Source organism: Xiphophorus couchianus, chromosome 13 (assembly GCF_001444195.1).
Source record: "Xiphophorus couchianus chromosome 13, X_couchianus-1.0, whole genome shotgun sequence".
NCBI lineage: Eukaryota > Metazoa > Chordata > Actinopteri > Cyprinodontiformes > Poeciliidae > Xiphophorus > Xiphophorus couchianus.
Genome location: NC_040240.1, coordinates 8962952 through 9104758, shown reverse-complemented (window position 1 = coordinate 9104758; position 141807 = coordinate 8962952). Strand labels below are relative to the sequence as shown.

The following is a 141807-nucleotide window of genomic DNA, read 5'->3' as shown; positions in this document are numbered from 1 at the left end:
ATCTTTTTTTTTAAAAATAATTCTTAGTGATTTTAAATGCAATATGTCTGTCTGTATTTGGTCTGCTCCGGTGTTAAATCCAAGCTGTTTCTGGACTTGTTTATGCCTAAAACAGGTCAGGAAAGCCTTTTTCTGTACGGCTGCCAGGTACAGTTTGTCTTGGCCCGGGTGGAATTTGTAAAACATGCTCTCGTAAAGCTGAAATCAAACGTGCCTATTCTTGAAGTGGATGCTGGAAAATTATTCGCAGGCAAATAAAGTTGCGTGCGAGTGGCGAAAAAGCCGCCCAGTTCTGATGCCTGGTTCTGTTTAGCACAAATCATTTTCACTCGGATATCTGGAAGTGTCGGCAGTGATTTGCAGACTCTTGCTAATCCCTTGCGCTGATATAAACGTTGATCTTCTAAATTTGACACAGCCTTTGCCTTCCACTGTTTGCAGCTATTTCTTTTTTCTGTTTTGTTTTCTTGCATATAAATTTGGCTGTCCTCATGTCTGAGTTTGTTGTGGCAGAAGAAGCCTTACTGTTTTGTTCATCTGATTCAGAGGAAGGGGGGGTGCAGGCTCTTTGCAGCATACCTCCCTGCTCACACACACAGATGTGCATCATCACTGGTTGATTGTGGCTGACCCTGGCTGATTGAATGGGTAAAGGGGCAGGCGGTTGTGCAGCTGGGCCGGCTGTCTGGCTGTCCACAGTGGTGGGACGCTGAGGAGAGGAATGGTAGCGTGACTGCAAAGGGATTGACGGGCCGCCATGCCGTGACCCCAGTCGACATACTCCCAAGTCAGCGCACTGTGGTGCACTTGTTCCCCTGCCAGAGATGGCGGAAACAAAAGAACGAGGAACTTCCCCCGATCTTCATTTCGGCTGTTTGGACAACTCCAAGGCCCACTCTGTGCCTTCAGGGCTCAGTCAGCCGGACTGGGGAGGAAGAGTAGAGCAGAAAGAAGGAAAGCCGGGAAGCTGAGCAATTATAAGAAGGAGAGGAAGCCTGTGTGTACGTGTTGGGATGGTATCCATGACATCATTCCTGGAGGAAGTTTCTCAAATGCAACGCTGCAGTGAACCTCATTATGATTGAACAAAAAAATGAAAGTTGTGGCATCTCCTTCCTTTACATATTGGTAAAGTGAATAAAGTTGGAACATAAATTATATTGCATAAGTATTTAAAATATCCTTGCATTTTTCTCTCAATTTGGCCAATTGCAACCACAAACCTCTCTGTATTTTAATGGGATCTTAAGAATAGCTCAGAATAGATACACAAAAAACACGTTTTTTGTAAAATAATAGGTCAGGGACAAAGCTGCAAAGAAATTAAAGCTAAACAGCATGATTGTCCACATAAACTGACAGACCAGAACAAATAAGGCAAAAATCAAGGCAGAAGCGAAGAAGTCCATGGTAACTTTGGAGGAGCTGTAGAGCTCCACAAATCAGCTACAAATATTTGTTTATAGGACTGCTGCTATTTGTCTGCCCTTTATAGAAGAGTGGGAAGAACACTTGAAGCTGCAGTAGCTGTGAAAGGCTGTCCTACAAAACAGTGAAACAGGGAGGTTGAATGCAAATGCACTCCAGACTTTTCAGCTTTTTATTCATCAAAAATATTGATAATCGTTCATCTTTTTCTTCCCACTCCACATTTCTAAACTACTTTGTGTTGGTTTAACGCATAAAGTCCTAGTAAAATATATAAAAATAATGTGGCTGAACTTAGAAAAAATGTGACAAGGCTTAACGGCCTTAGATGCATTTGCAAGGCACTTTAAATCTTGTCTTTTTAATCGAGCATGTCTTTGACTTTTACAGACTTATAAAGTCTGTTCTGTTCTGTTATTGCAACACAACAGAAAGTATACCTCAAACTAAACACTAGTGCAGTTTAGGTGAGCATATCTAGTGTTTTATAGGAATATGAGTCACGCTTTCTCCACTGCATGTTTACTTGTTTGTTTATATGTTGTCCATATACTCTGGTGCATAATTACCTTGCTCAGCGAGACGTATAAAACAAAAGGGGAAACATTTGTAATAGCCAAAGAACAGCTCATTTTTCCAGCAAAAGTAATGGCCAAAGAGTGGGGAATACAGCCGGCTGCTGTTCCCCCTTTTTTCTTTCTTTTTTTTTTTTTAAACAGAAATACAAACATCAGTCAACGGGAACCAAAGTTAGCTTTCTTTCATGACTGTCCATTACTGCTCAATTATTCTCATATGAAGAGACAAAAAGAAAACAAGCTTAAAACTTTTGGCAAAGAGGCTTTTGTGAGTCGAGACATCAAGGCTTCAAGGAAGTCGTTCAGAAGGCCGAGTCAAAAAGTCATCAGAAGGGTAGAAACAAAGTGGAGAAAGGTTTGGGTGTAGTTACATGAACGCAAGTTGGCCTCGTCGGATGACAAATTGTACGGTGCTGGGACGGGACGGTTCAGCCAGCTGGTTGGCCCCATCGCCGGGTTGATTGATGGTGTTGATGTTCTAAATCGGCCGCTAACACGCCGAGTACAGGACTCGTAATAGCGCAGCCTTAGATTGGCCCTGGAGATAGCAGGAAGTGGATGGGGGTGTATGTGAAAGGGGGGACTGCAAGGGAAAAAGGACACGTTCCCATGCAAGCACATGGGTTATGGACGCATGGTACTGGGACTGCTAAATTCGGTCCACTGAGTTAGAATGTAGAAACCACAGAACCTTTTGTGAAAATCTCTCTTCAACTATCACTGTATGTTAGATGCTGTACAAGTGGTGAGTTGTAGCGCTCGCTATCACTCAGGGATTTCCCTTAGCTCACTTCTAGTCTGAAGAAAACACACGAGGGGGTCATCATCATCGCTTGGACAAAAAAGCAGAGGGTCAAGGTGCAATCATTACTGTCAAACAGAGGTCAAATCCAGAGCTCTCATGTCCACAGTTATCTGACCAATGTGCGAACAAGTCAGGAGAGGGTAAGAGGGGAGGGGGCAGTGTTAAAAAAAAATACAACTTCCCCTTAATTGTAACAGGAACCCCTTTATCATAGTTTGACTGAATAACACATGCTACCTTTGATCAAGACCAAGGCAGTCTGGGATCGTGAAGGAAGCTCTCAGATCTCGACACACGCAGAGGGGAAACACGGGGCAGCTTGGAGGGGGGGAGAGGGGGTTACTGGAAGCTTTCCACCATCACTGTGGGACAAAAGAGAACATTAAATGGAGAATTTCAATTGTGTTCAAGACGTTTTGTACAAAAATTGGTGTTCATTTGTTTCAATAATGGCTCCTCCACACCTGCTTGCAAAAATTTGGACTCTCTAAATATTGATCTAAATATTACCACTTACTGATTGTGCGGTCAGCAACATTTGATATCTGTTGAAGGCATTTCTAAGGATTTTTTGCCTTTTTTTTTTTTTTTAGTTATGTCAACATTGTACAAAGATTGATTCACACTCTTTACACTGACTAATAAATCATTCAGGAACAAGACAATCCCACCTAACTCAAATGATAAATCAATATTGTGTCTACAAATAACAGAGATATTTTGTAGCTGTATGTTTAGCCACTTTGTAAGAGGCTTTCTAGCGAAAACATAGCTGGGTCCCAAATCTGTGTTTGCGTCTGGAAAGTCATCCAAAGATAACACAGTATAACAATGACAAATTATAATTTGGTCAAACTGACTTAGGGATTAAACTCCTGCTTCTTGTGTTTGGTGTTTGCCCAGTTTATTGCTGGGCATTGCTTTAAGTTACTTTTCTTGTGCATACATATTTTACACCTACTTGTTCTATTTTTTTTTTGTCTAGTTTTACTTTTGTTTAAGAATTTTCTTTATGAAAATCAAAGCGATTAACAGATGCAGCAGCTTCTAGCTCTGCAAAAATGTGTATTTTATTCCTTTCAAATTGTAATATGTCAGCATTTTTCATTTTGGGCAACAAAGCCAACAGCACAAAGACACAAGTGACAAACATACACACATACTGTACATCCCCTCACACTTCTAGGGTAATCTAGAGTAACCAGTTAATCTACTATGTAAATATGTTTTTGGACAGTATGAGAAAACTGGAGTACTCTGAGAAAACTTTCACTCATAATAGAAGAATAGTCCAAATGTATGAATTTATAGCAGAGAGAGAGAAAGAGAAAGAAAGAAGTGGGCCCAAAAAACACTGCTTGTGCACCACACATGTGAGATCAGCTTGAGCTGAAAGGATGAAGCTTATTTGGACCCTGAAGGTTCTATTTGTAAAGTAAAAGCTAAACCAATCTAAAACTGTTCCAAAATTCCCCATAGGAAACATGATAAAAAGCTGGTCAGCAATTGTTGACTTTTCTCATGAGTTGTTGAGAAGCATTGCAACATACACTTAGCCTGTAAAAGGCGAGGTATCTCAAATTAACAAAAAAACAAAAGCATAATTTCACTGTCTTTACTACAGTATTTACTTGTTAATTCTAACAAGAATTCTAGAATTCTAACAGACAAGTGAATTCTGGACAGGGTGTTGTACGTAGATCACGCAGGCAGTCTGTGAAGGCTAACAAGTCTACATCTAGTTGTTTAGTTGTGTTGGCAGCATAAACTATGAATTTACACTAGAAATAATAGAAGCCACACAGGTGAAACACACGGGTTTCTTCTTTTGATGGAAGACACTGGGGGGGTGCACCTGTCTTTCATGTGAGACCATGGGACCTTTCTGAGAGATGTCAATTGCTGAAGTGGATTTTATATGTTTGCTTTGGGTTCATGAATATGCATATTTTTAAAATAAAAAATCTTCAAAAAATAAATAAAAGAAATTCTAGTAGATTTTCTGTGCAGCTCTCTATCCCAGTAGTATGTTGATTGTATGTGGCAATGGGATAAATCTGTCCAGCTGTGCCAATAACAGCCAGATTATCTCTTTTCCATTTGTTTTCTGAAACTTTACACAAAGATTAAGCAATTCAGACTGCTGGCTGGAAAAGACTATCAGCAGCAGTGCACCACCGTACAGTTTGGTCTCTCAGGTTTCACCAGGACCAGCAGGCCATAAAATCTTACTAAAAACAGCCATGTGAAGCTTGTTCGTGTTCAAGGGCCTCCCTGTCAGTAGAAGCTGTGCACTGTGCTCTAAGAACATTATCCCCCCTTTAATCCACTTTGCCTTCTGCTGCGTGCAGGTGGACAGACAGCCAGATGGAGCCGGGTGGCGCAAACACCAGCTTCCACGCTTAATTGCAGCAAACTATTTATCTCAGAGACAAAGTCAACTAATTCACTAAGAGTTGACAGTGCATTTCATCTTTTGTTGCCATATACTCCTTTTCACGCATTGTGGTTAAGTGCGACTCTTTGCTCTGCTATGGAGGACCCGGACATAAGGCAACAGAAGCTGGACAACCAGGTAAACACAGACTGGTTTTTTTGTGTTCCTCGGAGAAACAGTAAACAGGCCGAATCTGCAATTGGCTGCACTAAAATAACTCTTTATTTGGGTTGTCTAGAGTGATCTTGTTCTAGATTTAGCGAAATTGAGAAGCTCTGATCATATTGTGTTTTTCCTTATGTTATCTTTGTATTTTCTCTCTATGGAAGGACTTTGCGCTGTCATTTGAACTTAATATTCCTATGGGATCATTAAATTGTGTTTTATTGCAACATATAACTTTACAATTAATTAAGAATTAATCTCTCGAGACTAGAGTGTCATTGGGTCATGGGGGTAAGAGCCACCAACTGCTTAGGCATCTGCTCAAGGTTTACTTGTTCTTCAGAGCACAGTGACGTCTGATGTACAGTGCTGGTCAAAGGCTTACATACACTCACCATCAACATAAATGTAAAATTCAGTTTTGTCCTTTAATGGTGCATTTGTTCTTCATATAAAATGACTACAATGGGTGTTTAAAACAATCAGTAATTTTACAGGTAAACTTATATATTGATATTCCCCTGATAAGACACACCCTCCAAATATTTTTAGGGTATTTTTTGTCCATCCATCCATCCAGCCAGCCAGCAACCAGCTATTCTCCGGTTTTATAGTAGCATATCCTTAAAAACATTCAAACCAATAAAATGAATGGACGTGATCTGAGTGCTTGTAAACTTCTGACTGGTTCAACATTGTGGTATCCAGATTGTAGTAAATTATTAATAATAATTTGTGCACTTCTGCACTTTAACATCAATGTTGGTTGTCACCTAAGAGAATTATAGTGTAAATACTGTACATGTACCGGTAGTTGCGTTGCATAATTTTCTTCTCTTTTTTTGTTATTCAAATGCAAAAAAGAAAAATTGTAAATTTTTTCAATCACTTATTCGGCATTTTTGATCTCCCACCCTAGCGAGCTCTTTTGATGAAAAAGCAGCAAAAGAAGAGAGCAGACGCTCAGATGGTGGTGGCCAATAGAGACGCTCGCCAAAAGAATCGAAAACACAAGACGGTCAACTCAGAAGAGATGCCTCTGTTGATCTCTCAGTCCCTGAGCAGCACGTCTCTGAGTGGTTAGTATTTGAACAGCGTCATATTGTTTGCGAACAACGATCCACTCGTCATCGTTTTCAGGGGTATAATTAACGAGTTTTAAAGACAAGAAAATAATGTGAAAGTTCAAATTTATCGTGGGTTTTGTCACATCTGGTGGCTGCCTGCTGCTGGGAGGATAGGTTATGAGCTTTTATGCTGCTCTTGAAATGAATAAAGTAACCCAACAGTAAGTTTGTGAAATGATAGTCACCTCAGCCCAACAGATGATTTATAAAAAATCTATAAAAGTCCTCTCCATGCCAGGAAATTAACTAATTTAGATGAGCTTTATCATTTACCAGCTGCCAAAGAGACTGATCATAATTCCAGGCAGAATTCAGCCAGAGGCTTTTGATGCTTATAAACAACACCCTGTTTTTCTGAAACTTACTAACGAGCATTTATCCAAATATTAGTGGAGGGTGCACGCATGTACAGTATTTGAGCCAGTATGATCATTGCATCTACACTTCAGATTGACACTGCATGTTGTTGATGTTTGTTTCCCGGAGATCAAGTAGAACATGCCCATGACAACCCCCTGGACGAGATCACACTGGGCGAGGGTGACGTGAATGCGAGCTCAGAACCGGATGAAATACCTCCAGAGAAGCCTGTCACTCCCAAAACGATGGACTTACAGGTTGACCAAGAGCCTGAGGTAAATGGTAAAGAAGAGAACGTAGCCCCCGAGGAGGCAAAAAAGACCAAAAAGAAAGATGTGAAAAAGGACAAAACCAAACGTAAGACTTTTTTTTGTTTTAACTGAGACTGTACAAAGTTGAGATTTTATGCATTTTTATGAAAATCTTAGAGACATTTGCCACATTTAATTATTCTTCAGAAGCTTTTTTGTTCTTTAGGAGTGGAAGAGACAGAGGAAGAACTAGAAAAGGAGAAAGAAAAGGAGAAGAAAGAGAAAAAGGCAAAGAAAAAAGACAAAGTGAAGGAATCTGTAGACACACAGAAGAAGAGCAAACAAGAACGTAAAAGTAATGTTGAGAACCGAGCACTTTTATGCCTTCTGTTCTGTGACCATAACCCTTTAAGTCAAGCTTTTGTGTCATCCTGCTAAGTTTATTTAAGATGTAGGCAAACATTTCTTTTGCAGAGAAGCATTTGCAGGAGGATTCAACCCCTGAGACAAAACCAGAGGTGAAGGATGAAATTCTAAAGAATAAACGCAACGAGAGCGACAAAGACGAAGAAGATCCTCGGGAGCCCGAGACTCCGTCACCCATGAAGAAGAAAACTCTGGATACATGTGAGTGATTTTGTGATCTAATTTACTGTGCAATCTGCAGTTATGTTGAGCTAATACAGACGAGTTTTTCACATTATTAATTCACAGCTAGATGTCAAATAAGTGATGAGAGCAACGATGAGGAAATCCAAGAAGAATCTGAGCAGAAGAAGGAGAACAAGTCAAAGAAAACAGAGAAAACTCCATCCACTCTGGCATCGTACAACTCCAACTGTAGGGAGACGTCCTCCTCAGGCAGTGAACATAACGAAAGGGTCAGGCTTTGAAAGTATTTTTTTCAAATGAATATTGAGGGGAAATGTGCAGAAATAAACAAAAAACAAAACAACATTATCCGTGGAATTAAATTACGTCCTATTTCAGGTGACTTCTCCGATGTCCATGGAGGACCTTGAGAATTTTGCCGTCCGTCCCGCTCCAAGAGACGTGACCATCCAGTGCAGGGTCACCAGGGACAGGAGAGGCATGGAAAAGGGCATCTACCCAACTTATTACCTCCACATGGAGAAAGAGGACGGCAAGAGGGTGAACATTTTTCCTTGTGAAGCTCTTTCTCAAAAAATTTAAAAAGTCTAATGAATTGCAATATGTTTTTATGTACTACAGCTTTTTTGTGTTCGACTGTAATCTATTTCTCTATTGTTTCACCTTAAAGGTGTTTCTGATGGCGGGCAGGAAACGAAAAAAGTGCAAAACGTCCAACTATCTCATCTCCATTGACCCAACAAATCTAACCAGAGATACAAATTGCTACATCGGAAAACTAAGGTACAATCTAATGTTTTCTTCTTATTGTAAGGAAGGTTTTCTCAAATCATATTGAAAAGGATGTGCTGTGGTGGCGCAGGGGTTAAGCACAGCCCACATATGGAGGCCTTAGACCTCGAAGTGGCTGTTGCAGGTTCGATTCCCAGCCTGGCAACCTTTGCCGCATGTCTTCCCCCTTCTCTCGTTACCCACTTTTCTGTCAATTAACTATCAAATAAAGGCCACTAGACCCAATAGAACGTTTTTAAAAGTCATATTGAAAGTTGAAGCTGTTTCATCACCCCAGCTTTGTATGATTACGCAAAAACTATGCTTTTTAGTACCCAGTAACTGACAAGCAACTTTGAGTCATTGTATAAAAAGAAAGCACGTCCTCTCGAAATGTATAAATTACTTTGTCTGTACCAGGTTTGCGTAATCACATAGCAAACCTATATCACAGACCTATACAATCTAAGCACATACCACAGATTCCACAGTTTTGAGTGGTATACCTCAAGTACTCTGGACACTTACAAAATACTGTGTAAAACTCTGTTTACAGAAGGTGAAGGATTTCACATCAAATGTACTGTTGAGGTGAAGGATGAACCTACTTAGAGCATCTGTCTTTAGCTGTTTCTTTCCTCGACAAAGCAATTGAAAACCAATGATAGATTTTACCCTGTGTAGTGTTTACCATAAAAAAGTACTCCTACTTCAGTGCTTTATTGTTTCGCTATGTCTATTTCCTTGATGAAACTGAAACTAAACAATTGCTGCAGTTATCTCTTTTCACATCTTTTTTCTATAAAAGCAACACTTGGGTTGGTGTGTCTGTGTTTAGCTGTATTTAATTCCCACTATAACCTTTAACCTCTTGCTGCTTTTAGCACACTGTACTTTATTTATTTGACAATTCCATAGAAAGTATGCCTGCCACAATGGTTTCTTGCGTTGCTGTGTTTCTATTATGGGTTATGGGTATTCTTTAATTTTTCTTTCTCAAAGAAAGTACCCCTAACCCATACTTCTGTTTTTTTCTAAGCCATATTGGAAGTGTCTCCATGTTTAAAGGGGTGGAGGGCTATTCCTCTCCTCTAGATAAGAGGCTCTATTTAAGTAGCTGCTTGTGAACTAGACATGTGGCTTGAGAATTGCCTCAAAATGACATTGGTAGACAAATAAATAAACTGAATTAAACAGGACTTTCATGACTTTATTTTTTCCCCTTGGTCTTTTTTCCCCCAGAGTCATGGTTCTTCTTTCTTCCATTCTTAAATGACCAAAAATGTATTTGATTTGTTCTTTAAACAAAAGAACAAATGGCATTGTCACAATACCACAAAGGTTATTGATATTCTACAGTTTTATAGACATGCAATGTGCAATCGATTTATTTTTAGATTCATTTGGTTACATTACTACAAACAAATAAAACATGACACAAATGTCTAAAATCCCAAATCTAGTCCTCCATAGTCCACAAACCCAATGGCGACACACTTTTACAATGTCGATCTTTTAAATTTGAAACCTCAGTGTTCTTTTGCACACATGTTGTGGTATTACTTTTAAGAGTTTAACTCTCATTTGCTTCAGGTCCAATGTTCTGGGAACAAAGTTTACGGTCTATGATGGAGGTGAAAACCCAGAGAAAAAACCTTTCATTAAAGAGAGTGAGTCAGTGCGGCAAGAACTGGCAGCCATATGCTATGTGAGTCTCAAACATGCATACACACAGACACACACTGCTTCACACACCCCAACAAGCGGTAAAACCTAGAAGACACATAAATTATTCTTTTCCAGGAGACAAATGTTCTGGGTTTCAAGGGTCCAAGGAAAATGACAGTGATCATCCCTGGCATGCTGGAGAACGATGAAAGAGTGTCCATTCGCCCCAAAAATGTAAGTCTTTGTTTAAAAAAAAAAAAAAAAGACAAATAATGTTCAGAGTCTGTCATGAAGTTGGTTAAGAGTAAAATATTTCAGCTGAGGTGACGTTCACGTTTATTTCAGGAGCTTGAGACTCTACTGGTGCGCCATTCGAATGGAAATACAGACAAACTGGTCACGTTGGTGAACAAATCCCCAAGCTGGAATGAGCAGACTCAGTCATACGTGCTGAACTTCCACGGACGTGTAACGCAGGCCTCCGTGAAAAACTTCCAGATCATCCACCCAGACAATGGTAAAATAACCACATTTCTCTCACGATGACCAACTTGTTGATGTGTTTCGCCTGAGATCTTCAGACGCCGTTTTTATGTCTCTTCCAGAGGACTATATTGTGATGCAATTTGGTCGTGTGGCAGAGGACGTTTTCTCCATGGATTATAGTTTTCCTATGTGTGCCCTTCAAGCCTTTGCCATCACTCTCTCATCCTTTGATGGCAAACTGGCATGTGAATGACCACACCCAAAGTGCTTAACAAGACTACACAAAAAAATGTTCTAGTTAAAACTGAAGCTACACCCATTATTTAACGCGGGACTATGCTTGATTATATTTCACCCTCAATCACACAACTTGAACCATACCACAAATGTGACAGAAGAGTTATTTTATAGGTCCTGTGGTTGTCTTTTTGTGTTTTTTATTTCTATTTTAATTGAAATACAAGACACTACTACATAGCTTTCCTTTCATATTTTCAAAATGTGTATGTGATTTGTGTAATTAAACTATTATGCTATTTAATAAGAAATCTGATATGTTAAAAGAAGAGATCGAGTATTAAGATTTACCCTTTTTTTAAAGCAGTAATATAACACAGATTTGTTTACCTTAATGTCTGACTGTTTAATTTTACAATATAGTCCGTGATCTTTACGTGTGCACCCGTTTTTTTTTTCTCAGGCAGAGGTCTTCTTAAAAATCATCCTTGACACATGCAATCCCTCAGGATGTGGCACGTTTCGTCTTTTATTGTTTTCGGGGACAGGCGCAAAATGTCATCTTCAATATTTCAGTTTTAGTCCAAATAATTTGGATCTTCACTGCACAAAAGCACAGTTCATGAATCTCTAGGTGGCGGCCAAAACCTTCTGTATAAAATCAAGCTGAATTTAGACTTCATATAACTGCTAAGACTTGATGTTCAGAGTTGCTCTCCATTCAAATCTGCCTGATTTTGAGCTATTTAGCTAAGAATAAGGCATTGACATTTGTACCCTGGGAAATGTACAAACTCACTAAGCTAGTAACTAAAATATTGGAAATAAAATAAAACAATGAAGAAAGTAATTAACTACTAAAAGAAAAAACTGTAAAAATACCACAATACAAATACAGCCAATAAAATATTGCAGTAATATAACAGTGTGGTATGAATATGTATGCTTCACTTTGTATTATTTTGGTGAGGGCAAAATAACTCAAAATTAATTAAGATTAGTTTAGACTAATTGATAAGTTTGGTATGTGGTCTAAGTAATCCTTGTCACAATGGATAAGACAAAACATTATTTTTAGAAAGAACTGTTTTCATGTTTTTTTGTTCAATTAGAAATCAATAACCTCTTGTCTAATTGATTCGTAATCTATTGATCAGTCGCCGCAATAATTTAGCACATCCTGCTCTTTATAGCAATATGGGAAATATTCTCTTGTCAGGGTGAGAAATGCAAGTGAGAAATTCTGAAATGCTCCAGACTGGCCTTTCAGGCATCTTCAAGTTTTGCCACAGCTTCTATTCACTGGCTCTTGTTGAACGCCAGAAGACAGAATAGTGCCGGTTGTCCTTCTGGACGAAGATAAAGGGCAGGGGTCCAAAGAGTCGACTGTGTAAGCTGTTGTTGGGTCGATGTCATTCTGGCCTTGGGCAGCTGAAAGCGGCGTCTATGAAGCAGTCCCATTCTTTACGCCTTACATGCACAGACACAGGGCTAGAGACACACACACAATTGCAGAAGTCAGCCACATTTTCTTGCACATATATTACAGCAGAGTGCTGAAAAACGCTGAGATGTCCCACCAAATGAGATAGAGCATTTGTACCTCTTGAACTTTTCCATATTTTGTCACATTACAATTAAATGCAACTTAAATACAATGTAGCACATAATTGTGCTACTGAAGAAAAATATCCCCTTGACATGATTCTGCCACTACCATGTTTCACCATGGAGACAGTTTCATGCGACGGGCATGAAACTGTTCACTTTCAGTTTTGATCTCATCTGATCTCAAACATGTTTGCCGTGTCCCAGAGATAGTTTGTGGCAAACATGAAACTGTCCTATGGCTTTTTTGTCTTGCCCGTCTCTCATGAAGAGAGAACTGAGGTGTGAATCTCTACGTACATCTTTTCCTGAGTTACCATTTGCCTCTTGTTTCTTTCCAGTATATCATTTGGATATTTACGTCTTTTTAGTTTTGGAGTATGATCCCACTTTTTCTATTTTTGAGTGATTTTTGAGATGTTCAAAGTTCTTTGATCTTTTGTTTGTTCACTACAAACAAAAGATCAAATGAGACTGAAGGTCTCATTGAGACCTTCACTGAAGAGCTGCATTTATACTGCGATTAAAATACACATGGGGGAAGCTTTGTTTATCAAATAGCTGACTTCTGACAACTGTTTTCATAAAATTTTATTCAGGGGTGTAAGAATGAAGAACACTAAATCCATCCTAGACTTTTCAGATTTTATTTGAAAACAGTTTTGAAAACTATCTGTCATTGTTATTCAACCTCACAATTAGGTGCTAGTTTGTGTTGATCACATGTAATATACAAAATATACATTAAGGTCTGGTGAAAATGGTGATGCAACAGAAAGGGAAAAATTGAAAGAATTAGTACTATTTTTGCAAGGCACAATGGCTCTGCAAGTTGTGGCCTGACTCTATGGAAGCAGATAAACCCTACCAACAAATAACACCATTTTTCATTTCCTAGAGGGTATTTGCGCCACCCGTTGTCTGATCCAGTCTCAGAACATGGGTACAGAGGTGTAATTTTCAGCTTTCCCTACAGATTTAGGACTCCCTTTTCAAAAACACACACACATGCAAGAACTTACATACACAGGCCTCTCATATTGGTCACTTTCTGTCTTCCCAAGCCAGTTCTGCAAAAACAGGATAGTAAGAGTGTAGGTCTTTGCAGCTTTGTTTCTGAGACCTAACCTACAGCAACTCCTCAGAATTACATACCATAGACACACAAAGACACAAACACACACCCTTCTTCACATGTACCACCTACTGGTAGTGAAAAAAGAAGACTGTGCTAACCTCACCATTTGTGTTCTGTGACAGTGCGCGTGTGTTGGTGCATGTGTGCGCCCGATTGTCTCCGTCTTCTTTATCTCACTCTCCCCATGCCTCTTCCCCCCTTCTCCTGTCCTCCTCCTCTCAGATCCTTCTTCCTCTCCATGATTTCACAGACCTCCACTTACTCCATTGTGCAGAGAAACAAAAAAAGAAGAAGCAGGAGAATAAAGAAACACAATCGCCTTGTCCTCTCTCTCATCTTAATAAGCAGCTCCAAGTTTGATAATTACACGTTCAGCGCGCCGCATGAGTTCCTATGCAGTGTTCACATCAGGGAGAGAGCCATTGACTCCGCTGTTGAGGGGAGCCACTATTAGGAATGACTGACAACTGTCCCCCCCACTCACCCCCAGCTCCCAGCCCCCAACCACCACCACTCCTAACTCCCCTCCCTTTTGGTCCGTGGAGGCTGTAAAAGCGAGAACAGATCCGATCAGTTTCATCTCCCCGTCAGGGAACGTGTCCCTGAACGTCACCGTGTAAGTGCCGGAGCAGCCGGCAGACCACATAAGTTGCAAGGCCCCATAATCCATTCCATAACCCATCGCCATGTGTTGCCGATTAACGGGGTTTCTGCGGAGCAAATGCAGAGGAGACGGCCAGGCTGAGGGTTTTCTTCCACGGCGGAAGCCAATCTGTTTAGGATTAAGGGAATAACTGGTGTGGCTGACACTGGGGCATCCAGCGAGAAGAAGCGGGGATGAAGAGAGAGAGAGAGAAAGGAAAAAAAGGAAGAAGTATAGCAAATGTGATGACAGGGAGTTGATTGTGTTTTGGCAAAGGTCTGGTTGTTGGTGATGCTTGGAGTCTGTTCCTGTTGATTGTCTTGGGAGTCTATTGCTCCAATGTATGGAAAGGATCTTCTTCTCTCCAAATGAAAACTGATCCTTTGAAGTCCAACTTTTCCCGATCATTACAACTTCTGTTCATTCGTACACGTAAATTGCCAATAGTTTATGCGTTTCATCTTATCTCAGATCAGCGAAAATAAAGGCAACGCTGTTCTCCTGGTGTCTCCAGTCTGTTTGATGCAGAGACACACCTTATCTGTCTCCTCAGCACAGAGAGGCCTTCTTTTGTGAACCAGCGGCTCACTCACCCATTATGATGGCAATCTCAGATGATTAAAGACCCGTGGAAGAAACTGGGCTACCTGTTGCTATGATGTCATGTCTGGTCTAGAGCAACTGCAATAATTAAGATTTAGGGCCACTGGAGCTGTTTGTGGAAAAATATCAATTAGTTGCTGGCTACGGGGAAGCAGTTTATGTTTTGGATGTGTAGTTTGGTTTTTTACTGATCATTAAGGAGTACGTGTGGGTGCAAATGCTGACGCTTTTCAGTTGTTAATGTATAAGAAACAGCTGTTTCTTGAAACAACCCTTGTATTAAGACTTTAAGAAGCCAATTACAAGTCTTGGTCTGAATTTTGATTTCTCACTACATGGCCATAATAATCAAACCGCAGAGTCTGACAGTGAAGTTGTGTGAAGTCTGAATTTATTTAGCATTATTGGGATTTTATGTGATAGACTGAGACTAAGTAGTGCTTATTAGAAGGAAACTATACTTGGCTTGCAAATTGTTTTTACAAAATAAAGTCTGAAAAAGGTGACCTGCATTACTTTTCATTCCCTCTAAATAAACGCTAAATCTGTACATCAGCCTGAATGGAATGGTGAAACATGGTGGAAGTCACATCATGCTATCGGTTGCTTTTCTTAAACAAGAAAAGTGAAGCAAATCAGATGTTATAAGAACATAGGTAGAACGAAATAGAAAATTACCCTGGGAAAAATTTGTAAGAGGCTACAAAAGACATAGACAACAACACTAACCAGCCAGCCAGAGCTACAGTGAATAGTTCAGACAAAGACATAGTTATGTGTCAGAGTGGCACAGTTAAAGTTCAAACTTTTATCCAATTATAAAAGTATCTGGCATGAAAATGCCATGGCAAAAAAAAAACTGACTGAATTTGAAGCTATTTGGCAAAGAAAAATAGTCTTACCTTCTGAAATTGAAAAGCTGGTAAAGTCCTTAAAACATATGTCAAACTCAAGGCCCGTGGACCAAACTCAGCACACCATAATTGCTTAATGGGACCTGTAGACTCTAGAGAGCCATACAAACCTTCAAGATAACAGTGGTGAGCATCAGTATTAGTTTATCAATCAAACCAAACAGTTTTTATTTGTTTAATGCTAAATTACATCAACGTCAAAAGATGTTTAACATTATTTAGTTAAGAAGTGCTTATTCAATGCGGACACAGCTATTAATTAATTCATTAAGTTTGAAAAAGGGTAATTTTGCCAGTACATTCTGAAAAACTGGCCGTTCGTAGGTTTGATTAGGCCAGAAATGGTAATGAGTCTGACACCCTTACCACCGCCTCATCTGATGGCAGCAGTAATAGCAGCAAAAGATGCCACACTTTTCAGGTGTTTATTTTTTTTTTTAAAACTTGAAAACCATGCACTACTTTTCATTGGTTTATCGTACCAATAAAAAAAGTTCAAAGTTTGTTGTCGCAACGTTGCAAATATGGAAAATGTCCAGGGGCATGAACACTTTTGCAGGACACCGTAATCCTATGCTATTTTCTACATTTGCTAAATTTAAGTTAAAACGAGTTGCTACAATCTTTAAAACATGTTCACTCAATATTTTAAGACTTAAGGTATGGCTGCACCAAAGCATTGCAGCATAAGCTGCTCTTGCATTTCAACTTAGCTCAACATTTCAGCTTTATAGACCACAACTTTAGTGTTCAGCACAATGCTTTACTCAGCAAAGCAAAGACACACTCCCTGGTAAAAAAAAAAAATCAAACTGCGGAACATTTTGGCTCCTAACGAGCCAAATACTTCTCTTATGAGTCATCCAAGACAAAAGCGGTGTCTGAAGAACAGTACGCAGTCTGACCAATCCGATTTTGTCAAAGTGTGGAAATACAAATGTGGTCAAATCCGGCCATCTCTGTATTATATTGATGAGGAAAAGGTGCTTATAATATGACATCATAAACACCTACTCACTATTTTCTCCAATGAGTCATTAAAAAAAAGCACAATGTTTTAAAACCTTTGGTTTGAGCTCATACATAAAGTGTGACATTCAATGCAGTCATATTTGAAACGTTATCAAGAGTCCACTTATATTTAACTATATAAGTCGAGTTAAAGCAGCTTAGGCAAAGTTAACTGATTTCCCAGTTTGCATCTAATTATATATGTGTGTCACTGTATTAAAGAGCTGTTAATTTCTAAAGTTACTGCCTGCTGATCTTGTGCTTGGCACTAGCAGCCGCCAAAACAGGTAGAAGGTTGTAGAGAGAGCAGGGTGATTCGTCTATGATCCTGCAATCAATATTTCCTACCTGTATTTGAAGCTTCCTGTGTGAGGATGGTTTTCTCCTTACCTGGTAACGTCTCAGTCTGAAACATAACTCTAAACGTGGTAAGTATTTCCGTATTCTAATTTTTCTTCTTTGCTTAGGCAGTTAAAAGTTTCTTAAAGTAGGGTTAGCATGGATTTGGTGGCAGGAGATAAACCAACCTTTTCTGGCTCCATGCACATAGTATTGGTTTTTGATGGTTTCGCTCTTGTGTCCACACAAAATTTGCATTTTAGGAGCCTCTAGGCCAGCGTTTCCCAATTCCGGTCCTCAGGCCTCCCTGCCCTGCATGTTTTAGGTGTTTCCCTTCTGCTACACAGCTGGATTGAATATATGGGTGATCAACAGGTTTCTGCAGCACTTGATGGTCATGCAATCATTTGAATCAGCTGCTCTGGAATAGAGGCACATCTAAAACATGCAGAGCAGGGGGGGCTGAGGACCGGAATTGGGAAACGCTGCTCTAGGCAATATGCTGCAGAAACAAATAAACGAATCCTGTGTAGCTTTTTAAAAATTGATGTCATAGATCCACCGTGAAAACGTTAGGACTTCACAGCTTGCAGTCCTCTCTACTGTCCTCTCAACCACAAGGCCTGTGTGACATAAAATTTCATCATCTGTACTAGCCCACATGGTTCTGCTGGTTCTCTCCATGGGCTTGTAGCCCAGATTTTTTACAGTAACAGTCAAATTGAAAGGGTGGCACCAACAAGCAGAAAGAGAAAGGGCCTGATTGTGAGCAGAAGAAATAAAGCAACAAGGCTTGCTTTTAGGAATGAGAATGTTGGGAGATCTTCTGTTCTCACCATTTGGATCATTTATCTCTCTAAGACAAGTAAAGATCTAATTCATTGCCACCTCCTAAGAGGCAGTAATGAAATGCATATCCATCTAAGTGAAGCAGTGTTTGTTTAGAGTGAAAAAATTGGGCTGTATTCATCTGGGGTTTGCTGTTACAGATGCTGAGTAGCATTTCAACGCCTATATCGCGATGTGTCTGAATATAGATCCAGAGACAGCGTGTAAGTAGAAACACATCAATGAAAAACAAAGTTTCTGAAGTGGAAACTTCTTCTTTTTGGAATGAACTTCACTTTAAAAAAAAAAAGTGAAAACAAACACATTGGACAAGAATAGAAACAAGGCTTCTCACTATAAACTACTTAAAAACAGAGCAATTGAGAACCCCCCCCCCCCCCCACAATGACTGCGGGTGTGGCTCTCCACACCTTCTTCTCTGTTTTTGCCTCTGATCTCTGGCGGCACAGTGCCACATAGAGGCATGGCATAGTTACAGCGCTTTGCAACGTCTCCAGTGTTTTAATGTGCACAACGGTTTTTAAAGAAGCCATGTTGTGTTTGCTGGGAACTATTAAAAATGACAAGTGGAAAGACTTTTTTTAAAGTCTCGCGTGGAAAGAACGCCAACAATCTTTTTCTCATTCAATGACCGGAGGTGCCAAGACATTATGTTGAAAATAAGTTCTACTTTGCCCTTAACATAATTTTATATATATATATTATATTATACATATAAAATATTTCTGTTACAAATAAAATAGATAGTCCAAGACAGGACTCTTTACTCTTTCCATGTTTTTGATTGATTCTTCCATGCCCTCCATTGCTACTTTTTAACCAAGCAATGCCCTCAGTCTTTACATCCTCTAGTGTCAAACCTCATTAGAGCAGAATGGCCAGGGAATTCAAAAAAAATGTATATTTGTTTCATTCAACTCCTCATCAATCTCTTTCAGTCAGTATCAATTTTTATTTAGCAGTCTTCTCCCCCTCCTTGCATTTTGGATTTTGTCATTGTTTGGTCTGAATTAATCTGGGTCCAGACTCCAGAGAGAGACTCATAAAGCAAATACACAGCCACACTATGTCAGAAAATAAAATAGTGTGGCTCATGGAACTTTTTTTTTTTCTTTTTCAAAATGCCAATATAGTAAAAAGACAAAACAAGCCTCGTAGCCAGTGATTCATGGGCATGCAACTTGGACAAAAAAACACCAGCAACTTTCCTTCTCTGTGGTGTTATTTTTGGCTTCCGTTTAAACATATGTCATTGGGGAGTGAGTGCAAAGCCTGGTTAATTAAGAGTAGCTCAACACAAGCATAAAATTAAGGCCATATTTATTAGGCTGCATTTGCAATAAGTGCATTTCAGAGCTGTAAAAAATAATTTTGTATGACAATATATATATACTGTATATGTATATATATATATATATATATATTCTGCAACCATTCAATGTGACTCTGGAGTTTGTAGATTGATGGATTTTTATTTTTTTACGTAAATCCATTATGAGTTCTGCTCCTTATATGCTCTCACAGAAGATATATCCTTCCCCTTATGCTATTTATTTATCATAATCAACTGGACAGACCCATGCTTGTTTTGCGCTAATTGCTGGAAACGACTTTTTTTACACCACGGGAGCAACACAGTAACTCACCAGAAGCATATGTTACCGTGTAATAATTTATCTGGCACATTTTCAGCTGGTTGTGTTGAAGCCCTTTTTAAGTTTGCAGTGAGAGCTAATAAATCTTAGAGGCAGTGTGAATTACTGTTACAGTAACCTTTATTGTGATGAAAGCCAGTTTCACTCTGTAGGTGTTGATGGATACTGAATGTGTGTTGAAAGCATATATTCCGTTTTATTATTTTAACTTCAGACTGGTAACAGTTGATCTCAGTTTGTAAGTGCACTGTTAATCTGAGGCCCTGTCTACGCAGACATGTACTGTATGCCTTTTGTAAAACAGAAAATGTCTGCTGTGTTCTTTCATGGTCAGCAAAATTTTAATCTTTCAGAATTCTTTGCAATGCATAAATGCATAAATTGGATATCTGGAGACCTTTGCAGGGAAATGAGGGCAAAACTTATAATGTTCCAGTTCAATGTTTTTGAATCATTCAGATGTTGTTTTTTTTTCTGTTTCAGCACACCTGACTTTAACTGATGGCTGATGAGGCTTTTGCTGAACTACAATAATCTAAATCAGGTGTTTCGAAGTGGGGAAATGTGTAAAACATGCGCTGCACTGTCCCTTTAGGGCCACAGTTGGGAAACACTGTTCTAGTTGCAAATAAATAAAAGCAACTTTAAACAAATGGGATTTTAGTCCTGATTTAAAGGATCTCTGTGTTTCAGCATTTTTTGAGTTTTCTGGAAGCTTATTCCAAATTAGAGAATCATATAAGCTAAATGCTGTTTCTACATGTTTGGTTCTGACTCTGGGGGAGGCAAAGTAGATTAGAAGCAGACAACTTGTGTGGAGGATTGAAACAGTGATAATTTATAAGCATATAAAAGTATCTGAAAGACCATTCTCTGACCTACAGGGAACCAGTGGAAGGACGTTAGAACTAGGGTGATATCTTCCTGGATTTTAGTGAGAACATGAGTTGTGTACCCTGCATGTGATTTTTGTCTGCCCTGATAAAAAAAAAAAGTTACCTATTGACACAAAGACGTCCCTGTTCTTGAATCAAAGACTTGAACCAGCCAAGTGCTGTACCAGAGATTTCGACCCAGTGCTCCAGTCGCTTTAATAATCCCAGCAGTCTGGTTCTTAGACAGTCTGCATTTATGTGAATATCAGTGAATGCTTTGTGTTGTTCTGTGCTGATCACGGAAATCAGACTGGAAGACATCAAAGTGGTCGGTCATCGTTAAGGAGCTATCCTCAGCTTTTCCAATAACCTTGCAAATGAATGGACGATTGGAGATTGGCCTGAAATTTTCCAATAGCAAGATGTCCAGATTGTTCTTATATTTTAGTAGTGATTTGATAACTGCTGTTTTTAAAGCCTGGAGGCAAACACCTGAAAGGACAGATGAGTTTACTATTTGAATCAGATCAGAGGCTAGGATAGGCATGACTTTCTTAAACAAAACTGTGGGTAAGATATCAAGACATTGCAATGAAAAGTACTTTTCATTAGAGCAATAAAGTTGTTACTTGACACATAAAGATTATTTCTTATTTTGGTTACGGTTTCTTTCCCATCCAGTTCAGCCAGCTTTTTTGTCATTGTAAAACAAAGTTATTGTTTTGTTTTGGGTTTTTTTCTGTGCTGCACTAATCTTCTCTCTGAACAGACACAGTGATTGTCCAAATTACATAGAAGATGCACTACGTAATATCTGTTCACACAAAAACATCTCCATTAATAGACACTAGCTCACTTGATAAACACTTTCTACACTATCTGTATCTGCAATTGTGAGGTTATAGTGTACGTAGTTTGTGCTAGGAAGTCAGAATTTCCAAAAACCAAGTCAGAAAAATAAGATGAAAACGTATTTTTATACAAACATGGTAAAAGTTGTAGAGTTGCACAGTTTTTGGAAGTGTGTCCATAATCTTGAGTACTTGCAGTTTTGTTAATTCTATGACATTTGTGGGGTACATTGCATAGGGAAGCTGTGGAGCTCATGTGGTGGAATTTTTCAACATGTCCAAAAAGTCTGTGGCAGCCCAGGTTATGTGTTGTTGAATATGTTCATGCTACAAGTGTGCAGAAAGCTACAACAAACAGTTTTAGTAGTGCACAGCCACGTGGCTAACGAAGAGCTTTTTCCAACCTGTGAAATACATCTGTCAACCTTCCACGCCTTGCTGACCCACCTGCAGACACACTCACACCCATTGGCAGCACCCTAAGGCCTAATCATTGGCCAAGGATTGAGACTTTAGCAACAGATATTTATAACATGTTTTATTATTTTTATTAATTTATCTCTGAGGTTGCCACTGCAGTTTTGATGTTCTAGAAACATAGTGACAAATCAAATATTGTATGTTATTATTCTAGTCCACTCTGGTCAAAATCTGTAAGCTTAAAGCTAGAAATAGTGCACCTTCAATCAGAAGCAGGTTTACTGGCCAAGGGAGTAACCTAACAAGAAAATTAGCTCCAAATGGTGCAGTAAAGAAGGAGGAACAATCGACTTGCTAGTTGTTGGATAAAAGCCAGCTAGGTGTTTAGCGCTAAACTTAAAAATTTGGGTCTTCCTGAAAATCTAGAGTAGAAATTTGTTTATAAATGATTCATTTGCCAGGGCAAAGTTTAGCAGGGTTTTAAATATCTCAGTCAATAGCTCAAAGATAAGGTTCATTACAGGTGTTTAATGTTAACTGAACTTTGTGTTTTGACTAATCTATACTGTATGCTATTTTGTTAGAGCCAGATACCTTTGTGGGTTGTTGCATGATGTCTCTATGCACTCTGTCCAGATCCTCTTAAGCACACAGGAACACAGGATTTTTCTCCCGTTTCTGTTTATATAAATTAACCTAAGACACATGACATTATAAAGAAAATAAAATGCATTACTGAGATTTAAAACAGAATACAGAGATGATCCCATTTTCCGCTGCCTTTTCACACTAATTTAACAGTTTCTGCAAAGTTTAAGTTGGGCGGTTTGCTCTGCTAAGTGTCCCTGCGAGGTTTTTCCTGTTTCATAGACCATGCAGTGATCAGCACAGAGTTATTTTAATTGACTTAGAAATAAGTAATTTTCCCCTTGCGCATGCAAAAATGTGATTACGTTTAGAGCAGCATGACCCCGCAACCAAATTAAAAATAGCTCCGCTACACTATTTAAAATTCACAACTACGTCTGAGTTTTCGAGCCACCATTCAATGCTTCTTGCCATTTTCTCTTCCGCTTTTATTCTACACCTCCTATAGCTTTGGCAATTTAGAATTAATAATCTTGTGATGGTGACTCGCTTGACTGGAGAAATATTTTAGAAAAAAAATACAAGCCAAGCGCCAAAAGTAATAGGAAGTCAGTGAAATGGAAAACACAATATATGACGACAGACATGTTAATTTAAAGAGAAAAATCAATCTTGTCACACTCCTTAAAACGTCAACCGTTTGTTTTACACCAGCAGACTTGAGCCTGGTGGCTATCTGAGCAGCCTCGACATTCGTAGGACAGCCGAACTGAGACCAAGGTCTTTGGCGGCTCTCAGATGTGTCATGACCACTGAGCGTTAAGTTTCTAAGACTTGTCTTGATTGCGAATTCATAAATGAATGCGCAACATAATCAGCAGAGCAAAGCAGAAAAGTAAAAAGATTGTGGTAAACACGGCACACGTCTGAAATTATTAATCTCTTGCACAAAGGTGTGCTGATTGATGCCATCAGCCAAACCCCTCCTCCATCATAGGTGTGTTTGGCTAAATCAGTCTTTTCATCCAAGTTTATAAAAAAAAAATTTAAAAAATCCATATTTTCTAAGAAGATTTCCTCAATTCTCTTTAAATAAACTAAAACTATCTATATTCAACTTGGAATAGTTACCCTAACTTACCAACATCAGGAGAGAATATTTGACATTCACAGTGGTGCTAAGTTTCTGTATTTTCTATATGTTCTCTCTGTTTAGATCAGGTTGATCGCATCATAGAACATCGGGTATTTATTTTTCTGTTGTTTTTGTTGTTTTCTGAAATATTTGAGAATACAATCATAAATACAAAAGGAAATGAATGAACAACTTTGTTTGTGGGCCTTCAACAAATATGGGGCACAGGAATGTGAGGAATTTGCAATGATTCCAAGCAGTTTTTGTTGAGTGATTTGAAACATTTATATCAAGGGTTTTAAGATTGCTACAAGGACAATGTTTTATCCAAAAGTCGCTGGTTTTCTTTTGTGTTGCTAAAAGCCTTGCCATGGCCAGGTTCTGGTGTCAGTATACAAGGTTTCTGAACACATTAGACTTTAAAATCTTCTACAATTTCTGTCACAATACTCATTTGGTTAAAGTTGGGGTTTTTTGTAGTTTTTTTTAAGTGAGATTCCAGAAAAAATGTATGATCCAAGTTTTCCCATTACCAGTGATTGCACACTTTACCCTCACCTAAAAGAAAGACATTTGTTGCTGTTTGGAAATATTAGTTCTTGCTAAGAAAAAAAAAAACAATCAATGAAGAAGCCTCTTCCTTGGAAGCATGAGCCCAGAATCAGTCACATGGAGGTCCACAGCCTCCACGCGTGGTGCGAGCGCTTCAACAACTGAACCACTCAGCGCTTTGTTGCCCACTTAGAAGAAAAAGCAGTGATGTAAGTCTGTTATCTGCCAAACATTATAGAAGGTTAAGGAAAAGCCTAATAGAAACTTTCTGGACCTTTTTTTTTTTTCACTTGGGACAGTTTTAAACATTTAATAGTTACCTACGCATTCATCTTCGGAAATACTTTAACACACACAATCCATGAGCTTTCAAATTGTCTTCAAATGTTTTACTTCCTTACTGACTGAAGATGGAAGTGTTCGTTTTTCATCTCGTCGCCAATGGCTACCCGGACACAACGTGACTGTGATCCAGTTAAGGCTAAAAAAAGTTTTCAGTTCAGAAAGCTGTAAAAATGAACCAGTCTTCTCAAGTCAGTTTTAGGAGTCACTATAATTGCACTCCTCCATTAATATAGCAAATAATTCAATAACATTTTGTTTCACAGAACTCTGAAATGACTCAGCAGGACTCTCCATCATCAGCACGTTTGGTTTATGTGATTAAAACTTGTGGGGTTTCCATCAAACAGCGGCTTACCTGCACATTTATGCAGCCTCTCCGTTTGCTGCAAGGATCTCGCAAAACTCCCTCTAGCCTTAATTAATTTGATTAATGATTAACAAAGCAGAGTTGAGGCTCGCAACATGTGATTTGTTCAGCACCAAGGTCGAAGACATCGTCTTGAAAAAGCCCTAGATGAAAAACGGCAAAGGCGCACGTCGGTTTGTTTTGGCTTGAGAGTCATGTTCCATTCTGCAAAACAAGTTTGCAGACTACTGGTGTGGAGCAGCTCTGTTTGATTCAACTATGTGGCTCTGTGTGAAAAAAAGGAAAAAACCGCTTTGTGTAATCACAAAACAGACTTATAGTCTGAAAAAGAAAGAGGGGAGAAAATGTTGGCAACTGTTTTTGTGTTGAACATTAAAAAACTGAGCATATAAGAGAGAGAAAGGGGAATGGCTGGAAAAGGGGGCAGGGGGAGACATTTCTGACCACAACTCATAAACCACACTTTATTTAGACTGGCATGGACCCATTATTTGTTCACAGAGGCTTTCAGTCAGTCTGAGGGAAATATGTTCCAGCATCTGGGGATGGGAGTAAGAGTAGGTGGGGGGGGGGGGGGGGGGGGGGTGAAGTGGGAGGGAAAAGTGGGGGATGATGGAGGAGAGAGAGAAAGAACGAGAGAGGAGGTGGGATGAACTCTTGCCAGGTGTCGGCCGTTGCCATGGCGTTCCATCAGGCGACTCCATTGCGAGCTCATCAGTGACTGAATGCCAATGGGAGGGCGTTTTCACTGTGGAGGAACTGAAAGTGGCTCTAAAGCACTGGGCTCAAACCAGTTACCACCCACCCATCCCACCCGAGGGGAACCTATAGCGTTGGACTTGTTTGTGTGATGGGTGATTGGCAGAAAGGAAGTCTATATACAGCGGCGCAGGGCACTCAGCGGCGACTTTCCCAGTTAATTCACATCGACGTTTTCTTTCACACGTTTACTGTGAGCTGAGTCTGAATTCCCCTCCGTTGTGATTTGCTGGCGAGCCGAGTGATGTCGGGGATTTTAGTTACTGCTCCCATGACCGGGTTCTGGATACAAATGGTAACGTGACAATTTGGGATTCCAGGTTGTGAAGAGATACCCGTCTGTTGATTCTCAGTTTTAGCATAAAATGTAGCAACTACAGAAAAAAAGGATTTCTTCTGTTTTAGTTTTACGTTCAATATCAGACAAAGATAGGATGAGTAAATTCAAAGGGTAATTTTAAAATAACAATTACATTGAGTGAGGGGGTAAAAGCTATCCAAACCAATCTAGCCCTAAGTGAAAATCCATTTCTAAACCAACTACAGTGAGAGCCATAATTCACAAAATAAGAAAATATGAAACACTGGCGAAACTTCCCAAGAATCACTTTAAGCTCTCATCGACTCATCCAGTAGGTCACAAAAGAGCCCAAAACAACATCTAGCATTGCACACCTCTCTTGCTACTATTAAGAATTTAATAGTGGTAAGAGATTTAATGGTGGTTTTGACTGAAAACCCCTGCTGACCAAAACCACTGTTGACCAAAAAGAACACAGACCAGTCTCACATTTTCCCCAAAAGTCATGTTTTGTAACCTTTTGCCCAAAAGGTTACATTCAGCAGGAAAGTTATTTTAAGAATTACGAATTTAGAAGGTGAAGTCCACCTCTGGCTGGTTTAAAAACATCAACAGCAGCAAAACAAAGCGGAAGTTTCAGAGTGGAATATTCTAGTCCTGAACTTAAATTTAATTGAGATGATGGGGTATGACTGCAAGAAATCAAAAACCTTCCAAAATTGCTGAATTCAAATGTAACGCTCTCAGGAGGAGTGGGCAAAAATTCCTCCACAGTGATGCAAAAGTCAGGTTGTAAGGGATCAGAATTGCTTGAAGAACATTGCTACTTCTATAAAGAGGGTAATTATTCATTCCCATACGGCCAGGTTTGTTAGCATAGCTTTTTCCTTTAACAAGTAAAACTGTCATTTGAAAACTGCTTTTTTTGTTGTATTTGCTCAATTCATCTTCGCTTTAAATTTGTTTGATTTGAAACTTCCAAGTGTCACAAAAAAGCGAAAGAGAATAAATATGCGAAGGGCAAATTATTTGGCAGCTCTGTTGCTGAATGCCGCAGACGCAACTGGCAGGCCAAGTGAGAACCCAAGTTATATGGTGTGCTTGGAACACCGGCTGGAAACCAGAGCCATTAGCATAGTTTGGAGATGACCTTGCCGAAACAACTACATCACAGTTTTCTCCACTATATCCGCTGGATAATGAAATTGAGTATTCCTAGCCAAAAGTTCACACTTAAGTAAACATTGCTCTTTTTTAAGAATGCTGGGTTTTTTTTGTTATCTTCATTCTGCTGAGTTTACTCAAATCATGAAGCTAGCAGCTAACATCTTTCTGAAGCAGTGGATCTCTGTTGTACATTCTGATGCAGCATTGAAGCACTTAAAAATATAACCAATTGTCAGACAACTGTGCTACTTTTGTGTTGGTTTGTGCAGTGAAAACTTTCATTTGTGCCGTTGTCGTTTTTAAGATTTAAAAAAAGAAGCTTCCAGAGGTCACCAGAGATCAAGCGCCTCTACTCCCCTCCAACCTTCTACTGTACCTCATCCACGTTAACAAATGAAGCCAAATTGATATCAATTAATATCGTGCAGCTAAGATGTTAGCATCACAGTCGATTGACACCAAATTTGATTTGTAAATGTGGGGTGGGACTGGTTGACCTTTGATGACCTCTAGAAACATTTATTAATATCTTTAACAGCACAATCGAAAATCGTTGCTGCACAAAACCAGCACAAATTTTTGGATACCAATCTTGTTTAGTTTAAAGAAGATGGTGGGATCGGCTTCACTTGACTTCTCTCAGGTAAGACTTCATTTGACATCGGTCAGTCCTTTTCACTAGGAAAGGGAAAATAAAATTGTATTTCAAATTGAGTATATTACGCAAGTGGTATTTTGCTGTCACAACAACCACAAAACCAAACAACGCTGCAATGTTTGATGTATTCTGATGTATTACCTCTGGAAATATTATTGTTCACCATTTGCGAGAATAATTTTTTTTAAAATGCAGATTTCTTAGCTATAAAACATCTGGAGGCCTACTGATGTGGCATCCGCTGATATTCAAGAAACTGATGACCACTGACAGGACAACTCCTTCTTTTGTGAAGTTGGAGTGGACAGTGGGATTTGGCTAACTTGTCACAGAAAGATCAGCTATCCCAAACACATGACTTTTCTCTGTTCCTGATTTGGTTTGACTGGTTTACCGTCTTTGCTCTTCCAAGATTTCGAGCCCCGTTTCAAAAACATCGGGCAGCACTGATGGAAATGTCACCCTCATCAGCGTTGATACACACAATTGCTCTCTCCCTATTCACCTATACTCCTGGTTAGCCACCGCTGTACTCCCTGAATGCGCTTCGCTCGCTGCAACTCTTAGCAACTGTTGCTATGTCTAACATTGTTGAACTGCACCTCTCGCCTGCTCTTCAAACATGAATGACTAATCCATGGCGGAGCACGCTGAAAGCTCTTCGGAAGGCCCCTGGAGCCGCTTGACGCCCCCCATGACCCTCTCCTGGATGTTTCCTCATTACTTTATAATGTATTCACGCTTATGCTTCCATGGCACTCGCCCTGGCCTCGTAATGGGAGGAAGCAGCGAGCTGTTCCAACAAGCCCCAGCATAATTTGCACTTCATTTTTATTAACAAAAAAAATAAATTAATAATAATTTTTTTTTTTTTTTTGTAAAGACAGCCTGGCTTCTGGTTTTCCCTTGCCAAAGCTCTCCAGGCTCCGGCGCGCACTGCCGACAAATTTCCTGCCATGTGACGACAGGATAGAGTCTCTCAGCATCAGTGGGGTATCTCCGCTGGCCCCTGGGAGATGCTGTCATTATGCATGTTTGCAATCATGGAAGCTGAATACCTTGGCTGGAAGTGAGGGAGAGGACTGACGGAGGCAGAGGGAGAGAAGGGGGTGCCGGCGGTGGAGGGGTGGGGAGGGATGTTTCGGCTCCTCGTCAGTGTTTTGAGCTCTCTGAAATGCATGTGCTATCATAGGCCGTGTTGTGTTTACCGCAGCGGGAGGCAAACACAGAGTCAGAGAGGAGAGGCGCGGAAATGCCAGACACAGTAAAATGAGCAAAATACATACATTAGGATTCTCTGTATTCACCACACACAAGCAGAGGAGAGTGGAAAACTCATTTCAATATAAATAGAAGACAAGCAGGGAGTGTTTCGCTTTATGTCAGCTTTTGAACATCTTTTTTTTCCTCTCTCTCTCTCTCTCTCTCATTCTTGCCTCATGTGAATATCCAGCAGAAGCCTTGAGACGAGTTTTGCTGTGAAGTCAGGATGTCAATAATTTTCTTCCTGTTGCTAAGGAGACTCTCCCTCTCTCTCTTTCTCTCTCTCTCTCACACACACACACCCTCACCCCCCCACACACACACACAGAGGCCTCAGTTCCCTCCCCCATGGTCACCGGGCTTTCAGTCAAAGAAGGCTTTCTGTTTCCAGTCGTCTCCTTGTGCAATCAGACACTCAGGAACATCTCTGCTCTGGGCTGCGCCGTGGACCAAGAGGACCCCAACATCTGGAGGGTTGCATTGATTTCCAGAGGGGAATGGTGGAAATGTCTTCCTAGTGAGCTTTTGAGTTCAGCTTCTTTAAAATCTTCTATTGTGGCTGTCATGTTGTGCACTGTATAAAAGAATTTTGCAGGGTATCAAATATTACTCATTATAAAATGATCGAACTTTTAATATTCGATCATTGAACGTTTTAAAATGTAACGTTCAATATTGGTTAAAATCTCAATTAGCGATTATATTTTGGAACACTTCGATTATAATTTCGCTGATCATGCTGGTTCAGACAGGCTTTATTCTCATCTGTTAGTGTGTAATGAAAACATAGGAATTTAGAAGAAGAACATAGTTTTGCAACGCTAATTAGTTCATAGCAACACTGCTAATGCTAAAGTCAAACCTGCTAGCAAGTTTACCTTCGTTATAACGAGGCAGTAACCTCTAAAGAGCAATTCATTTTAGCTGTGGTTGTCATGGAAAAGCTTAGCCTTGTGAAAATAACTGTAAACATTTTAAATCTAGCTTTTTGTTGGCTTAGTAAACCTGATATCAAACCGAGTTTCTCATCCCAGAAACGATCATTGTCATTGAACAACAAAAGTAGCTGTCAGGACAAAGTTTTTCAAATAATCTCATTAAAATAGGTTGAAAAAGTTAGTGTTCGTCTTTAGCTACAGACGGTGCTAATGCAGAGAGTAAGGTCAAACATGGTAGCCATTTTACTTCTAATCTTTGACATTGCCAGTGAAGGACACATTTTAAATGCCATAGAAGATTAGAACCTTGTCATAATAGCTTAGAAAGTTATTATTGAGCTCAACTAGCTTAGCAGCAGAGGTAATGCAAGTTACCTTAACTACTACTGTAACGTTTAGATCTTTTAATTATATTAGAAGACAAATCAAATGAGTAAAAACGTTATTTAACTCTGTTCTGTCGGTGAAACTTACATAAATACTGATTAAAATCCCCCCTAAAAAGATAAATGTAGATTCTTAAGCCAGTTTTATTGGCTAAATTCAAACAGTTTGTTTTGCCAGTGTAATGCTCTGATTGTCATAGGGGCTTGTATTACAAGGTATGGTTTGACACAAGCAAGTGGTTCAATGTCTTTATACGTCTTGGTGCCAAAGCCTTAGCTGGTAGCCACATCGAAAATAAAACAGCAAATGTGTGGACAAGTTGAAAGGAAAGCTTTGCAAAATGCTAAAGATTTCATGCTGTCAGCGCCTAGTTAGGACGGGGAAACCAGTGACACAAATAGCTGTTGTGTGGCTGCCTCAAAATGATCCCTCTCAGCCTTTCGTTGTCACCTTTTCGACAGGCACGCCGTGCTCGATAACATCTAACACACCGGGTTGCTCGTAGGTTTCGATGATACGCTGTGTGGCTGGCTGTTGCGCTAACACCTCTCACCTCACTACGAGCTTGCGGCCCAATTACGTAAAATGCTGTGGGCTTTTGATTACCACACCTATGGCTCCACTTTTGCAGGTAAAACAGAATCCTAGTTTTGTGCGTACATCTAAGCACAAAGCTGTTCCTACATTAGTTTAGTCGTCAGTTACGCCGAGGGGCTTATTTTGGATCCAGCCTTTAATAATTGCCGCGGCAAATTGAGGTGATTAATATAAAAAAAAAAAAAAAAAAATGAACGGCAGCAGTGTATGATTAAAAGTTCATTTTATTTTGTTTCAAGCAGTGAGATACAGTCTGAATGTTTCATTTGCAAATTGCAGCTTTAATTACACCATTACAACACGGATTATTTCTGCGCACTTAAAACATGATTTATGCGTTTGACTCAAAGATCAATTTCCTTTAAGTGCAGTTTTTTTTTGTTTTTTTTTTTGTAAACATTAACATTGGAACGGTTTCATGACTGCAAAGCTTCATTTTACACTCACAAACCTTTTTATTTTGTTTTCCTCAGGTATCTCCCATTCTAAAACAACAGTGCTGAATGTAGACAAAACAATATTTTGTGGACTTTCTCATATCACTCAAAAGACATTTCCAAATGTATTAAAGATATTTACAGTGGGGAAAGACCAACCATGTAAAAAGAAAATTGCAAATAGTTGCTAAATGTTGTTAAATAGCAAGAGGAATTAGTCAGATCAAGGCCATCCATTGCAAGTTAGAAGACAGCATATTAAAAATATATTAGAAAGAACAGAGACACAAAAAAGGAAAATTGCAATATAACATTTCATTAGGTGGCCTGATTCAAAATATATGAACATTTGTAATAATTTTCATGATAAGCGTTTGAGTGTAAATGTGCATTCTACTGCTGGTTTTAGACTCTAAATAAACACTGTTTACAATTGGTTTTAAACATTTTTGTGCACCTCAAATGAAAGTCCATCATCAGCGTAAATGCCTCGCCTCACTTTGAATCCTCCATTTATCAAGACATGAAGCAACTCCTTGTTTAAGAAACGGTTAACATTGGCGCAAATCAATTTTTCTCTTCATCTGCTACTTTCTGTGATTGTCCTCTGGGTGTTTGACAGTGACAACATCAAATGGCTTTATTATGCATGCAGAACGCACGCGGAATGTCAGCGGCAGACTCTGGCTTTAACATGGAAATTGGCCGAGCCCCTAAGACGTGAGTTGATGTTTTCTAAGTGCATACATGCAAGGCGAGGGAGTTGTTGCCGGCTGAGGGCTAAACAGGCAAAAGACAAAAATGACAGGGATTTCACCGGCGAATCCTTTTAGCAGGCCACTGACACATGAATGGGGGGCAAAGAGAGAGAAAGGAGAGAAGAGGGAGAGTGAGGGAGAGAGGAAGAGAAAAAAAAAAAGAGTAGACAACCAATTTGGGAGTAATGCAACTAAAAACTGACAAGTGTAATTTCATCCATCTGGGCCGATGTGTAAAAAGCGCTGCTCTGAACATTCCCCATGATTCCCCCTGATTGATCTTCCCCTGGTCTGAAACACCTATTATTAGCCACGAGCCTAATAGCACCAGGATGGCTCAGCGCTCTCCCAGGGGCCAATTCTCCGGTCATCTGCCCCTCACTCACCACAGCTGTGGAAACCAACCAGGGAGAGGGGTGGGCGAGCCAGGCAGGCGGAGGAGGAGGGGGCAGTTAGGAAGAGATGTGGCTGCCAAGAGTGGATGGAGGCGTACCTATGGGGGGTGAGAAAGGGGTGAGGGAAGGAAGGGAAAAATGGCGAGAGGTATGGCGGGGTGGGGGGGTGGGGGGTGGGGCGTGGAGGTTAGAGTTGATGTGGAGTGGATATGAAGAGGGAGATGGAGAAGAGGGGAAGAGGGAACAGGATGGAGACCAGAAGCTGGACGCAGACTCGGAGTTGGGGGAGAAAGTGATGAAAAAGCCAGGGAGAGTCAATAGAAAGGGGAAAAAGGGGGACAAAAAAGAGGCAGAATTACTCAAAGTACGCGCAATCATTTCTGTTTTCACCAAAAAAAAAAGTTCAATTAATCCTGCATTTGTTGATTGCATTCACATGCAAAAAGTGACTAACATAATTTCGATGAAATGAATAGTCTACCCCATCGATGTTTTAGGCATTTTAACAATAATAGTAATGATAACGCAATTATTTATCCTGGGACGTCCTATTGAGATGTTGCAAGGAGTCCTGATTAAGATAGAGGCGTGAACATGAACTAAAACAGATTCACAAAAAAAAAAAGGTCGAAGCAAAGCAATTATAATTGCAGTCATAATACCAAAAAGACAAAAAAAGGCTATTGTTAAACATTTGGAAACACCTTTCGTTCAGAGCCGTTTATAGAAGATTAAAAATATCGAGAGAGGAAGAGAGAGAGAGAGAGAGAGGTATGAAGGCTGATGACATTTTGAATCTGGTTCCAAAGATGCATGAGAAAATTTGACAGCATTTCTGAATCGGACTTATTATCATAAAGACCAGAATGAGATAATGAAAGGCATGAAATATAAATAGGCAATTACCCAACATACAGCAAACAGCAACGGGTGCAACAGATCCATTCTAAAGAATCCGAGATGGGAGAGAGAGCCTGCGTTCATTACAAGGTGTAATGCAGCTAAGTCAAGTCTTTTCAAATCAGGCCATGAATTAAAGAAGAGAAGAAGGATTACACACATTTATTTCTGGTTGCAAAGGAAAAAACTCTGTTGAAATGAAATAAAAACATATCCAACAAATAATTGATGTGAGCGTCAATGAACAATTATTCATCCAGACAGATTTCTGAGATTTCTGTTTCAATTTTACTACCTAAGCTAGTATCTAAACTAGGTAGAATTTCCTTAAGAGGGACAATTGAGCAACAAATATTACCGATCTTTTCAATATTATTCACAAAAAATAATATTATCATTGAATCAAATGGGGATCACCACATCTGCCCCTTTTCCACAACAAATCCGCCCCTGATACTGTGTGGTAACCAGACCCACCATAATGTTTGTCTATGCTGCCAGGAAATAACCAAAAACAAACAAACAAAAAAATTATGATTTTTCTTCCTAGGTCAGATTAAAAAGTATCAAGTTGAAATGAAGAATTTTGGACTTTTCAACAATCTGCTGTAATGTCGCCCGACACGGTTTGTCAGCAGCAAGAAAGTTTGCAACATGAAGCCAAATGTTTCTCCCTGTTGGTTCTGACTCTCGTGGTGGATTAAGGTTAGGGGTCATCTGTTAAATGGCCATTCATCCTCTTTGATTGAGAGGGTCCTCAGATGAGGTATAATGCATTTTCAAGGGCAGTGATGACAATAATTGGCTACTTTCGCTTCACTGAAATGGACAAAGTTCTAAAAAAGATAGAGAGAGAGTCTCTTCAAAGATTGTGATCCAACAGTTTGGGGCTGAATGAAAGGTATCTGCAGGCAACAAATTAATAACTATAATATTATGAGGTTGGATATGGATCTCCAATCCAAGATCACTGACTCTTGTCTAAACTTACTTTTTGCTGTTTAAGTTTAAGAAACTTAAGTCATAATGGTGTGGTCGCAAATTTCGCTGCAAGAACAAAACTACTTGAGTCCGAATATTTTAAAGAAAGTTAACCTGTTTAATATCACCACTTTATTGTGAGAGATACAGTACAATTTTGCCTTGTTTTTATGTTTGGTTTTTTTTTGTCATGTCAGTTTTGTCTTTTGTGTTTTAGGGTGTAATTTAAAAAGAGAATAATGTAAGTCAGCAACAACCGGAGCTGAATTTCTGAATATATTAAAACCACCAGCATCAGGACTAGAATTTGTGATTTTTCTTTTTCTTTTATTTATTTATTTTTTTTACAAAAAATTTAAAGTCAGAATTTTATCTCAAAGTTTTGTATTTAAAGTAATATTTATGTTGGAACGGATCATTTCTGATGTCTGTTTCTCTCTGTCTAACGTGGTTGTTCTCCACAGAGAGACGCATTAAATGGCCGTGAGAAAAACAGAATTTCTCTGAGCGTGCGAGCGCATCTTAGCCTGATCTCGGCCTTTGCTTACCAGTGGGAGTGCCTCAAGGTGCAGCAGCGGCAGCGGCAGCAGCAGACAAAGGTGCAACTTGCATATCACCTGACCAACCCCTGCCACGCACAAACTCATGAGAACCTCGGCAGCATCTGAGAACGAGGCAGCCTCCCTTTTTCCACACAGCGTTTCACCAGGTGCGACTCCTTTTCTCTCTGCTTTCTTTCCACTTCACTTCACACTGAGCTCTTAAATTTCAGGCTCTTCCACTTTTTTTGCGGGGTAACGTTGTGGCTATTGTGTGTGTGTGTGTGTGTGTGTGTGTGTGTGTGTGTGTGTGTGTGTGTGTGTGTGTGTGTGTGTGTGTGTGTGTGTGTGTGCGCAGCATTTCCTCCAGTGAGGACATTGATTGTGTGTGTTGGAGCAACACACTGGTTGGTACAACTCCTAGAGGATGCATGCTTTGTTCACTTTGGTCAGAAAAAAATCTTGTTGTTTTGTTTTTTGTGTGTTTTTTTGTTGTTGTTGTTTTCAAATTTCATTTTAAATGCTTCAAGGTGGATTTAGTTATTCTGTTCTTAACTGAAGGCCTCTGAGGCAGTAAGCTAATGTTTGGATTAGACCTCAAAGGCCTGTCATACTCAAATTAAAAAATGTTAAGGAATACATTATGCTATTCATAGAAACAGCAGCTCTTTCTCTATTTTTTTATTAAAAAACCTGCTCTTTCATTCATAGTCCATGACAGCAGTGTAACAATGCCATAGATTGTATCATATTGCCGCTTCAGTGACAGCTATTTGGAGGTAGTCTACAATTTATCATTTCCTCTCCGAGAGGTTTCACTGTAACCCGGGTTTCAGGTGACATTTCTCCATCTATCAGGCTCCATGTCGCCCTCAGATGCTTTTTTTAAAACCACCTGCTGGACAGTAACCAGCACCCAGCATGGAGGTGCTGGCAGGCCATGCGGCGCAAGATGCTGATGAGTAACACTCGCTGATAAATGAGGCTGATATGATGCTGGAATGCAGAAAAAAAAATACTAGCTAAAGGTTCAGAGAATCAGAAGTGATGATGATGATGATGATGTTGATCGTGATTTTATTTTTTATTGTCATTGTAGGTAGTAGAAAGTTAAAATGTGCATATTAAAAGCTTGATATCATTACTGTTGTTTATATATGGGTTTATTCGTTTCTTTGGAAAAAATTCCACATTTAAAAAAGTTATTTGTTTATCTTCATGTTTTTATTTTTTGCTAATTCCACTTCATATTATTATTATTATTATTATTATTATTATTATTATTACTATTATTATTACTATTATTATGATTATTATTATTATGATTATTATTATTATTCAAAAGAACGTCATTATTATAGTTGTTCTGTTAGTTAATAATAATTAATGAATTCAGTCATATTAACTAATTAATTACTCGGTTTATTCATTAATTAATGGTTTGATTGTCTTTTATGTGTATTTTTTATTTTGTCATCATTATTATTATTATTATTATTATTATTATTATTATTATTATTATTATTATTGCTGCTGCATTGGTAATACTAATTACAGTACATTTAAATACATGTTAACATAATAGAAATACTACTCCTACTTGTACTGCTGCAATCAATAGTAATTATAATAATAGTTATAATTATAATAATTGAAAGAAAAAATAAAGAAGTGATAAACATAGTGAGCTATATCAGCTTATTTGGTAAATATTTTAGAATTAGGACATATTTCACATTTCCGACACTTTAACAATATGCTGATCCTCACTACGTAAAGCGAATAAAACAATTGGTTTCCCCTGCTGTGTCAGGTCACTGTTCATTTGCTCTTAATGGTTAAACATTTCACGAGTTCGCTTAATGCTCCTTGTTGTCAAGTATTATTTTTCTAATTTCTGCCTTTCTCTTTCCCTCTCTTTCTGCCTATCTATCCCTCATTCTCTCCCCCTCTTTCTCTCTCTCTCTCTCTCTCTGTCAGATGAAAAGGCGCTCTAATTATTCCGGGAGGTTGGGAAATAAATGATTGGCTTTGAAGTAGGCTCGGGCCTTGGACTACATTAGAAGCCAACCATGTGATTTGCAACTGTTGAAGTAAAAAAAAAAAAAAAAAAAAAAAAACCTTCATTCTGCTGCAGCAGAGCAAAGAGAGCGAGGGAGGGGGGGGGGGACAAACGAAGAAGAGAGAAAGAAAAAAATGAGGAGGTTGGATTCTTGGCAAAAGGGAAAAATGGTATCTTTGTTTGCTCCCCTTTTGTTTACCAGGAGATTCTTACTCATTTTCCTGCCCTTTTTTTTTTTGTCTTTTTTTTTTTTTTTTTTTTTTTTTTTTTCTAATTCATTTCAATGGCTTTTCAATCTGAAAAATGGAAATGTTGCTCCTGCCCTCTATCTCGGCGGCAGCGTCCTGGCAACAGAGCAATTTTCTATCATCAGGGATAAACGGCATCGAACAGTACATTCTGATAAAAAATAAAAAAAATAAAAAAAGAAGCCCATGATTGCTGGCCTTCCTGTCTGTCATCCAGCGACCAAATCCTCTCCTTCAAGACCGACCACTGTGCTGTCAGACCTAATAATGTCGCGTATTAAGTCGAGAGGGAGGGGGACCGCGCTGCACCGCCGGCCTGCACTGCTCTTATTTGTCACCATGCAGCATAAAACTCACATCAGCTTCCTGCATGCGGAGCCTTTTGTTTATGACTCGGTGCACACCATGATAGAAATTTCAGGCCTGGGTTCTGCATGTCGTGGTCGTACAAAACTATTTAATGTGAAATTATAAATGACGGTCGATATACCGGTTGCGTTAATGACTTCTTTGATTTAAAAAAAATAAAATAAAAAATAAAATACTTGTTTTGCGCTTATTTTCCAATTTTTCTTTTCCTGTCAACATTTTGGAAGCAAAAGATGAATGCTGTGTGTAATTAAAACACCATATGAAAGGTGAAGGAAAGTGAGCGGCGAGGCGGCGGATCTCGTCGTGCGATATAGAAAATCTATCAAAGGGAAGATCAGATCTGAAAGCCATAAAAAAATAATAATAAAATAATTGTTTGTTTGTTTTTTAATCCCGAACAGAATTTCACAAATGAATGGTTACATTTTTTTTAAAGCAAATAAATAAATAAATATTGGCAACTCATTCAAACTTTCCTATGGTACATGTATGTTTTAAGAAACTCGTGTTTAAAAAAAAAAAAAAAAAAAATCATCTACAGCAAGACACCAGAGTTCGAACGAAAGAAATATGTATGTTTACATATAATGCGCTGGCAATAAGAGTAATAATAATGGCCGGCAAAAAATGTATAGAGGTGGTCCCAATGGCGCCCCCCCCCCCCCCCCCTCCCTCGCCAACTCCCCTCCCATGCAAACGACGGAATCAGGCGACAAGTGAAACCAACAGCCTTAATTAGAGCGTGGTCTACCCTGAGTGAGACCAGCTCAGCTTCAGCCGTGCCAAATTAAATCCATTAGTCTATGAGAGGCTGGGAAGACTCAGGGGGTGCAGGCCCCGCTGCTTCTTTTGTGGTCATTTACAGCTCGTCTTCGCGCACGCTACGTTGGGTCCACCTGAAGGCCCCTCTCCTCTCGCGCCTGCACCTGGGGCCACGCATATGCCAATTTTGCCATTTGCTCGCGAGATAATGCCAGGGGCGCATTATTTATGATGCAAAACTTATGGTAAACAGCCGTCCGCCGTGGGTGCGCTGCATGGCTTTGCTTTATGACCAAACCACACTAATTCTCCTCGGTGTAGCAGCACGCTTTAGCAAAACACATCAAAGCTTGCTGTAAGTGGATTTGCATTAGTGCGCCCCGCATAATTTACGCGCGTAAAGGAGAGGAAAGGCTGTCATTTGTGCACGGGTCGGCGATGATGTTTTCGCGGTGTTTTAAGGGATGTGGGGTGTGGGGGGTGTGGGGGTCATCCCAGTCTGGTCAGATTGATCCGAGTGCTAAAGATGGCATGGGAGGTGGGGTGGGGTGGGGTGGGGTGGAGGGGGCTAAGCAGAATTTGATTTGAGGTCCCAATTCAAGTTTACACACTTTATTAAAGAGTTTACTGCTAAACTGCTCATAAAGACAAATACAAACATACAGACTCGATTAAAATAGCAGCATTACAAATGCTTTCCGAACAAATATGCAGTGTGTTTGGCAGCACAGCACAGCTGTGTAATAATAACACATGAGCTTTCATATCAGTATTTTTGCTAAATGTTTTTTTTTTTTTTTTTAGGAACGTTTAAACACTTTTTTTTTTGTTGTTCGTATGTGTTGGATGACATCACGTTTGACACCTCGGGCGGGAGGAGAAATCTGATTAAAACATGTTGGAAAAGTATAAGTGGCTGAACTAAAAGAACTTGAACGTTTCCCTCGTGCCTTTCATGATGTCACCAGATTCACGTGCACATTGGGGGCTGATTTTAGAGTGGAGTTTTTTTTAATTACTTTTATTTTATTTTTATCTTGAATAAGTCATATTTTACAAAATATTAGTCAAGCAAACACAACTGGCCATGACGTGGTGTGGGTGACAAACTTTACCTGAAGCAGAAGTCGGGGTAGTACCTTTAAATCAGGACTACATTGTTTTTTTTTTTATAATAATAACATTATTCTTGAACGCTCCATATTACATTTTTATTTTTGTTTTAATGAAAAACAAATAATCCTACAATTAGCATCAGCATTCATGATAAATCACAGAACAGATTGTAAGATTGAATAGCTGGATATTTGGGGGTCGATAAAGCAGCTTTGTTCGCTAGTGCCTTGGGCCGGCTCCGACCGTGACCCACATTATGGTCACAGCTGTGTTGCGGTGTGCGTTCGCGCCTCTTCCCGCCCTTCTCTGGCCAGAGATGGGGACCATGTCGACGCCTGTGGCTTTGCGCTGTGACGGAGAAGAGGACGCGTTGTTTAGGTCCGTCCCCGGTCCCAGGGAATCCGGGGAGTTTGGCCCCCACTCAATTGCTGTCACGGTGACCGCAAACGCGCGGCCGCTTGTTCCAATTTTGAGCCCTGTCCCCTGCTGGTTCCATGTGTTAACTTTCAGATACGAATAACACATGTGGCAAGATGCATTCAAAAAGGAGCAAAGGATTTGTGTTTTTTTTTTTTTTTTTTTTACTGAACATATACATAAATCTGTCTCGTTTAACGCCTTTCTATAAATCACTGCATCCATGCTGACATTTTAAGCTGCCCCCCACCCCACCACCAAAACAGCGCGTCGTCAGGCAGGTTTTAGTCTTAAATGTAAATGCTCTCAGTTTTCACGCGTCCCGTGTGCAGACAGTGGGAGTCGGGGAAATCCCGGGGCCTGATCCGGCCCCAGCAGTGGGATACCAAAAGTGATTTTTTTTTTTATTATTATTATCCATCCATCCATTTTCTGTTCTCCCTTTGTCCCTAATGGGGTCGGGAGGGTTGCTGGTGCCTATCTCCAGCTACGTTGCAGGCGAGAGGCGGGGTACACCCTGGACAGGTCGCCAGTCTGTCGCAGGGCATATTATTATTATTATTTTGTATTTTTTCTATTTTTTTCAGAGTCATTCATCAGCGTGTGCAGAAGACAGCTGGATATGGAGACCACTTCTGACAAACCACCGCGGGCATTGATTGTTCTGAAGGTCAATCATCTACTTAGGAACCGAGTGATTTTTAGGTCTACAGCGGCTGATTTCGTGATTGACACTTTGACGTTGCAAAATATGAAATAATGTCTCACCGGTGGATGAGGCTGTGAACTGTCATAATGCAGGATCATTAGGATGGGTGAAAGAGGGAGGCAGGGAACGACAGGTGAAGCGCGGACTGATGGGATGCAGTGGCGCCACCAAGGGAGCGGGAGGGAGGGCTGGTTATGGCACTGAGCCTTATATATATATATATATATATACACACACACACACACATATATATATATATGTGTGTGTGTGTGTGTGTGTGTGTGTGTGCGTGTGTGTGTGTGTTTTTACAATTCTTAAAAAAAATTGTTGTGATATTAATAAAGTATGTTCAAGTGCACATTTCAGAGAGCTGAAAGGTTATTTATTTATTTATTTATTTATATTTACCTCACATTGTTGCCAGTATTTATGAGCCTAAATGTGTGGCTTTAATAAAAAAAAATAATAATGATAATAATAAAAATAATCTCCTGCAAGGCCAGTGGTGTAATGGCCACCCACATAAATAAAAATCCATAAAATTCAGAATCAGTGTTGGATGGCTTTCAGTTTTAGTGTGTCGCTGATCATTACTTCCCCCCCCCCTCCCCCCTCCCCCCGCTCCTGCCCCCGGCCCCCACCAGCCTATTTGAAAACATTGTGGAGCCGCACCTGGATACAAGCCTGACTTTCTGAATTAAAAAGCAACAACTGTGCATTTATTTTTAAAATGTTCTTCTTTTATGTGCATTTATTAGGATTTCTATAATAATAATAATAATAATAATAAAGTAAAGTTGACCATTTATTGTCATTAATGGATTGCCATGCAAACTAAGATTTGAGGTTGTCAGCAGTCGTGCCAACGTCTTGCACACTGACTGCAGCGTCATCATGGTCCTTACACTTACACCTTAATCTCGGTGGTGCACAAGAAACAAAAATCTCCCACGGTTACCCAGCAATGTAATAATCCCGCCTGGTGAGCACGACAGCACGAAAAAGAAAAGAAAAAATAAATTTCAAAAGAAACGAGGATGTTCCGTATAATCATCGAACCCCGCGTTTTTTTTTTTTTGTTTTTTTTTTGGGGTTTTTTTTTTAAACCCACAGGGAAGCGAGCGACGTCTCTGCAAAGCATGTATGTCTTTATAGTAGCACTCAATGGGCGATTAGAAAGGCTGGAGGATCTGGTTTCTCCTGCGTGTCCAAGTGGAACACGGGCACTGAGGGGGAAGCTGGGTGGGTGGGGGGTTTGGCCCCTGTGTTAGATCACTGAGGGGTGACCGAGGCGTGCAGACTTCTACAAGGCCAATGTGGCTGTGAAAGCCCGGATTGTCAAACGCAATCAAATAATTTATCAGCGTAGTTATAGGTTAAGAAGGAGGGGCGTAAAGCACCCAAAGGAAGGTCTTACCTGCAGCTCCCGTGAGTCGCTGGATTAAAAAAAAGGAAATCAATGTAAAAGACGTTTGAAGAGAAAACAGCAAAACCAAATCCGTCTGTGTGACTTCTGCTCTCCTGGTCGCCTGCGCGCTCCTTTCTGGGTAACCTGCGCTCGGCGAAAAATGATTATCCGGCTGGCTTGCGCACTTTTTAAATCCCACAAAGTAAATAACGTCCGTAGAATGACGATAATAGCAAGGTACCAAGTTCTTGTTTCAGGAGGAGGGGGGGAAAAAAGGGAGAAAATTGAAACTAAACGCTGCATTTAGACAGCCATTTTTGATAAGAGGATAATTGAGGCCACACTGGCGTATAATTAGGGGATAATTTATGCTATATCCACTTTTATTCCACCCTCCCCAAAATAAATCCAAGTCCATAATCATTACAGGCGAATTGTTCTTAATTTTATAGCTGCAATTTGAGTAAAGTGTGGCCCGCTAATCAAATAGGTTTTCGCTGTAACTTGATTGCTGGCGTAATTATTTTTTCATCGCCTTTTTTTTTTCCCTTCTTCTTCTTCTTCTCCTTTTTCTTCTGGGGAAATCATAAACGCAGCAAAAAATGCTGAAAGTGGTAAAAGTAAAAAAAAAAAAAAAGAAAAAGTTTTTTTTTTGTTTTTTTTTATTGCACACCACAGCACTTCAGAGGGAAATAACATCTGTATTCTTGCGTATTTTGTGTGTGTGTGTGTTTCTTTTTTTGGTTTTGTTTTGTTTAGTTTTTTTTTTTTTTTTTTAAATCGAACACCACAGCTCTGAGACGCAAAGTGTATAATTTACATATATTGAGGACCCTACCGGGCCTCATGATCCAACTGGGATAAAAGACACTGTCAGTTTATCTGGGTATCCAACCTTCCCTTTTTCAAAAATAACCTATTGTACCTTGGGCATATTGTTGTTTGATGTGTCACACGTGCTGCATTTTGAATCATTTGAGGGATCTTTAATCATATGGTCAGTAGCTCCTGCTATAATATATGTAACTTTGGGGGGGGAAATGGGGGAGGGGGGGCTTGGGGGTGTGAAGAGAGGACCGCTCATTTTACAACATCAAAGCAAACTGACTGGCGTACCAAAAAAAGCAATAATAATAATAATAATAATAATAATAGTTGTTCATCTTTAATTAACAACTAAAGAGAAAAAATAGATAAATGTAACACGCTTTATTACAATATTAATATTACTACTACTACTGATAATAATAATAATAATTATAATTATTTATATATATATATATAATCTTTTAGAAAACAATGCATTTAAAAAGTGCATTTTCCCTTAAAAGCATTTATTTAAAAATATTCTCGCGAGGTGTCCATGAGTTTGTTTGTTTTTTTTTTTCCTCCACCAGCAGTCCTACAATAAGGCGATACTTTCTAGTATCCAATTAGTGCCTTGATTAGGGGTGACCTAACTGAGATGGATGCATACATTCTGCGACCTCCATCTGACTTAATTAAAGTGCGCTCAGTGTTGCGCGGCGTGCGTAATTTCCAGCTACGACGCCAAAGAGAAAGACAGAGAGAAGGAAGGAAGGAAGGAAGGAAGAAAGGAAAAAAATCGCCTCTGCTCATCCACCGGAGCTGTTTTCTACGCTTGTCTGTAGGAATTAGGCGTCTTTCCCCACCGCATATTGTTTTTTCTCCCCCCGCATTTGTGGTGGGAGCTGGTAACGTGGGTTAACTCCAGCTCAAGTCTCCGTAAAAGCGCAGAGAACTGATGACGTTGGGCTGGATGACCAATCGGGAGGCGCTGCCCTTTGGAGACAAACCATTTTACTTGTAGTGTCTGCATCAAGTCTGCGAGCGAGGGCTCAATTTTAACAGAATCCACCTTAAAATCTCTCCCTTAACTTATGTCTACCTTCCGCCACTTTGAGTGAGAATACCGCAGGACAAGAGAGGAGGGCGGATGAGGGGGGGGGATAAAGACGGCATCGGGAAATTTGGGGTGTTAATAGGAGAAAGGGGGGAGGAAGAGACAACAGCACAGCGAGAGAGCGAAAAAGCGATTTGGTCTTGAGAGAGGAGGGGGTGGGGGGGGTGAGTGCTCTCAAGGCAGAAAATTCGATGATGACCATGACAACGATGGCTGACGGTCTGGAGGCTCAGGACTCGTCCAAGTCCGCGTTCATGGAGTTTGGGCAGCAGTCGCACTCGCAGCAGAGCTCCCCGTCGATGGCCGGCGGCCACTACCCGCTGCACTGCCTCCACTCCGGATCGCACTCTCACCACCAGCACGACAGCACCGCGTACCCCGGGACCAACACCTACAACCGGTCGCTACCTTACCCATACGTGAGCCATTCGCACCACAGCCCGTACCTGCCGTCCTATCACAACAACGCGGGAGGACAGACGCGGTTAGACGGCGCAGGTAAGAGACCCCCTCCTCCAGCCCTGTCCATCTAATTGCAATTAGCGGCGTACCTGTTTAAAGCTTTAGCAACCCGGATCGAACCTTTTTTTTTTTTTTTTTTTTTTACCTCCGACGATCCAAAGCCTGGAGCTATGTTTTTTCTTCTTCTTCTTCTTCTTCTTCTTTCGCACGGCTTAGAAGAAGCCGTGCGTAAAAACGCACTGGATAAATCCAAGGAGCAGCCTTGTTCGCCCGCTTCTTTGTTGCTTATTTGTGTGTTTTTTTTTCAGCACTCCCCTCCACAAAACCTTTGATTTAATGCCCTGGGTGTGATCATCTCGACCACGCAATCCTCACCAACTACTCGTGAAAATTAGGCAGCCTGCACGCCTCGAATGTTGTAATTAGCATTTAATTGACATGTCATTACCAGCAATATCCTAAATATGACAGCACATGAGGATTGTTGGCTGCAGCGGAAAGCCAGAGAAAGAGAGAGAGAGAGATGTGGATGTTTTATCAGCAGCAGTTTCTCGATTTCTTTTTGCACTGTTTCTGATTTTTTTTTTTTATTATCATTATTTTAACAGAAAATCCAGCACATGATTCTGCTCTCGCTGTGTGGCTTATTTTTTCTTTCTTTTTTTTGGACTAATCGCATTGCTTGTTTTTGTTGCAGAGCAGCAGAAGACGACAGTGATTGAAAACGGGGAGATTCGATTTAACGGGAAGGGGAAGAAGATACGCAAGCCGCGGACGATCTACTCCAGCTTGCAGCTCCAAGCACTAAACCACCGATTCCAGCAAACCCAGTACCTCGCTTTGCCTGAGCGCGCCGAGCTGGCGGCCTCTCTGGGACTGACGCAAACGCAGGTAGGACGCATATTTCTGCGTTTATTGTCATCTTGCTTTGACGGCCTGCTCTTCCGCTGCCCCACGCGCAAACACACAACACCACTCTGCTTTGATTGAAAAGACGAAAAAGCAATAAATAAATAAATAATAATAATTATATATATATATATTATATTATATATATATATATATATATATATATATATATATATATATATATATATATATATATATATATATATATATAATAACAACAAAAAGAAAGCATTCTTTAAAAAATGGTTTGACATTATCGTCCATCATTCTTGTTTCATGCTAAGGTTGTTCTTATGCCAACAAACCAATGCAACCGCTATCTTTGCACATGATGTTACATTAATCTAAGATTGTTTTCAATGCAGAATGATTCGGTTGAGCTATAGTGCAGATTAGGAACACTTAGAGCAAGAGATGGTCAACTCAAACAATGAGTCCTCAAAAAAAAAAAAAAAAAAAAAAAAACTCTAACACAATTTAGCCAACTCATAACAGATAGAAATCTCATCTGTGGCGCCCCACCTGACTGGGTGCCCTGGGCAGAAAGCCATACAGACTAAACCAACGATCCACTGCTGACAACTTGCAATGCTGGCTCAATAAAACGATTTCCTCTCGTCCCGCAGGTAAAGATCTGGTTCCAAAACAAGAGGTCGAAGTTCAAGAAGCTGCTGAAGCAAGGCAGCAACCCGCACGAGAGCGACCCCATCCCGGGTTCCATGTCCTTATCCCCGCGCTCCCCAACCATCCCTCCGATCTGGGACGTTTCGGCCTCTTCCAAAGGAGTGAACATGCCGGCCAACAGCTACATGCCCGGCTACTCTCACTGGTACTCGTCTCCACATCAAGATTCGATGCAGAGATAGACTGGCGAGGGCCAAACGGAGGGGCGGGGGGTCAGCAAAGGCAGTCTGCATGGAGGCCCTTTTCTGCGGGATCTCCTCGCCGTGCAGTACTTTTTTTCCCGCAACGTAGCCTACAATTTGGACGCTGGAGGGGAGCGAGAGGGTACTGCTCCTCTGCTGGAGGATTAAACCAGCCAAGCCTCGGTGCAGGGACACAAACTAAAGGGGACTTATTGTTTTTTCAAGCGTTAATGGCTGTTGAGTTGGCACGTTCTTGTCATGCTTTTCATTCATGTCTACATCTGAATATACCAAATATTGCCAGTGACATTTGTGACATCTTTTTTTTTTTTTTGTGGCAGGGAGGGGAAGCTGGGGGGGGGGGGACATTGGAGGAGGCAAAGACTGCTGACCGTATCGGTGCACCATCACTCACAGAATTTTATTTTTTCTTTTGCCATGATAACAACACCCCTCTGACTGCATTTAATTTTTTATTTTCCCAACATGCAAAACCAAGCAAACGTGTCTGTAAATATATTCTGCGACTTTAGTTGTACATACACTTTTTATGTTTTGTCAGAATGAGTAAAACCGTGACTCAAAACAAGACGCCTGCTGTTTGCATGATTTCCACCAACGAGAGAGAGAGAGAGAAAAAAAAAACAAAAAAAAAAAAACATGTATTCATCTCAGGCCTTTTTCGTGGTTTTCATATTGGGCCAACATCACATCAGCGCATCACACTGGCGCATACAAGTTTATAGCACGGTGCTCAGTGAAAAAGATAAGGAGAAGAAAAAAGGAAAAAAAAAAAAACATTTCATCAAACATTTTAGATGAACTCAGTGGGGTGACGGAGAAACGCCAGTATATAAAAAAAAATCAAATGCACTCACTCAACGCCAGAGGAAATTAACTTACCCCCGAAAGACATTTGCTCCAGGTCCAGCTCATCTCGTCGCTTCACCCTCAATTATTAGAAGTATTGACAAAATGTTTTCTCCCTTCCCTCCGTCCTAAAATGCCAAGCTCCACAGGGATCGATGCTTGAACAAAGCAGCCAGCTGCAGCGGCGTTCAATATGAAGGAGATATTTGGGGTTTTTATCCAAGTGAGCCTTTTTTTTTTCTCCTCTTTTTTTTTCCACCCCTCCATTCTCATAAATGCAGGCATAATTAGGGTAATTTTTGATGTAGCCCCGCTGATTACAGCGTTTTTACCGTCAAAGATAATTACCTGTAATTTTCTACCACTTTTAATACTAAAAAGCCATCTTTATTTGGATTTGAGGTAGCAGCGGATGGAACAAAAGGGGGGGAAATTATTCGGTTATTCATATACAAATTGTCAGAGAGAGGAGAAGGCGCACGGCTCGGGATATTATCTGAAATTACGACTCTAGGAAAAAAAAAAAAAGAAGCTCCATGCAGCTGTCAAAGTCGCGGATGTCTCACTGGCGCTCATTCTGGTTCTTTTTACCTGCACGGGGGGCCCCCCACGGTTGGGTACGTGGGGGGCTCTATGTGCAACCGGGCTGCAGGGAGCCAGTAGCTGCGGTCGAGTAAACATCAACACAGCTCATAAAGAGAATTATTGGCACATTGAGAGGAATGCAAAAAAAAGAAGAAGAAAAAAATCAGTTTCTGCAGAAACGGGTGAATGGCATGATGTTTCTGATAGATAGATAGATAGATAGATAGATAGATAGATAGATAGATAGATAGATAGATAGATAGATAGATAGATAGATAGATAGATAGATAGATAGATAGATAGATAGATAGATAGATAGATAGATAGATAGATAGATAGATAGATAGATAGATAGATAGATGTGGATGATGGAGGGAGGGATGGAGGGATGGAGGGATGAGGGTGCAGTCGATGGGGGTGTGGTTGCAGTCATGTGTCACATGCGTCTGGAGCTCCGGCAGCAGTTGATATCAGCACAAATCTCAAAGACTAAAAGCTGAACATTTCCCCCTCGATGTCGCCTCGTAAAGGTATGCGCAACCCAAATAGGCCCTCTAAAATGCAAGGAAGGAAACGAACTAATATTTCCGAGTTTATATCCTCGCCCCTCTCTCCCCCACACACACACTGCAGCTATGGGTCACTGTTTCGGTTCTTCAAAGTCAAGAGAACTGAGGTTGGTCAGGGAATCTGCAGGAAGATTCACGCTTACCTTCCTCGTCTTCCGCTTTCTGTCCACCACCAAAAGATTTTAAAAAAAAGGCTCCCGCGCTGCGCAGCTTCGCCGCTGCTGGTTGAATAAGCAAAATCCAGGTGGGAAAGTGTGTTTGCACACCCTGGTAAGCTCTTATATATATTGCCTGCAAAATTAGCTGTTATTACTGTCACTGTTTAGTGATGGCGAGCTCGAAAAAAAAAAGAGAGAGCCCTCTCTGCAATCAAGAACCAAGCGCATCTTTGCAAATTATAGGTAATTGTCAATGTCCAGATTATGATAATGGAGGACCCCCCCCCCCCCCCCCCTCTCCCCTCCCCATCCCCCTCCTAATCCTGCAGAATAATTATTGTGGAGTGTTACAGTTGAAGCTGTCCAGTAAAGCTTAACTGTCATTATTTAGGCTCGATTTGCAAAAACTGGTGGTGGGGCGAGGGGGGAGGGGGAGTTGGAGGGCTGGGTGGGGGTCTGGCTGAGTGGAAAATGTTCGGTTGAAAATAAACGGGGGAGCTCTCTCGATGTAATGGCACCTCTAGTTTACGCGTTTCAGGTGTGTGTGTGTGTGTGTGTTTGTGTTTGTGTTTGTGTTTGGAAAGAAACAGCCGCGCACATGAGATTTGTCAAAAAAAAACAAACAACAACAACAACAACAAAAAACCGTACAATGTATGTGAGGTTTAAATTTCCGCTATGGATATTTGTTGGCGACGCTTTATTTGACCCGCAGCAGAAATAAGGGCAACAGAGAGACACCGCGGGGCTTTAGACTAAGGGAAGCATTGTCTGTCTGCAGCACTTCGCATCAGAGTGCATGTGCGTGCATGCAGGCCGCAGTCGGCAGGAGGATTGTGTGTCAGGTGGAACATGCGTAGGTCAACGCTGGTCAGACGCAGTATTGTGCGCGCGTATTGCAGCGCGTTCCACCTGCGCAAACTCACTCATGTGGCCCTCGAGCACATGTCCCCTGAAATTCAATTACGCTCTCAGCGCTGCCCGTTCGTTCTACGTTTGCTAACCTCGCCGTTAATAAAACAAATCTAGCATCTTTCTCTTTTTCATTCGCTTTTTTCCCTCTTCTTCTTCTTTTTTCTTTTCCCTTTTCCCTCCCCCCGGAAGGTGGGCTGAGTCCGCGGGAGTGGCGGAGCGCTGGAGCCGCTCTACCCCCACAGGAATGCGGATTGTCTCAGATCTCCGTTGCCGCCCCCTTCTCCCCTCGCCTCCTCTCTGCCATTCAAAGCGAGTATAATTGTAGGGGAACACAAAGCGAGAGCGGCTGCAGACGGTCTGCAGCGACGAGCGGGCACTTTCTTTAAAACATGGGCGCTGGAAATAACTTAAAGAGCCCCACTCAGGCTCTACGCTGACACACAATATGAACAAGGAAACTTTTTATTATTATTATTATTATTATTATTATTATTATTATTATTATTATTATTAATAATAATAATAATAATAATAATAATAATAATAATAATAATAATAAATACTAAAATCATTTTCAGGTGTTATAATCTATAATAATAATAATGAAATAATAATAGTATGAAAATAATTAAAATTATCTATAATTAACCACATTCCCTACAAGTCATGCAGTGTGAAGTGTCATGGGGCGATTAAAAGCCGCAGAAATCACTGCAGTTCGCTGCTGCGAAAACCCGTCAGAAACAACAGTTGCGTGCGTCATCCACGATCAATCCGTAACGATGATTTTCTGACTTGTCCGAAATGTGCAGCCTAATCGAGGAATAAATCGCCCTCATCCAGAGAAATCGGTTAAATACATCCGAGATAGCGTCTAATTTTTTGTTTTGTTTTTTGTTTACAGTCACAATGAATGCATTTTAAGTCAATAAAGCTACATAAGCAACGGAACAAAAGAAATCGACTGAAATGAGTGAATTCTAATATTTGCTTGATACAGCAGAGAGTTAAGCCGACATGTCGCCCAAGGCGCACGACGTTTCTCTTTGTCTTCGGGGCGCGTTTTGTTTGTTTGTTTGTTTGTTTGTTTGTTTGTTTTTCCTATTTCATTTCACATGGAATATTTCAGGCTGGAGGGAAGAAGAGATACTGAAGGGAGGCGTGAGGGTTCGAAGCTCCATTGTCCATTTAAACGTTTAATATTCTTCCAAAATGCAATAAATTACATGCACACATTTACACATTTTACACGTTTCCTCTATGACTGCCATGAAATACATTGCATATTCCTCTGAAATGTGAACACGAGTCCCATGAAAGGAAATAAAAATAGAAAAAATAATAATAAAAAATTAAAAAAACAACAGGAGGGGTTCTTTTGTTTCTTTTTTTTCTTTTTCTTTTTCTTTTTGTTTTTCTTTCCTCTTTTCAATATAACGTCCCAGCTCCGAGAGCCAACGAGTGCTGTATCGAGTTCGGGGTCTGAAGGTGGGGGGCCATGGAGCTGCCGGCTGCGGAGTACCAATTCGACGTGTTGTCCAGAAAGTTAGATGCCGCCGCGTTGATGCTCTGCGGCTGTAAGCTGTGAGACCTGGAGGGGCCTTGCGCGTCCCACACGGCCGGGGACTGCGGCGAGTTGCAGGCCATGGGGTCGCTGGAGCTCGGGCTGTGCTCTGGGGGAAGCTCGCCGTTTTTCATGATCTTTTTCATCTTCGATCTTCGGTTCTGGAACCAGATTTTGACCTGAATATTGGATTTGAAATGAAAGGCGTGTTAGCAAATAATACTGTGGAGTTTTTCCGGTTATATCATTTTTTTCCCCTTCTTTCTTTCTTTTTTACGCACAATGCATAAAAGTGCACAGTGAGTAAAACATTTTTTTCTTTTACAGAAGACTTTTTTTTTTCTTTCTTAAAAATATAAAGCAGCTAAATCCCACCTGTGTTTGCGTGAGTCCAAGGGAGGCAGCGAGCTCGGCTCTCTCCGGCAGCGCCAGATACTGCGTGTTCTGGAACCTCCTCTGTAGGGCGGCCAGCTGGAAGCTGGAGTAAATGGTCCGGGGTTTCCTCACTTTCTTCGGCTTCCCGTTCACCATCCTCACCTCGGGCTCGCTTATGTCTTTTTCTGATAGTAAAAATAAGAGAAATCGAAACAAAAACGACTGTGTAAATTTGCCACAAATTTGCAACAATTTGAAAGAAACATATCAATAACTTCAAAAAAGAAAAACAAAAAAAAAAAAAAAAACATGTTTCACATCCGTATCTAGATTGCCTTTGAATAGTTGCAAAACAAACAATTCAGTTATTTTATTTTAAATTCCTTCCTGCACATTTAGAAAAAAAAATAACATTTAATAGAATTTTCTTTGGAAATTCCAATCCGCTTTTACGCAAGTAAAAAACATACATATATATATATATATATATATATATATATATATATATATATATATATTACATAGGCCCGTACCTTGTGGACTCGGTTGGGCTTGAACTCTGCTATAAGTCCCGGCATACTGGTGGTAGGCGGGGGTCGTGTACGAGCTGTAATCACTGTAGGATTTTGTCGTGTAATTCCCAGCAGATCCGTTCACACCGGGGTACTGGTACTGATAGGCGTTCAGGGGCTTCCCGTACGACGACGACGAACTCGGAGAACAGTAGCCGTGAGGGACTCCAGCAGCGGGGCTGTAGTATCCAGAATCCGTGGCCGAGGACTCGGGCAGCGTGGGGGATTCCTGAGACGGATGGTGCATGCTGGAAAGTTGGAAGGAGCTCTGGAAATCGGTGGGCTTCACACTCGGGATCCTCCGATCGAAAACTCCGGTCATCGTTCGAAGGATGGAAAACGCGCGGGGGTTTTGTTGTTGTTGTCGTTTTTTTGTAACAAAAATATTTAAAAAATATATATATTCTGGGTCCAAAGCGGGGTGGAGATTACACTCTCATTGCGTCAGGAGGCTCTCGGGCCGTCGGTGCTCTGGTGAAGACTGCAGCCAGGCGCGCAGCAAAGACTTGGTTAAATCCTGAATCGTGCTCTTACGCACTGCAGGGAGGATCTGGTTCCATTGGCCAAGGCACACACAGACACAGCTACACCCAGTTCACTCCGCCAGCTTTCTTGCGAAGGGGGGAACCACTGGGGATATGTAGTTCGTATTTATATAATATCATTCAAGGTGTGAAATTAAGGTTGTCACTTATTATCTCTTTTTTAAAAAGCATCTAATGTCAGTGCTGCAAAACGTAAGGATTTTTTTTTTAATTACATTTAACATAATTTCATTAAGGAGAACACCCTCAATTTAAAAAAAAAAGGATACAACGTACACCTATTGTCTGTGATTTCCGTTTTTACTTGCAGGTTTGTGAACAAAGGAGATTATCATCTCTCAGTGGCCCGCTGCATCATCAGTGCATTTTTTTATTATCAGGTTTTTAAACCGAGCAGTGGTCACTAAAAACTCAGTTGTTGTTTTTTTTTTTTTTACCGCGTATTCGGGTTATTTCTGTGGCAGGGCACACAAAAGCCAAGGCCAGTCAGTCAATTTTGTGGTGAACAGCGCCCACATGTGGAAGAATACGGTGCTACAAGTGAAACAACAACAACAATAATTATTGATTTAAAGAAAAAACACACGCAAATTTTTGTAACATCTGCATACGTGTATGATACCCAGTCTAGTGATAGTGATGATACCCATTCCAGTCTAGCGTGAATTGTATTTGGACCCAGCACCTTGTAAAAAAAAAAAAAAAAAACTGGTGGAAAGCATATGCCAAAATCTGCAGCTATAAATTAGGGTTATTCTGCTAAATGTTGCTTCTTTGAGCATTTATTGTACTTGAAACTGTATATTTTTTGTAATTCTAACCATTTGTTGGCTTTTTGTTTGTTTTGTTTTGGTCTTTCAGTTCATTCCCAAGGCTGTTTATGATAAAAGGGTGGCCTGCCAGAAAGACGGCCAGTTTAAGCCTTATTGTAATTTATTTAATTCAGTTCTCTTCATTATTTAGAGAGGTAAATCAACACAAAACTTTTCTCGACGCACTTTGTACAAAACAAACATGTGAAATTCAAGTTCAGTTATTTAAAGTTCATTCAAATATATGCTTCGAATACAATGTAATTCCAAGCAATTATATTCATAAAATCCTGAAGTGCTGATTCGTAAAAAGTTGTTAAGGAAGACAGGAAGCATAATACCAATCTGACAATGTATATTAGCAGGCTGCTTTGTATTATAACCAGAATAAAATTGAAAAGAATGATATTAAGTTTACATTTGTCCTTATAGCTGAGCTGTATTTGAATGCTGTGTAAAATTAGGTCAAGTTGGGAAAGTGAGATATCCCTCTTGTTGGATTATTGACTTTATTGGCTGAATCGGACTACATACTGTATCCCATTACAGCAACAAAGACGACAGACATCAGTGATTACAAAGAAACCACGAGGGAAAGGGGGGGGGGGGGGTGAATTAAAATGAAAAATGAACACACTAAGCTAAAACTATTCTTCTAATTGTCCAGTTTAATTCTTAAATGTTCTAAAATGTGTCATGCAGGGGTTCTAGTACTCGAGACCGCTCTTGGTCTCGAGACCATTTTTTTTTTCTCGGACGGTCCAGACCGCAGCTGTGGACATATCACTAAACTTACAGCATACTGTCCAGTTTATTTATTAACATGTTTGTTTTCACTGGACGCAAAACGCACCGATTAAAATCCAGGCAATGACGGGATTCACCAATTCCGTGTTTCTGTTACGTCCCCCACGCCCTCCCCGCCTTCCACTCGCACGCGGCGCTCCAAGACACGCGCAGTGGTTTTCTTTGAGCGGCAGAAAATGTCTGTCTAATCGTCAGTAATAGAATTGCGCTGCGTAAATCATAAGAAATCCGATTGCGCACAACTAATTCAGCAGAGCTTCGCTTTCACAAACGGTGGGGATAGCCTACGTCTAACTTTTTTCACTTAGAAAAGAAGCTCAAAGAAAGGTTAGCTCCGTTGACGCGATGTTAGCACAGCTAGCTGTACAGAGACACATAAGCATTTGTGATGAAAAAAAAAAGTCACTCACTGCGCTGAATTATTGTGCGGAGGTGTTGACTAACGTGTAGCATATATGGGACAACACTGTGTCCAAAAGTCTGCAATGTAGTGATGAGACATTCACGAACGATCCGAGTCTTCTGAACTTCTCTTTACTAAGAAGATAGGAATGGAGCAGTGCCGGCCCAAGGCATAAGCAAACTAAGCAACTGCTTAGGGCCACTATGGGGCCCCCTCAGTGGAGCTGATTTTTTTTTTTTTAGTAACAATTTCTATGTCATTATAATATCAAAAACACACAATTTCACCATGAAGTGATTTGTTTTTACAATAATATATATTTGATAATGTATGTAGAAATGATTATTTTATTGATAAAAAGAAAAAAATTAATTGCTCCTGGGGGCCCCTGGTGGCCACGGTAGGTACCGCTGGTATCATGAGCTGCAACGTGCAGAGCGCATCCAAACGTCCAAAGCTCCGGTCAGAAGTTAAGTAAGCAAAACAATGTCTCAAAATAGGACATATACTTCAGGGAGGGAGAATAGAAAAAAGCCAAGAAAAAGGTTTGTTTTAATGTGCCTTCGTATTATAATGTAAAAGATTTGTAAAGCTGCTAATAGAAAATTAGGTTGATAGTGACCTGGAACGGTCCAGTTCAACAGCCAAACATTTATGCTAGGGTCTTTGTGTTTGTGTGAAACTGAGTTTAAACTTTAAATGAGTTGATTCTCATGGTTGGCTCTGTATATTTCTGAGGTATTTGGGCTTCAAAACACCATGTTTGATAACAATAATTAAAACTTCTCAATGTTTGACATTGTCTAGCAAAATGTTTTTACATCAGGCTACATGGCTGCTACGTCAATGAACTGCTCTATGCTGTAGTTGGGGATTTATTGTTTGCTGCTGAGCAAAATCATTTTGTGGCTAAACAAACATTATTTTTACATCAACTTCTAAGTTATGTGAAACTTCTGTTAAAATTATTTGAAGGCTCAGAATCAGTCCAGTACCAGTACCGGTCCACATTCTCAGGGGAGAAAGACTCACCTGGTGTAAATTAATATTTTAGCTATTGGAGTAACGCTTAAGAGAAATTTATTTAATCAAAGTATGTCATGAATATGTATGTATGGCTGCACCGATTGCAGTTTTCTGGCCGATCCCTGGTTATCGATCTTTAAAGAGCCTGACCTTCCGATTTTGATTTTGGTTGATATTAATTTTTTTTGTCTGAAATGTCGCTAAATATAGCAAGAAAGTCGCTGAGTTGGCAACAGTGGGGGTGAATATTGTTAACTGTAAACTTGCAGACCTGACCTGATGGGCCGGTCTGTAAGTCAAACTTCTCACTGTAGAGCACAAGAGGACAGAGACTGATTTTTAAACCTTTGCTGACGAAGATAAGATCATTAGGGGATAAGATGGGCTTCACGTGTAAGTATCGGCCAATCACAATTCCCCGAAATTAAGGAAATCGGCTCCCAGAAATCAACTGGTTGATAAATCAGTTGGCCAATAAATGTATTCTATTTTATATGATGAAAACAGCACTGCCAGAGATGGAATAAATTTATAGCAGGTGTGTGAATGATCTAATGATCGGACTGCTGATTGCAGCCAGTCCACATTGTTAGCAGAACTAGAGGGCCCCAAAACCACATTTCACTTAGGGCCCCATGGAGGCTTTGGCCGGCCCTGGACTGGAGCTTCACTTACAGTGCTGATTTCTGACATGACTGATATGGGCAAATGCCCAGGGCATTATCTTTTTAGATAATGGGATAAATATTGATTACATTTATTTCTGCTCTAAGTATTTAATATCTATGTGTTTTTATGGGAATGTGAATCTTTCAGTTCAATTTGATTAGCAATTTTGATCATATTTCACATTTTATTGTGTCATGTAGGGCGCTGGTCTTGGTCTTGACTCGGTCTCGGTCTTGTCTTGGTCTCGGGTTAGGTCGTCTGGACTACAACACTGATGCCTAGTCAAAATTGATTAAGAGCTTTAAATGTACAAAATAATATTTGTACATATTGGACCTTATGGCCACCCGTACTTTCAACAGAAAGAGGACAGATTCCCCCAAAATGGGATGCTCTCTGCTGGTCATTAATTTCTAACTTTAATCACCCCAACTGCTCTGCGTAGCTTATCATACGAAATACTAGTCAGTCCAAAGTTCTTCAGAACATTTGTAAACGGCACAATGAGGAGCAATGTTATGATGACCTGCTGAAGGAGTGTCTGAGAAAGTAGGAGCTTCTTCAATGAGCTCTCAAAGTGTCAAATTATGAAGTCAAATTTCTTTTAAGTCATATTTAATGTATGCAACATTGAATGTAACATAGTTACTTGATTGTGCTATAAAATAGAACAATGTGTCTGGAAAATACATAATACTGCCCCTTTAAGATTATAGAAATTCTCTTTGTATTGAGAACTTTAGCATGTTACTGTAATTACTGTCTTCTTTGACTTTTGGTGTTAATAAAACCAATAAAAAAAGAACATTGATGAAACATGGCATCCCCTCCAATTAGATTTTGCCTAATAAGAACTTTGTGACACTCACCAAATTGTTGTGGTTCTCGTAACCCTGTTGGCACTTAAGCTGCCCTTACTCAGAATAATTTTTGGAATAAACTACTTGACGCAGAAAAAGTAAACAATCTGTTCGCGCATAATTATCTGAGACCAGCATAACTACAAAATTTGAGATCAACAAATCATGTATCCAAGCGCTCGTGGAGGCCCTCTGCTGGCCTGGGGGTCCTGTGGCAGATTAGCTCGCTTTTGTCTGCCAGCTTTGCTTAATTGTCTTCCTCAAGCAAACATGAAATGCTGTTTATCTTTACTTTCACTTGCTTAAACGAAATCATTACTGCTGCGTTGTCGTACAACAACTTTACAAGCAGGTTAGTCACAGTGCTGTGGCACGTCGAAAACTGCATTTCTTTCGGACGTAGTTGTAAAAACTTTGAGAATCACTGTTGCAGTCATGTTGATCCGCGCTCAGAGCACGCTGCTTGCGTTTGAAGTAATCGAGGACGTCCTCTAGCAAGATAAGTCCCCCCAGCGACATAAACGTTTGCCATTGCAATGACATCACATTTACAACTGTTTTGAAATTGCACACATAGCTCATATGAAATATTACAGTAATTCTTAGTATGGGCCGAGAGGACTAATTTCAGGAGTCCCACTTGAAATGACAATGGAGGATGTGAAAAAAGAAATCAAAGAAGGGAAAATAACAGATGCCACCAGGATTAAAAGTAAAAGAGACAGGGAACTTAAAGACACTATGGCAGTGATTCTACAATTTGAAAAAGATTATGCCAGAAAATACCCAGTAGGGATACACGAACTACAGAGTTAGAGAGTGCATCCCTAAGATCGGAGCCGAATATGTGTATTTTTGGTTTTTGGTCACTAGATGGGGCTGTCGGCCCCAGAATACCAGTGGCCCCCAACCTTCTTATCGCTGCGGACCGGTCAAGGCCGCAATGTACCGGGGGGAGGAGATGTATAATTGGATTGCAAATTTCTTGCTGGAGAGAAAAATAAGAGTGAAGAGTGAAGATTGGGAATGATTATTCAAAAGCATTTAATGTGGAAAATGGAAATACCTCAAGGTAGTGCAGTTAGCCTAATTTTATTTAATATCATGATTAATTATATTTTTTCTGATACTGATAAACATATAAAATCTACCCCAGTGGTCGTACCAGCAAGTGAAGGTGTAAAAGGCAATGAAAAGGCAGATAATTTAGCAAAAAGGGCTTTAGAGGGGGAAATAACGATTGCAATTCCTTTTGGGAAAGGGGAAGGGGAATCACTTATTAAGAGTAAAGAAAAAAATGGCAAAAAGGTGGAAGGAAGATAAGAAAGGAAGAAGATTATATAAAGTACAAAAGTTAGTATTAATTAACATTACTGAGAGAAACATAAGGGAAGAAACAATAATGATCAGAGTAAGAGCAGGTCATACCTATTTAAATGACATTTTATATTTAATAGGGAGGAAACATAACGATAAATGTGAAGGATGTGGAGAGAAAGAAAATGTAGAACACGTATTGATGAGCTGTAAAACATATGAACCTGAAAGGGAGAAATTGAGAAGAATGGTTGGAAGCACAGGTCAAGAAAATAGTCTTAAAGGAACATTGGGAAATGATGGAAACATAGTGGATATTTACAGATTAATTTATTAATTATTTAATTATTAATTTTATTAATTTATTAATTACTTATTTATTTATCTTCAGAACACAAAATTTAAAAACACAAAATCAGAACACAAAATTAAAAAAGACAAAATCAGAACACAAAATTAAAAAAGACAAAATCAGAGCACAACATTAAAAAATAGAATTTAATAGAAGTAAAGTAATGTTGCTACACACTCATGTACAGTAGGTGGCGGTAGGCATCTTAAAGTCGCTTGCGATCCGCCACAATAGAAACAACGAAGAAGAAGCAGGAGGTTAAATAACGCAAGCGGAAGTGGACGGGAGCTATCTATCTTGCCTCGTATCTCTTCTCTCTGCGCTTGCGTTTGTGTGCTGGGGGGATGGGGTCGTGTTGAGGATGAGAGACTCCAAATATTTATCTCTTGGCTAACTAAATATCCATATTTCTAAGCCGTGGGTCATTCCTTGCTGTTGGACGTACGAACATCGCTTCGGCTTCGTATGAAGCTCGGTGGAGTTTGCCCTCTGTAAAGTGGACTATCCCGCACGTCCACGATACGCTGAAAAAGTCGACAAAATGTATTCTGCTGGAGGTAAGTGCCGCAGCTACTGCTAGCATCGGCTAAGTGATGCCGCTGGTGAAAATGTACGTGAAAGTGTTGGTGCTGGGTGATTTCCACGCAGCAAATAAATTGCCTGTTACTTGATGACAAAAAAAGTAATTATTTGAAGAGGAACATTTGTTCTCGTCTCTCAGCAGGTATAAGATTCAGGGAAAAGCTTAGTTAGCAACAAGCAGCCGTTAGCTAACTTAGCTTTAGCTTCGCCTCGTTTTTAGCAACTTGCTCACTGTAAACTAGCCTCTGTGTTTACACGAGTTTAAATGCAATTTTTGAATACGAACAACAAATGCGAATAGGTGCCTGCTATCATTTTATCTTTCCGTTAAACACCTAGCACTTACGTTAAGCGGTGTTTAGCGGCCGACCACGCTTTCTAATCGGATCCCCAACCCATACATTAAGTCCAGTAGTGCACATCTTCAAAATGTCACAAAAAGTTACTAATGTTGTTTACAGATCTTATACTTCGAAGTTGACAATTATATAATAAGGTAATGATTTTAATTTTTCTTTTTTTTATTATAAAGTGCTTATTAAGAAGATGGTACTTGTTTGGCGGCGACTTTACGAGTCGCAAAACTTGTTTACAAGTTTCAGCGTTATCACTTTGAAATGCCTTGCTGCTGAAATGTGCTATACAGATAAGATTTGATTGATTCATTGATTGATTGATCACTGAAACCTTGAACTGAAACGTAACCAATTCAAAAAAAGTGACTTCCTTCTGGAAGACAATAGTTCATTTTGAGTTTGGAATCAACAATATTTATGGGAGATTAAATAAGGGTTAAAACAAAAAGTACATAGAAGTTCAGGGATGGATCGTCAGTTTGTGCAAAAACCAAAAAAACTAAATAAAATGTTCATTTTAAAATATAATTTTAAAACGGATAAAGTTCTTTTTTTTTTTTTTTTTTTTTTCCTTTGGATTGTGAGCAGCACAGCTCAAATACTTTCAAAGAATGGGACTATAAGCCCTTATACCAGAACATTGGGCCTTTTTAGTTCCTGACTGACTGTGGGGGTTGTATAAAAGTACTTCAGGTCAATTCAGCCCTTTCATTTCCATTTTAAACAAAGGACTTCGTAATCAAGCGGTGAGCCATTGCATGCAGTGGCTTACTAATGGCATGCTTGGTGCCTGGTAAGTATTTTCAATTGATTCTGGAGACGGATACTCATAAGACTATTCAAATCTCTCAATAAATTTTTGGATGATTTTATGTTCTTTGGAATTGATATGGATTCCCGTGGTCCAGTTGACTCAGGCTCTCTAAATCATTAGTTATCAAAGCGTCCTACTTGCATCCTTTCTTCATGAAACACGGATTGATTCTTTTTTTTTTTTTTTTTTTGCTAGAAAAAGTCTAGTAGATTAAGACTCGAACTATTACAAAATGATTGGCACATGTTGCATGTTTATTGGCATGTTATTTGAATTAAACATCCTTTGACCGTTGCATTTTCTGAAGACTTTGCAAGCATCAAACTCAAACGTGAGCACACAACTTTAAAAAACCCAAACGATACTAAGAATTTTGCCCTGTCTTTATTTCAAAACATTGCAAGATATATGCTTTTATTTGTATTTAAATGAAACAAAATTCTCCCTACATTTACAATGTAGTTGGCAAGCCAGAGTCTGTTTTTCTTAAGAAAAATATCTCTTTGCTCATTCCGAGACTTGTGAACTGAAGTGAAGTTGTGTTTTTCTGGCAAATGGGTGGATCCATTCATTTTAGGCTACCAGCCTGGTTCATGCATACTGCTCGTTCGCAGATAAGGGCCCTATCATTGTCAACGACTGTTCAGTGGAAGTGATAAGAAGGCAATACAGCTTAAAATAAACAGCTCAAATGAGCCGCACTCTTTACTTTTCATGGTCTTGCAGCAGGATATCTAAAGTTATCAACTTGATATTGTGTTTGAGTAAATGCCTTCACATTTATTTTTATGTGTAAGCGGACTTTTATACACGTAACATGTTATTTTTGTCCTTGTAGCTACAGAAGTTCCAGAGGGACCCCGTTCCTCCGGGTCAATGAGCTCTGGTAAGCTGACATTTTGGTTTGAACTGGTTTCAGCTGTAATGTATTGATACTGGCAACATAATTTATTCTTAAAGTAAATGAAATGCCTTCTGCTGAAATGCGTGTGAATTTTTATGCCCAAATTAGGGAAAAAAACAATCACAACTGATTGTCAGGTGCTGTGAAAGTGGTGATGTCACTTTTATGCAATACACAGTAATGTGCATGGAATTGAGACTGCGCTTAGTTTCAGATGAAACCATTATTGCTGTATTTTTACACATTCATGCTTCATGCAGGTTTTGTTTTAACTGTTTGTCGTTGACTCCCCGACAAATTAATAAGTAGTTTTGGGTTTGCCAGGGCCGTAGACCCGTGTTTCAAACAGCAGATCTTATGCTTGATGTATCGGGGTGTTTTAAGGGAGTTTGTCAGAGTGGAACTCAAAGATAAGGTGGGGAAGGGATTGGTTTACTCTGACAGACTGAAATATCAGAAGTCACATATGTGAATCATATTGGGACAGGCAAGTTTACTGGCAAAAAAGTCACATGGACATTTCTGAGTTTTAAAGACGAAGGAGGTTCAGGAATGGATTTGAGAAAGCCGAAATGGTCTTAATGATTATTATATTCTAAAAGTATGGGTGTTGATGACATTTATAAGAATAAACCCAAAAGCATACAAATGATATTCTGTTTATGTTGCTTTCCTTTGCTTGTTGCAGACCCACCTTCCCCGTTGCCAGAATATGTGTTCAAGCCGCCACTGAGGCCAGACTTTGGCACCATGGGTCGGGCAATCAAGCTCCAGGCCAACTTTTTTGAAATGGAAATTCCCAGATTGGAGGTCTATCACTATGATATTGACATCAAGCCTGAGAAATGCCCCCGGAGGGTTAATCGGTAGGTCTATTTTTTCATGTTTTACTTTATTTTGTCTGCAGATTAGTGGGTGGGGCTAAATCTTTTTGCATTGCGGTGCTCAATTTCCTGTTGTCCTCAGGGAAATTGTGGAGCACATGGTCCAGCACTTTAAAACTCAGATCTTTGGCGATCGAAAGCCGGTGTACGATGGAAGAAAGAACCTCTACACTGCCATGCCTTTGCCCATAGGCCGAGACAAAGTACGTCTTTTACTTCTCATCCCTACTTGAGTGAAGTTTCCTTATTTATACTTTTTAAAAAGTAAAAAAAAAAAAGAATCTGAACTTTATTATTTGCCATTTTTAATCCACAGGTGGAGCTTGAAGTAACTATTCCAGGCGAAGGTAAAGACCGCAGCTTTAAAGTGGCCATCAAATGGGTGTCTTGCGTTAGTCTACAAGCTCTACACGAGGCTCTATCCGGACGGCTACCAAGCGTTCCCTTTGAAACTATTCAAGCTTTGGATGTGGTCATGCGGCATTTACCTTCCATGAGGTCAGTTCTGTTGTTTTTTTCTTATTATTTTTTTATGGTTTGTCACTCAAAATGTCTTTTAGTAATAATTTTACCCGGTCGAACCTGTTTTTGTGTGACATTCACAGAGTGAGGCTCTGTCAGGAGTTTCATTCATGTTAATTATAAGTTCATTAAAGTCAATTATTACTTAAAAGATTTAGCATCCAGCCACACTTATAAGTTGTCAGATTCTGTGCTGCTTGTTTTTGTTAATCACATCTGACCGTTGTCCGATACAGGTATACCCCAGTGGGTCGCTCTTTCTTCACTCCTTCAGAGGGATGCTCCAACCCTCTCGGTGGCGGCAGGGAGGTGTGGTTTGGTTTCCATCAGTCCGTCAGACCTTCTCTCTGGAAAATGATGCTCAACATTGATGGTAATCTGCGTCATTCATTATAAAAAATAAATCCATACAAATTAGTTGTCTCCACATGTCTTACCTCTACGTGTTTTGTTTTTTTGGGGGGTTTTTTTGTTTGCAGTTTCAGCCACTGCGTTCTACAAGGCTCAGCCTGTAATTGAATTCATGTGCGAAGTTCTGGATTTTAAAAGCATCGAGGAGCAGCAGAAGCCTTTAACAGACTCTCAGCGAGTGAAATTTACAAAAGAAATCAAAGGTACGTCCTTATTCACACCAGTTTAGATCGACGGTATAGCAACATTTTTAGTAAAAAAACAAAAAAAACAAACATAATGATGTTTTTTAACTTGAAGATGTTAAAAATAGTTTTTTGTGTTGTATGAATATTTAATGAACTGAGATTTTGAAAAAGCCACTACAGACATTCCTGCTGTTGCTTCCAGATTTAAAGAGTTGTACATACAACCAAACTTGGCAAATTGTTTAGACCCAAAAAAAAACCTATTCCGAAATAATTTTGGAGTGGCAATACAGGAGAAACCTATAGCTGGTCTATTTAAAAAAAAAAAATATATATATATATATATATAATTTATCTCAAAGCCAATTAACTTGGCCTGGAGTTTTTTCTTTTGTTGTTTTAACTTTATTTATTTTGCGTCCCTCCTGCAGGCCTCAAGGTCGAGATAACTCACTGTGGGCAGATGAAGAGAAAATACAGAGTTTGCAATGTGACCAGAAGACCAGCCAGCCACCAGACGTAAGAAGGCCCTCTCAACATGTTATCTAAACTTCATTATCCTGTAGCATTATATGTATTGAGCCAATGGATTGCGTTAAAAGGAAGATCTGATTGATAAACCTACAGGGATATTTGATCTTCTCTTTGTGTTGATTGAATTATTCTTTATTGCCTCAGGTTCCCCTTGCAGCAGGAGAATGGCCAAACTATTGAATGCACAGTAGCACAGTACTTCAAAGACAAGTACAAACTCATCCTGCGATACCCTCACCTCCCATGTTTACAAGTGGGACAGGAGCAAAAGCATACCTACCTCCCGCTAGAGGTAAGACACTTTAACACTCTGGATTTTATTCAAGAAAAGTGAGAGTTCTGCTTGTTTTTAATTGATTTTCTACAAACGTGGTCTCTTCAGGTGTGTAACATAGTGGCAGGACAGCGCTGCATCAAAAAGCTGACCGACAATCAGACCTCCACAATGATCCGTGCCACAGCCAGATCGGCACCAGACCGGCAAGACGAAATTAGTAAACTGGTACGTCGTCTGTGTTCATGTTCCTTCTGCTTTTAACAAACCGATCAGAGCATTAAATGAAGCATAATAAACTCAACACATGACAAATTTTGTTTCGATTCCAGATGCGAAGTGCCAACTTCAACACTGACCCTTATGTTCGTGAATTTGGAGTCATGGTGAGGGATGAAATGACAGAAGTGAACGGCCGCGTCTTGCAAGCACCTTCGATACTTTATGGCGGCAGGGTACGTTCAGCGGTATTCTGGATGTGTTTTTTCCTTTGTTTTTAATATATACATGCAGTGCAAAAAATGTTGACCAGCATTTTCAAAATGACATTTTTCAGAACAAAGCAATAGCAACACCAATCCAGGGAGTGTGGGACATGAGGAACAAACAGTTCCACACTGGCATTGAGATCAAAGTGTGGGCCATCGCCTGCTTCGCACCGCAGAGGCAGTGCACTGAACTTCTGCTCAAGTAAGAGAGATTTGCAGGATGTTAAGATCTGTTGCACATGCACCTTGTATATAAGAATCTTATTGAGCATAAGATAAACTCGTTCTTCATTCGGCAGAGCTTTCACTGACCAGCTGAGGAAGATCTCTCGAGATGCAGGGATGCCCATCCAGGGTCAGCCTTGCTTCTGCAAGTACGCCCAGGGGGCGGACAGCGTGGAGCCCATGTTCAGGCACCTCAAATACACCTACCAGGGCCTGCAGCTGGTGGTGGTCATCCTCCCTGGAAAGACGCCAGTTTATGGTGATGACCTGATTTAATTTATTAGGGAAAAAACAGTGTGTTTAACATTTAAAATGTTTCCTTATTTCGTGTCTTCTTGTTGCATATCTATAGCTGAAGTAAAGCGAGTTGGCGACACTGTGCTCGGAATGGCCACGCAATGCGTCCAGGTGAAGAATGTCCAAAAGACAACACCTCAGACTCTCTCCAATCTCTGTCTGAAGATCAACGTCAAGCTGGGTGGAGTCAACAACATCCTGCTGCCGCAGGGCAGGTCGGTGAAGTTGCTTACAGTAGTATTTAACAGGAAATTCACGACTTGTGATGCGAGAGTATGTCAAAAGGTCACATTTAGACTATTTTCACTTTTGCATTGAGTTGGCTTATGACTATCTACAGGGGAAATGCAGATTTTTTTCAAAAATACATTATTTATCTCAAAAGGAAATTAAATATTGTTATAGTTTGTATCTTCGGTGCTGTTGTGGATGGTGATGTTGTGGGCAACAAACCTGAAAAGGCATCTGAATAAACTACTTAAACTACTGCATGACAAACTCGTGGCCCAATTGTCCAAATATGTAATAAATCAGCCAAAATAAAATTGAGCAAAAGTCTACTAAAAGAAGAGGTCAGAGCTAATGTAGCAAAGCTTCTCCAACATGCTGCCATCATGAGTGGTGCAACTCTAGAAGGTATTTAGGGAGTCATTGTGTAAGTGTTAATCTCCCTCTTGAAAACATGTACAGAGAGCAAAACATGTAAAGCAGTTCAGGTCAAAGTTTCTTCCTGCTACAAAAGGAAGGTGATGTGGAAATTCTATTGTGGTTGAAGTGAAGTGAATTTATCAGGTTCCTGCTGCGTTCAGATCAGAAACGTGCTTCACTCTGGAAGATCTTTAGTGCCGCCCCAAATCCTACCCCTGTTTTTCATGTTTGCATATTCACTGGCTTCTACATTACCCCCTCAATGCAAATATGATCGTGAGTTGAAGGTTTTTGTATAATCCAAGGTAGTATTTTGAGATTGGAATATTTAGTTTCCACCCTCTTTACCAGCAAATCAGGATTTATTCTAAATTAAAATGCCAAGAGGGTTATCGGCTTCAAGTATAACTCTTTTTAACAGAACCTCTCCATAAGTAAAGGGTGTTTTTTTCCCCCCCCCCTATTTCAAGTTGTAGATTAAATCTTTATGATGTAATTGGGAAAAAAAAAGTCACAGTATCATTGAATGGAGCCTCACTGCAGTTGATGCCTTCAGATTCCTGAAGAAGTGAGCAAAAAGGATTTATTGGAGCTGATATCACCATCTCCATATTGCCTGTGTATATGATATTGTTATATGAAAACTTATATCCACTCTGTGCATTCCTGTGCAGGCCGTTGGTGTTCCAGCAGCCAGTGATCTTTCTCGGTTCGGACGTGACTCATCCACCAGCAGGAGATGGAAAGAAACCTTCCATTGCTGCCGTGAGTTACAGTTAAATTAATGTAATAATGTTTTATTAATCATTTGATTATGCAGAAAATGCACTTAAACACAACATACTCGAAAACTATTTTTAAATTCACGACCTCTTTAAGTTACATATGGGTTGCGCTCAATTGAGTTGCCATAAAATTTGAGGTTTCAGTGTAAATTAGTTGTAGTGTTTGTAATTGCAACAGTATTTGTCTCCTCTACCTACCACTTTTCTTTTCTGGATTTTTTTTTCCCCCTTTGAAGGTTTAATGTGCCCTATGCTGTTTTTTTTAGGTGGTCGGCAGCATGGATGCCCACCCCAGCCGATACTGCGCCACAGTGCGGGTGCAGCAGCACCGTCAGGACATCATCCAGGACCTGGCCAACATGGTGCGGGAGCTGCTCATCCAATTCTACAAGTCCACTCGCTTCAAGCCCACCAGAATCATCTACTATCGAGACGGCATCTCCGAGGGCCAGTTTAGCCAGGTAACGTGTGTGTGATGTCTCAGAACACGAGTGTTATGCAGGCTTTGTTGTTTCACAGTAGGCCTCATTTGTTAAATTTGCAATTTGTTTACCCGTAGGTCCTTCAGCATGAGCTCCTGGCAATCCGCGAGGCTTGCATCAAACTAGAAAAGGATTACCAACCTGGCATTACCTTCGTGGTTGTACAGAAGAGACACCACACAAGGCTGTTCTGCGTGGACAGAAACGAAAGGGTCAGTATCATGTTAGAAATGAGGAGTTTTATGTTTTTTCTTAGAAAATGCATGAGAATATAGTCATGCATTCGTAAAACCAGTTGTATTTGTTTGCTTTCTAACTTGGCCGGTTGTTTAATTAACGAGGTGGCATTAGCATTTTACTTCCCCTCTTTTGTACTAGTGTTGTTTCTCTAAAAGTTGCCATATCTTTGTCTGGTCTTCCTGTAGTTGTTGCTTGAAAAGGTTTATAACTTGGACTTTTTCAGGTCGGAAAGAGTGGCAACATTCCCGCGGGGACTACAGTGGACACCAAAATCACCCACCCATCAGAGTTTGACTTCTACCTTTGCAGTCATGCAGGCATTCAGGTAAGAACTGTGCTACAATTATCTGTGATTAATCGAGGGGGTTTAACTCCAGGCTCCAATGCTACCACTTTTTATAATCAAAATCTTTTGGCCAATTTGAAATCTTGGGCTATTTTCAAACAGATTTTACTTAAAATGGGTTTTGTCTGTCTATCCTGCTATAACAAAAAGTTGGAAACATTTTTTTAAATTTATATTAATATAGTAAAACAAGGAAAAACGTATCTGAGTTCCTGTACAAGCGATTAGCAGAGGGGACATAGTTTGCAGGAGTCTCCATTTGCATTTTTCAGAGAGTATTTTTATCCACAGAAGGTTGTAAACGTTTAATATTCCAGCATCTTCCATGACAGACTGAGGTTGAAAGCCCAGATGGATAAAATCTGCTGAAAGAATTGCAATCTGCTAACAAACATGATGTTCAAAGTAGTTTCCCTTATATAGCTTGTTGAATCTCTGTGGACATTCGGACTTCATTTTGTAAACACTGCAGACACTGTGTTGTCAGGGTGATCCAGTAGTGCTGTCTTGTTGTGCTTTTATTGGGAAAGGTCAGATTTGGGGTTTTTTTTTTTTTTTTTTTTTTTTTTGAGCCTCTGACTGGCCTGCCACAAGCTGAAATTAAGCCGATTCCAGTCAAAAGCCGATTTCTCTGAGCATCTCTAACTTTCTTTCTTGTATCTAAATAAATGTGTCGCCTCACCCTTCATCCATTATCCTTCCATCCAGGGAACTAGCAGACCGTCTCACTACCACGTGCTCTGGGATGACAACCACTTCTCGTCGGATGAACTGCAGGTCCTTACCTACCAGCTCTGCCATACGTACGTGCGCTGCACCCGCTCCGTGTCCATCCCAGCACCAGCCTACTACGCCCATCTGGTGGCTTTCCGGGCGCGCTATCACTTGGTGGACAAAGAGCACGACAGGTAAGGACGCGTGTTCTGAGATTTTTTTATATTTTTTTTCCCCTCTCTTTCTTCCATCAATGACCTGTATAGCCTAACCGCTTTTTAAATTTTTTTGCTTTTGTAGTGCTGAGGGCAGTCATACATCGGGCCAGAGCAATGGGAGGGATCACCAGGCCTTGGCCAAGGCTGTTCAGATCCACCAGGACACCCTGCGCACCATGTACTTCGCCTGAAAGTACAGCGCCCTGATGGGCTGGGGGTAAAAAAAAAAAAAAACCCGCCAATGAAACCAACGGCCCCTCTAGCTGTCTCTCTGTGAGCTCCAAATACCATCACAAGGTTTCATATCGTCTTTTCCCTAGGTGGCAAACTTGTCACTCACCCATATGTCCACATTTGAACTTCTCCCCTTTGACCCACCAAAGTAAGCCATTTAGTAGTGAAAAAGGCAAATTTTCGACAGAAATTAGGTTTCTAGATGAATGTCTTTCTTTTTCTTTTTTTTTTTTTACTTGTTTATAGAACTTTTTTGTTTTTTCAAAATTTTGAAAATGGTAAAATTTGCACACAGAAAAACAATAGTTTCTAAAAGAAAGTGGGCTGTTACGTTACATACCAAGTTGTTGTTTTTTTGTTGTTTTTTTGGGGGGGGGGGTTCTGTAGTTCTTCCGATTCTTGTTTGCTCAAGTGGATCCTGGTCCGTAAATAGAGGATCTAAATGTTGGGGAGCTCACTTACTGTTTCTATGCCTGAACCAAACATCAACAGCCAATCCAAGCAAAGTGCACTGACCAGGATGGGTACTTTACAAAGGACAAAAGTACTTAACCCTCCTGTTATGCTCGTTTCTGAGGTACAGCAATAATGTTCCTGGGTCTGTTTGACCCGTGGAGTGTTTATTCATGCAATAGTGTCAGAAACCAAAAAATTCCTCCAAAACACTTTTGTATCTGATTATTAACTCCAATACTAACCATTTCAATCAGTATTTGTGCAATGATGTTATTTTTTATTTCTCACAAATAAAGGATCAATGATGACAACTTTTCTAGTGAAGTAAAGAGAAAAGTGAGAAAGTGAGCTTGTGTTTGGTGTGGTGTGTGTGTGGGGGGAGGGGGTGAAATATGGTACATGGCTGTAAGGAAACGTATAAAATTGGACATTTAAAAAAAAATTAAAATCTTTTCAACCTTTCAACTTGACTGTCGGATCAAATTGACCCGAACAGTATGTATTTAAAATGTAGATGCAGGGGAGGTTGCAAATGTGTAAAATGAATAAATGTTCAATTTACTTCAAGTGCACCTATTAAGACAAATAAAAAAAGTTTCATGCAAAAAAAAACTTCCAACTATTAAAAAAAACAAATTTACCTTTAAAACGGGTCAATTTGACCTGCAACATAACAGGAGGGTTAACATATTATGAATTATTTGAATATGTTTCTTTCCTTCAATATGGGTCATTATCTGATTTTTTTTTTTTTTTTTTTTTTTTTTTTTTTTAAAGTGCCATTTGGGACCAGGATTTTTTATTTTTTTTCTTGATGAATTAGTTCCTGGTTGGCGTTTCTGCATTTTTCTTTGATTCACATCAAACTGTTTTTGTTTTTTATTATTTATTTTTTTTTATTTCACGCCAAATCTGGTGACGGCGAAAAGACAGTTTCTCATCCGATTTGCAAACTTATTTGGATCATCTCTGACAGATTTTTATTTTTTTCCTCTTAAGGTTTAGAGACTGAATGACCGTGTTTAATCCTGTCGTCTGAACCGATCATTTTTTTTTTTTTCAAGCATAAAATCTGGTGCGCCGGGACTGGTTCCCAGCAACCTTTTTATATTGTATTCTGAGCCGTACTGATAAAAGATTTGAACTCAGAAGGGGATCATAAAAATTTTTTCACTTATAGTAATTCTTCATTGTATAGTCCTGTAGATGAGATGCATTGTTGTTTTTTTGTAGTTATTATTTTTTTTTCCTTTTTAAACTTGTAGGCATTTATAGCAGTTTTTTTTCTCTTTTCATTTCTATGCCCCTCAATCCTACTTCTATTTTTTGTTTATTGTATATAGCAGCAGGAAAGTATTTTCTGCTGCGTCGTGGTCAGATCGGGGCAGCCGTGTAGCGTCGCGGGGGAGGGGGAGGCAGGGGAGGGTATTCGGTACAGAAGAGTTTTTACATTTGAACTGATTTTAAATGATTATAGAAGAGCCTCTTTAGTTTAGAGGACACTTCAAGAACCGCGAACGGTCGTCGCACAAAAGCATCGTTTGGGGGGCGGCGGCGGGGGGAGGGATTTATGCAAGCAGCTTTTGTGAGTCTTTTTACTGAAATAGAAATGTTCCTAGTAAGGTATATTTTAAATAAGCCTTCAGTGCAAAATGCTGAAAAAATCTTTGATTATTTTATTTTTTTTTTTTAAAGAAAAAAAAGTCCCAAATTTTGTCTAAATTAACTCTATTTGTATAAACATTTTAAATGCAATTATCTTGCCTTCTAAGACTCTTACCATTTTAATAATGGAATTAAATACATAACTACATCCTGCTTTAGTTTTACCGCTACGTTGAGCTCGTGAATGTTTGTCTAGATTGAAGGCAAGTAGTGTACATTTTCTAACTATGCATCATAAAGAGATTTAGCAGTTAACGGAATGAAATCGGATCGTGTACAGAGGTAGACAATCAGGGCTTTTGTTTTCCTTTTTTTTTTTACATTTTTATTTGAAAGTGTTTCGCGTTTAGTTTTGTTTCTTAGTGCTTATCAGCATCTTCAAGTGTTTGTAATAAGATGAAAGTGGTCATTTGTGACAATGTAGATTTTCTAGCCTAAAAATGAGCGTCTGCTTTGTAACACACAATCGTTCATGGCCAAACAAGACTACCAATTTTTACTCAAAAGACATAGAAGCACAAAAAGGCTTTTTGACTCTAGGTGCTAGATGTTTTCACTGTAAATCACCTTAAGTCCTCACTGATCCTTCATTATTTCTACGGTCCTTTTCTTTCCCTTTAACTATATCAGTTTCCCCTCTTTACTTTTAACTCCTTTATTAAAGCAACTAGAGATCCGACTGACTGTGTTTGTGGGGCATTTTGGAAAAAGGAAAAAAAAAAAAAAAAAATCCCGTACTTGATATTTACTGTTCTGATGTCAATATTGTTCTTATCGGTGCTGGTCTCACAACATGTAAATTTGGATGCACTTTTGATAGCAGAATTATGAGTATGACTTCTAATGTGTGTGTTTTTTTGTTTTTTTTTCTCCATTGATCAGAACCGAAGGCTCAGCCATAATGTGCGACGCTGGTGTAATTGCATGGAAATGGCCGTGTGTTCTACCTCTTGTTACCTGTTGCTGTGTTATGGTAACATCACGCCACTGGCCATTTCTGTATAATTACCCTGGCTGTGTATCATGATGGGCGTTGCTTGTGTCTCGTTGACTTTAGACTTTTTTTTTTTTTTTTTTCCTCTTTGCATGACTTGTATTTAGTATTACGCAAACCGAAGAGACAGAATGTGTTTGTGTTGAAGTTCTACGACCAAATGCTTCGAGTGTGTTTGTACCTATACACACGACTTTCTGCTTCTTCTTCTTCTTCTATGCACCACTAAAAATGACACTTTGATTTAAAACTTGGTTCTCTGCTCAAGCTGTGTAACAACAAATGCAAAGTTCTCCTTCGTCGAGACGAAGTCGGTGCGTCTCAGTGGTGCTATCGTGGACTGCTGGTTAAAGTTTCAAAGATGATAATTAGGAAAGTGGAGAACTCTGGCTGATTCCTGAACACCGGTTTTTAGCCAGTTAGGATTTCTTTAGCCCGTCTGTTTAAATGTCTCTGAATATAACATCTCTTCTTTAAATAATCACATGTATATCTCTGCTTTCTCTAATTGCTTGTAACATCTCACTCAGTCTGGAAATGGCTAACTGATTCGCTTTCCCTTGGTAACAACTTCCACGCCGAAAAGTGTTAAGATGGCCTGTTGGTGCTTGGGGAAGGTCTGTTTACTGATCTTTGCGATGTTGGATTTTAGAGTTTCCTGCCAGTCACTGTTTATTGGTGGTCAGCCAGATAATAATGTACGACAGACAGTAAAGTGCACCGCCTATTTCTACATAGTGATGCCCTTGTCTAGGGAAGTCGAATGGCTTTGTCTTTGTTTTTAGCTACCCTTCCTGATGTCATTAATATTCTTTTTTTTTTTTTTTTTCTTGATTTTTATTCCCTTCATGGAGAGTTGGAAACAGGATTCTTCAGTAATTGTAACAATCTCATTGCTTTAACTTGGAAAGAAAGGAGAAGCTAGCTTTTGGATTTGTTGTTACTGCTCTGTGTTTTTGGTTTTCATTCCCTACACCAGCACCTTATAAACCAACATCGGAATGGCATTGCTTTTTCTTGATATAAAACTCCGAAAGTTACATTTGCACTAAATGAATAAGAACAATATTGTAGCTATTCATGCATAAACAGCACAAACCTATAGCCACTTACAAAACAGCTTGTTTTTCTTTTCCCCTTATGCTACAATCGCTGTTCAGAGAGATCAAGTTAAAAACCAGCCGAAAAGATTCCATCTAGCCAACCAAAATTGAGCAAGTCTTTTTTTTTTTTTCTTTTTTTTTTGAGAAATAACCCAAAGCCTTTAAGCGACAATAATAAGAGCGATATTTCCGGTTGCGCGAGTGGATCGCCTTTGTACAGATGTACAGTCGTAGTAGATGTGTTTTTCTATTAACCAAACTGAAAGGTGTTTTTAAAGGAGAATATTGTTGGATGCCAAAGTGGTGCATGTCCTGTTGGGTAAACCGTTTTCTCTCTGTCCAGAACCGCGATGTGGGCGACCACCCTTCCCCCAGTAAGACCAAAACAAATTACAGAGTAAAGAGTTTTTGCCACTTCTTTTTTTTTTTTTTTTTTTTTTTTTTTTTACAATGAGTTCAACGAAAGAATGTTGACAACAGTGACAGGTATTCCGAACCTGGATGAATGTGGCATCATGTTACAGGTGAAGTCCTGCATTACTTGGAGTGGTACCAGCGAACACCGTAGAGACTTTATTTTTTATTGAATGTGTTGAATTCACATATAATGTTAGTTTTCTTTTGGAAAGCCAAAACCTGGATACACCAGGTAGCAGAAATAGCCAATATTAACTACAAATACCATATCAAATTATGCAATAGAATAATTTTCTTAATTTTTTTTTTTTTTTTTGTGTGTGTGTTCAAACTGTCTTTAAGCCTGATAATATTATGTTTGAATATTTTCTGGAATTGAAACCGATTCCTTTATAAACCAGCAACTATTAGATAAATCCTTTCCAAACCATTCCCATCTGTATAGTCATTTATCTCCCCTCTAAGCTGCTTATGTGTTGTTTTAGCAAAACAGTTGCTTGCATAATTTTTTTTATTTATTTATTTTTTTTTTTTAGAGTAGAGCCTGTTTTCCACATCTTCAGATAGTACCGAATGTAATTAGTCTGTGCGGTTTGTAAAATTGTGAAAGAAACAGTCCGAGTTCATTTTAAGCTCTGCTTCTTCTGCACAAACTTTCTATTATTATTATTATTATCACTGCATGACTCTGTTCTGCTAAGCAGAAAATTGTAGGTTTCTTAGCAAAGCTTGCTAATCTTTTCATTATCAGATGCTCCGGAGAGCAACAGATCCCACTGGTGTGAAGGGAAAGTGATATCTTCAGCTGTGGATTCATACTTGCTTGAGGTGTGTGTCTTTTTTTTTTTTGTTGGTATTGGAAACGGAAATCCCATTATGTTGCATTTGCAGTTAGGTTTCCAGCTTTGCTTCAACTCCCAGCCTGATAATCCTGCCTCATGTGGACTTGTTCTTGTAAAGTCTTTTCTGATTTTGAATGAAGCATGCGGTTTTTATTTTGTTTGTCAGCATATAGTTGCTAGAACCCGTTTTTTTTTTTTTGTTTGTTTTGTTTTGTTTTTGGGGATTTTTTGCATGCAAGTAATGAACCAATTTGCAGAACGCTCAGCCGGCTTCCCCAGGCATAATTCTCCTGTTCCTGTTTGTATATAAATTCTCTGAAGAGTAATAATGTCTCTGGCAGTTATTGAAACCATTTCCACTCTGTTACCTGTAGCCATGTGACAGCAATGCAATGTGCACAAGTTCTTGTTTATTACAGCACAAGCGTATCTAGCAGCCGGGCCTAGCGTTGCTACTTATCTTCACATGATGGGTTTTTTTTTTTGTTTGTTTGTTTGGTTTTTTTTGGTCTTGAGATTCCCTGTTTGGCAAAAGGTTTTTATTTCCAATTCTAAAGATCTCTACAAATGTTTGAATATCTTCAGATCTATTTCCGTGGCTAAAAAGCCTCCAGGATGGTTGATTAAAGTTTCCCCTCCCGAAACATGAATCCTGCCCCACATATTGAGTATCGTCTCATGAACTCCAGCGTCGCGCCACTCCCACTCGTCAGCTTAAAGATCCGAATTTACATCTGTACTCTCCTAGAGATAACCCAGCATTTGAATGGTAATTAAGAACGTCAGCAGAGTTTTCTAATCGTCATGCAGGTCGTTTAAAACTCGTCGGGCAGAGGTGACGCCGCGACCCGACTGCAGCTGCTGCTCCTTTCAGTGTAAACGTCCTTTGTCCTTTAAACGACGCGTCTAGCGAGAGCTGTTGGGAAATCTCCAACTGAATGCATCATCCTGATCTACTCAACACCCACTCCTGCCAGGAGTTTCAGTAGTTTCACATCTCGACAATGACTTTTCAGTTCAGTTTTTTTTTTTTTTTCTTAATCCACCAGCTTGTAAAGAACTACCTCAGAGCAGCGTCTGGTGCTTGCTACTATCATCCCGTTTGTTTATTAGAAAGGCGCCGGAGTGAAATCTTGTAGTGACCAAACCAATAAAAGCCGATATCGTGTGAGAGAACTTTTAATGTTGCTATGCTCGATTTATTTTTTTTATTTTTTTAGGGGACCAAATTTATTTATTTTTTCAATTTTTTTCTCTAACCAATCCAGAGTCGGAGAAGCCAGCGTTAGCTGTCGGATTCCTCCTTGTGTGATTCACAAAGCATAATCATAACTGGATCTTTCACATGTGCCATTGTGATTCCGATTTGCTTGGCGACGATTTTTGGATTCTTTACGTCAGCAAAGTTGTTGCGAGGCGCAGTTGCGGTGATTCTCCGTTGCCGTGTGGGTTGTTGGTACGTTGGCTTTTTGTTCAGGTGTGACCAGTCTGTTTGCAGCAGCACTACATGGAGCCACGTCTTTTGAGTTGGATTTCCGAGCAGCTTGATTCCATTTGTGGTTTTACCAGAAAGCTAAAACATTGTGGTTTGACACATTTTCGGGCGATTAAATACAGACTCTAATTTCTGCCTTTCCTACTCGCTGAACTCGGCGTCCCTCGCTCCCATTTGCTCGTTAAAGGGAAGAAACACGTTTCAATCTGACTGACCGGCGTATCAAATCATTCGACCAAAGGTACATATGAGCTGCTGTGTCACTTTACACATCAAGTCCAAGCTGTAGACATTCAGCATGTTCCCAGTCGTTTTCTCTTTTTTTTTTAGATGTGCCTTTTGTCGAATTTGTTTTTCCTTCTCCATCTGCTCCAGCGTTAGGTTTTGACCTCCATCTCATTGTTTATTAAAAAACAAAAATAAAATCCAACACGTTCTCTCCGTTTTCAATAACCGTGAGTGTAGATGCTGCATAGAACGATCAGTATTTGTGTTTTTTGCACTTTTTGAAAGCAGTCTCTGAAAACGAATAAAACTAGACGCCCATCTAGCCTGGGCTGAGTTAAAAAAAAAAGAAAGAAATAACTGACGAGGTATTTTATGCTATCAATAGGAACTATAAGGAATAATGACTTTGAGAAGCTTTTCTAAAAATAAAAAGTTGATTATATCTGTCTATATATTCATGAAGTACCTCATAAGCCTGATATATGCTGCATTGACTCTGTTTTGTTCTCTAAATGTATTGTCCAACAAAATATATATATACATATATATATCTTTTAATTTTCCCCAATGGGAGGTTTGAATGTCACAAGCGGCACACATGCCTCAGCCTACTATTGTAACACCTTTTGGCCAAATCCACTCAAATTGTATCCAAATATTTCTCCACTCATGTTGACTTAAAAAAAAAAAAAAAAAGATTTTGTCGATGAAGAATTGATGGTGCACCAGGCGTTTTCACACGCCTGTTGACTCAGGTATCGCCATGAAAGGGCTGTACCGAACCCACCCCACCCTTCCTTACACCTTTGTCTTAAGACGGCCTTGGAGCTACATGGAAAGTTCCCATCTGGCCTTAAAGTGGAAGAAATGATGCACTACAATATCCCGGACTCCACGTCATCACCGCGTTATCTACCTCCTATGAATGTAGAGCCTGTTCTGGAGATGTAGTTGACTTCAACGATGGTCCTTTTGTTTAACGGAGACGAATAACAAATTAGTGATAATAAAATCGGCCAACTAATTTCAGGACACTCAATTTTCTTTCTTTCTTTTTTGTCCCTGCTTTTAATTTTCTATCTTCAGCGTTTCCATTGCAGCCAAAGTCCTTCGGCAGAGGCAGCTCTGCAAAGTCACGTGACTTCAGACCTCCCTTCACTTCTCTCCTTGGTTTTTTTTTTTTTTTTTTCTTTAAAACCACCGACATGCCAAAAACTCAAGTTTTGCTGTCCTTCCTGTTCTGGTGAGGGTTCTTCATGTTGCTGAATTTAATTTGTTCACATCGACTGCTAAGCTCCTTTTGTTTGTGTTGTTGTAAAGATATAAGCTGTCTTGGTTTTCTGTTTCGCATTTACTTTTATTTTATTTTTCGGGTAACAGTTATGGTTACAGAACACAAAATATGCTGTAAACCCTGTTAGGACATAATGTGAATACATATCACTTAATATAGTTCACACTTTGGCTTGACTGTAAGTTGCGTAAAATAAAAACCTTAAAAATACTTTATTCTGCTGTGATTTATTTATTTATTTTTTTTCCATTTGTGCATTTTCAGTGCTGTTCCACTTCACTAGTTGAAATCCTGTTGAGTACACATCACTTGATACTCGGGTATATTAAAACATTCTGGTCAACAGACGGCCAAAACCACAGTAGCAGCTGTAGGACACGACTTGATAAACTTTATTAGTTAGAACTTTCCTAATAAAAATGTAAAAAACACAGTGGGTTGATGTGGGGACATGTCAATCACGCAGTTGGGCTGATGCAAATAAAACTTAAGATTGTGAAAAATTACATTTACTGTAAGAAACATCAACATGAGGTAATTTATCTTTCTTACCTAAAGTGCAAGCAAATATCTTAAAAAAAAAACAACAAAAAAGGTTTATGTTTTTTGATATTTAAAAATGAAAGGTGTGGAAGAATGATGCTACAGCTTTGCTGCTTTGGCTTTGCTTGGGTGCTTGTTGGACGTTGCATCAGTTTCACTCAGATTGGGGGTTTGGTAAGGAGCTTTGACATTCAATGACACTGAACATAAGGACAGTGAGTCGCATTTACAAACAAATACAACAAACAGGTTGGCTTGAGGACTGGGCGATGACAAAGTGACGCACAAATAAAGCTGAGGATCACATCTGATTAAACTAAACACTATTAATCACCACAATGATAGAAAATAAAATGACAAATCTAGACAAAACTAAGTGTTTGCCCTTTGAAAAAGGAACTCATTTCCTTCTTGGCAGCAGGAGGAGCTTTGACTCCTTGATCCAGCTGGAGGACATGAGCTGATGAGATGAGGGCTACTTAAGAATAACAAAAGATTCAGGTGGAGACAAAATGGCTGCAGTGGTTGTTCAGACACGACAACGACTGCTCAAAGATCCACTTCATTCTGGAGCTTTGGTGCCGACGAATCCTTCGCATCATGGAAGAAGGACTGGCAATACAAAACCATTCACAATACTAAAAACTACAACAATAAATTAAATGGAAAAATAAAAACAACTGGCCCAAGCACATATGTTTGAATTGATTCCACGTGGGATATAAAGATTTTTCATTAAAAAATTTATAAAATACATAAGCACTCTTTCCCTTTGAGTTTGGAGTAGAAAAGGAGTTGCACAATGTGCAGATGAAGGGGGAGAAGGACCAATCGGATATTATCATTCAGTAGGATCTCCTCCCTCATATCCTCTTCATTGTCAGAAAACTCTATGGTTTGTGGAAGCGCTGGTTCGAGTCCTTAATACACCCAGTTCACTGGGACCCACTGAGGCTCGGAGCACAGTTTGTCCACAGCGGCCTGTAACGTCTCGAAGGCTTTGTCCAGGTTGTCGTTGACGATGGTCAGGTCGAAGTAGTGGCTGTAAGCCCTCTGGATACGGGCGCTCTCATCCACAGTCTTCCTCAGGTCCACGTCCTGTAGAGACAACAAGGGAGGAACAATGTTTGCATTTCAGAGAATGAAAAGGGAGTGAAGATTCAGAAAATTATATATTTTATGTTAAGGATAAGACCACTCTTCCTAATTTGAAATGAAACGAAGACACGGGAGTTTTTCTTGACGTTAGTGGTAGACTGGGTTCACCGGAAAAATCATCAAACAGTTGTTGGATGGACATGCTATGAAAAAAATCTATGACCACCAACAACTTTGCTGAAAACAAAATTTTGATCAGACTAAAAGCTTTTTGGTCGTGAATAATTGATGGAGTATCTATAATTTTGTTAGAGTGCATCACGAGCTCCTGAAATACCAGGACAGTTTAAATAACAACTGATAATTGGTCGGGACTTGGTCTTTCAATGGCTTAGCCAAATCGATACGATCACACTGTTGAGTTTGTCGCTTGGTTACTCACTGTGAGCTGTTTTGCTGTGAGGCCTGCATCCACCACAGCTTTGTGCATGGCCTTGAGTGTGTCAAAATCAGGCGCCGCAATGAAAACCACGAAGGGCATGAACTCTGCTGTCTTCAGTACCTTCAAAGCCTGGAGAGGACAACCGAGCAGAAACATGTTTACGTTCATCTACAGCACATTCACTGTGACGTTCTGTGTGGTTCCCTCCCTCCTGCCGACTATTTGCCAGTCCTTTTGAGGCGCCATTCTTTGGTCCGTACCTGGGGGTTAACGTCCAGGATGCAGGTGCGTCCCGCGGCGACCACCTCGTGTATGGAGTCGATCTTTGTGCCATACATGTTGCTGTCGTACTCGCCGTGTTCCAGGAAGCGACCGGCCTTCACATCCGCCTCCATGTCTGTCCGCGAGGTAAAGTGGTAGGTGTTGCCGTTTAGCTCCTCGTCACGGGGCCTCCGTGACGTATCTGAACGTGAAAAAAAAAAAGCATAGCTTTGAATATTTAAATATTTAACTTTTTTACATTTGGACTTCGGCAGCCAACTTTTGATGCATTCGTTGCTCTAGGTACTTTGTATTTTTGGAAATGTTTGCCCGTACTTTGTAAAGTAGCTCTTTCTCATTCGAATACATCTATGAACATCAATTTTAAATTCTTTGCTGTAGCTCTAGTACTTTTTCACCACACATAGCATTCAGGCAGAATAAAAGATTACACCTTAAAATTTCAGGGAGTTTGAGTACCTTGCAAGACACTGCGTAGGAGAACAGGAATATTACGTACATGGTATAGTGGTGCCAAAGCGTGTGGGCTGGAGGACCATCAGTCTGTTCTTCAGGCTGCGGCGGCCCACCCCCTGAGCACCAATCAGGACTAGTGTCTTTCTCTGGAACGGAGGGACTTTGGCTACTTCCTCATAGATCTGCAACTCGTGCCTGTCGAACTCTGTTAGAAAACATTTTAAAGTTTGAGAAAACTGACAATTGTAAAGCAACACTGACAAGAATATATTTTAACCTGCATTCTTGGCTGTTAAGTACATCATCTTCTTCTTTTTTTTCCCTGCTAAGGTGCCACAGAGAATTCCTAAAAATGAAAGAGAAGAAAAATGAAAGAGAAGGAACATTTATTTATTTGTACATATTTGCAATTGCAGCTATTGGCCAGATGGGGGCAGGCATGGAACGTTTTCTGAGTGTTGTGGTAGATTTGCTTCAGGTCTGTGAATTTGGTTCTAGTAGACTTAACTAATATTAATGTATTAAGTGTAGCTTTCACATTTTGATGTGTCACATGTGTTACCAGTTATATGTTTACATAAATTCACCATCAGCATGAATGTCTTAGAAATTTAGGGCTTTTTTTGTACAAATTACTTACTAAAAAAAAAAAGTTAAATCTCTCTTACGAGGTTAAAGAGGATAATTCTGCATGGATATTGGGCCGATCATCTCGTCAGAACTTGTAGAGGCTATTTTGTTTTCTAGCACAAACCCAGCTTTTAAGTGCAGACCACAGATTATCAGTGGGGTTGAAGTTTAATGTTAGCATGCTACCCATTCCCAAACCAATTTTGCTGTGTGTTCAGGATCATTTAGTTGTGAGAACATCATCACCAATTTTCAACCATCATCATTGTAGGTTTTGAGGAGGGTTTAAAAAACCCGACATTGTTCTTCTCTGTTATTGTTTCCACTTCGTGCGATGAATTGGGTCTTTGACCTTCTCCAAGGAAACTTACTGTTATTGAGACAGAAAGCATTTGATTATGCAAATTTCAGTAAATCTTACAGGAGTCAACTTTGGAGTTTGTGCTTCTTTGTTAGATGGAACTCACAATCTATGTCGGTCTCCCTTTATATGTATAGTGACGGTGGTGTTCCAGCACCTTCATGTGATTATGACGGGCTTGAGGCTTGGGGGTTTTCCTAACTAACTTCCTTTAACACGAAGTTAAATGTTTTGGGTCAGGTGGTTAAAAACCAGGCAAACAGAACAATGTCTCCAAGCACGTCAACAAGCTCCCATCTTATCTCCACTGAAAACGTGGGGACTGTGCTCAAAAGCAGGTTTGTAAATAAGGATAATGCATCATTAAAATACAAAATTAATATGGCATTCATGTTCACGGTGACAGCATTTTACTATAAGCAAATGGTTCATTTAGATTTAAGACCACAATTATAGGCAGGTAGGACAGAGACGAACCTGATCCATCAAAGTCTCTAGGGACAAATGCTTTTCTCTTCTCCTCCAAGAACTGACTGGGTATTAGTCCTGTGGCACCACCCACTACATGGCATGCCTGCAATGGATTACAGTGCAGCTTGAGATTTCTGTCGTCTCGTGACCTTTGAGGACACTTGACCAGAAACGACAAGTGAAAGAAAAAGCTCACCTGCCACCAGTTGGGATCCTCTCTGTTGACGATCTGAAGGATGTCGCCTCTCTTGAAAGCCATTCCCGCCTCTCGACAGGGAATCAGGTTGTCACTGGCTGGATCATAGTCAAAGTACGGCCGCACATACACCTGTAGGGATCACACGTTCACTTCAATCTGATTTTGTTTCAGAAGAAGATACTGATGTAAGGTAAGGCTGGAGTAAAGAAGTGACAACAGGATCTCAGAGGGGTTGTGCTGCTCTTTACGATGCACCAACAGCGGAGGCGTTTGCCAGAAAGACTAAGTGCTCTGGCTGATGTATTAGATTAAACAAGCAGCCAGAGGAAGCCATAAAGCAAGCCAGTAATGTGCAGAGCCACAGAGGAGGATAGCGTTTCGCTTCATGTTTCATTCACCTTTACTTCCAGTTTATTCGTCTTTAGCATAAGCTGGCATGTTTATGCATGTCAATTTATGTCAAAGATGAAAAAAAACATCCTTTTTTTATTTTTATGTCAGCGACCGTGAGTAAACAAGAGAAAATAAGGATTTTATAACCTATTGTACTTTCCATGTGAGGGTGCATGTAACTGGGTGCACATGTGTGTGTGGGGGGGTGTACGTGTGTGTGTGTGTGTGTGTGGGGGGGTGTATGAGGCTAAAACAGCAATTCTGACCTAGATAGCATGTTGAGTGTTATTAATAGGGCTCCCATGGTTCACATTTATGCACAGAGGATTGATGGAGGCGCCAGATCACCAGGCCGGTGCCACCACCCAACATCTGCCGCTCTTTATGCATCATTTCTTTACACCGACACTTAACACCGATTTGTTGTTCTACCTGTGGAGGTGCAGGAGCGTCCCTGTAACTGGGGAGGATCTTCAGCGTGATGCCTCCGCTGCAGTTTTTCAGCATCTCCTGCAGCTCTGTGGGGTTGTTGCCGACATCCTTGCCATTCACCTCTTTAATGATGTCACCCACGTGGAGCAGGCCTTGCCTGTCTATCATGCCGCCATGTAGGATCCTGGCAATGACCAGGTCATCTTTTTCTACACGAAAGGTCACGCCCTGCGAGGAAGATGAATGGTTATGGAATGTATAGCTTCCTTCCCTCTTCAACCATTCATGAACAACAGCAATAGCCGTGCGCAGGCACAAAGAAGTAGATAAAACATATCGAGTTGCCCTTCGTCTTGGCTCACCAGCGGCTCGCCGGCCTTCTTTCGAATGCCGATCATGCGGACGGCGTCGGCCTGCATGAGCGCGCTGTTGACCGCTGCGTCGTTAGCCATTTCAGTCGGTGGAGGAACTTCATAGCATTTTGATGCCACCATGTCGTGTGCCTCCAAAAGGGACTAAGAGGAGAAACAATAGTACGTGAAGCATGCCAAGAAAACAAATAATGTTCCTTCCAGATGATTAAGGAAAAGAATGCCTCTTGCTCAATTTCACTCACTCACTATGCTTTCACTGGTTTAGTCTGAGTAAGCCTAGTTGTTTAAAACCATAAACAGAGCAGTAGCTAGAAAAGGTAACTTTATGCATTACTGCTTGATGTAAAGTGCATAGCAATGATAAGTATCAACTAACTGACATTTAGGTGTGAATCCTACAAAGTACTGATGCCACTGAAAGCGTCCAGCTACTAAGACTTTTAGCTGTTCAGACATTAAAACCTTTAGCTCTGAGGACGTGACATCTATGATTAACTTTATACTCTGCAAAATATGGTAACTTTTGACAACAAGTGTTGAAAATAGACAGGATTGGGGTTAAGTTTTCAAATCATTCAAATCTCTTGTGGCTTTTCATAACTCATTTCTCCACCTTACCTTCAGCTAGGAATGCCATTCAAAGAGTGAATGGATGAGCAATAGTAAAACATTCAAGGTGTCCAATATTACTAATTTTAGCATGTTGACTAATGTAAAAAATCTTAGCAAATGCTAATGTATTGGTTGCTGTTGACATGGTAAACACCATTAGCTTTTCTCACATAATATGTTGTAAGTAGTATGCTAGCTAATGCTCGTATATTAGCTAATGCTAGGATAATACCTAAGTTTACCATGTAATAATGTTTGACATTTACAGAAAAATGCTAGGATATAAGATGCTTTTGGGACAATTCTGCGCTTAGCTAATTCTAGCTAAAATGTCATTGTTAGCACATAACTTCACAGCAGCTACTATTTGCTACTTTAAGCAAATAGATTAGGACAGTAGCTAATGTTGATATCACCAGCTATTGTTAATCACTATAAACTAAAATGTCCGCATCAACATGTTAGCATTTAGCTGATGTTGATATTTAAGATAGCACTGTTAGCCATGTTCAGCTAACATTTTACTCTTAGCAAGTCAGTATTTTAGGTGCTGGGATAAAAGCTGATAAAAGCACAGCAGCTGATATTAGCTACGTTTAGCAAACACCTTACTATTACCACATTAGTATTTCAGTACAATTTTATGTAGCCATTAACTTTAAGGTCATTGTGTCTATTGCAAAACTGCTAAGATTTCCAAGCAGCTTCCCTACAGGATTGTATTTACCAGCTTCTGCTATTTAGTACGCCATAGCTGTGCCTTTTTAAAAGACTGTTCTTCACGAGTTTTTCTCTTCTAATGTTTCTGATCAGCTCTTCATTATAACAAGTGTTGCTACTTCAGTTCAGAAGATTGCCAAATCTATTGTGGGGAAAAAAAGCATTTCTGAGGTATTTTTGGAGGTGTGCATATTTTCTTTGTTTTGTTTTTTTCAGTATGACTAGTAAAATTCTAAGTTGCACTTCTGACATATCCACTAAAAGAATCAATCAACTAATGGATCAAAATTTAGGATTACCCTCTGGATGTCATCACTTCATTTTTTGGTTCACTGATTATCCCTAAAACAGCTTTTTTCCGATCCTGGAATTACTGTCTCTTGTTCCTAAAATATCTTGCTCAGATGATAAACAACGGCTCTCCAGGAAACTCACTCTTCAAACTCACATGCTCAGTCTGTGATGTAATATCTGTTTCCCATTTCTATAAACCCAGCATCTCCCTTCCTCCCACCCTCTCCCTCTTCCTCAGTAGGTCAACAGGGTTTTAACTTCCAGCTAACAGCTCGGAGAGCTCTGATTGGTTCCGAGGGCTCGCTGGGCTCAGAATACCAACTCCCATTGGCTCAGCTTGTGTAAACCTGCTGCTATGTCCAGCACTGGAGGTTAGTGTAAAAACAGGGGCCAAACATCAACTAACCAAAACCAGAATAATAAAACCGCATATTCAGTTCACCATTCAATGCAAGGAAACCTGTTTGTTTTAAACATTTGCAATATATGAATCAACACTGAAAGAGCACCATCTCTGCAGCCAGACTTGTCTGGTTGTGGAGGATTACAGCTTGTAACACTACTTTCCTGTTTTTTGCTCTCCCTCTCTGTGTTTACTCCGTCTCACCTGGAAGTGTGGCTCCAGCAGGATCCTTGACAGTTCAGTCGCGCTGTCATCTTTCACCTTGAGGTTGCTGATGTCGCCCAAGATCTCTGTCACCAGCTCCACGTTGTTGTCCTGCACCGCTTCTAGCTTGACATCTTCCTGCTGCTCCTGAGCCTGGAGGGGACAAAGAATCTCAGGAAGGGCAGGTGGTTTTCACAGATGTGGAAAAAGGAAAGATTCTTTGGATGACTCTCTGTTGTGTGCGTGTTTTATGTTGGTGGTATTGTGTATACCACCACCAACATGTATAAATTTAGTTTGAAGTGCTATGAGGATAATTTCAGCTGTAAACAACCTACTGTTCAGTCTTGTGTTACAGTTAAAAACATGAATCTAATTCCTACAAACTTCATGGAATAGGTGAAAAATGGAAAATTGCGTCTTTTCTGGCAAGAACTACTTCACATCTGTGCTTGAGATAACCTGACCACAGAAATGATTGGGCACAGCAGTGAACATTTGTGAAAGCAAATCAATTATAATTAAAAATATTGTATAATGCATGCATAATCAGTAAAAAAAAAAAAAAAAAAGCTTTAGCAGTGTGAAGCTGCATTCTTTCCTTATTAGAAGTGCGTATGGATCTTCTGCAGGACACGTTTGTCAAAGCCTCGTTGTACTTAAGCACCTCAGCCAGAGCAAGCAAAGGATGCAGAGGGAGTCATCAAGATGACTACAAGTTAGTCCGCTCACAGCCTCTAACCCTTAGCTTAATTTGTGTGTGTGCTACCTGAGGATGGGAGCGTACAATTGGACTTTCCATGATGCCGCGCAGAAAAAGCAGGTCGATGTCTTTCACGCCTGTGGAAGTGGGCCCCTCGCCAACAGCATCCTCCACCTGCTGCATTGCTGAAAACACAAAAAATATACGCAAAGAAAAATGGGTAAGAGATATTTTTGTGGGTTTAAGTCCCGCCATAGACAGACCGTTACTAATGGAACATCTGACACAAAAAACAAGTCCCACTGAGCTAAAACAGCTAAATCTCAGGTTCATACACTTTCTAAGCAACGCAACATTTCAAAAACCATTTTAGCTGCTTCTAAGCTCATTCCCACAAGAGCCTACAGATAGTTTGTGCATGCCGACGCATAAAGCTACCAAGATTCAAAGGCTGTAAGCAAAAAATAAACAAAACCTAAACACAATCTAATCTGTTAACATAAACAGATGCTGTAGAAGGAGAGGTGTGGACTGATTGTTTGGAGCAGCTAACGCTGTAATGCCAGGGTCTAAAAGCCAACGCAAGCCCATTTAAGCCACTTAGAGCACTTAAATCGTGTATCAGTGTTTTAAAGCCTGTGTCAGTGTGTCATTATGCACTTGTGAGGGTAATAATTATGCTCAGTCAGCATTTTTAGCCCGTTAACTTATGATTTATTTCTCTAGATTTTGCTCTTGCTAACCCACTATTACACTTTTAACCCCAATCACGCTCTGTGTCATTAGGCTGTACTCTATACTTGAGTTTAGTCTTGAAGAAACAAGTTCAATATGCAACTTCGCTGTCTTGGAAACCCAAAAAATACTGCAGCTACTAACAGAAATACAGTATATACATATAAAATGTATAAAAAAAACACAACATGTTTGTGTAATATTAAATCAGACTAAACCTTTTTTGTTTTAGACCAACATTATTTCTACTTTTTTATTCCTCAAATTGGATGGACGAATATACACTAGGATTACTCTGCTTCTACAATTTCAAGTTGCCTGAATAGGCCTTGCATATCTGTGCAAACCATTTCAGGCAAGCATAAGCACTGCAGAAACGCTCAGCCATTATACTGATAAGGAAAGAGAAAGTTCATTTTCCCAGCAGTGAAAGTATTTTGGTACATAGTGTGTAAATCAGGGTGGCAGCATAATGCTGTGTATGTCGTGTGCTGCAGAATAGACTGGAGCACTTTAAAAAATATTAAGCATCCATTACGCATCACAAGGAAAAAAAAAATATGTGGAAATATGGAAGCAGTAATAATAAAACATTCTCTCTCTCTTTAATCTGACATTTAGAATAATCTTGGTTATCCTATTTTAACTCAATCAGAAAATGTTTCGTGTTACATTTCAGAAAGTGTTGAAAAATTATTTGTCTTTTTATACTGCATATAAAAATCTGATCCCCGTTGTTTTGTAAGGCATCCAAAATTTAGCTGGTCAAATGACGATTTTCAGCATAATTTCTTATAGGATATTTTACATTTGCAGGTTATTTTTTTATGTTTACATTTCTAAAAGTCGCACTACTAGCAACACACATTCAGATTTGTGAGTTGGTGGTTTTCATTAAAGTGAACACAATGTACTACATGCAAGAAATGACAAAACAGAAGACAAAAGGCAACCATAAATCATAAAGCACTGTCAGACTACATCAACAGCAAGCTCGGTGCCAAAACAAACCTTAAATATTTATGAAGGGCAAATACACTAGGGAGGATAAGACAGAACTACAGTTAGAGAAATATAGTTGCATAATAAAAAAGAAGCACCAATCTAAAATCCGGTATGGACACACTCCTGCTCCTGGGCTCATATGTGGACCACACACGGTCTTTCAGACCAGAACTGTAATTGTAGTAAGAGTCACACACACACACGCAAAAAACCATAAACAAACGACACCTTGAATTCATTGTGCAGACTCCAGTCATAACTTTTCAGAAATTATAATCAGTAAGTTAAGACATCCTATTTGTTATAAAGTGAAACATAAAGTTGGAGCAAAACACACTCATTTAGCGTTTAAGCAGGACCGGGAACTTTGAATCCAGAGGCATCAGAGGAGAAACTAAAAACCAGAATCGAAGCACATCTGGACGTAAACACCCAAACAGCTACGGTTTCATATGTTTATGGGGTTTTCTGCTCTCTGTGTTGACCTTTACCCACTCACTGAGATAAGTGTCATGACGTTCCCAACCGCAGGAATGTTTGCTCGGTTCGCAGCAAGAGTACACAACCCATCCTAATGAGCACTCACAATCTGTTTGTCCAATGAAAATGTGGAACTAAGAAAATGCTCAAGTGTTTCTATTGCCCTGCAAAAGGTTGTGGACAATAAGTTCTTAATCTAAAATGGGATAGTTGCCACAATTGATTCCAAGCAGATGCATTTATCAACATTATAAACTGTTCCCTTTGTGTGCTTCAAAGTCATCCTTTTCTGCACATATGCCGTGCATTGAATACTAATGGAGAGACTGCCTGCTTGAGAAACCATGCATCTATTTTTTAAGGGTGTAAGATAAATCCAATGAGGAAAAAAAAAAGACTTGTCAACTTGTATTCCAGTCATATTTAATTGTACCATCAACAGGAGTGTGCTGGAAGCTGCATATATCAGCGACGTGCCTTGACAGATACTCTATCACATACATTTTGTCATGTATTGTTTAGCTTTATAGATGAAGAAATGGAGCACTTCCAATTGAAATAGGGTTATCCATTGTGATGACAAAACTGACAATAACAACAATAAACTAATCAGTACATGGACTAAAAGGCCTCAAAAAAGCAGAGCTACAGAGCTTTAGCATATAACTTAAATAAAAAATATGTTATTTTACATATTTGTCAAAACTCATCGGAACTGTATGGTAGCAGACAGATAATCTGTGAAAAGAAAGTTGAGTTTTCTGCTTTCTCCCAGTGTTCTTATTGCCATCTACAGAAATACACCGCTCTCTCAAAAGCAACTAATCAGACCCAAGAGGAGGGTTTTAGCGCTGTCAATCATGGTTGTGTGCATGCTGCTCACAACCTCCCACTTGCTCTTTTTTTAACTTTCGAAGAGACCCACATGCTTCGTAATTCATTGAAGAACAGACAAATATGTTAGAAAAAACTGAACAAAATAAAAAGGCAGTAAACTGTTTTAAGTGTGTACACTCTTAAATTAATCTCATTGAAGCAGCTTCTGATTCCATTTCAACAAAATAAGTGTATCTTTTTTCATTCTGTTGAATTGTACCTACAATACATAAATTTACTTTTTGCTATCTTTTCTGAAACAAATCCATGTACAGTATGTCTTAAAACATAAGAAGGTCAGACAGTTCCTTTTCATTAAGGCTCCATGAATTTTTTACTTTTATACTAGCATCAACCACAAAATCACAATGATTTCCTTTTACTTTTGAGTGTAATGGACAACATACTGTTACACTTTGAGAGCTATCCTACAGTGGATAAGTTTATAAGCAAAGCGGCTGAGACCGAATTTTTTTTTTTTGCCTCTCTCTAGGTGTTGTGTTTGCAAGTATCACAGCTTTACATGTGCACATGTTTAAAATGAACCCCTCCAGCCAGTATAAGTAAAAACTATAGCATCTATAGAGGGAATATGCCAGTCAGTCAGCCAGCCCACCTCCTCCTTTCCTCACCTCCAGATGTCTCTGCTCCCTGAGGGGACTGCACAGCTGGGGGCCTCTCCGTGGCAGGTTGTCCAGAGGGCATTACCTCCTCCTGCACCCCATTCCGACAGGGATCGTCCATAGTTGTGACCATAGCCAGGTCCTTCTTCACTCTTCTTTCCGTCCAGCCGCCACAAGTATCCAAAAGCAAACCACTGGCAAACTACCAGTAGTAGCAACTATGTCTTCTGTTCTCCAACTATGTCTTGTCTAGCACGGCCAACCTGTTGAACTGTCAGAGAAATGTAGGAGAAAGACAATAGAGGACAAAAAAGGGGGATTAGCGACAGAGGATAAAAAATATGAGACAAAACAAGTGTAAACTGAATAGGATTATTATCATTAGAGGATATCCACAGAGAAGAGACGATAGTGATGAGGAAAAAGAATGATGACCAAGTCAGTGTTTGTCAGTCCCCTCGCTCTAGTGTGACTTTAATACCGTCTCATGCTCAACTCCACCTCCTTTTTTTGTTGATCACACAGAACACACATACACTCATAATCCCACAATTCTCTCCTCCTGTGCTTGCTTAAGTACCCGTTCTCCTGGATAGCCCACCCTAACAGAAGTCAAGTTACCCTTCTCGTCTTGACTCAGGCATGCACACACACACTTATGTTTAATTTGTCATTATGTAAGTAACCTTACATAAGTCTAACTGAAGGGGGGCCAACCCCACATTCCTATTCTTTTCCTCCTTTTTCTTTCATTCATACTCAAAGTTGGGCTACCACTCCAAGTGGTACTTCAGAGTGCAGAAGCTATCAGTTTCAGCAGATTGTATCCTAAATGTATTCTTCTAGTTGTTATCCACTTGCTTAGAGTTAATATTTTCTATATTTTCTATACTAGGGAATGTGCGGTACAGACAGGATTACAATATATTTGGGGCTGGAGTTTAAGCTGTTCCAATATTTCAGGGCTAGACACTCACCATGGGATTCTTTGGACCAGTTAATACTTGGACCAGTTAAACATTATTTTTCTTTTGGTGGTGTATTTTAAAAATTTCAATAGAAAACCCTATCAATATAAATGGTAAAAAAAAATGGGGAAAAATCTAGTTATAGATGGCAGTTTCATGCCAAAGATCAGGAAATCTGATTTGACCTTTGTGTCTCATTTGCCACTTTTGTTATGGCAAACAAAAGTGTGCCATAACATGCTATTTAGCACCAAGCAGCTAGGGCTTATTGGTTACCATTTGTGAATTTAGTATTTTAGCAAATCCTAAGTGTTTCAACAAGGTGAAAGTTTTGCACCAACGTTTTGAAATTTAATCTGACCCTCATTAATTTTACAATAAAAGCTTATTACTATCATGCTACCATGTTGCTTGCATGTCACCATCTAATTGTTTTTACTTAAACCAGAAAAGTAAGAAATATTCCTAGTGCCGCCAAAAATAATACAATGTATTACAATATAATACAGTTGCAATGTTGTTGCTATCTGTAACATTTATTTGTTACAAATTTGAAGATGTACAAAACATTTCCTCTGTTTCTTGTAACTTGTTAACAAAAGCGATGAGTGGATGTTCTCTCAGTTTAGTATATTCAACATGTTTTTTGCAGCTGGACGAATCATCAAAATTTGCCTTTCCTTGGAGCAAGGAAAACCCAACCTTCTTTCAATCAGCTGATTGACAGTGCTAGCAAATGTTGGTTCAGACTAACATGACTCCGATTGCAAAGAAAATATACAAAGACATACATTTGGGTACAATTATTGCTACATTTATTGGCAAAAATGTAAACAGTTCAGCATGTTACCTTACAGTGCTTCAATTTGCCAATGACTCTTTTCAAAGGCAGCTTATGTTTGAATGATTGCTCCATGTAAGTACAATATTTTACTCCCAACAAGTAATTAAGAGTATCATCATCACTCAATTCTTAACGTAGTAATTCCTGGTTGGATGCCTACCTGGCTAACAGCACATAGTGAACTGGTTCAGTTCAGTTTCCTTGTCATTTTGTTGGTAGGCCAATTTAATGGTCAGTTAGTTGGTCCACTGGTCGGTCCAATCCGTGATTAGTGAGCTAATTGGTTGGCTTACAAGTTGCTTGGTTTGATAAGTGGTTGGTCAGTCGGACCACTGTTTGGTCCGACTGACCAACCACTGTTAAATTAGTAGGTTGTCTCAATGGTTGCTTGCTCAACAGTTACAAAAGGGCAATTTTTGGTCAGTTTATTCAGAGCGAAAATGCATTTTAAAACTCGAAACTTGAAGTATCCCAGTGGAATTGGGAAAAGTGGGATGAATCAAAAACAGGCTCCTCCCTTTCAGCATCCAGCAAACTCCGGCTGCCACAGTGACACAGCTGTGCACCGAGCAGATCTGTCTGTTTTAATCCTGCCCATCCTTAACCCTAACCAGTCAACCCTTCCCCCATCTTTGGACGCAGGGTTTTAATCCAGCCACGAAAGCACTGGATTACAGGTTCTGTCTCTCCCTTTTTCATCGCTATCTGTTTGGTTAAAAACGTCTCTACCACTTTGGCCTCCTTCAACAGACTGAGTTACATGTACAGGAAAATGGGGATGCAAGCAGGCCATGAGTATACAGTGTTACCGCACACATCTCCGGCTGAGATAGAAGCACTTCGAAATTAGCTCTTCCCATACATGCAAGAATACACACACACATATGTTTGCGTGACTTTCCATTGACTTCCATTCATTTCTACAGCCTAAACCTTACCCTTATCCTAACCCTTATCGTAACCAAAACTCAATTCACACCTTAGTCCTAAATCTAACCCCTGACCCCAAAACAGCTTTTCCCCTTGTGGGGACCAGGCTTCGGTCCCCACAACGTACCATGTGTCAGGAAAATGGTCATCACAAGGTATTACAAACAAACGCGCACACACACTCAAATCTATCTATTAAACTGTCAGTTTAGTTTTTCCACATCACAGAATAAAAACAATGGAACTAATCACACGTACAATTCGACATATAACAGCATCATGACAAGAGAACGGAGTTCCAGAGAAAAGCATCAGCTGATCAAACTTCAAGTCTTGAAGCATCGCTATGCTGTTTTACTAACAAGTTTCATATAGACAGATAATATCTCAAGCAGCTAATTGTGCATCACATAAAATATTTCTGTATCCTAATCAGACGGAAATATTTATCAGCCAGTGGGGTTTGGGCAAAATCTTGAAAAATACTGCGCATAATAATTAACTTCTGCAATGATAAACACCTTGCTATAACAGAATGTTTTAACTTCAAAGGCCAACAGTTTTCCCATAGAGCTATCATGAAATGCCTTCTTGTATTCAGTCCAAAAGTGTATAATACGTTAGCACTGATGTTAGTTTTGTTTACCTGTGCCAGTTGGTGCAGTCAAGTCCTATAGGCAGCAGAACACAGTGAAAACCTGCAGAGAGAAGCACATTGTGTTGCATTCCTGACAAACACTTGCATGAACACCCAGACACAACCATTTACCCCAGCAGATAAACACAGTGAGCCAATGTTTTCTCCCGTTGACGCATCTGTTGCATTGATCAAAGTCATCTCTGCAAGTTCTGAAAAAGGACTCTCGCCTGCAGACTCAGCTATTGGTCTGTCTAAAGAACATTGAAATCTCAAGTAGCAGATTGTGCTCAGCTATTCAAGCATGCCTGCATCATCAGCTAGCCCTGCAAGCGCTGCTAACAAAGCGAATGCCCACTATTTTTCTGGAAGCAATGACAAAGCTGTGTGTGTTTTGTTCCCTCCGGGAAGGCTCTGCTTTCGTTTTAGGTTGCAAACTCAGACGTGAAATAACTGCTCTGAGATCATCAGATTGAGGTTTATGGGTTTGAGGTTAAAAAGCAATTTCTACAGGGCTGTTTTCACTTGGCTATGCTCACTCAGTGTGCAGCATACATTTGAAAAAATAATAACATACAGTAGGTATATGCATTCATCAATGGTCTCTATCCACTTATCCTTGCAAGGTTGCCGCACCGGTCATTGAACAAGAGGTATGGTCAGATTATTGTAAAATATACCATTTTAGACACTTTATTTTAAGAAGGTGGTGAAATAAAATGGAATTTGAAGATAAAAAATTAAGGAGAAGAATTTTATGATCCACTATTCGCCTATTAACTGTCAGAGATAGACACCAGTGATACCCTCATGACCCGGACAGGACTGAACCTGCTTAGACATTATGTGGATAAATCAAAGTCCTTACTTTCCTCACAGACCATAAGGAAACATGTGTGTGAATAACAGCCACACAATATTTATACATCCACAGATTACAGAGATTAAATACTGTTTACTGCATAGCATTACAGTTCATTGCAAGCTACAAAACCACCAGTTATCACTGTCTGTTGCAATGGGTTGGATAGTAGACTAAAGGTTTTAGTTTACAAATTCAATCTCATTCCTCTCCCACCGTCATTAAAGGAAGTATAACATTATGAGCCAGAGTTTGGCAGATACCCAAACTCTATCCCATTTTGGTTTAAGAGGTTCTGAGGTCTATCTCAAATGTAAATGGGAAGCGGTAGGCTACATTTAAGTAATAACTAAGAATATGTAACTGCATTAGCATCAGCTTTTACCAATGTTAATCTTCTTTTTTTTTATTTATACCGGTATTGGTTATATAAGTAAAACTGAGTTCATATTAATAATTGATGTTTGTTTCAATCGTTATCGGCCATAGCAGCAATATTACTATCAGATATTAATAAAGACCCAAATTTTGTTATTGGTGTATTCCTAGTAAATACTACCACATACTAGGGAGAGTACAAAAATAAATGAAACATAAAGATTGTTGCAGAAAGCGAACAAATGTTAAGATTATACCATGACTTCTTATTTTTGCTTTAATCAACTAGTGTCAAGGAGGGGTTGGCTGATTACACAACAGGGATTAAATTCATGTTGGCCAAGTTTATTGGAAGTGAAAGATATCCTGTGGAAGAATGTTAATGGAGGCAACCCCCCTGCCCCAAAACAGTTCCTCCTCAAATCATCTGCTCCACAGCACAGGAGCCAGGATGAACCAGTCAAAGGTCTAAAAGAAGAGGGAGGACCAAATCGGAGCAGAGGAAGGAAGGGCAGAAGCCTATTGTTGAGTAGTGGATAAAAATGGGCAGAGGAGGTAGGAGATTTTCAGTCAGGGAGTCGAGGGAGACATTCAGAGCATGAGAGCAAGGAATATGTAAAAGGCAGCCGAGAAGAAGAGGAGAGAAGAATCCTTAAAGATTAAACTGGGTAGGGGGAAAAGCTTCTGAAGTCCCAAGAGGATGAGAGGGAAGACATGAGAGAGACTGAAAGAACAAAGCGAGCTAGGATTGATGGCTGAACAGCTTTGTAATCCGTTTCTACACCAACTAAAACATTTTGCTATATGAACGCGCAAGCAAACTTTGGGGAAAATGAGCTTCCTCTGCAATAAATGCAAGGGATTTTCCAAAAGAGCCAATTTGCATGCAACAAGTTCCGTTTGAACGAGCTAATTCGTTTATTTTCCACTTTGTCCTATTGCTGGAGCTCCTCATATCTTAACATGGCTTTTGTCAGATCCTCATACCTCCTCCTGGGACAGAGATAGAGAGAGAGGAGAGAAAAAAAACGGCATTTGCAATTCTGGCTGCCATTGGTTGAGTAAAGGAGCCAACGAATGCTCTCTGAATACCCCTGGTTGCCAGGCGCTCAGATGATGGACAGCTCACGGAAGAGGGATTATGAAGAAGGATCAGAGTTTGTTTTTGTATAAAGCTTTGCTGTTTAGCTCATGCTGTATGTGTACATATGCACAATATTAAAGCAAAAGGAAAAAAAGAATCAAACTTTTAGAACTCAAAGTTGGAGTAAGCATTGCTAGGTATGATTACACATACCGAACAACAGGGACACTGTTTGGCCACTTTAGGAAATGTATTAAATAAAAACTACAATTCACACATTTACTTGTGTAACAAAATCTGCCATTGGAAATGTTTTGAAAATTTGAAAATTAAATTTGAAAATTACATTTAGTCAGTATAACTTCCGGTAACACTTCATTTGACGGGTTGTGAATAAGACGGTCATGACACTGTTATAAACATGACGTAACACCTGTCATGTACATGAGTAAGTCTTCATGAATATTTATGACTGTTGTCATAAAGTGTCATTCGGTAAATCATGACACTTTTAATACCAAGTTGACATTATTCAAAATGTCTCTGTTATGACAATTTGACATTAACCAAGAAATCATGATCTGACATAAATTTGTTATGAAAGTATTATTGATTAAACTTTGAAAATTATGTAGCTTTATGTTATTAAAGCTAAAGTTTAATCAGTAATACTTTTATAACAAATTTATGTCAGATCATGATTTCTTGGTTAATGTCAAGTTGTCATAACGAAGACATTTTGAATAATGTCAACTTTGTATTAAAAGTGTCATGATTTACCGAATGAAGACATACTCATGTTCATGACAGGCGTCATGACAGTCTTATTCACAACAAGTCAAATAAAGTGTTACCGAACTTCCTAACTTAGAAAAATGTTTTTAAAACTAAATTCTAAGCGGCACAATCCCATTAAAATAAATGCTATAAAACCTTTTATTATTATTATTATTTATGCTTTAGTTTCTTAGTTTTACCAGAAAACTCATTTTCAATGATCCATGACTTCCTGTTTTCCTGGAATGTAAATACGACATGACACAAATAACCACCTCTTTCAACCACAAGCCACTTAAAATCCCTAAATTTCACTGTTTTAGAAGTCTGTCTCCATCTCCAGGTCGCCAAGAGTCCATAACATCAATTAGATACTCCATAAAAACCAAGCGGTTGCTTCACAGGCTTGCTTAGGGAAAAAAAGCCTTTTCTGTCCTTCTATGTGTGGAGTGTGCTCAACTCTACTGGGACCTTTACTACAACGGTCTGCTTTGGTCAAATAAAACTAGATTAAATAAATAGATAAGTAAGTCTTCCCCAGGGGTTTCAACTAAATTGTACGGCACTGTATAAAATCCCCAAAGGGATCTGCTCTCTGCTATGCGCCATACACATTTTCCACTGGTAGTCATTGAATGTTTTGCTTTCGGATGCATAATGTACACACCACTGAGAGCAGCAGTCACTTTCAGTTTTTCTCAATGTCCTAGTCACAAAGAACTCATCTGGACAGTTCGATGTTGTCCAGGGTCGTTGGAAAATATCTAAAATTGTGCTTCGGCCCTGAGGTGTAAAGTTTACAGCTTGCTGTCTCAATGCTGGAGGAGTGCAATACATACCTATTAAAGCACTTTGCATTTGTGAGCATATATCATTCTGGCTAGCTATTCATATAAGCACTCATCTCATCTCCCCTGGTCAAGCCCTTCCTGTCATGCCTCTCACCCATCACCCTCTGCCTCCAGTCAAACCCTATGTAGGTCACTCCATGCGTTACCACAGCCCGCTGAATAAGAGGATTACACTGCTACCTTTAAGATGGTTATCTTAGCGGAGCGATATCAACATAATATTCAGGCATATTCTCCAAACAGCCAAATTTGTTCATTCTTTCTGCTGCTGGCTACTGTTAATTTGATGAGAATCCATCTCTGCTTAACCTTGTTCAGTCATTATCTGACACCGAACTGTAAATTAACACCATTTACCCCGATAAATGTCTTTCTATTAGCACGCTTCGTGCAAAAATGACCCCAATTTCCTCCCTGGTGCTGTTGCAGCGGGTGGGATATCAGATGGTCAAAACCCTGCAGCGGCAGTCACACGGCAATCTTAATAACGAGCACTCTGTGACATAATCTGAGCCGCCACATGGCGCTGTCTGCTTCGTCCATGGCTGCACGGCCGCCTGTGAGTGATTATTAATATATAAAAAAAAAAAGAACGGGGAGGAGCAGTGATGCAGCAGCACTTAATATGACTGCGAAGTTAAAGATGAGGAAAGTGACTTTCTGTGATGTTGGGCAGTGAAAGGAAACAGTAATGATATTGGGAAAGACGAAACAGAGGGAAGAGATGAGACAAATCGGTATGCTTGTCAAGTCCTTAAATAGTATAATAGAGGAAATGGCTGCTCACCAGTATCAGATGGTTCAAAAAGATACTATTACATTGTCTGCTAAAAGGTTTAGTCATCCGTTCTAAGGGTTTGAAGTCCTTTTATCTATATACCAGAGTGATCCAGCTAAGTACATAAAGTAACATAGACCAACCCTTGTTGCCACAAACTGTCAATCACCTGGCTGAAGGAAGGCTGCTTCATTTTTAAACATTTACATTTACTTGGGCTGGGCGCTTGAGTAGAACCACCAATAAGGCCGTTTGTAGCTTGTCAACTGTGAGCTCCCAAATATATTCACTAAAATCTGAATAAGCAAAGGAATAGAATAGCAACCATCTTTTCAGCCTGCTGACCAGCGGTCTGCAGCAACATGTGGGGGAGGGACAACAGCACTATATTACTTTATGTTCAACAAAGCTATAGGGGCTTTGAAACCACTACAGCCACTTTTTTAAATACTTTAACGTTATTAACAGCTGGATAACTCTACTATGAGCTAAAATTAAAAAATAAAAAATCTCAATCAACATATTTTAAGTTTTGAAGTGCAATCTCTCCTATCACTGGCTACTCCGGCTACTCCTTCAAAGACTTTCTGAAGGTGCGCTCCTGTATAATTCTAATATTGATTAATGTCATCGAGTGAAGCAGCTGTTTAGCCTGCAGCAAGAACTGAAAAAGACATTTGCCTTCCCTTTCCCTTACCAGCTATGCGAACACACAACTCATTAAAACGTCAAGTGAGTCATTGTAACGTCTTTTTGCCAGCTGGTTTCCTAACAGCTGTTATTGTGAAAGTTTTGATGGAGAAGAGAGGGAGAACTGGCTTGCTCTCGGACAGCAGGCACATTAGCTGACTTTATACATGTGTTGTCCGTGTCCGGAGGGTTTCACTGACATTCCTCCTCTTCTTTTTCATCGCCTCTCTTCGACAGTATGAATTATAGAAAAGAAGACGCTTCAGCGTGTTGGATTTGGTATGGCTCACTCCCATATGTTCCTTCACTAGCTGAGGGCATGCCTCTGACTTGAAATTTGTGTTTTCCTCCGTCCTGCTGACAGGAAGGAAACACATGAGGGCATAGGAAGGCTTGCTCATCTTACTTTGGCAACAATAAAGGTCACCCTTGGCTTCTGAGAAAGAACTCTCACTGGATATTCAACCTCGGGGACCGGAGAATTACTGTAATGCACTGGGCTGGTTCGGTCCCCATATCCTTCTTTTGTTGGTTGTAATTGAATAAACAAATCTGGTTATGAGAGACAAAAACACCAAACCAAATTTGGATGCAACACGATGCACTCTCAGCAGTCCGTTAGCCTGGACAGTCCCTCTCAGGAAGGATCCCCAGGGACGTCACGGTACGTCCAGAGGCTTCCCTCCACAACTTGCCAAAGCCTAACCTGCTTATATTTCCAGCCAAGCGGCACCGTGTCTCCTTTGAATAAGGAGGCTCTGAGATTCCTTGAGCCAAACCAAGGCACAAGCAAACTAAGTGGCTGCCCAATTGCAGAAGGGAGGTTCAAAGAGGGTTTCAGTTTTAATACAGAAGATAAATCTCAAAACTTATCGAGAATTAGTCGTCATTTTTTTTTTTCCTTCAATGTTTTCTGGGTCAGTGCTTTTCATGATCTGACTACAAAATGAGTTTCCATATTAATAAGGAGTTTTAAAGCTCAAAGCTAATGTATTCTGGGCCAAATATTCCAATATAGTTATGGAGTAATTGGGACCATCAAAATAGCTTCAAGAATAATTTGGAAAAACTGCAATTCTGGCACCTGTAAAGTGGTTCTGATTAGCACTGTTACTCTCATGCCAAGAGACATAAGAACTAATTTCTCCACAGATTTGTGTTTCCAGACAGTCTTAAGTTATAATGTACTAACTGCAAGTTTTCCTTTTCGCCGCATGATCAGTTTGTGTTTCCTTAGTGAGGACAAAGGGGAACTATGGTTATGTAGCTGTGGTAAAATTCTCTGGAAATTCTGAGGACATCATCTGTACTTTGACTCAACCGCTCTCAATTTGTATGGAGGTAGTTTTCCCACACACACAAAAAAAACGTGGAGTTTGGCCCTAAACTGTCACTTTAATCTAATGCCACATGTGTTCAATGGAAGGAAGTTGAAATAATCAGGGGACAGCTGCGGTCAAACTTTGTCTTCTTTATTCCACTTGTTTTGCTCAAACAGAGAAAAATGGCTACAACCAGCCATTTTGGATATACCTATTTGAAGAACCTTAAACATCAGCAGATGTTTTGTACTGACAAAGAACACAGAAAAATATAAACAACACCAAAAACAATGATTTGTTTTTCTCTCCATCTGATAAACTTTACGCTCACAAACAACGCATGTGGTTACTAGTGTCACAGAGAAATTAAATTAAATGCTGTGTCCTCATTCCTCAGCTTTAGGTTGTTTGTTTCATGCAATTCAATAACTGAGAATCGTTTCTTTGGTTTGCTAGTTGGGGAGAAATCCATCCACATTATTTCTCACAGATGATCTATGAAGCAAAAGTCCTCACTGTATACACTTTTACAGGCACACATCTATTCTACATATTTTCGTTAAAGTAATATTTTAGTCAGGGAAGACATTTGTCTTCTGATTACTGTCAAACATTTCCAGATGCTGCTGTTTATAGACATCATGTCATCATCCATTTATAGAATAGAATAGAATAGTATAGAATAGAATTACTTTATTCATCCCAGCAGGGAAATTATTTCGCAGTTACAGCATAGAGACAAGACACACAACAACCACCACTGAGTAGCAATTGTAGACAAAATAAAAATAAAATATAACATGCTGTCAATATAAAATGCAACTTAGAGCAGTCCTTGCAAAGATTCAAAAAATGCAGATACAGTATGTATATGTAAATATATGTTATGATAGTGACATATCTAGTCTTGAGGGAGTGACATTTTTTTTATTATTATTTCTGGCAAATGCTATTTAAAATCAGTTATCTACTTTGCCAACCAATGAAAAGGCAGATTCTAGGTTAACTACATTCTGTTGTCGCAAGATTCCTGGTTTTAAAATATATTTGCTCTTTAGCAGAAAGAATCCCTCCACCCCCTCTGCCACCCAAGTTAAAATCTACTTTTGGCCCCATACAACCTTTGACCGGCTCTGGTCCAGTTATGTTCTCATTAAGTGTTCACATACGGTGAAAATGGGCCTGTCGTTATGTGCCTTACCCAAAACGTCGGAACATTAAAATAAAATTAAATTAAAAAATCAACCTTCTATGACCTGATGTGCCCTGTTTTTTTTTTGTTTGTTTGTTTGTTTGTTTGTTTGTTTATGTTGTTTGTTTGTTTCTTACGCTACTAGAGGAGGTAGTTTCGGGACAGTTCCAGCCTTCTCGTGCCGTCTGTCCCGCAGCTCTTTCCTCTGATCCCTCCCGGTCAGGAATCTATGCCACGGCTCTAACGCACGGCCGTGCGCTTGAACCGTGCGCACGGATTCGTGCCAAAACGCTACGCACCGTTTTTCGGCTGACCAGACCACTAAAGCCCACGCTCGCACCGTTTTTGCCTCACGTGCGGCCATTTTTTTGTTACCCATCCGAGCCCATTCATTGTGGCGCGCGCGCTCCCAAAACCGTGCGTCAGATCCTTCCCCGTTAGATGGTAGAAAGGACAACATCCCCGACATAAATCCAGAACAGGATGTAAGAGCTAAACGTGTTCCGACAGCGCAGAGCGCCTCTGCTTCTGTCAAACTGCTGCTGCCGCCGCCGCCGCCGCCGCCGCTGCGCCTCTTACCCGCGCCAAGTGTCTTTGTCTGACATTTCAACACCAATTTATGAATGACTTCAGGAGCGTCCTCGCTTCGCATTGCGTTCACGAGGCATGACTTACCTGTAAGTCGCGCGCGCGAGTTCGCGGTGGTCCACCGTTTGTCCCGGTCGGACATTCAGATCCACCCCCGCCCCCTCTCTTCAGCTGTCTGTCCTGGTCCCGCAGCAGACTGCCGACACCGCGATGCCAATCAAACAAGCAGGCCACGCCCTTACTTCGACGTCATGCCGCACAGACCAATAACAGCGGTGACATATTACGACCATCACTTATAGTATTTAGTTCTTAACACAAGTCACCCACCATTCAGATAAATCCACCTGAGAATAACAGTGAATATCAATGATGAACTAAGAGTGCGTGAGAAAGCGTATATGAGGAAGTTGATAGATTGTTAAATGATTCAGAAAAATGAAAATGTACTCCATACATATTAAAAAAAAAAGTGACTCACGTTTAAAACGTGCCGAGAAACAGAACAAGAAGGAAGCAAAACTTGTTTCAAAAACACAGTACTTCCTCTTTACACCGTCGTTCTTATGTATTGGTACCTATTCACAGTTTTCAGCCATGTACAAAGTGCTTTATTGGGATTTTAGTGCAGAACTATGCAGAGGTAGGAAAAGGTTCTAAAGTTTTCAAAGTTTTTCGGAGTAAAATATCAAAAAAGTGCAGTTTGTCTTCGTATTCACTCTTGTTAGGGTGGCTCTCCCGAATACAATCCATATTAACTAGTCAAAGAATGCTGTTTGAAGAACATTTGAAATTTCATCACCCTTTATAATCACTGATCTGCTGCGCATATGGCAATAAAACATAAAGAAAAACAAATGATTGATGAAAAAAAAAGTCATAATAAGTCAGGTTTCTTGTGCATCGGAAGCCAATAAAGAAACACAATAAGCAAGTGGAGGAGAAGCTCAGGAACAAAACTAAAACCTTTTTGGCCACCGCACTGCACGTGACCCTGAACACACCATTAAACGTGGTGCTGTTTCTATGTTAAAAAACTGAATTTTGTTCAGAGTCATTTTATTGTGAAGCTGCGTGTAATTTCTTTAAAAGTCGTGATGGTTAAGTTTGACATTTATTTCGTTAGATTTAATAACCTCAGAATAAAATGTGCTACCGGTGGTTAAAGGCATTGTAGAAAGAAACGAGACTTTTACGTAGTCTACGAGTCATTGTTATCTCAACAAATTTTGATAAACCTCTCTGATGCTTGCGGTGAAATGATGCACCAGTTCAGCTCTTCAGGTTATCCCTTGAGTATTTGTGTTACAGACTGCTGTTCGTACTTTTAACTGAATTTCATGTTGGATAGCAATAACCACAAGTTTTCACTGGAAAATAAATGTTTTGCCAATGTTAGAACAGGCACTTACCCTTCGGGCCACAAGAGGACGCCATTAGCTGTAGAGGAGAATTGCTCGATCGTTTCTACAACATAAATTCTTCTTTTTCTTTTTAGATTTCCAGCCGGTATTTAGCTGGTTTTTGGTGTACACTGACTATATAGGCAGGGCTTGCTAGATGATTTTGAGCAAGAGGCAAGGTGTGGCTGCACAGGTTCAGACTTGATCTCAAGAAACTCAAGAGTGCGTTTGGATGAGTAATAAACTAAAGACAACCTCCCACAAAGTTCAAATAATTTTACAAGAAAAAAGCAACACATGACACACTAACTGCATATGTTTGTATGTATTGTAGATCTTTTGTATGAAGTTTTAGGATTAAATATTCCCTTTGGAATAACATAGTTATAGATTCATTTATTCATAAAAGGTCAAGGAAAGATTTTGCTTCTTATTTGTGTAGTTTTTATTTTATTTAAGTCAAATCACATCTCCTGTGAATTTTTACAACGCTTCTTAAATAAAATGCCAGGGGGGGGGGAATTGCTTTTTTACAGATTTCTTCTGTCTGTGCCTCTTTGATACACTTTTCAGATCATTAGAAACATTTCAATATCAGACAAAGATAGACTGAGTAAATACAACGGTCTTAAAATGATGATTTCATTCATGAAGATAAGAAAAAAAAATCTAAGCTTATGTAAAAATATAATCTACCCTCTTGAAACATTAAAACTTAACTTCAATTGACTGCATTTTTGTGAATCAGTTTCATTAGCAACACCCAGACCTGATAACTGGCTGACTGTACCAAAAAATTAGCTAAATTTATCCTACCAGACATTTCACAATGATAAGCTGAAATCTGTCAAATAGCAGTACGGTAAGTAAAACAAAGGTAATGTAAGGAAGTCTAGTCAAAGTCTGGATTTAAATGTAATTGAGATGTTATGGCATGACCTTAAATTAGATCCTCAAAGATCATTCAACATTGCCTAACTGGGACATTCCCTCCACAGTGACGTAAAAGACTGCTAGTTATTTCAAATGTTTGACGCCAGCTGTTTCCATGAAGAGGGGTCATTTTAAACATAAAGGGACATGTTTGTTTGTTTAACTTTTTTCTCTTAATCAAGGGGGGGGGAAATCATCCGAGAACTGTGTTTTGTATTTACTCAGATTAACTTTGTCTGGAACATTTAAGTACGACAAAACAGCAAAAACTGAGGAAATCGGAGAATCGGAGGCTACTGGTTTTCTATGGCACTCTAGCCAATTCTGCAATTACACAAATGAATCACTGAACTGAACATTTAGCAATTTATGCATGTGCGTTCCTCATCAAACAGATGCCAAAATGCTTTTGTTCAAACAGTAATTGTTTAATAGCACAAGTATACAATACAATCAACATGCCCCTCCTCCAGGTCTTATTGGGGTTTCCCAGACGATTTAGCTATTTTACAGTTTCATGTACTGTAAGGTGTGTTCATTGTAGCTTATGCACACAGAGAGAGTGAAATAAGCTATGTGGCCATTCAGACAGGTAACAAAGACAGAGCGGTCATTGGATGGTGCAGGGCATTGTGAACCGACAGACATGTAGACATCAGAGGTGACCGAGGTGGAGGGTGAGTGACGGCCATCACCACAATGATGGGTCGTATCTGGGGAGAAAAAAAAGGGAAAGAGAAAGATCAGCTTCCTGTCACGCCTGCGGAGAACCGAGTCTCACCGAAGTCCATACATGCCTTGACTGTGGGAGTGTGTCTCTGCTCTCCTTCAGCAGCAGCTCTGAGACCAGTGTGTCCAGAATCTCAGGACTGGACCTCTTTCCATACCTGAGGCACACGAGAGCGAAGGATTCAGAATCCAAACGGACTCGGCATCAACGTTGCCAGTAATTGTAGTCAAATATGTGTGTTTTTATTTCTTTTACTGAAGAGGTACAAAGAAAAACTCTCTTTGTCTAATCTGGTCGATGTCTAATCATAAGCTCAATGTAAACTGAGCACGGTCAGGCCTTAATCTCAGGAAACAGAGACACGAGCTGCATCACAGGAGGTTACACATTCCCTTTCTGTGCTTTTGATGATAAGTCATATCAGGACCACAGGTATCCTGGAGAGGCTCGTTGCCTGCAGGCTTACCAAATCCCCGACATTCAGAATAAAGCGGAAAGCTGTGGGGGACTTGACAGAAAGTCCTGGCAGTGATAGGAATTCTTCTTCTTTCTTTTTCTTTTTACCAACAGGTGGTAGAAAATAGAATAGAATAGAAATGGGGGGAAAACATCTATCCAGTTCTACTCCAAATGAAAATGAACAAACTAGTAGAAAGAAATATTTATTTAATTGGTCGTACGACAACTCTTGCTAAAAAGGATTTCTAAAATTAAAAGAAGAAAAAAAATATTATTTTCTAATCAGGTTCTATTATGTTAAATTGAATACATCCAATAAGCTATATTTGAAACGAACCAACATAGCACATTACTACCGCTGACATAACAACCAACACTGCAGTGGCTGTATTATATTTTGGGCTTACTGTTGTTGTTGTTTGTTTTTTGTATTTGTTTTTTAATTGAAACAGAATTTTCAACACGTTTTGTAAAGAAATGTTCTGCTTTATTCTGTTTTCCTCCTGAGTTTTGTGCAAAGTCAAATTTATTGCTTAACTGGATTAATTGATTAATCAACTAAGTAAATACTAGATAGATAGTTTATCTGGTTCTGCACTGATTTTTTTTTCTGCAAAGTAATTAACAAAATTGTTGCCTGTATTATTTTGAATTCGCCACCTTGAAATAAGTATTCAATACTATTCCAGTCTATCGTTTTTGATTTGCTCACCTCTGTCTTGTGATGAGGTTGATGTAGTGTCTCAGGGCTGAGTAATACTTGGCCAACTCCTCCGCCGGAGCGTCCTCCCCGGGGTTCTCCGGTTTTACCGGGTACCCCTCCGTCAAGGCGCCCAGGCAGATCAGCGCCCACAGCAGGAACCCCAGCGTCCCCAGCCAGCTCACCAAGTTGGGATGCATCTGTCACAGAGAAGACAGAACCAGTCCATACCTAACTCCTCCTGTACATGACTGCACTTTGTTTTACGCTCCAGACTGTAGGCTTGGAGATATTACTAAATAATGGAACGCATATGTTTAAAAACATGCCCCAAAAAGGGGGGCTCAGACAAACTTTGACGGAAGAGAATGTGAAAAATTCAAAGCACTTACATTTTTCAGAAGGTCTCAGTGAGATTTGCGCGACGTCCTGTTGATTCTCCTCTGCTCCTCTGCGCGCTCGTTGCGCGTCATGGGGTTTATATCAGTGCGCGCCAGACGCGCGCCAGGAAAAAAAAAGAAAAAAAAAGCGTCAACGCTTCACTCTGTTTGGCCCGGGTCTTTGCCTTCCTTCATGTGAACGTCACTGCTGATGCTGCTCTAATTAAGGTGCGTGTGTGTAGTTTGTATTAATATAACGAGAAAGCAAACTAAAAATAGAGTAAGGTAACAAACGTTTCCTATGACAAAACTAGCTGTTCAAGGCAGATGCTAATATGCAGGCTTAAAAAAGCAACTCTTGTACATTGCATATAGACTGAATTATATAACTTAATGTAACTCAACGGAAAGAAATTGAAATCTTCAGCTATGTTCCATGTGTGCACAAGAAGCTGAACTAAACACACACCGAATCTGATGTTTTGAAGCTTATTGAAGTTCCTTCATGGAGGAAGCGAGTCACAAATTATTTCACAATCAAGATTATTTTTCAAAACAAGATCAATCCTCAGATCTGAAGTCGCAAAAGAATGCCAGCAACGCATTCACTTTGGTCCCAGTTCAAATGAAACTTCTCCACGTGGCCTATCGTCACCAGAAAGCAGACGCCTTGGGTGGTGCTGGACAAAAAGATCTCAAACGGGCTCACATGTACGGGGCTGAATTAGTGCATTAATTTCATTTTGTAGCACACTGCACGAAGAAAGAGAGAGACTGTGGCTCTCGAGGTGAACAAAAGGCACAAATGTGAACACGGAGACGCGTCAACGAGGAGCCCAATCTCCTAGAGGCCCACTTAATAAGAAAACCCAAATAGCAATTCGCAGTGAGTCTGTATCACCAAGAGCTTCATTTACCTCCCATTCATAATCCTTTTGTGCTGGCAGCTTGCAGCCATGTAATCTGTCAAAAATCAGCATTCTTTGGCACCGCTGCTTTCTAACTCCCTCAGAGGATGTGTTGAGTGCTTTTTTTTTGTATGGCACAGGATGCAAAGAGGGAGATGAGGAGTGTGACACAAGCGAGAGAACCGTGGAGCGCGGAGTCACGACTGACTGGGAAGGAATTAGTAGGTTCACTCCTCTTCAGGAGACACATGCGTCCTTGAAGACTCTCTTCAACAGGTATATCATCATTCAGGAGGGAAGCGGCGTGAGCCTACACGTAGATGGCTGACACGGGGATTGAAGCAGATGTGTAAACACGGGGGACAAAAAACGCTGAAAGATCAGAGAGCTTTGATGGAGAAATTCATCTCCAGGAGGCTTTTATGTAGACTTTTTTTTTTTTTTAGTACCAGGGTTTCAGACAGAGGTGACCAAATGCATGTCCTCTACATCCACAGCTCAACTACTCTTAAAGCAGACAAGTTAAAACAGAAGTTCCTGTATTCAAGGAGTTTTCTGGAAACTTTAAGAAGCTGTGCTTTCGAGGTAGACAGATTTAGACTGGTGTTATACTCCTCGCGTTTCTGAACTGTAAATTTCACTGAGCTCCATAGATTTTCAGTGGATTGGAAATGCTTTTGCAGACCTCCCCTGACTTTTGGCTTTCTGTGATCCTTTCTCAGAGCTACTGTGAGTCTTCTTCGTGTTTTAGCTGCACATAGAATCGTGACGGTTCCAACAACTGATCTTCAAGAGGCAGGTTTGGACACGTCTAACATCAACGAGGTGGACCTCCGTGGAATTAGAGCAGATAATATAACGCGTCTGAATACGTTTGACCTTTCACCATTATTCAATTCACCACTTTGTGTTTGGTCTGTTACATACTAACCATGTCATTTAATGAAATGCTTTGACGTCGTCATGCGATAAAATGTGATAGTATCCAACTTATGACAATACAAATTCAGTAATATCGAGATTTAGTATGAAATGTTCCCTAATGCTGGAGAGAGAATTACATGTACAGAAAGGATCCAGTGTTTACTGTGACAGCTTGTGCAGCCCTGAGATGTAAAGCCTCCAACGGAGCTCAGTTTGATGAATCCTGAACAAAATGCGCCTGTCACACAACGGATCAGTCAACACACACACTAACTCCCTGAGAACAAAGTAAATCACTGTCATGCAGACACACACCTTCATGTCATAGGGCTCTTACAGTTTGCAGGAAGCTGTTGTCAGAAGGCCAATACAGTGGCTAACATAGAGCGGCAGTGGGACTGGTTGGAGCAAAAAAGAAAAGAAGAAGAAAGATTACATGCCAGTCAAAATGGCCATGAAAAAAGAAAGTGCATTTGGTAGCATGACCTGAAGAGGTGTTTTTCTTTATGCCTTCATCGTTCTCTGACATTGTTGAGGTTATCTTGGGTTCCTTGAAGTTTGATGTTATTTGTTTCTGCACGCCTCAGGCTCCACTGCAGCACTGTAGTCGGACTAAGGTCTGGACTTTGACGGAGTCATAGCAGCACCTTGACTGTTTTCTGTTTCAACCGTTTTGTAATAGATTTGCGGTTGAGGATGACTGTCAAATATTTGAGCTGTTGGACAGATGTCATCAGATTTAACTGTGAAATTGCTTGGTATACATCGTACCATGCATAACAGTTGGCATGAGATGTTTGTACCACAACAAGCTGGCTGGACGTCTGCGGCCTGTTGTGTATTTTGGTTAAACACCTCTAGTTTGATCTTTTCTGTGTCCGTCGTACAATTTTTAGGGAGCTGCGACTTGGAAGTCTCGGACTTTTTGCCATTTTTTGGATTGAGTTTACCAGATTGAACTAAATGTGTCCAACTTGTGAATGACTGTCCTCAGAGTAGAATGTTGCACTTCAAATGGTTTACAAATGGCCTTTTAATCTTTACCAGATCGATGTGTACTAATAATTGCTACACTGAAGAGGTAAAGGGGTGTAATTAGTTTATTGCATGACCAAAACCAAAACAGTGAAGGATTTTTTTCCTCCCTCATACTACCATATACTGTTTAGTTGATGTAATAATGAAAGCAAACTCTTTCTTGAGACACAGTATATTCGAAGTGCATCTCAACAAACTAGGAAAGTATTAAAAAGTTGATTTCAGTAATTTAGAACAAACAGGGAAGTGCATGTACATTCATTAGACACCGAGTTAATACTTCAAGTGTGTATTTGTGACTGACTATGGCTTACTAGCTGATGAAAACCCAAAATTTTGTTTCTCCGATTAGAGTATTATGTAAGATCAATGGGGGGGGAAAGGAATTTAACACATAAATGTTATACTGTGACCTAAACAACAATGGGGACAACTGCTGACCGGACAGTTGTCCAGCAGACAGTCAGTGGCACCCTCCACGAGGAGAAAAAGTCAGAAAAAGGCATTACGAAAGAAGCTGATTGTTCACAGAGACTTGGAGGAGTAAATGCTGCAAATCAATGACTCAAGGCAATCTCCCAGGCTTCTTTAGAACACCTTTTTTAAAATCAAGTTTAATAATAAAGTGAATTTTGTGATAATTAGGATTAATTGGAATGTATGTATGATTGGCTTGAATGTACTGTTTTGTGACGTGCCTTCAGATAATGTGTTGTGGCGCTATGTAAATGAACAGAATCGAATTCAAAAGTATTTACAGTAAGTTACGCACATGTGCTACAAAATGTTGCATTCCTTATGTTGAGGCCCTCCAAGTTGCTTGAGGTCCGGTGTGACGTTTTTTCAGGCCATGATGTTTTGGGGAGACGTGTAATCAGCTGGTGTTGGTCTCAGTGTGATTTATTATGTCTAAAATCAATGAAGTTTTTTGCCACTTTATTCTTTCCTCTGCTGACATACTTCATGGGGATTTTATTTGACACCTGCCTATCATGCCAAAACATCAGACAAAACAGATGAGCTGAAGGCCGCTACCAATGCCTGTTTTTGATTTTTTTTTTTTTAAATTAAATCTGAAAAAAAAGAAAAAACAGCTGGCTAAGCTGTGAATTTTACGAAGACACAAAACTCTGACAGCATGCTACCCATCAAAAATGTACAGTACAACATTTTCAATTATTGAAGCAAACTCAGAATAAGATGAAATTCTTAGAGGAAGTCTGCTGAATCTAAGAGAATTAAAACAAACAAACAAAAACTAAACTAAGAGAAAAAGGAGATGATTAAGTTTTAATACATGCTAAAAGAGAAACAGCCCCATGATATGTAAAAGAAAAAAAAAAAGCAGGATTGAATTGAAATGCGGTCATCATCAGATTTAATCAGCATTACCGCTAATGGTGTGTTCTCTTACGAAGATAGCAATCATCTCCAGTACTGTCCAATGAGCTGATTAAATATCTCGAAAAGCTCCAAACCAATTTCACAGTGATATTCCTTTCTTTCGGTAAGTAATGCGCTCAATAATCCATTTGTTAAAGACTTTGCCTTATCAGAAATCAGTTCTGTGGAGGCCAATTCCTATTGAGAGTGAGCTTTTTTAAATGCAAATGTGCCTTCTCCTCCTCTCATCAGCCTCCTGGTTTGTACAATAAGTTCTTCTCCAAGATTTGTTAAGATGAAAGAGCCCTGTAATTTTCCACCACCATGAATCACACTTTTCAAATGTACAGCATGATTAAGTGGAAAAAGGAAACACTAGCATGCAGGCGGCATCTATCTTCTCACCCCAGGCAGTTGCATCCAAACAGAAGATAAATCAAATGAGATGCCAGCTTTTCCCCTGCTTTCTTTGGCTATCACTAATTTTGCTTCGAGTCTTGACATCTAAATTGTTACTTAGTTCTGCCAGCTATTGTATTATCTGTCTACTTGTGGTTGGCAAGGAGTACTGTTTGTGAAAAGAAAAAGGCCACGCTTTCTTCATCGCCTTTTTTTATTTATTTATTTACTTATTTATTTATTTCCGAATACAAAATCTCACCTGAACACAAAAACAGTGACCATTAAAAGAACTTGTGTGTTGGTTCATATGAAGAGGTTAGGATTATATAAGAGATAGATCTGGCCGATCTGCTGACAGGAAACAAACAGAGCTGTTTACGAGAGCGGAAAAAAAGTGCAGATGAAGTTGTGATCATGGCAAAGGCTTCACAGTGGGACTGCTGTGATGTTCCGGCCTGTCTCTCCGATCTCAGGCACAAAGGTATTACTCCCATAGATCTTGATCACCTACCAACAAAAGGTGACGAGCACCAAACAGTATAATCAACATTTTTACGCTTTTTGACAGTGCAAAGTAGATAAGATGTGGTGCAGTCCCGATCACAGCTGAAGTTCAGATCCTCTATTGGCTTTGAAACTTATTGAGCTTACATTTGTGAGGTCAGACACTGATGTGGGATGAGAAACTCTGTCTCACAGTTTTTATTCTAATTTGTCCCAAATGATGAGGTCAGGACTCTGAGTAGGCAGGTCATGTTAACTTCCTCATTCATGTCTGCATGGAGCATTTTTTTTACTCAGTTGTGCAGCCATGTATTAACAAGGCAAGGCAATTTAATTTGTACAGCACATTTCAGCAACAATGGTTCATTTGCATGTGCATATTATTTTGTACCATCAAAAAGCTACATTTCTTGTTTATGCACATGGAGTTCGGTAGGTTATGTGCCACTTTCTGAAATCATTTATGTTTTTTTTAAAATCTTTTATTCAACCCAAGAGCACTTTAAAACAGATGTTAGAATATAGTATTTATGTAAAACATCAAAATATCTAAGAGGACTAGTGAAAACAGCAGTGTATAGTTCAGAATTGAGAGATGTCTTCCCATCAGCAAGATTAGAACAAGCTTATTTAATTTTCTCCGCAGTTTAATTAACTTTCTACACAGGCAAGATGTACAATTTCTGGTCTTTTCCGAGCTGGCAACAGAAAGCGTGTCCTCAAATTGTTCTTCTTTGTTGTGACTTTGACTTTAACAGACATCATTTGAAAGCAATTACTGAGCCACACATCGAGCTTCCCTCTGTTCTTAGTTCACAATAGTGAAAAATCCCTTAGTGGGGAACGAAGAACTAATGTTCTTTCTCATTTGTTTGTCACTTTCTCCACTTAAACTCCCACTATTTAAAGAGCTACATTGACTTGTCTTGGTATTTATCTAAGCCGTCTCTGCTGCTTCTCTCAGTGTTCCTCGCTGTCTCTTCTGATTTGTCTGAGCACGAGTCTTTCTCTCTCTCTGTGTGTGTGTGTGTGTGTGTGTGTGTGTGTGTGTGTGTGTGTGTGTGTGTGTGTGTGTGTGGAAATGTGTCTCATCTGTGTCTGGTGTGGAAGCAGCACAAACGTCGTGTCAACACGGTGATCATACATGTTGCTTTGATGGACAGATTAGCTGAAGGTCTGGCCACCAAGCTGTGGCAGCCTGAGTTGGCTCAGGTGCGCAGGTCAGAGTCCTTAGCCTCGATATAAGGGAGCCTGATGAAAGTTGCACCTACGTCAAAGGGCGATAAACTTTTGTTTGATGTCACAATCTACGTCAGGGTACTAGCCTTAATGCATCATTCTTATGCCAGTAGCACACTTTCATGGATCTGTGTCGTATTTCTATATGTTTTAAATGTACAAAATGCAAAGGTCACCTTCAAAACCATCATCTTCCACACTTATTGGCACTGCTGGTAAATACTAGTAAAACCATAAACTAAGCTTCTTGTTTTTTTTTTTTTGCAGTGCTGCAATAATCTCAACCTGAACATTCAACATGTACTTTACTTGAGCACATTAAATCGACAAGGGGAAATTTATTGGTAGAGAAGAATATTTTTAACCACACTTATCTAAACACTTCTCATAAACTAAATAAAACGGAAGCATTTTTGTTCTTTCCTGCTTTAAACGGATCAGTTCTTGTATTCCGACTGATCCTAGTGGTGGAACAATGCAGTCAAATTCGGTTTATTACTTAAATTCATTGAAAAGACGTTTTCCAAGAAAACCCAGCCGATTGCCTCGAGTCATTGACTTGCAGCATTCCCTCTACCTGGACAAGCAAGTAGCGACAAAAGGCAATCGCTCGCATTGTGTCAATTACTTTACAGTAATCTAAGGCGTACGTAACAACTACTCTGACCCTGAATATATTGTGACATATATTCATGACGTTAAAGGCATGCAACGTGAACATAAAGTCTGATAATGGAGGGTAAATGTATGCGGGAGGTCTAACTAATGCAAGAGGAAGAATTAGAAAGCATTTCAACAGGCTGACTCTCAAAAAATTAGCTGCATTCATAGCAGAGCACAATTATATTCACTGTCAGTCAGCCATGCACTGTGCCTAAACACCTTGTCTGTAAACTAAAGGCATTTCCAGAATTATCGTCACTAATTATGAAGCCGTTGAAATGTTGCATACTAAATGACTTTCTGCACATGCAGAAGCTACTCAGCACAATACAGCAGTGGACCAATTAAAGTATTTATTATAAGTGCTACACTGCAACCTCGTGACTGTTTAGAAGGATCCTGAAACAGTTCTTTCAAAATCATTTAAAAACCCTTCAGTTTTTCCTCGTTTTGTTGCACTGTACCACAAACGTCAGTGTATTTTGGGAGTTGGGGGACTTGGTTAAGAGATAGAACAACACAAAGTAGCACCTAATTTTGAGCATTTCAAACTTTTCCACGAATGAAACTCTTAAAGTGGCGGTGAGCATTTTTATTCGGCTCCCTTTATTTTGATATTACATCCATTGACAGTTTGCTACAAGCCTTACAAAGGCCGCAGCAAATATGTGGAGAAAATGCTCTGGTCAGAATTGCACATCTTTGTGCAATTCTCGTTTGATCCAAAGTGCACATCCAAAGTGCTGCCTATGGCTGAAAAAGAACACTGCACATCACAATGAACACACCATCCCTGGAGTGAAACATGGCGATGGCAGCATCATGCTGTGGGGATGGTTTCCTTCAGAAGGGGTATGACCTAAATATGATTGCTAATCTTTGCAAAGACTTAAACCTCTATATTCACAGATGCTATCTGTCCCGTTTGTCTGAGCTGGAGCTATTCTGCAAAGAAGAGTAGGAGAAAGGGAAAAAAATCGTTTTCTAATTGTGCAAAATTGATACACACACTTAAAGTTTCATTTTTGTCTGTCAAAATTTATGTTAAAAAACAAAAACATGTATGAGCATTTCCAACCTTCTCACTACCTTGTGTTGACTTTTTCACATAAAATCCCAAAAGGATACATTCAAATGTATGGTTGTAACATAATACATCATAAAAAAAGCAGAAGGCTTAGCTTCGGACATTTGCTTTATCTTTGAGTCGAAGTCTTGATCCAACTTTCTCCTAAGCGTAAAGCATGGCTGATTAGGAATGATTTTTAAATGGGACAAAGTCTACCAACAACAATATCGGTCAACTTATCTTGTTTGCTTTTTTGAATGGCTTCGACTGGATACTCATGTGAAAAGGGAAGTGAAATTTATAACGCTGTTTTACCAAGCTATTGGTTCCCCTTATGCCACCAAAACATTTGATGCAGCTGCTTCAAATGCAAATAGAGGGGACATCAGGTTTTGCTTACGTAGTTTTGCAATTCACTGCACTTTGTATCAAATTGGTTGATATTTTCCTTTTGTGTAACATTATCTTTTTTTTTCATTCTAGTGCTTCTAACTGGTTTTTTTATTGTTATTTGAGAACAGGTGAGATATTTCCCGTGATTTATCTGATCCCCTTCTGTTTGTGTGCGTTAATTTTATTTTGGAGAAATGACGTGTTATCGTCTCCAGTTAAGTCCCTGTTTACTTGCCAGTTATGCCAATTAAGTGTTTCCCTCTGCTCTAATTGTTGATGTAATCATCTGTGCTTGTGTTGGGATTTATTGACTAAGAGATGTCAATCAAGCAGGGTGGGGTTACCAGCGGCGAAAGAGCAATGTCGCAGTTATATGCTTCAACCACGGTCCAAAGGAAATTACCTTCAGCCTCCTTTACAGTGTTGCTATGGAGAGGCAATTAACCTAAATTGTTATTGTCTGAGACTAATGTGTTATAGCTTTCCTTCTTAATTTAATTAAGTTTTTTCCACTCTTCCTCATCTCTCCCCATGTTCCATGCACATCTCCCTTTGCTCACCTCTGTTCAAGAGTAAGAGGAGGTAAGAAGTACAATGACACGGCAGATATGTTGATGAAGATATGCGACCAAGGTTGCTTATGTTGTTGCGGTCTGAAATCTCGAATCACAGACACACACTTTGTGTTCAAAACGTAAGCTTCCAGATGTGGCTGCATCCGCTCCGGCACTTTGAATCATCAGAGACGCAGGTGCATCCATACAACCCTTCAGGCAAGGCTCCAGCCTTCTTCCCTCAAGACTGCTCCGGATCATAACATACTAGTCCACATTTTATCACATTACAGCCACAATTTATTTTACCTTTTATCTTATGTAGTAAACCAACACAAAGTAGCAAATAATTCTGAAGTGGAAGGAAAAAGGATAACATCTTAATTTATAAACAGGAATGATTTTTGACCATTCCTGTTCATAAATTCCTCAAGATCAGTCAGATTGTGTGAGTTGTATGTGCAAATGTCAACTTTTCAAGTCTTGTAGACAAAATTATCCCAGAGCATGCTGCTTCCACCACCACATTTCACCGGTCAAGTGTTCTGTGAAGGGTGAATTTACTGCGTCCCATTGTGGCAATCTTTATACAGTCCTTTTTTTGTGACTGTCTTTCAACAATAGCTTTTGAGAGGTACCATAATGCAGACACCGGAGATGTAGTGGTCAGACCCAACGCTGTCCTCAAAGTAGGAACATCCGAGTGGGAGTAAATCCTCACTTAAATCTTCTTTAATTGTGCTTCCCTTCTAAAGATGCTGGAAACTGGGCCGCCAATGGAGAACACATGATGTTCAATCTGCATTCACAGCGTGGAATAATGCAGCGCGCGTCGCCGCTGATCTACCATGATGAATGGGATTAATCAATCGAAGACAGTACATCTATCCATAAATTAAAAGCTGCGCTCATCGCTGAACACTGAGCGCTGTGGTTCTGATGTTATTTTGGTGACGTGTTGAGTGGGTGGATTTTTCACAATAAGCACACTATCATCACACATAAAGCGAACCTCAGACAAATAATTAGGGAGCTGTTCAGGAAAATATCTAGAAAACTGCAGTGAAATAAACTGAAGATCTGTTACTTTATTTACTGACAAAAAAATCGATATCCTTACATAGCTCTGGTTTGACCAAGCAATTCATTCACATTGCACAGACAAAGAGAATTTAAGCTGAAAACTACAATCAGCAGCAAAACCTGTAAAATTCATTTCAGCCAACTTGAAATCAGGGTTACATTTACAAAGTACAAATATACCAATATTTGAGGCTATTTCCAACTAGCTGGAATTATTTTACTCGTGAACAAACCAAATATTCTTTGCCTCTTGGGAAAGATACAAGCTATAACATACTGTACGTAATTTTGTATTTGATATGTTAGAGTTGAACTTTCTCCTCAGAAATGAACAATATGGCAAAAATAATTAAATGCAAATCTTGCAATTCATTGATTTTTGGTTTGTTTCTCAGAGACACCAGAGCTGCTTGCTTCAGCAGAGGAGCTGGGGTTTCTCGCAGACGTGTTGGGTTTTTTTGCAGAAGTGCTGGGGTTTTTTGCAGAGGTGCTGGGGTTTCTCGCAGAAGTGTTGGGGTTTCTCGCTGCCAAGCTCCTCTCCAGGCAGTCGTCTTCTCTGCCTTCAACTGAATACGAACATCACAGCAATGATGGGAATCGGATTGTGGACGAAGATGATGTGGTACAGACAGTAAACATGCAGCTGCAATCAGTAGTGGGCATACAAAGGATTTCTCAAAACAGTCATGTGTCAAGATGTATTAGTTTACTTTTGAGATAAAAGTGTACATTAGCTTAGACAAGGTTTATAACTTAATGTAGTGACACCTAAATGGCATATGTATATCCTTTAATTTGCTTGACCTAGAGAGCTAAAAGGAGCCAAAATTAGTGATAACACCAAACTCATGGAGCAGGAGTCTAAGGTACACACTGAGAGCAGAGGACCCCAGGAAGAGCGCCAGACCAGACGGAGTGACCAGCAGGGTCCTCAGTGAGTGCGCAGACCAGCTGGCCAGGGTCTTCACCAAAATATTTGATTCATCACTGCCCCAGTCAATTACACAGCGCCTGAGGAAATCCACAATAGTCTCGCTGTCAAAAAACATTGCCATCAAAAGAACCAATGACTGCCAATAAGTTGCTTTGACACCTGTCATGATGAAGTGTTTTGAGAAACTGCTCCAACGTCACCTCGTATCCTGCCTCTCACCCTTAGCACAGAGGTAATAGATCACCTGAGGACGCAATTGTCACAGGGATCAGATGCAAGGTTGCTATTTGCTGATTTTAGCTCTGCTATTGATTCCATACTCCCAGACGGACCGACAGCAAAACTATTGGTCATTGGTCTTCCTACCACCACCTGCTGCTAGATCAAAGCATTTCTGCTCTGATCTAGCTCAGAGCAGAGCTCTGACTCTCTGATTGGGTTCAGAGAGTCAAAGTGGGCCCTTAACTTTCCATAACTCTCGGTCTTAACACTGGCTCCCCACAGGGCTGTGTACTTAGCTGTGTACTGTAGACTCTGTAGATCTACTGTGTCAGCAATGTTGCCATCAAATTTTCTGACAACGATGGTTGGGCTGGTGTGGTACTGGGGTGATAACTTGGTCATTAGCTCAAAGATGTAATCGTTGGCTGCAGGAAGAGGAAGTCTGACCTGCAGCCTATATCACTATCAGTGGGGAATGTGTAAGTTTCAGGTCCTGTGTGCACATGGATCGAATGGAGCTCTAACATCAAGGACCAGCAATGTCTTCACTTTCTGAGGCTCCTCAGAAGGCTAAACCTGAGGCAGAAGCTGTGCACAGTCTTCTACCGCTGCTCCATTGAGTGTCTTCACTTACTGCATATCTGTGTGGTTCACAAGCTACACCAGGAGACACAAGAAGACTCTACAGTGGGTCATTGACACCCTCCAGAAGATCAGAAGCCTTCCCTCCCTAAAAGTCCTCTTTGGGGTTTAGCTTCTCAAGAGGACAAGCATCATTCTGAGGAACTGTTCATGCCTAGAACATCAGAACTGCTGTTCTTGGATTGCAAATATAGAGGCCAGAGGTGACACGCTAATTGACTTAGGGACAGTTTTCACAACAGTGCTATAATTCTTTACCTTACTTATTTGAAGTTGGCCATGTGCAATTCTCAAGAGCAATTTTTATTTTTCTGATTTGAGGTTGCACTATTTAACATTTAGTTATCGATTATTAATTGATTTTTCAAAACTATCATTTGTTTATAAAATCTTGAAACTGTCTTAAAGCACATGCACAGCCAAACTCTCATGGGGCTGCGAGAATAGTATTTTTGTTTCCTTTCATGCCTGCTACAAATGGAACACAGAACAAATCAGTGTGGCTAAAGACACGGTATACCTGTCACCTTTGCAGATTCCTACTCTTGCAAATGATTCCACATTCAACACCGACACTTCGCTGCTCTTTGCTGCCCTCACATGCCTCTAAAAGGAACTTTCCCCAGCTCTAATGGAAAGCCTCTGCTCTTCTCGTCTGTGCTGCTGCAGTCTGATGAAGGCTATGTCACTAAAACGTACAGACTACAGAGAACTATAGAGCCTGAAAATTCCTTGAGACTGTTTGTCTTCTTGGGGAGAGTATATGTGTCAAATGTCTACTGATGCACTAGCTGTAAAAAAAAAAAAAAAAAAAAAAAGCATCCACTTCTAGTTTCAAATTAAGAAAAACTGTTACCTGCGCTGAGGACTTGCATAGCGAGGTAACCATCCAGCAAAGAGGTGAATCCTGTCAGGCCCCCCATGGCTGCATAAGGAACATCTTTGCCAACAGGCTGACCTCTTGCCAGCCTCTCTTGCTTTGTCTCAACCTGTGAAGAATGGGAAAAGGACTTTGTACATGAAATACGGTAACAATAAGCTGACAAAAATGTTCCTTCAGATGAAGCTGTTGTTGTCCATGACCACTTACCAAGGTACGGTGCTCAAAGCTGGGTCGACCGCACCCACAAGTGTAGGGACTGTGGAACCCAGAGCAGACTTTGCCTGAAAAATAACGAATTATTTTCTAATAGGTTAAAAAGCATTTTCTGGGTTGTAGCGAACATATCTTGAAAGTAGGGATGTCTGACTCACACTTCTTGCACATGTGGCCTGCAGCTTCACTGTGATCCTGCGGTAAATGCTTACACTTGCAGCGCACCATCACACCCCCAGGCTGAGGAATATAGTTATAAGAAGAACAGCGACAACCGCTGACCTTGCACCGTAGAGCAATGGGTCGCTCAGAGGGAATCACCTCAAACTCTGTCTGATGCTGCTTGTATCTGGTGGAGATTGATTCACGTGTATACATTGCATTGCAAAAGTTTTCATACCTCCTCATACGTTTCCCCCATGTATGAAGAAGATGCACGTGTCACACTCAGGTCACAAAGTAATATCCTACCTGTGTTCACAAAAGCACTGTGTTTCAGGGCCAACCTGCTTGCAGTCAATGCCCCCTGGTACACCAAAGCTCACATATAACCTGTTTTTCATACGTAGCGGTAGAACCCTCCTTTTGTACTCTTCATATTCCTCTGGAGTGAAAAGTTTTCCACCATCGTCATCACCAACGATCCTTAAAAAAACAACTAAAAATCAATAAAAACTATAAACAGGTACAACACAAAGTTGAAAGTCAAAGGTCTTCATATTATTTAGGCATTTATATTTCAATTGTTCTAGATGTTGCTCTGAACGTCTAGAAAATGGACTAAAAATGTCAGGACTGTTGCTTGAACCTAGTAAAAGTAAATGAAATGTTTAGCTTCGTGCGTCACACAGCTGCCAAAGTTCCTGCCAAGAACTGTCTTTTAAAAATATAAAAGACAGTTGAAATTCATGGAAAACTATTTCTAAATAGGTTAGTAGATAAAATGAGTTGGTACGTACCTTCTGTACTCCGCATAGTCATCCACTGCTTCCAAAGCCGTTTTATTCTGATTTACCGGGGTCATTATCATGACATTAAAACAACAGCCTTGCAAGTTATACTTGTTTATGGCCCGCAGCATATGTTGCTATGGAGATGGTTTTAGGGATCCCTCTAATGGTCGCAAAGGGAACTGCAACAACTATATTAATAATAGAAATAACATAAAAATCTTATTTTAAACAAAACAAGAATAGTGAAGCACAAAACATAGGCAAACACAGGTAAAGGTCAAACATTAAAAAGCAACAAAACTATTTGTAGTCAATTAGCAAAACAAAACTAGCTAAAAAGGCTTCGTATTCGCAAACAATATCCTTCTCTAAGACGTGTATGAAAAGACAGCAATTAGTAAGTGGCGTTCATGTATACTTACTTGATCAAGTGCTACTTGTTGTGTGGTTTTTCATTAATATGAAAAACGGCGACCGTAAAGGTAGGTTATTTTCAACTGCACCAAAATGCGAATACATTTCCCACAATGCAACGGCTTTGACGTAGCCGGACACATTCCGGGGGATCCATGACAGTACACGGTCTCATGCCTACAAGTACAGCAGCTGACGAGTTTGGGTTGTTTTTTTTTTTCTTCCTATCGAAGCCATCATCACATTGTCGGCAGAGCAATGAAGCCGAAATAAGCAATAAAGCGGAAAGCATATCCGGACACCTTGCTTCTCAGCTGGGACTGTTTTGTTTGTTTGGTTTTTTTTTTCCCCGTCATTTAACGGAAATGGTGGCATGCCAAAGACATTTCTCCAGCCGTAGCGAAACGAGCCGCGGGGCGGCGAAGAGCAAGCGTCGTCCTTCCGAAGCTCGCCCCGGTCCCAGCACCTCTGCAGCCTGTACGTTTCCTCTTAGGACCCAAGGTATCGACTCAGGACACACGGTGGGGGCCATACTCCTATTTTTTGACGGGCTTACACATATCTGCTGACAAGTGTTTTTGTATACTGTGTGTTCGGAGAGCTTGCTGTGAGCTAACGCGTCGAGCTAACACTGGCAGGAAATCTGTTTCAAGTTTAAATAATTGTGAATCCGCCAGTGCCCGTACACGTTGGGCGTTTGCATGTTGTGTAAGTACGTTTGGGTATTGTGTAAATGAGTCCAGACAGTTTTAAAGCAAACTTGCCTGTGAGTTATCTTCTTACTGGGCGTGCACTATGATGTGCGCCTCTGGCCAAAGGCTATTGACTTTTCAGTATATATTGTACAATTTAACTGATTAAGTCACTTGGTGATCCTGTCAGCTGTAAAATAACATCTGACAGCTGCTGTAGTCACTATTTAACTTGGAGCTTATCCATTTTGATTGCTGTGTTGTGCCTTATCAGTCAGCCAGGGAAATATGCTACATTTAAACTCTACAATATTTATTTGTGGGATATTATCATACAAACTGTATGATACAATGTGGCACTAGATAGGTCAAAACAGGGGTAGTAAAAGTTGAAATTCTATAGTAGCTACTTTTAAATTATTTTAATTATATTAAAGCCTTGAAAAGTTTTGACCCAAAATTACAACAACAACAAAAAAAACCTTAATTATGTTTTTTATTTTTAGGAATTACTATGAAAGTAAAAAAAAAAATGTTTTGCATTTTTGTAGAGGTTAGAATAAATGTTAGTATTTTACTTTTTGATCACTTTCTGTCAATTGTTTTTAAGTGCTGAACATGCCTTCACCATTTAAACAGCTTTAGATAATATTGTATTTTAAAATGTGTCAAAGAAAAACATTGTAGATAAATTCAGAAATTAAATCAAAGTATAGTTTTCAGTTTTGTGATTACATCTCACTTTTGCATGTGCTTACACATGTAATCGGTTGGGTTCTGATGTAGAAATAGTTTTCAAATATCAATTAGCTGTTTAAAAAAAAATGTCCCAAACTCCTGAAAAATCTAATCTTTTGTTGTTGTTTTTTTCTGGGAGCGAAGGTTTAGCTCAAAATCTCACCACCAAGCTCAGGTGATGTTGTGAATAGGAATAGGGGGGGAAAGAAGATCACACATTTTATTCAGGAAATGTCTTGCTCTAAAGTTATCTATAAAAACTGAAGGAAAAAAAAAACAAACCACAGCTGCAAATAAAAATCTGTTTTTGACTAGATACCATAGACCAGGGGTGTCAAATCCTAGGCCTCAAGGGCCGCTGTCCTGCAGCTTTTAGATGTGCCTCTGCTGCACCACACCTGAATAGAATAATTAGGTCATTAGCAAGGCTCTGGAGAACTGATCTACACAAGAAGGAGGTAGTTAAGCCATTTCATTCCAGTGTTTTGTAGCTATGGCACATCAAAAACTACAGGACACCGGCCCTTGAGTTTGGAGTTTGACACCTGTGACTTAGACCGTAGCATCAATTGACTCCGAGATAGTAACATATTTATTGACACTGGATCAATCTGAACAGTTTAAGCTACACGAGGACCAGTTGCCAGTACTAAGGTATTTAAAAATTGTAGTTTCACAGCTACTAAAATGTGACATCATACCGTTCTTACTCCTCCCCTGCCTGCTGATGTGCATTGCTGGTCAAGTGTGTGAAATACTTTCCACTGGCTTGCAGGAAGCAGAAACTTCTGAAATATTTTTGGTCACAAAAAACACAGCGTGGAAGCTAAGGGAGCACTTCCCATGTCTCCTATTTAAATTTCCCATGGGATCAATAAAGTATTTTTGAATTTGTAACACCATTTGAAAAGTACAGCCGTGAGCAGACTTCACTGTGGCAGGCAGCTCTTCTACATAACAAGCTTTTTTAGCTTATTGAATTTGTGTATCTTTATCTAGGAAGGTAGAAAGGGATTATATATAATATGCAATAACAAGCAAATATGATTTTAGTTGAGGGTTTAGTCTACATATTTTTAGGCTTTGTGTCAAAAATAATAACTGTCATCTATAACATTTCAACCTCAATAATCAATATATTTTTGTGTCAGTAGGAACGATTGTGACTTTCTTACTTGGAAAAAATGCAGTTAGATCTTGTCCTACTTCCGTAACATGTTTTGTGTTAACATTATGATATGGTGAAACCACCGTAGACTTTGGTGATTTCACCAAAGTCTACGGTTCCTGTTTCCGGAATTGTTGTAAACTTCATGCCCATTTACATCTATAACTATCTGTGAACTAAACCAAGCCAGATGTAGTTTTATTGTGTAATTTTTGTCTAAGGGTGGACAGAATTTTACGACAATTTCAGCTCGTCTTACTAGAATTATGCAAATTTTGTTTAATCCCCAGTTAAAATTATTCAAACATGCTAAAAAATATATATACGTACATCCCCATTTATATCTGGGTAAATGTTTTGAAGAAAACACGCACTATTTCAGAGGATGCTGACCAAGAAATGAGAGGGAATATTTCACAGTCACTGAAGGCAAAGGTTGAGGAATTTGATAACCATCACTAAACATTTACTTAGAGGATTCAAAGTGAGGCTGTCAAACCTACAAACTCCATACAGACTGTTAACACTGTCGTAGGGGATTGCACAAAGTGAATGGCATAATCAAAAAGGAGGAGCACCTCCTGCCTTTTCCAATGAGATAACAATCTCAAACATAAAAACAAAATGTTAGTTTTTATCAATTTATCAATTCAGCCGCTGTCCCCTTTCTGAACCTGAACAGGAAGTGACACTCCCACACCCACAAAACTCTTCCGAGAACGAATTTGGTGACAAAGTTATGTACAAAGCATGCTAACATGAACCTCCTGAAATGGTCCCACCTGGAATCCTATGAATATATGTGGGCTATGCTTCAGAAAAGTCAGATCTTTTATTACAACCCTGTGTGTGTTAGGGAAAATTCACAATAAATTTCAACCCAGGTTTTATTGTTTAGTAAAAAGATGATTATAGTTGTTCTATTTTGTTTGTTATAGCCTTATCCAAATGCATGTTTCACTGTACAAAATGAATGGAGATTCAGATTGTGTACTATGAATGCAAGTTGGCCTTCCAGTAGCACTCCAGTTTGCAAAGTGATGCAAATTGAGAAGAGTGCTAGAGATTTCTTGTTGCGTTTAACGTATCGAATAGTAAAAATTGCTTTGTCATGCTTTTAGCTACATTTTTTTCCTGTTAGAGCCTGTTTTTTTGCACAGGTCAGAGGAAAGGACATGCGTATCTACAAAAGCCTCAGTTCAGATTCAGATTGTGTTACCTCATCTTTTCATAATTTATCAATTCAGCCGCTGTCCCCTTTCTGAACCTGAGCAGGAAGTGACACTCCCACACCCACAAAACTCTCCCGAGGACGAATTTGGTGACAAAGTTATGAAAACTGAGAAATGATCACCTAATTTTTATTCTCTATGTGCACATTGCCTCCTTAGCCCTTATTTTCTTCCTTTCAATAGCCATTGTGTGGGTGAAATGAGAAAAAGTATACCCTCCATGATCCTTGTATGTTGCCCGGTCTTCTTGTCTGGAGCTGCAGAATGGGCCTCTATGAAATCTAAACTTGTAATTGGGTTTCTGGGCTAAAAGGACTGAAAGAGATTTGTCTGAGTGCACTATTGTGTTCCCAGAGCCAAAGCAGCAAAAAAAATCTCTAATAACAGAAAAGTAGCTTAGGACGTAACTTTCATGCTGCCTATATTTATAAAAAAAAGTCTGAAAAATTTCATTTTCTAAATCATGAGCTCTAAATAAAATGTCTGTTTAAGCATAATAAAATAATGCTCTCTGCATTTGCATATTTTAACTGTATTAATTGTGGTGTTTTTTGTATTTTTTTTTTAGCATAGGTAACTATGCCTGTGGAGCCTGTACGCCATGACTGCATAGATGATTTGGTGTTCAAGATCTCACAAGCAAAGAACTCCTCCAGAAGCTCCTGATCGCTGTTTTTTAAGGGTGTCAACTTGCGTCTGGTTGCACTTCCTGGCTTCTGCAGTTGCTCAGCACTTGCTCACCTCCTCCATGTGAGGCAGGATGTTAGTAACTTTTGCAGAACTCCGACCTTACTGAAAGACAAGGCACCACGTTTTATAACTTTACATAATCGACTGCACATCAAAGATCTTCGGCCCGTTGAAAGGCACCTCTACCACCCCCCTGTCCCCTATTCCTCTTTCATCCCTGCCCAGTACCATGCTGGGTGCACTCTTTCTGCGGAGGAACATGTCCCAGAAGCTGAGTGTGCTGTTGCTGGTATTCGGGTTGGCGTGGGGACTGATGCTGCTGCGCTACACTGTGCAGCAGCCTCGCCATCAGAGCAGCGCCGAGCTGCGCGAGCAGATCCTGGAGCTCAGCCGGCGATACGTCAAGGTCCTGACGGAGGAGAACCAAAACGCGCCGGGGGGGCCACAGGGAACGTCCATGGCAGGATATGGTAAGCAGTTTATTCAAACCCCTTGAACGTTTTTGTATTTTATCACATTACAACCAGAAACGGGATACTGTTGTAGACAGTTTATTTTATTGGGACTACAGCAATTAATTGACTTCCGATTAATTCTCGATTAATAGATTCTTATATTAAAATTAGTTCCAATCGATTAACTAAAAATGTCGGCTTAGACCTCCTTTCAGTATGGCAGTTTGGCCACCATCCAGAAGAGGGCGTCGCTGGTCATTCTGAAGCAGAGCCAGTTGATGCAGAATAAAAGATGGCAGAGCCATACAAGAACAGGAGTCCGGTGTGGGATGCAGAGACTTTGAGAACACTTGACAAGCTCCTTACATTTTCTCTTTTATTTTTCTATTCAGCAACTTAAATAGTTGCTGTTTTTGTTACGTACACGTAGTGTATTTTTATAAATATGTCTTAACTTCAGTAATGTGAGAAACCCACAATTTTATGTTTTTTCAGTCAGTGTTCAATACAGCAGAAACAAAGTAATGTTCAATTTAATGTGTCTTTTTAACTGAACATATGATAAATTTAAATGTAAAGACTCTCAGCCCTTTTCATACAACAGAAAATAGAGGTTTTTAAGAAAATGGCCGCCTGTCAATTAATCGTCAGCCGATCGATAAGATCAGTCAACCATAGATTAACTCATTAATCATTAACCTGCCTCCCTAATTGGGATTGTGATAGACTAAAAAAAACAAGTAGTGCATAATTATGAAGGGTTATTAAAGCTTCACAAATATTAATCCACTCTCTTTTTCTAATTCCGTCTGTGGCCTTTCAGCTGACCTGAAAAGGACCATAGCTGTGTTGCTGGATGACATTCTGACACGACTGGTCAAACTGGAGGGGAAAATCGAACTGGTGGCGAATTCCTCTTTAACAAACACATCCCATGCAGCAGCAGCGGCGGCGGCAGCAGCAGCGGGGGTCCCCGCTGGCCTGCGGAAAGCTTCAAAGCAGGAGTCACCAGGGAGCCATCCTGGGATGTCGCGTCTTCATCCACACATCCCTAAAAGACCTCGACCACTTTAAGAAGCCCCCCTCCATCACTGCTCACTGGTGTATCGGTACCAAGTGATCGAGTAGCAATAGAGATATTCATGGACATCCAAAATCCTAAAGTGCTTCTTTATTCTCCTGCATTTCCTGCTACATTGAGACTGTCTAGTTCATATTTTATATTTGCATTGGAAACATTCTTTTGCCTTCATTTCTTTATTTTTTTTTAGGGGTTTTTCTCTTAACCCTGCAGCTTTTGAGCTTTTTGACTGTTAAAGTAAATGCAGAGAAACCAAAACAAACAAGCTGAACATCTAATTAGAAACCTGACACAGAAAGAAAAGCCTTATCTTAAATAGATTCACAAGACAAATACTGAGCTCAACCTTACACTCATAATAATGAAGTATGGTTATATTTTAGAGTTTTTAGACCGATGAATAAGATTGTTATTTTAGCCTGTGATTGTTAAGCCTAAATAAAGTTTGCTCTTAAGAGATAACCCAAAGAATATTTTTTACCACTTCAGTCAAGGCAATATAAATGTGTTTTGCAGTGATAGTTGGTGTGGAATAACAGGATGATGCCTGTCCGACCGCTGCAAGCATCTGCCCCGAGTGTGTGGGCTTCCCATATCTGTTGAAACCTAATGAATCCTATGTGCCGTTTAGAGCCGTTTCAATTGAGGTACTGGAGAACATTGAATGTACTGCGCCGTCGGTAGATCTGTATTGTTCAGGATTCATGTTGCACTGTGATTATAGAGACTATCTCAATACACTAGGCTCATCTCACTTGTGCTTTAGAAATGTTTAAGGGGGGGGGGGGATATCCTGGACTGTTTGTTCCAGTTTTTCTCTTTTAGTTGCTTTCTGTATTGCTAATAAACTGGTGAAATACCTCACCAGTTCACTCATTCGCATTTTTTTTTGTTTTGTTTTTTTTGAGCACTTAAACTGAGGCTATTTGGGAGTTTTGTGTGACAAAGTCAATGTAGATCAAGAAAACGCTATAATTAAAAAAGGATTTGCTTCATTTTGTTGCTTGGAAAGTAACAACTGAGCTAAAGACTCTTGAATTACTAAGTGGTGCTTTGACGATAATGCTGTGATTGCTTCATAAACTTAAAGTGGGATATTGGCTCAGCCAGCCACTTTGAGAACAATTTCCTCATAATTTGATAGAAATCAAGTGTTTCCTATTTTGAAACGGTTTTGGGTCAAATTTTGTCTCGGAAGGCAATTAAAGTACCAATATGCCTATTTATGATCTGTAACTAATTTGCATTTAGATTTTGCACAGCAAAGGTATTCACCTTTCTTGACTATCTTCCTGTGAAAGCAAACATCAGTAGCTTTTATTGTGATTTTATGTGTTGAACCAACACAAAGCAGTTCATAATTGTAAAGTGGAAGAAAAATGTTTGGTTTTCAAATGTTTAGGAAATAAAAGTCTGAAAATGGTGGCATGCATTTACATTTAGTTTCCTGGATCCCCTTTTGCTGCGTTTACATTCAAAGTAACCTGGTCAGTCTGGGTGGACAGTGTCTTTGAACATCACTTGTCAAGTCTTGCCACAGATTCTGGATTTGACTGGACAAGTTCAATTCACTTCACAAATGCTTTATTAATCCCAAAGGGAAATAAAATGTTGTAACTCGTACTATCCAAAGTTCTTCAAACAGTGGTACTAGTAGGATCTGTTTTATTCAGCAGCTATGTCTCTTATGAACAGCCAATGTGCTCCAAGATGGTACTGGTCATTTTACCTCTTTTCCTTTTCATATTTGACTCTTTTGAGTATAAATTGTCGTTTCCCAGGAGTATGTGTTTTGTAAAAGCCGATGCCGATTCAAAGTACTTTAAAATATTTCAAATCCAGGAGTAGGATTATCTCATACTTGTAGTGTGCCCCAGGAAATTAAGTTGTGTGACTAAAATAAATGACAATAACCATCAGGAGGCTTGCATTGTCAATGATGTATTTTTATCAGTTTTGTGGTATAGACCATGTTGACCAGCAATTTGTCCTCCATTTTAAAGTAACAACTTCCCCATTACTTGTACTCAGGTCATCCACCAACTGACCGTTAAGAAATGTACACAGTCTCTTTGAAAAATAAATAAATAAATAGAATAGGAAGAATTTTCACGTTGGGAAATGAAGCCTGAAGTGATTTTACTGTCAATCATTGACTACTGGATATCTGCAACACATAAAAAGTTTTTCTTTTAACCCTCCTGTTATGTTGCAGGTCAAATTGACCCGTTTTAAAGTTTCAAATTTTTTAAAAAATAGTTGGAAGTAATTTTTTTGCATGAATTTTTTCTATTTGTCTTAATAGGTGCACTCTACATATAAATTGGAAATGTATTCATTTTACACATTTGTAACCCCCCCCCCCCCCCCCCCGCGTCTACTTTTTACATAGATACTGTTCTGGTCAATTTGACCCAGCAGTCAAGTTAAAGTGCAAAAAATATTTTAAAAATGTCCAATTCTATGTTTCCTTGCAGCTATAAACCATATTTCACCACACAAACACAACACACCACACACACACAAGCCCACTTTCTCACTATTCTCTTTACTAGGAAAGATCAATTTCAAGGAAATTATTGTTTTTTTGTTTGTAGTTTTTTTTCAGTGGACATAAAAAATGTAACTTCCATTTTTTATGTCCAAATGAGTAAATGAGTAGGTTGTCGTCATTGATCCTTAATTTCTGAGAAATAAAAAAAACATCATTGCATAAATATTGATTGAAATGATTAGTATTGGAGTTAATAATCATATACAAAAATATTTTGATTTCTTTTTTTATTATTATTTCTGACTCTATTGCATGATTAAACACTCCATGGGTCAAATTGACCCACGAACATTATTGCTGTACGTCAGTAACGAACATAACAGGAGGGTTAAGTTTAAGTTGCCTGCTGTGGAGAGAGGCACCAGTCCCTCCACTGTGTAGCTGGTTTAGACGGTAGGTGGATGAATAATTAAAAAATATTTTTTTAAAAATCTTACGTTACGTTTTTTACAGTCTGGGCTGCTGGTATCCAGAAATTGATATTTCACTAATAAGGATGTTATTGTAAATGTATTAACACTTTTTTTTTTTATATCGATGAGAAACCCTATTTTTACTAACAAAAGGGAACCAGGACTCAAGAATTTGATTTGATTATGTGTAAGAACTGCTTGCCATACCTATACCTTCGCTTTGCAGATAGCGGGGAGCCATTCACAGCCCAGCGTTTCCTTGTTGTTGCAAAAATGTGTTTAGACCCAACCTACCTTATCCACCAATCACAGGAGAGCGTTTCCTCCCACTGTATCTCTAGCTCATCCACGGCTTCACGAGGAGAAGGTAAAAGATTTACGTTTTTTAACACGACGAGACAGCAAACAGTCGACTGTATCGTCGCCTTCCTACCTGCCGCCATGTTTTTACTGACGCGTAGGACTTAAGAACCTATTTTAGGTGATATTAAACATTTTTTGTTAGACCCTATTGCTGTTCGCTTTGTGCTGAAGCTTGTTTTCAGTTGATACTAACCAGTTACAAAGTGACACTAAACGATGAGATAAGGTAAGTAGTCAGACGTTGTACATTTTCTTCCTTTTTTATTTGTCTGTTTTAAGTTTATATTAAGTTGGTATAATAAAACAGTGATTTAGATATCATCTGGAGTCCCTGTAAATGTCTCTTCTAACTATATTTAGCTCTTGACGGTTATTGACTCATTACATTTGGAAAAACCAACACCCTCCAGTGTAAAATTCAATTGTTTCAACCCCTGTGTTGAAACAATTGTGCAGGTCCACCTACACACCGGGAAGGTAATAGTTTTGCCTGCTTTACAATTGACAGATGGAGCCATATGAGTTAGAATATCATCGAAAGGCTTGATGGGTTTCAGTTATTGAAACTATAAGGATCCTTTACACAGATTGATAACCGATGGATTCGAAGATTAAGCTTACAACAGTTTTATATTTCATAGGACCAGGAAAGAAGGATTTATTTTTATTTTAAAAAGTAGGGTTGCTATTTATGAGTATGCCCATGTACTGTATAGCAAATGCATTTGATCCAGCTTCCCTTTGCATGAATTACTGCATCAGTGTGATGTGGCGTGGAGGCAATGAGCTTGTGGTTCTACTGAGGTTCGAGATTGCTTTGATATCATAACTTGGGTAATTTCCATTATTGCAAGTGGAGTCTCCATGGACCGTAGACTGCCTGTGGGGTTTAGGTCAGGTTAGGTGAGATGATAAATAGATCAATAAACTCTTGGTGCTCTTACTAGTGTGCAAGTCCTGCAGGAAAATGAAATCAGTATCTCACTTTCAGATTTAAAATTGAATTAAAAAACATTGTTTTATGTACTTATTTCCATTTCAAAGTGTCCCATAAATACTCACTTGAAGGAACAGTTTTCTTGATGAGTTAATGGAACGTGAAATGTCAGGCTTTTTGTTTTTATTAGTCGTGATGATGTAGATTTGCCACAAGATGTCAGTATCGTCTTATATTCCTTAACCAAAGAAATGAAGCGTCTTCATTCAAAAGGGGTTTACTCTCTGGGAGCATTTGCTTTTGGAAGTTAAATTTCACCAAAAAGGGGATGTCGCTTCTCCTTTCTCTCCTCTTCCTCAGACTGTAAGAGCTGGAGATGGATGAGGGAGCCGTCGGAGTAGATTATTCCATCTGGAATCTCCTGAAATCTACAGCCACAGCCATCCTGCTCAGGAAGAGCAACGATGATGTTAAGCTTGGACTTTGCTTCACTTTTTGGACAGTGATATCATTTAGCTTTGATTTACTGTTAAAAATGTAGACAGTGCGGTGTTTTCAGTTGATTCAAAAAGTCTTTCTCGCCTTGTTTCTCCGCAAATGCGGGTATAGCAGATATGATAAACAAAAACATCATTTAGACAAGTTATGATTTGTGAGTAGGAACGCAGCAATATGCTCTTACCCTAAAGGGAAATTTTCTCTTATTGTCTACCTTCTGCTGCGGGAGGTCTCCATCATCCTAATGATGTAGGCTCTCCTTTACTATCAAAAAGCGTAAATAGAGATCCTTTCTTGTGCCGTTTAGGATGCAGCACCATTATTAGCCTCATACGCATACCATAATGAAGATGAAGAAAGATCAGTTTTATTTGTACTCTGCAGCAATAAAAGTAAATTTCTCGTTCTTGCCACAGGCGAATACTGAGTGGCTTCCTTCAAAGTTCAGCCTCCCCTCTCTCTTCTTCTGTGGTGCTTTAAAGGAGCGATTTAAATCCGCAAGTATTCATCAACAGATTTTTTTGAAATGGGAACTCGTTTACATGCATTAGACGTCCCGAGCCTCATCCTCGGGCTTACAGCTATTTTTTCCTTTTTTGTGTTTTGCAGCAGATATTACAGCTGTTTAGCGAACCGATAGTTATCCCGACTGGTTGCGCTCATTGCTCAAGAAGAGGAAACAATGGGGACACTTGATTTTTACAGCCTGTGTCTGGTGACCATGTTTAACAGCGAGCGTCACAGATTTACCTCAGTGTTACTTCGCTTTGACTTTTACACTTTACTGGGCTATAAAATAAAGTGTTTTGGATCAGTAGCTTGGTTTTTGTTCAAATTTAGTCGCTTTTGTCAGTTGACAAATTTCCAATGTTTTAAATGATTTTATCTTGCCCAATTGAAGCACCAAACTGTAGGGTTGCATAGCATGTCCCTCTTTTTTTAGAACACCATGTCATGATGAGATTTTTCCACTTGCTTTACTGTTTTGTCATGAAAAACTCAGGCTTCCATGCAAACCTGCATCAGATGGCATCACAGAAGGCACAGACAACTTACCAGTTATTTTCATTACATCCTTTTGCCTTTTTCTTTTACTTTTTTCTTGTTTATCTGCATGTTTTTAAGCAAATTCTTCCTTTTCAAGGGGTTTACTTGCATGCTGTCCCCAGAGATTACCAATGCTTAGCTGATCAGCTCTCATCTTGTTCCTTTTGTGACATTATATGAGGTAATTACTCCATTACTCCTCGTTAATACAGTGGTGAGTATGCCCGCCTGTCACGCGGGAGACCGGGGTTCGATTCCCCGATGGGGAGTGAAGTTTGTTTCAGGTCCCTCTTGAAAATGAGATCTAGATCTCAATGGGGTTTACCTAATTAAATAAAGGAATTATCAAACCTAATCATACCAGATTTTTTTAAAATTTTTTTATTTCTTTTGGTTATTAAGAACTGTACTTTGTAAAACCCTGCAGTACAAATCCATGCTTCTTTTATTTCCAGTTTTATTGTCAGTGAAAACAAACATACACCATTGGACGCCATTTTTAATGAAAACAACGAGAACATGCGTAGAAGACGTTTTCTCAGCGTTTTATTGAGGGCTTTCAGGCACGAACAGGAGAAGATGAACATTACGCTGCATTTGTGTCGAGATCAAAATGGTGCAACTTTCAAGTGTTTCAAGCAAGCTTTTCCCTCTCACCGTGACATAAGCTAATAACATGGTGTGAATGAATAACATAAACAGGGCTCGCTATTAACTAAACTACGTCGGAAGTCAAAAAGAAAAAAAAAAAAGCCTTACAGGTTACATCTGCTATAGAAATCCTCGTCTATTTACTGACACATATTTGTCATTTTTCTTCTTAGAAACTGGGAGCAAAAACCATCTCTCGTGTGAATGGGCTAATTGAAACAGGTAGGCCCTTAAGGAATGGAGGTCACTTTATCTGTAGACCTTGCTCCACTCAGAGGGAGTCAATAATCACTGCTGACACGTCCCAGGGGCCTCGCAGTGTTCTGCATTCATCCGTACAGGTTCAGAGATAAGTGGTAAGGTTCCAAGGTAAATGACATGTTGAAGTGATACGAGGTTCAAACTGTGCAGTGTTTTTCAATAAAGATTTAATTAGGTCTTTATGTGGTAATTGAGGTTTTTATCTTGCTTTCCAGTTGCTTATACTGAGCGTTCTTACAGAACTGTTGAAAGTTACTGTTCCTGAAAGTGAAATTTGCCATCAACACCTTCTACCATCTCTGAGCAGGTGCAAGTGGAGGAAAGGAAGGTAAAGGCAGGTACTTGCTTGATTTTGTGGGTAAATATTTTGTTTTGTGATTTTGCTCCCCCCGCCCCATACATTAAGGCTACTCAATGCAACTGGTATGGTGACAGTAGCTCAGCATCTGTAGAGTGGAATGTAAAGACTGGGAGGGGACTTGCGTTGTTTGGAGTTCATTTAGAAATTTGATGCAGAAGTTAATGAAATCCTTCACAGTTGATAGAATTTAAATAGTTTGAAGCTCAGAAAGTAAATAAAATCAAGGACCACATCTAGATTTTACATCGAGATGGAAAATCTAGATGTACCCCTTACGTTCAATAATTTTGTTGCACAAAAGTAAACATTAAACATATACGTATACTAAGAGCTACGAACAAGACTTTTTCTCACAGCAGGAAGCCATTGAAAACACTACAAATGTTGGCTTAAAACAAAAACTGGTGAGAGATAAAGATAAAAACATCACTTCTGATCTGATTATGTTGAAATAGTAGACATGTTATTCTGTGTGCCTTGCTGGTCTTCTTTTATAACAGAAATACTTTTAATACGGTGATACAGACCGAAATCTAACGTTTGACGCATGTCAAATGAGAATTTTAATTGTGTCATGAAAACTAGATTTCGAAAGGAGTTTGACATTTTTTTCAAATTAAAAGTGGTGCTTGAATGCATCACAAAAGGCTTTGTTTTGCCTTTTTTTTTTTCCAACTGTAAGCTAAATTGTGTCAACCTGGGAAAGTAATTTGCCATAAATTTGAGAAGATGCTTATAATGACTTTTATGCAAACCAAAAGGGGAAAAAAAAAAGAATTATCACAGCATATAACGGCTTTCTGGATCCAAACAAATTTGTGAAAACAGCCTAAATACTGGCTTTCATATTTCTTAAGAATAAAATTCATGCGCTATTACACTTACAAACTTCAGATCTTGCAAACGTACAATTTTTGCATAATTTTTAAGTTTCAGATCCTGTGAACAACAGCTTCATATTTATTAAAACAAAAACAATTAAATGCATTCCAAATTCTTTAAATTGTGGCACAAAACTGTTTTTTAAAAAAAATATATAATTCTTTCAGGCGTGACAATGCAAAAACTGATTGCATTTAAGATATTAAAAAAAATAAAATATGGAAGCAAATTTGGCTCGCCAGACAAAAATAAAAACAGTAAACAAGAACAGAAGCAGCAGCCTGGAGGAGAAAGTTTTCCAGCAAGATTAGCACAGAGCTGCATGCCAATGCATGGCCGTATAGGCTGCACTCAGGCTGAAATGTGTGACAAAGCCTGCAAATATCCGTGTGACCCTTTGAGAACACACACTTTCAGCACAGCAGGAACATGTGCTGCAAAAATATGCCAGAAAAAAATGTAAATAAAACTCTGCCCTCTCAGAAGTGTTTTAAGTAACAGCATTTTATTATTCAGCAGTAAGATTAAAATTTGTTCAAATAAATGTAAGGAAAGAGAAGCAAAGAGTTCTCAAAATGATTATTCTAGACAAAACATCATTTGCATCAAAATTAGATCAGATCCGTTTGAAGTTTGGAAAAAAATAGACACTTGTTGCCCTCTGAACCCAAACGGTGCTATAACGGTGGCTGTTTTTTTTTTTTTTTAGCTCTTATGAGTTGTTTTAAAGCAAACTCAAGTGTTATTCTTGTTGCAGTAAAATAGGGTCACGTGTAAATAATTGTTTAACTTGTCAGAAATATCTTAAAATTCACTCTTTTGCAGCTTTTTGCAAATTTTTTAAGAGTGGAAAACAAAGCGTACAAATCCTTTACTTGGCTGAATCTCTTCAAATAATAATAAAAAAAGAGTTCTGCTGAGACATAACAGCAATTTTAAGCATTTTCTTGCAATACAACGATATGTGCTGCAAAAAGGAGATTTCCAGTCTTTGCATATTGTTTTGAATGAAAGAGGGGGTGGGAGGTCAACACCCGCCATGTTCTGATGGATCTCAACACACAATAAAATCTGAGCAGAAAACAATATATATATATATATATATATATATATATATATATATATATATATATATGTTAAAATTTTTCTCATAGTTTTGTAAAACACCTTAATGCAACAGAAACCCTTCTGCTAACACCTTAACTGCAGCTGCCTTAACGCAAAGATTGTTTGCATCAGTTCAGTTAGACTCTCCTTCAACATGGCGTTCACAGCCAGTGTTCCCTCACTCTCTGGCTGTCCGAAGCGGTCAGTCGCAGGGTTTAAATGGTGCTAAATTAAATACATATATATATATATATATATATATATATATATATATATATGTATATACACGGAAAGAAAAGGATTGGTTTTAAATATATATATATATTTTTAAATGTACAGTAAAATAAAAGCAGTCTCACCGGAAAACAGAAGCTCTGGACTCACTGTAGCCTAATGGGGGTTTGTTTGCGCTTTGGAGACGCAGACTATATCTTGGAGAGAGGCCAATAACGGCTCAAAGTTGGGCTATAAGCTGCGTTTTACTTAAACAATCCACCTCCCCCCTCTTTTTCCTCCTCCCTCAGCCCTTTCCCCTTAGAAATACTCCCCCCGCCAAAAAAGAAAAACGTGCAAAAGCAGCTCGATTTCTTTGTCTAATCTACAGCAAGCGCACGGGTCTTCCCCACACAGGATGCAGCTTTGCTCTGTAACTTTACGTTAGTTTGCAGCCCCTATGGAATTTGCCCTGAAACTCGGAAGAAGGAGACGTGGGGGAGGGCGGGGAGACTTTTTCTGTACATTCCTCAGCGATACATTCACTACTCCTCCTGCAGAGTCCCCCCCCACACACACACACAGAGTCAGAGAGAGGCTGCAGCCATGCATCAGTTCATTTAAACCGACAGGGCGTGGAGAGAGAGTGCAAATGGCTGCTGTCTATACATCCTGGAGCAACACAAAGAGCACAATCTGACACTTTCCAACCGACGGAGCAACTCTGCGTGGGCTCCATTGTTTTGGATAGCGGTGGAAATTATTAAAGATTAACACCTTGGCTCATGGGGGCGAGGGGGGTTGTTTTTGCCTACATTGTTTAAACGCTATTTAAATAGCTTACACGGATCGACAGGGAATAAATGTCTTAATTTGAATTTGATGAAATAATTCTTATGAGACTTTATAGGAGTTGCAAACTTCGCTAGACGTATCCTGTATTCAAAATTTTTAAGGATATTTAATTAAATGCGTTCTCTTTATTATTATTATTATTATTATTATTGTTGTTGTTGTTGTTGTTGTTATTATTATTATTTAAATAACCCTGCTTAACGAGAGCAGCCGCAGGGAAAGTAAAGGGCGGCGGGAACTTGTTGAAAAAGTTGAGAACCGTTAGAAAAAGCAGCCCGGATCTGGCGTGTTTCGTTCCATCTTCAGGGTTTACGGCGGAGCCGAGCGGAGCAGACGCGGCCGGAGACGCACAGTTGGCGCGCTGATTCATATAGAATAGTTGAAGCCGGGGAGCCAATGAGCGAGCGCGGCTGAGGCCGAGCCGGCAGCGGTAGCGCGAGGAGGCTCCGCGCCGCGCTGATTGGTCGAGCAGGTTAGCCAATCGGAAGGCGCGGTGTGTTTGCTCAGGAGCAGGGAGAAGGGTAGGAGGAGGAGGAGGAGTACCCTCAGAGGCAGATATGGCCCCCAGAGTCTGAGCCGCTGGATGACGGGGCCACTGAAGCAACACTTCCCCTTTGTAACCTGCTTTTAGATGAGTATGCACATGGAGATAAACACTGCAGGGATATACAGTAGCTTTCAAAAGTCTACACGCCCCAGGTTTTGTGAAATAAAAAAGTATTTTCATTACGCCCCCCCCCCCCCCCCCCCACACACACACACACATATAATTTGAAATTTACTATGTCTAATTTAACTTATAAACAAACAAATCTGTAAGCAGGACTACTATAAAGAATGATAAAACATATGCAACCCAACAGCACACGTGTACGAACCCTTAATACTTTGATGAAGCCTATTCAATTTCAATATTCTATCTTCATTAGTCGGAACCTATCGTCAAACATTCATTTGAAAAAGTTCAGCAACTCCATCAGATTGTGAGTACAACTCACATCCAGTCAATAATCCAGGTTATGGTTTGTGAAATTTAATTCTAAATTCTGTCTTTTTAATTTCGAAACATACAAACAATTTTTCCTGTTAACTCTTTATTTTGATGTATAACTCCACTCTGAAGCTAACGAATGAAACTCCTTGTCATCTTCAACGCCCAAAACCTTTAGGTCAGAAATGACTAGTATCTTCAACCATTCATAATTTTAACCTCAGATCTCGATGCTGCCACCGCCGTGTTTCACTGTGGCGGTGGTGTTCTTTTATTCATGTTCACTGTTGTTATTGTGACAAAACGTCACAATAACAGCCACTTTAGGGCGATAACTTTAGAGTCATCGCCCTAAAGTTAAAGTTTGGCTTTAATCAATTATGAGACATGGTTCCACAAACTTTCAGAAAATATTTTGCTATTTTTTTGATGATTTATGTTTTGGAAGAAAAGACTCAGAAAAGTTTTACTGCCCTGAGGCATGAGGAGAACAGTGAACATTTTTGTCATGTCTAGAAAATAAACAACTGAACTTTGTATAAATTTCTGCCGCTTCATCAGGGTTACTTCCAGTCTCTGTGCCAGTTTCAATCCTTTCAGCCATTTTGAGGAAACCTTCAGTTTCCCATAATTTGTTCCACTAGTCATAACTGTCTTTATTGTCCTGTTGTTTTTACATAGTGCAATAGATTTTTGTATCTTTCTCCTGGCTGATTTGTACAAGACCATTATTTATCCGTTGCAAACTCTCACCAAACTGAGGCTTTAGCTAAATAATTCAATGAGCAAATGTTACACAAATTCTTCTGGGACAGCTGAACTTTATTTTGGTGTAAGCGAGACTCAACAAGTTGAGCATCAGTGTGTACCATGGAAGGCTAAAGGCTGACCCTCGGCAAAAAGGCGCTTAGCCAGATCGATGCAACCAGGTTGCTGCAACATTTTTTATGTACTTTTATTTTTGTTCATTTTTTCAGCTGAACTGCACAGGTTGCAGGTAGAAACAAGGCTTGGAAAATATTTTGAAATTATTTATCATAATATAATTTTTTGCATCACAACGACCTGCCGTATTAACTGGGCGTATTTATTGCTTAACAGTAATCAACACCAATTATCCAGCAGCTAACAGGTCAGGCATTAGCAAGGGCTTTCTGGCACAATAACCCTTAACCCCAGTTTTTTTTTTTTTTGGCACCAGTCACCTTTATTGAAGAGCTTTAGACAGTAAAGAAACGGGGATGACATGCAATAAATTGCCCAAATCCAGGACTTAAACCCGGGACAATCACCTCAAGAACTGTAGCCCCTACAACTGGTGCATGTGGTCTACCATCTGAGCCACGCAAACCCACGGCCCCAAGGTTTTTAAGATCCCAAAATCATCTTTTAAAATGTATTTGTGAATTGCGAACTCTGTTTTTTATACATTTCCAAAGAAATTCATATCAAGTCAGGCATTTTAATCTGTTGGATTTTTGTGCAGAGAACCAAAACACAACTACTTACAAGTGTCGCTTCAAGGATGGCAAATGTGACAACAGCAGGCTTTGGTTTCGATGTATTTCTATGACTTGTTTGTGGCATGACATTGCCACAAACAAGTCTGGCATAGTTGCAGTATAACTTCTGTTTTGTTTATTTTATTTATTTATTTTTTTTGTAACAGATAAAGAAATTTAAAGAAATTATTACATTTTTAAGAGAATGTATTTAGAAAAGACAAAAGAAAGCTAAAAAACCCCCTCTATTTTAGTGAAGGTGTAAAAACGTTAAGTTTTTTTGTACCTAACTAACAATCTGTTGTACTTTGCTTAAGTTAAAAAGGCCTATCGGTGGGCGGGCACCAAACATGGGGTCCTCCTAATTCCGGCCCTGAGTATAGCCACTTTACTGTTTGACTTAATAAACCAGTTTTTCTTTAAAGGCAGATTTATTTAAAAAGAAAAATACTATTGTAATTATTGTTGCAGTTCTAAAATACAGTTTCATTCATTTTTACAAAATATTTGTTTTTGCTTGTAAAATAATTCCACCCAAGTCAACTCCTGCTTTTTTACTTAAAGGTGGTAAACTAGTTGTTTTGTACTCAGTTGATTTTCCTAGAATGCAATGTAAATCTGCGGAAACATGATCTAAACAAATTATACACCACAGAACTGATAATAGAGTAGCTTTGCTTTCAAAACCACTAAACCCACAGTGATATACAAGGCAATGCTTTAGCAGTTAAGTAACTATTGTGAATACACCTTGTTAGAAAGGTTTTTGAATTTTGTCCACATAAAAGTAGTTTCTCTGAAACTATTTTTGTTTTTTCTTTCTGAAAAGGAAATTAACACAAAAACGACCTTGAAGATTATAGTAACTGTGGATGGTTCTATAGTAGCAATGTAGCGTAGTCATTCAGGTACATGGGGAAAAGAAGGCGTCGAACATAGTGCCGCCCTTACAAGTTGCCGCCCTGAGTGGTTTCCCATGTCTCCCATATCAGAAACAGCCACAGATCCAAAGAATTACATCTCACAGTAAAACAGACTAGCGCTTTTCTGAATTTTATAAATTAAAATGTCTGCAAAATATCAGTTATTTTAAGTAAATAAAAAGACAACAACCTTAGTGTCCAGAGTTAAAAAAAAAAAAAAAACTGTTGCCAAATCTTGCCGTGAAGGATATCATATTTCAAGTTCCTTGCATTCACTCCAAATATATTGGAGTGAATGACCTCTCTTTGCAACTTAATGCCTCAATTTGATATGGATTTTAGTGGCTGACATGCTGAAGCACACAGAGAGCCCTGGAGAAATCATAGTGGGGGGGGAGCAATGGGTACACAAGCCTCATTGACAGCACTAAGACCCTCCTCATGGTTCTGATTGGTTGTTTCTAGCTCCTCTGCCTGAAAGAAGGCAGACGAGCTAGATTTTTTTCTCTCACAAATTTCTGTGACAACATAGTGACAATTTCAAAAAATATGTAAAAAAAAATATATATTATAAAAGTTACATACTCCAGCTTTAATTCACAGTTAATCATTCTTGTTTACCTTGTGCCAGCTTTTCTCACCACTAGTGGTACTTATAAAAACCGCACATTTACTATACTGCAAGAGTTGTCTAAACAGCAGCAACAGAGCAGGGTGTGATGCAGTTCTGTTAAAATTACTCTTTACCAGCATCCTAGCAATATAGCACACAGCAGTATTTGAAAGTCTGTAATATCCCAGCTGCTATATGTCACAAGACTGCCGTTAGAAGATAGTGAGCGGATCTAAAAGGTTCACTGGAGATTTTCTGCCTATAGTTGCACTTTATATTATGATGGCTAAATCTTTTCTGTGTTCTGTTTTGTGGGTTTCTGTGTTTACAACATTTTCCATTTAATCAGTTTAACTTTAAGCCTAGTGTCTTGTTTGTCATAACCAATTTGCAACAACAGCTCTTGTCCAACGACTAGTGCATACATGCACCCCTTTATCATGAGTGGACCCCCTCTTTTAGGCTGGCCCCTTCGCTCGCCAACCAACATGGATCAAACAGGTACAGTGGACGGATGGGACAGGCGATGGCTGGACGGATGGACAGATGAATGACAACAACTGATTTGATTAAGCAACACCTATAACTACTTTCCCCAGTTTTACCATGGAGATTGGGTTGACTAGTTTATCAATTTATTACTCATTTTGATCAATGTCTGGACTTGATAAGTTATGTTTACATATTCTATTACAGCCCCCATCCACTCTTCATGCTCCAACTTTTTTTTTCAAAGCACACAATGGGCAGGATTAAAGTTACGACTTTATTTATTTCTTGGCTACCTTTGAGGACATGCAATTATTATATTGTCAAATTTCTTAATTAGACATGTGATTTTGAATAAATTTGTCAGAAGAACGTAAATGCATTGTTGTTTATTTAAGAGTTTTTTTTAGTCACTGTTTGATGATAATATTATATTCAGGATGAGTTTAAATGAGTTTATTTACCATGGATAGTTCAAGTTAAATAAATGTGCCTGTTTAATTTTTATAAAATAAAAAATATTTAGTTTTTATAAAGCAAATAACTTTCTTTTTTTTTTCTTTCTATTAACAGAAGCGATAGTCATGGAGATACTAAAGCAGCAGTTAGTCCAGCTAGAATATGGCAGCCAAAAGT

General features: G+C 39.6%; 8 protein-coding genes, 3 long non-coding RNA genes and 1 other non-coding gene across 20 annotated transcripts; 6 read left to right on the top strand and 6 right to left on the bottom strand.

The window, feature by feature from the left end:
* Positions 1 to 5164: 5164 nt before the first annotated feature.
* LOC114155487 (tubby protein homolog) lies at positions 5165 to 11251 on the top strand. The gene is made up of 12 exons (XM_028035398.1): positions 5165 to 5386; positions 6333 to 6492; positions 7027 to 7257; positions 7378 to 7506; positions 7626 to 7778; positions 7866 to 8032; positions 8142 to 8303; positions 8434 to 8546; positions 10128 to 10242; positions 10338 to 10436; positions 10548 to 10719; positions 10808 to 11251. Exons 1-12 carry the CDS (start codon positions 5345 to 5347, stop codon positions 10939 to 10941), a joined length of 1677 nt encoding a protein of 558 aa, XP_027891199.1. The 5' UTR covers positions 5165 to 5344; the 3' UTR covers positions 10942 to 11251.
* A 15865-nt stretch (positions 11252 to 27116) lies between these two features.
* Positions 27117 to 54865, bottom strand: LOC114156335 (uncharacterized). Its single transcript, XR_003597926.1, has 3 exons — positions 54728 to 54865; positions 30903 to 30908; positions 27117 to 27127 (listed from the first exon to the last, which is right to left on the bottom strand). It is a non-coding gene; the product is annotated as an uncharacterized LOC114156335 (long non-coding RNA).
* LOC114156334 (uncharacterized) lies at positions 31095 to 48589 on the bottom strand. 2 transcript variants are annotated; one of them, XR_003597924.1, is made up of 2 exons: positions 48321 to 48589; positions 31095 to 32740 (listed from the first exon to the last, which is right to left on the bottom strand). It is a non-coding gene; the product is annotated as an uncharacterized LOC114156334 (long non-coding RNA). The 2 variants fall into 2 exon arrangements; XR_003597925.1 differs by lacking the exon at positions 48321 to 48589 and adding an exon at positions 47057 to 47791.
* On the top strand, positions 43368 to 46806 carry dlx6a (distal-less homeobox 6a). Its single transcript, XM_028036706.1, has 3 exons — positions 43368 to 44414; positions 45076 to 45269; positions 45914 to 46806. The coding sequence occupies exons 1-3, from the start codon at positions 44108 to 44110 to the stop codon at positions 46151 to 46153; spliced, it is 741 nt and encodes a 246-aa protein (XP_027892507.1). The 5' UTR covers positions 43368 to 44107; the 3' UTR covers positions 46154 to 46806.
* Positions 50423 to 52274, bottom strand: dlx5a (distal-less homeobox 5a). Its single transcript, XM_028036705.1, has 3 exons — positions 51723 to 52274; positions 51190 to 51374; positions 50423 to 50993 (listed from the first exon to the last, which is right to left on the bottom strand). The coding sequence occupies exons 1-3, from the start codon at positions 52081 to 52083 to the stop codon at positions 50679 to 50681; spliced, it is 861 nt and encodes a 286-aa protein (XP_027892506.1). The 5' UTR covers positions 52084 to 52274; the 3' UTR covers positions 50423 to 50678.
* Positions 54866 to 58858: 3993 nt separating the features above from the next.
* Positions 58859 to 69502, top strand: ago2 (argonaute RISC catalytic component 2). Its single transcript, XM_028037226.1, has 20 exons — positions 58859 to 59109; positions 61143 to 61190; positions 61897 to 62074; positions 62175 to 62295; positions 62409 to 62590; positions 62851 to 62987; positions 63094 to 63228; positions 63645 to 63732; positions 63892 to 64039; positions 64130 to 64249; positions 64354 to 64476; positions 64578 to 64711; positions 64809 to 64993; positions 65087 to 65246; positions 66354 to 66444; positions 66731 to 66925; positions 67024 to 67158; positions 67410 to 67511; positions 68241 to 68440; positions 68547 to 69502. The coding sequence occupies exons 1-20, from the start codon at positions 59094 to 59096 to the stop codon at positions 68653 to 68655; spliced, it is 2607 nt and encodes an 868-aa protein (XP_027893027.1). The 5' UTR covers positions 58859 to 59093; the 3' UTR covers positions 68656 to 69502.
* A 4672-nt stretch (positions 69503 to 74174) lies between these two features.
* On the bottom strand, positions 74175 to 102956 carry pals2b (protein associated with LIN7 2, MAGUK p55 family member b). 3 transcript variants are annotated; one of them, XM_028036366.1, is made up of 14 exons: positions 102842 to 102956; positions 92917 to 92968; positions 89538 to 89799; positions 85876 to 85994; positions 85107 to 85259; positions 82862 to 83014; positions 82500 to 82727; positions 81672 to 81803; positions 81482 to 81578; positions 80291 to 80359; positions 80057 to 80218; positions 79536 to 79738; positions 79276 to 79404; positions 74175 to 78833 (listed from the first exon to the last, which is right to left on the bottom strand). In XM_028036366.1, exons 3-14 carry the CDS (start codon positions 89659 to 89661, stop codon positions 78657 to 78659), a joined length of 1746 nt encoding a protein of 581 aa, XP_027892167.1. In that variant the 5' UTR covers positions 89662 to 89799; positions 92917 to 92968; positions 102842 to 102956; the 3' UTR covers positions 74175 to 78656. The 3 variants fall into 3 exon arrangements, with proteins under 3 accessions (XP_027892167.1, XP_027892166.1, XP_027892168.1); XM_028036365.1 differs by lacking the exon at positions 102842 to 102956 and adding an exon at positions 101517 to 101638; XM_028036367.1 differs by lacking the exon at positions 102842 to 102956 and adding an exon at positions 101517 to 101638 and having other exon boundaries at positions 85894 to 85994.
* A 1213-nt stretch (positions 102957 to 104169) lies between these two features.
* On the bottom strand, positions 104170 to 106178 carry npy (neuropeptide Y). Its single transcript, XM_028035188.1, has 4 exons — positions 106047 to 106178; positions 105667 to 105854; positions 104563 to 104652; positions 104170 to 104478 (listed from the first exon to the last, which is right to left on the bottom strand). The coding sequence occupies exons 2-4, from the start codon at positions 105852 to 105854 to the stop codon at positions 104457 to 104459; spliced, it is 300 nt and encodes a 99-aa protein (XP_027890989.1). The 5' UTR covers positions 106047 to 106178; the 3' UTR covers positions 104170 to 104456.
* A 7511-nt stretch (positions 106179 to 113689) lies between these two features.
* On the bottom strand, positions 113690 to 120586 carry fam221a (family with sequence similarity 221 member A). 5 transcript variants are annotated; one of them, XM_028036771.1, is made up of 8 exons: positions 120464 to 120584; positions 120048 to 120229; positions 119654 to 119733; positions 119489 to 119559; positions 119247 to 119328; positions 119083 to 119156; positions 118849 to 118981; positions 116180 to 116760 (listed from the first exon to the last, which is right to left on the bottom strand). In XM_028036771.1, exons 2-8 carry the CDS (start codon positions 120167 to 120169, stop codon positions 116564 to 116566), a joined length of 759 nt encoding a protein of 252 aa, XP_027892572.1. In that variant the 5' UTR covers positions 120170 to 120229; positions 120464 to 120584; the 3' UTR covers positions 116180 to 116563. The 5 variants fall into 5 exon arrangements, with proteins under 5 accessions (XP_027892573.1, XP_027892572.1, XP_027892570.1 ...); XM_028036769.1 differs by lacking the exon at positions 119489 to 119559 and adding an exon at positions 119410 to 119437 and having other exon boundaries at positions 119560 to 119733; positions 120464 to 120581; XM_028036772.1 differs by lacking the exons at positions 116180 to 116760; positions 119489 to 119559 and adding an exon at positions 113690 to 114040 and having other exon boundaries at positions 119247 to 119437; positions 119560 to 119733; positions 120464 to 120586.
* Positions 120587 to 120650: 64 nt separating this feature from the next.
* On the top strand, positions 120651 to 128430 carry ccdc126 (coiled-coil domain containing 126). 2 transcript variants are annotated; one of them, XM_028036774.1, is made up of 3 exons: positions 120651 to 120956; positions 124854 to 125445; positions 126254 to 128430. In XM_028036774.1, the coding sequence occupies exons 2-3, from the start codon at positions 125205 to 125207 to the stop codon at positions 126502 to 126504; spliced, it is 492 nt and encodes a 163-aa protein (XP_027892575.1). In that variant the 5' UTR covers positions 120651 to 120956; positions 124854 to 125204; the 3' UTR covers positions 126505 to 128430. The 2 variants fall into 2 exon arrangements, with proteins under 2 accessions (XP_027892575.1, XP_027892574.1); XM_028036773.1 differs by having other exon boundaries at positions 120651 to 120976.
* A 1284-nt stretch (positions 128431 to 129714) lies between these two features.
* Positions 129715 to 135113, top strand: LOC114156570 (uncharacterized). Its single transcript, XR_003597967.1, has 2 exons — positions 129715 to 130067; positions 131139 to 135113. It is a non-coding gene; the product is annotated as an uncharacterized LOC114156570 (long non-coding RNA).
* Positions 132521 to 132592, top strand: trnad-guc (transfer RNA aspartic acid (anticodon GUC)). Its single transcript has one exon. It is a non-coding gene; the product is annotated as a tRNA-Asp (tRNA).
* Positions 135114 to 141807: the final 6694 nt, after the last annotated feature.

Bases quoted from the DNA above. Each gene is read 5' to 3' on its own strand.
- dlx6a (XM_028036706.1), top strand. From the start codon at position 44,108: ATGATGACCATGACAACGATGGCTGACGGTCTGGAGGCTCAGGACTCG. The intron at 44,415-45,075 runs GTAAGAGACCCC...TTTTTGTTGCAG, and splicing joins GACGCGGTTAGACGGCGCAG to AGCAGCAGAAGACGACAGTG. The intron at 45,270-45,913 runs GTAGGACGCATA...CTCGTCCCGCAG, and splicing joins TGGGACTGACGCAAACGCAG to GTAAAGATCTGGTTCCAAAA.
- pals2b (XM_028036366.1), bottom strand. From the start codon at position 89,661: ATGGTCACAACTATGGACGATCCCTGTCGGAATGGGGTGCAGGAGGAG. The intron at 81,579-81,671 runs GTGAGCTTTTTC...AATCCATTGCAG, and splicing joins AGGATCCCAACTGGTGGCAG to GCATGCCATGTAGTGGGTGG. The intron at 80,360-81,481 runs GTTCGTCTCTGT...TTTCATTTTTAG, and splicing joins TAGAGACTTTGATGGATCAG to GAATTCTCTGTGGCACCTTA.
- dlx5a (XM_028036705.1), bottom strand. From the start codon at position 52,083: ATGACCGGAGTTTTCGATCGGAGGATCCCGAGTGTGAAGCCCACCGAT. The intron at 51,375-51,722 runs GTACGGGCCTAT...TTTTACTATCAG, and splicing joins AGCCCAACCGAGTCCACAAG to AAAAAGACATAAGCGAGCCC. The intron at 50,994-51,189 runs GTGGGATTTAGC...TCCAATATTCAG, and splicing joins TTGGACTCACGCAAACACAG to GTCAAAATCTGGTTCCAGAA.
- ago2 (XM_028037226.1), top strand. The intron at 62,988-63,093 runs GTAATCTGCGTC...TTTTGTTTGCAG, and splicing joins AATGATGCTCAACATTGATG to TTTCAGCCACTGCGTTCTAC. The intron at 68,441-68,546 runs GTAAGGACGCGT...TTGCTTTTGTAG, and splicing joins GTGGACAAAGAGCACGACAG to TGCTGAGGGCAGTCATACAT.
- ccdc126 (XM_028036774.1), top strand. From the start codon at position 125,205: ATGCTGGGTGCACTCTTTCTGCGGAGGAACATGTCCCAGAAGCTGAGT. The intron at 125,446-126,253 runs GTAAGCAGTTTA...GTGGCCTTTCAG, and splicing joins AACGTCCATGGCAGGATATG to CTGACCTGAAAAGGACCATA.
- fam221a (XM_028036768.1), bottom strand. From the start codon at position 120,169: ATGCTGCGGGCCATAAACAAGTATAACTTGCAAGGCTGTTGTTTTAAT. The intron at 119,157-119,246 runs GTGAGTCAGACA...GTTATTTTTCAG, and splicing joins AGGCCACATGTGCAAGAAGT to GCAAAGTCTGCTCTGGGTTC. The intron at 116,761-118,848 runs GTAACAGTTTTT...GTTCGTATTCAG, and splicing joins TATGCAAGTCCTCAGCGCAG to TTGAAGGCAGAGAAGACGAC.
- npy (XM_028035188.1), bottom strand. From the start codon at position 105,854: ATGCATCCCAACTTGGTGAGCTGGCTGGGGACGCTGGGGTTCCTGCTG. The intron at 104,653-105,666 runs GTGAGCAAATCA...CGTGTGCCTCAG, and splicing joins AACCTCATCACAAGACAGAG to GTATGGAAAGAGGTCCAGTC. The intron at 104,479-104,562 runs GCATGTATGGAC...TTTTCTCCCCAG, and splicing joins GACACACTCCCACAGTCAAG to ATACGACCCATCATTGTGGT.
- LOC114155487 (XM_028035398.1), top strand. From the start codon at position 5,345: ATGGAGGACCCGGACATAAGGCAACAGAAGCTGGACAACCAG. The intron at 7,507-7,625 runs GTAATGTTGAGA...TTTCTTTTGCAG, and splicing joins GAGCAAACAAGAACGTAAAA to AGAAGCATTTGCAGGAGGAT. The intron at 8,033-8,141 runs GTCAGGCTTTGA...GTCCTATTTCAG, and splicing joins GCAGTGAACATAACGAAAGG to GTGACTTCTCCGATGTCCAT.